Source organism: Tinamus guttatus, unplaced genomic scaffold (assembly GCF_059628265.1).
Source record: "Tinamus guttatus ecotype Peru unplaced genomic scaffold, ASM5962826v1 Tinamus_guttatus_pri_ptg000377l, whole genome shotgun sequence".
NCBI lineage: Eukaryota > Metazoa > Chordata > Aves > Tinamiformes > Tinamidae > Tinamus > Tinamus guttatus.
The window spans coordinates 909,940-1,054,118 of record NW_028288911.1 but is presented as its reverse complement, the minus strand read 5'-3'; the positions used below and the strand labels follow the sequence as shown (position 1 = coordinate 1,054,118).

Sequence of the window (144,179 nt, the reverse complement as noted above, 5' to 3'; positions counted from 1 at the left end):
ATTAGGTAATGGGCTTCTGCCTGCTGCTGTCCTTCTCTTACTTTACTGTATTTATAGCACTTTTCTCCCTGTTTCTTTACACTCCTTGGTAGTTGTAATTCATTTAGCACTGTAACCTTTCTGCCCTACATGCTTATTTTATTCCTTGATCTCATCCTCAGTAATGTGACCTCATTCTCCTTTTTTAAATAATTCTTCTGGGATTCTCATATCCTTATAAACCCTCCGCACTGTCTGGAGGTTGATCTTCTGTTGTGAGCCACATAGCCCAGCACAAAGGCTTATCACTGGGGAGCAGAGCTGCAGCAGGTTGGGCTACTCGCATGGTGCCAGCTGGGTAAACGTGGGGACCAACGTCACCTCCATGGCACCTGGCAAGACATGGGAGCTTAGTCAACTGGTGTTAGAACAAGTCTTTTCAAGCACGCATCGCCTACATTCATCCCTACCCTTCTGGCACCCACAGACATGCAATCTGGAAACTGCCAGCTGAAACCCTCCTACCCTCGTCCTTCAGCAGGGAGTCCTTGACATGCTGTGGCAGAAGGTGGGTGGGAAACGGCGGCCTCCTTCCTTCTGTGTCCTCAGAGCAAAGGGTGGGTGAGCATCCAAGAAGAGAGCAGGAACTGCTCTGCCCACTGTGAGCGATGGGGAGCAATGAGAAGATACTACCCAAATTAACATCCACTGGTGATCTTAGTGTGAGTTGGAGACTCATCTGGTTTTATTAGGTGGCAGAAGTGAATGCAATTCCATGAGCATATTCACAGTGGCAAAGTTAAAAGACTGCAGTTTCTTGGTGCTCTGCTCCCCACAAGGACTGATGCTCCCCAAATGCACCTCTGCAAGGTGTATTTGTAACTCCTATAAAGGAGTTAATGTGACACTGGCAAAAATAAAGCTCTTAAATATTTTTATATCTTTAAAACATATAACTTTGTTAGCAAAGTTGGTTGACACGTAAACATCAAAAATGATTGCTGCCCCACAATGAGGAAAACTCAGGTCCCAATATTGTGAGTTTTATATGTTTAACCTGTCCTGCTATTTCCTCGCAGCTCTGAACCAGCAAGCCATAAAATGGTCATGGAGGGAAAACTCATGTAAATGCTGCTTAGCAGCACTGAACTCTGTAGAAATGGGACCCAGGACCCAGTTCATCCTGCATTGGGACACAGCTGCTGTAGATAAAATTATAAACTTTAAACATCACCAAATAATATTCACAGAAAAAGCTGGTATCCCAAATTAATCTTTGGTGTCTCACCTGCTTACAGGGGTCCTGTAAGTGTTAGGGTTCAGACTGTGCAAGTGAGACACCAAGTTTTACTGCGTGCAGAGGCTTTCCTGATCAGCAGAAGGGACCAAATGGTCCATAAGACACTTAAAATTGCATTGATTTTTTGAAGCATTAAATCTGTAATTTCACACAAACCTCTTTTTTTTTCAGCCTGAAGCTGATCAAGGCAATCTCACCCTCCACGACCTTGGGTGAACTAACCTGGTCCTACCACGACCAGCTCAGGTTGCATGAATGCAGCCTGGATTCAGCAAGCAGCCCTAAGTGATGCCCCCGGTGTTTATTTTACTCACTGAAGATACACGGTGATTTAAGTAGTGAATCTCATCGTTACATAGGAACTATAGGGATCAGTTCATTTCCAAATGCGTCCTGGAGAGAGCTCAAGATATCCAATACTGCAGGGAAAACACATATTGAGTGTCAAGTTAAAGCAACAGCAGCTCTGCAACAAGCAGAAACTTCCTCCTGGAAGAGTCAGAGGTGGCTGGAACTGCTGGTGCTTTTAAATGTACCTTGAGATTATTAATAGAGCTGATTTGTTTAAAATAGTTCCTCTCATGCCATTTCCTGCTTTAACTCATACTCAAATGCTAAACCTACTGTGGCTGTTCCTGCTAATACACTCTCTGACAAATCACAGCTATGCATGGGTTTCCTTTCAGTACTTTCAATTTGCTTTTTAATGGGAGACAAATGCATCCTATTTGCTGGCTGCTTAATGAGTCTTAAAGAATTTGCAGGCTTGCAATAGGATGGGGCTTATGAGAGCTGCTTGCAAATGGATTTGCTTCCTTCTGTGGCCCTAGGATATTCACTGGCACTAGGCAGTGCTGCACTGGGCCATGCAGGAAGATGTAAATCAGTATGTTAGACAGGTAGAAAAATAGAAATTTCAGTGGGAGTTTTCCCGTTTACAGATGACAAGAATCAGGCACCAACATATCATGTTGACAAGATGTACATCTAAACAGTTGCTTTACTTGCACAGTCACAGGCCAGCTATTGCTATCTGGACTCCCATCTTAAGCCTCCTTTTGAAATACAGCAAGGCCCTGATCCTGCCAACTTAGGCTCTGTTTAATTTCATGCATCTAGAGCAAATTAGTGGCTCTACAGAGCGGCTCTTCTGATGCATAAATTAAGCAAAATATTTGCAGCAGTTCCTAATTTCTCCATTAAAAGAAGGAAAGAAAGAAAAAAGAAATAGAGAAAGAAAAGAAAGAAAGAAAGAAAGAAAGAAAGAAAGAAAGAAAGAAAGAAAGAAAGAAAGAAAGAAAGAAAGAAAGAAAGAAAGAAAGAAAGAAAGAAAGAAAGAAAGAAAGAAAGAAAGAAAGAAAGAAAGAAAGAAAGAAAGAAAGAAAGAAAAGAAAAAAAGAAAGAAAGAAAAGGAATCCTTTTGTAATTCCATATTAAGTCACCCCGAGACTAATTTATCCTGGTGAATTCAGATAGTTGAGGGGAGAGAGATTTTAAAGCTGCAGCATTTCTGTTGCATCATTTGAGCCCTCTGTTCATCTCCTGGGTAATTGCATACATGCATTTTGGAGTTGAAATCTTTTTTTTCTCTCTTTTTTTATTTTCTTTTTTTTGAGGATGACCTGGGAAAGGACCCACAAGGGACCCAGTGGTGAGGAGAAGATGAGGGGGAGAACAAGGGAGTGGGGGCTGATAAGGGGTAGATTTGTAAAAACATAAAATAGAAAGTATAATTTTGGCTAAGATGTGAGCAGCTCCACACTGGAAAAACCTGCTGTCCTTTGCTCTTTTACAAAGGATTTTGCGGGGTTCTGGGGTTTGTATAAGCTCTGTGCACGGAGCTATGCACACTGCAAAGCCTTTCTGCAACAAAGAGCCAGATGCGCTGAATTTTATCAGTCAGATGGAGTTTGGGGGAATAAAACACCCCAAAATAGATGGTCATTAGAATAGAAACAAAAAGAGAAATTGTACATTGACCCTGAACTCATCTGACCAAAAAAAGAAATAAATCCCTCATTTTTCCAGCATAAAACCTATGCCATTTTCCTGAGACTAAAAGGCCTTAGATCTTACTGCTTTGTCTTTGCTACTGCCAGTAGGGCATTCAGCTTTAAGAAAACCATTAAGAATATGTTTTCCCAGGGTATCCCAGGCTTTTTACTATTCAACAGCAGGGGGAAAAATGAATTAATATTGTTCTGCTCAACCATTGGTTTCACAAGCAGAGACAGGACTTAAGAATTTTCTCTCAGAAAAGTTTTGCTTTGCTGGCCTCAGCTGCACCAACACCAACCAAATGTCCTGCAAAGTAAACCTTCTGCTGCCTCGGATGCATTTGAAAGATGTAATCTCAGCAGATGAAAACTGTTGGTATGAAATTGTTACAGCAAGAGAAGGCGGCAGGGATGGGATCCTCGAGGGCTGAGGGCTGCTGGGTCTGCCTCGTCCGGCTGCTTTGAGAGACAAAAAGAAAGTTGGTAATCATACACTGACAGATGGCTCCTTGGCTAGTTACTCTTTATTTAGGGGGAAGCCACTGCAATTTGTCAGCTTTTTCTTTTTTTTTCCTTTTTAATAAGCTACATTGCAGTGAACACTCAGCTCCAAATCCATTTCTAAGAAATACCGTGCAGCAAGGTCTATTCATACCCAACCCTGGGCTGACTGGAAATTTGTTTTTCAACACACACATTCCCTTGTTCAACATGCTTTCCTCTGATTTTGTTTCACTTTTCTATGTCAGGACTCTCTACAAAGTTTTCCAGTGAATACTATACTAAATGTATATATTTGATTCTATAATCAGGACTTAAGAGATAACTCTTCCCTATTTTCTTTGGACTGCATTTCTTTGATTTTATCTTGTGATTTAGCGGAAAATGAGCTGGTTTGTTTTTATTTTCATCCAGAACATTTTGGATTTCTTACTCTGGGACAAGTATTAGTTTTATTGCACCTCCCTAGACATTTCAAAGCAAAACTCCTCCCGTGAATAGTGTTTTAGAATGGTATTATACAGTACTGTATAGCACTTGAGAATGTCCTTAAATGGGTTTGCTAGATAAGGGTCCAAACCCAGAATTTCACTCAATGGCTGCAAAGTGGAAGAGCTCTTCTCTGCAGATCAGCTTGTGCCTGACTGCTGATTTTCGTTTTGATCCTTTTGTGTTGATCTAGGAATTCACTGCACATTTTAGACCTACAAAAACAGCTGTTTCTCCAGGATGCCCAGATTGTAGAGAAACATTTTACCAAAAACAATGAGGAAAACTTTTAAGAGACTTCTGTTTCTTGTTTCCTACCTGAGCAGACGTCAGTCCAGGCCTGTATCACAACTAATAAGCACAAGCAACTGCACACATGAAGACACGTGTCCAGCTATTCTTGTAGAAACATGGGGGAGACTTTCACTGATGCCTTTTCCTGCAGAACATACTCTTCATATCACAACTACTCACTTTTCCAGGTGTTGAAGTGGGTTGAAGAAAGAAGATCACAATCCTGACTTTTTTTAAATGCATTTTTTTAATATTTGAGATTTGCAAAACAGAAGAGGACCTTCTCTAAATTTATTAAATTATACTTATGATTCTCACGAAGAACTTAATGTGATTATCTATATTTTAAAGCCTCTGAATGTTGCAAGGGAAGATTTCAAGGAGCTCTCAGAATGTAATTTAATGCTCTAATTTTAAAAGTGTCTGAGTCAAGTCTGCTCATAACTCTCCAATACTCAGGCTTGAGTTTTGGGGGTTAGTCCATTACAAAACTTTGGAATTCAGATCTACATCAAAACCTGTCCATAGCTGGAGGGAATGGACAAACCCCAGAGCTAAATTCAATACAATCGTCAGGTCATTCAGCACTATTTAAGTTTAAACTTTTTGAAAATCTCTTTTTCTCGGGTTATTACCACTGTCAAAATATCTGTCTTAAGGTTCATTATATAACAGGAAAAGTGAGAGGAATAGTCCCTTTTCCATAGATGTTTTATGGATATAGCACATTGCTGGCCTTTGTGTCACAGACACAAGCAATTAACAGCTTTGCAAACTGTGGTCTTCCTCTTCTTCCTTTTGCTAAAAGCTCTGCTCTTACTGATATAACTCAGTAGAGGGTTGGACATTTCTTCCAAAAAGAAGGTATTCTATCTTTAGTTCACCTGCCAGGACTTGAGATTGTCTAGACATTACTGAAAGGGAGGGCACCGTGGTTTTACATGGAGAAAGAAGATGCCACAAGCAGAGGCAGTGCGAGGTGCCTTAGGCAAATCTATCTAAAAGCCTCGACCAGCGATTTCAAGGCTATGTTTTGTTGATGTCCTCCATGGAGAAGGACTCAAGGTGGACCCTCTAGCCCAAGCAGGAGCACTGTACTTGGCCTTTAAGAAACCAGCACATTCCCAGCACTTAACCCAGCCAAAATGCCCTGCCGTCACCAACTTCATGCCTTGTTGGCTCCTGGTCAAGGTCCTCCCCCTCTCCTTAGTACCGATCTGAACCCTACCGGGTCACACAAGGGACAATGAGATTAGGAATAAGATTTGTAAAGATGGTGCCTTTTTAGACAGCTTAACAGGCCAGATGCTCAGCTGAGGACCAGGCCATCTGTCTGTCCAAGCCTTACCTGCATCCAGCAGGTTGCTGCTGGCAGAACTGGATCACAAAACCAAAACCCACTACAAAGGGAGGCAGGAAGATACTAAGCACGTGGAAGAGAAAATGGTAGGTGACACGCAGTGTTGATATTGGCAATGTAGGGCAGTAGTAAGATGTGGATAATCCTAACTGCATACACAGAGAAGGGCTTCTTTACTCAGTCAGGACATGCAAAGAAGGCCGTCACTAAAAAACATTATTATACTAACTTTAAACCCAGGCTAACTGAACTGCCCCCATAAATGAAAGTCAGACCCAGCTTCTCCAAAGCCAGTTGTTCCTTTCGTTCAGTGATCTGCCTCTACACTAGCTGATAAGCAGTCTATGCTCCGTGACTTATAATAAAAGGGAACGATGGTCCCTGAACAAACCCAAAGAAGAGGTATTGATTTGCAAATAGTTTAAAAGAATATTCAAGGGTCATGAGATGACCCTCTTTCAGCTCTGACATTTTATATCAGGGAGGATCCTATTGAGATGGGAATTCATATCCTAGACATTGTTTTGTCTTGTTTCATAAATAAGTTGAATAGCTTAATTGATTGACACCCACTGCACTTTCCCAGCTTCCTCAGGCTCAAAAGTATACTGCTGTTTTCTGCCATAAATAATATGAACTTTCAATCAGTTGCCAAGCACAAAAAGGAACTGAAAATTCTTCATACAATAGCTGCAATCTGGCATATGAGGCACTGCAGGTCTAAAAAGAAGGGCAGTATTTGATATTACCAGGTATTTATTTTCCTCCTGTGGCAGCAGTAGCCTTTTCCAGCCGAAATAACCTAAGCAAGAAAAATCCGGAGGTCTCCACAGGGAAAAAGAAACGATTTTGTCCTGGCAGCTGGTGTGTATCCCGAGGTTAGGACACCGGTCTGCAGCTCTGGGAACACAGCTATAAGAAGGATGTGCCCAATCATGAAACCCAGTCCCTCGCAGGCCTGGGTCCATCATCTCCTCATCCCTGCTGGAGACTGAGCCAACATCATCTTAACCCCAGTCATGGTATTTGTCCCCAGTGCTCCAATTTGTTCCAGAATCTCCCTCCTCATGGTTACAAACCTCCTCCTCACTTCCACCCTGTGTTTATGTCTGGTTAATTGATATTAGTAGGTCTCAGACCAGACTTACTTACTCTTTTACTTAAATACCTCTTTTCTTTCCTGGATATTTAGGCCTCTGATGCATTTAGAATGAATGTTCATATCCCCTGCACAACCTTGATTTCACAGAGGGAAGTCATTCACTTCAAGTCTCTTCTTTTGAAGAAAACTGAATGATTTTGTTAGCAATTCAAGTGACTTTTAGTGAACTCTTGGGTTAATTCATAGCCCACATTTTCTAAACTTGGGTGCAACAGTGAGTTTGAAAGAATTCAGTACTTCCTCCGGAGGAAGAAACGAGTGCTGCCAAGTTGGAAAACATCAGCTTCTAGCCTCACTGTGCCTTTATATTCTCATCTATAAAAAAGAGAGGACAGTACAGACCTCAGAGGGTAGTAATTAAGGTTTCTAAAGTGCTCTGAGATCTTCAGGTTAAAGGTTCAATTGTAAATGCAAAGTTCTTCAGTGTATAGTTCTTTACTTGCTACTTCTTAAGGGCTGCAAACACTGGGGAGGTGGCACTGAGCCCAGACTAAAGCCAAGGCAAGGCTTTTCTATGGATGACAGAGGACAATTTTATGCTAAAATTGTCATAATGATGACAAGCATCAGTTACTAAGACAGAGGGTTAAAAACTGGGAAAGAAAAAATGCTGACTGAAACTGTTCGAAGAGTAAAAGAAGTAGATTTTCCCGAGAGGAAAAGTCCAACAGTTAAATCTGTTTTTCTTGCTTTAATTCAGAAGAAATCTCTCCAAGGATGACAACCATACGCATCCTCATCTGTAATTAATAAATGTTGGGAAGGACACTTTCCCACTCAACATATAAAATTATAGATGATCCCTTAATTCCCCAGACATTTGCAAGCCTTGTCTTGTCAGAATTGAATTTACTACAGCTGATTACCCTGAGAATGCACTGACCTTCTTAGCTCCTGCTGTGGTCTTTATTTTTTGTGAGACAGATAATATGGGGACCATAAACTGGGGACTTGCTAGTAGGGATTATGTGATACTAATGAGACAAAGCTTATTGTTGATGTTAGCTGTTATTACCACTAAAAAAGTACACAACTCCAGACAGATGGACTTCACTTTGTTATACCAGGAGGGAGCGAATACATTTTGACAGTGGCATCATCTATTTAAAATCTGGATCACATCTGGTGTCTCTCTGAGGCAGACCATATCTGATCAATCAGAATTATATCTTCAGTTTCCAGACAACTTAGAAGAAATTCATTATCTTTTTTGAAGCCTGTTTCTCTTTCATCTATTAAAAAATGAAATAAGATTCATTGTTGCTAGATCCATTTAGCTATTGAAAGAAGAATAAAGGGCAGTAATTAAATTAACTAGCATGCTCCCCATCTGAAAACACGCATAACTCTTCAAAGAGTGCAGGTACTAGACTCACACTGGGTTCCAGTCTTAAACAGCTTCTTACCCAATAAAATAATTAGCAAAGGAGGTATCTCAATCTCTGGTTATTTGGAAAACTCCTGGGAATCCCCACAGGCTCCACCAGAGGTTGATATTTGCCTTTCAGGCTCGTTCAAGATTCAAATCACTGGTGTCCTTGTCTGTCTCTTCCCAAACCTTTTCCTAAAATTTTCCCTTTTTTTCCAACGCGGAGCGAACAAGCTCACAGACACAGGGCAAGACTAGATAAAAGGGACACTGATGAGAGAAAAAAAATAGTGTTTGAGGGAGGGGCCTTGGGTTCAAAACTATAAGGTTTGAAAAAAAAAACCTTAAAATATTTACTAATAGTTGTGAAATACATTTCCCAAAATTTGTCCCAGTCCAATCACTATTTTAGTTCTATTGGTGCTGGAGAAATCTGGAGAAAAAATCTGCATTACAGTGACCATAACCTCCCCGAGAAGGATCAGGTGTGCAACAGGGATTGCGGCTGGCATTTGCTATCAAATGTAGCATTAATTGATTTCTGTACATATGATGGTTCAAAAACAAATTATTTTGAATGCTTATGGATCATGTCCAAAAAGATAAAGTAAAAAGTGAGGTTATAATGAATTTCTGTCCCAAACTGTTAAATCACCCTCAAGAACAGGTGGGGGCATCTCCGAAGCCATTTGTCTGTAATGAACATGGGAATGTCATGAGAAACACCGCTCTGAAGAAGAAAGAGCTTACTGAAAGATCTCCTTCTAGCAGTGCTAACATTTCTGGAATTTCTACAATCATCAATGACAATTTTCTAACCAGGAAATAAAAGTCAGTGGAAACTTAGGCGGAAGCAACTATGTTTGGTTCCTGTCCAACCCAGTTAAAAACACTATTTTAAGAGAGTCAGTTTCACAAAGCTGAAACAAGTACAAATTAGCTGTAAGAAAGAACTGAAGACTAAAATGTGATGCCTATTCTGAAAAGCTTAAAATTATTTAGCCAGGCAGAAAAAAAATAGTAAGAAAATGTGCTGACATGGTTTAAAAAAAATCTAGTCTAAAAAAGCATGCAAAATGAGCAATAACAAAGATGAATGGGTGAATATGTGAATGGACGAATGTCTAGTAAAAAGGTGTTGTAAACACTGAAAATGCATGAACATCTTGAAGATGCAGAATAATAAGGATAAAATAACAATAATAAGGGAAAAGATACAAGGAAATATATACATGACCAAAGATTTATGTCTGCGTGTATTAGGAACAAGAGCAATCCCACCAGGACTATTAGTCTAGAAAAGTAAGAACATGAGAATCATCAGTGTATAAAGTCAGCAGTATTCAACAAGATATGCCCATCCCCTGTCTGAGAGAAACTAATATGTCCATATCATAAGGAAAGGATGACTACTTTTCACTCTAGCCATAAGCAAACTGATAAAACACAGTCTTTGGTAAAGTACCATACCTTAATATGAGGACATCCAGACAGTTTGCATCAGGATTGCTGACAGAGCCACTTAGGAAACTCTCTTGATGCTGATTTTAGCAGAATCTGTGGGAACGTGAGAGAAATCAGATGCTAGGGCAAGGTGAAGGAGTTGGTCAAATAAGCATAGACTGCTCATCTTGACACTCACAGAGGGTAAAAAGAAAATTTTATACAAAATTAAACTGATAAAGAATTCAACTGGGTACTGTAAATAATAACATTTTGCATTATTTGTGGAAAATAAAGCCTTTAAGACTAGCTTCCTATCTTTCTAAAGGTCTTTCAGGTTTGGTTGATAAAGGTCAATAAATGCAGAATTAGAAGGTATTTGATATAATAACCTCTCAGCAGTATTCATACCCTGATAGCTTATTCTCTATAAAAGGCAGATACAGTTAGGAGCCATTACTTTGGTCCCTTATCATTACTTTTGAAAATATTGAGCCTTGGCTCCCAAATCAGAAAGATGGGAGGAGTTGTGGGGATTAATAAAAATGACACAAGATTCAGCCCTATGTTCCTTGAAAAAGAACCGTTGCATTCAGACTTAGAAAGATGGACATGGTCATAATTAGAGCTGTTATCGTTTGATATTATTTTTCATTGAAAATTACCAGCTGTAATCTGTATACTTTTGGTTATTGGTGGTGATGCAGAAAACTTCTGCCAGTGTCAGATTTTAGCAAATGCATAAGGCTTTGAAATAATGTGATTCAGAACAGCTGCAGAAACCTGAAGTTGATCCGAGATACTCTTTTCCACTCTATTTTTTATGCATGCTTAGAAAATTAGCCTCCAATATAAATAAAGTTTTGTGAAAAGTAGAAAAGAAACACCCAATCTCATCTGATCTTTCCCCAAATCAGAAGCAGCCATGAAGCACAGCCTCAGTGAGTCTCTGAAACATTTTTCTGGCCTACAATTTCTTTGCTGAAATAAGGCACATTGAATTCCTTGAGCTGAAGAGCCAATTTCCCTTTTTCTCCTGAACTTTCTGAAATAATCTGAACACATGCTCAGCACACAGATCCTGCTGGCCCAGATGGAGCCTGTAGCGGCAGGTTACCGAGTTCAGGAAATGACTGGGGTTCATTTTGCCAGTTGCTTTGTGCAGTTATTTCTGCATTTTTCCAACAGACCTTTTACCATATGGAGATTAAACTCACTTTCAGTCTTCAAAACATCACACCTGCTTTAAAATTTGCTGTGATTTAAGGGGTGGAATTGAACCCACAAATTAGGACACAAGTATACTCAGGTATCCAAACTCAGTAGTCAGTAGTGAGAGTCAATGCAATCAGTGGGAGCTGGAGAGCTATTTGCTAAAGAGGACCCCCACTTTGCTCAGCAGATTGAAGCTTAAATCCCCTCAAAGTCTGTTTAACATCTATTTTTTTCAGAGAAAAGGACTGAATGCTTTGCAGCAGGAAAACTGAGCCTTCTTTTCCAAGCAGCAATTTCAATATATTTTTCTCTCTGTAATAAAATTTCTTCACAGAACCATACATAAAGCATTTCTTACCTGTCTAACATCAAGTGGTCCTTCAAAGATACCTGTCAATTTTAGGAAAACTTTTATCTGCTTCACAGCTCTGTCCATTGAATGCATGACACAGTCTGGGGGACGTAGATTTTTGCGACTTACCATGCCTGTTTTCAAGAACTGCAAGCACAAAAAGTTTGCATTGATTTTGCTCTACTTTTTGCTATATCTGAACAGCTATTTATGCTTCCCTGCTCTCTCAGATGTGCCAGCTGACTCTTCTGAAGTCAGGAAAATTATAGCGTTCTCCCAAGTATTGTGTGGACCTTTCCAGCTTCAGCAAGGTGAGACCACATCAGCGCTAGTCTTGCGGGGAGCGCAAATCTCTTGTGCCCATGGCTCCTTCTCCCTGCCAAAAAACAGAACAGCCAAAACAGAACAATCTTTTTTGCAATACAGAGCTAAGAAACAAACAGTAATCTTGCTCAGATCAGCCTAAGCCTTAAGCTTCAGTGCAAACTCTACTGTTGTGTGAGCGAAATGGGAAGTGCGTGTGCCTCAGGTGTGAAGACAAATTTGCATCAGATCTTTGCCAACCAAGATACACTGTTAAATAACTTTATTGGCATTGGCCATTGCAATTATTCCAAATTATGCTAAAAAAAAATCCAAATTGAGACAATGCATTGCAGTGCCATCTCTGATTATAGAAGCACACTTTCCACACCTACTGGTTTCACACCCAAATCAAAGTCTGCTTAATAAATACTAGAGGGAGAAAAAAGATACTGACTGTGGCATTTCACCAACAATTAGAGAAATCCTGTTAGTGTGTCAACAATCAGCTATTTCTGTTTGATGACTGTCAAGCACTGCTGGGTGAGACATGTTTGTCTACTGTTCTTGTTTAGGACAACTGCAGAATACAGGTGGACATCAATTTTAAAAAGCAATCAGATGACTTACGGATTGAATTAGAAGAAATCTCATGGCAGATCGGAGACATAAGATTATCTTGTCCATGCATATGGTATAAGCACATTTCCATCCCAGTTTGTGTTGGGATTTTAATGCTAATAAGATTCAGTTGGAGGAGAGGAGTACATTTTTAAGCATGCTGACAGCCTGTTTGCTTTGCTAGCCGTGCTGATAGCCAACTATTAGCACCTTACAGTCTTCAGATCTTCACCCCGACATGCTTCTTCAAAGCATCTATTTCAAACTCTTCAGGTGTTCTCCAGAGCCCTACCTGATCTCTCAATTTGAATGCCATTTGCTCACCTTCTGCACACCCCAAGTGCTACATTGCTAGCTGGCTTAACCATACTGCTCTGCAAGAGCCCAAGATGCTTGTCATGACAATGTTTGAAAATGTAAATATTCCCTGGAAGAAAAATGAAAGCATTTTTTTTTCTTTTTGCACTGAAAGACTGTATTTTTATTGACTTTTTCCCCCCAGGAAAAGTTATTAAAACCAGACATCTAGCATTTTGAATGACTTTCATTAAAAAATCAGGTTATTAAACCTAGATGTATATTTATAAGAAATATTCTGAGCTGGACACAAGGTGCAACAAAACCTTATAGCCCTAGTTCCTGTATCCATATTGGGATTTTGGCAAGAGCCAAGGAAGCTCCGGTCAAATCTCCAGAACCCAAACTCAACTCTAAACCTGGCACCAAACCTTGAACAGCCTAAAGCAGCCCAGGCAGGAGCACCCTGTTCCCTGGGGCTTCGCTATGTCCTGCTCCATCCCACTGCTGCCGGAGCTGCTCCACCTTTCCAAGCCAAGTCCATCTGGGTCACGCGCAACGCTTTGCCCAGCGCCATCCTTTTTTTCTTGGGTGCTCTCCCATTTGGCCGGTGTCCCGGCCTCCTCTCCCCCGTGGTGGTGTTTGTTACCACGTCGGCACGCACAGGGATTGCAGCCGGAGCGCTGCCTTGGCCCTTCAAACACCCGGCACCTGTTGTGGAGGCTAACGGATAGCGACAGGCACGATCGCAGCCTCTGCCGAGGCTGGAGCCTGCCAACCAGCCCGCTCTGTTCGTATTTTCAATACTTTTTTTTTCTTCCCCCTGCACGCACATGCCCCATCACTTCACAGGACAGCTCTGCAGACAGCTGCAACCTGCTCCGTTTCGGCAAGACGGACGCGGTTTCTCCTCTCCTTCCCACGGCTCTCACTGATGCTCCCTGCCAGCCCCTCCGGCCAGCCCCGCGGATCGTCGCTGGAAGCGTGACAGACACCCAGGTGCTCCAGCAGCCTCTGCACGTTGGAGTCCTAAGTGTCACCTTGGGGGGTGCTAAGACCCATGTCCACTGTGAGGACAGGAGGGTGAAGCCTGTGCTACATCACTGGCTGAAGTGGCCAAGCCTAAAGGTTCCCATGACCAGAAAGTTCTTAATTTCAGTTCAAACAGCTTTTTAAATTTCTCCCCACCATTGGAATCACTTTGACAAAGGTCCTGTCCCCTGGCAACCTAGTCTCTGATGCAAGACAGGAAAAAGAGCTGCAAAACGTGATTTAGCACTAGCTGTAGTTGCCCCCAGACCTTTGTTGCCATCGTTCATAGCACAGTTTGCCAGTGTCCAGTCCTACAGCCTCAGCAGGAACACCCTTCCTGGCTATCACCAACTGTGCAGGAAACCACTGAGCAAAATATTTACATTTAAGGCATTATTAGACTTCTGAGAACTGCCATACAGAAGCTTACCTGAATTTTTCAGTGCATCATCCTAGTTTCATCTGAAAGACTATAGCTTGTCCTAACCTAGGCTTTCTCCTCCCCTTCCTGGGAATGAGAGGAGGAGGCCCAAAGACATCCCCCGCACCCAGGGCATTTAAAGTCCTTCTGTATTACAAATACTACTAACCTGAGCTAAGCAGCCTGGACACTGAGGTAGCATCCATAGTCACACTGAGTAGCCTGGGTCCTTTCCTGAGGTGCTTAGCATATCCATTGCAATTGAATCCCTAACATGGGAAAGAAAAGGATTGAGCATGATGGGTGCAATCTGGAAGGCGAGGAAGCGGGGGACAAGTTGTTGCTTTATGAAGCAGAGGCAGTTAGCTTTTTAAAAGGACATTGCTTTTTTCCCTTGTAATTGAGCTGAAAAAAAAAATGGCAGCTATAAATATTCATTTAAGGGGTCATTAACTCTGCTGCCCAAAATAAAGCGGAGGGGTTGTGACAAGCTGACAGCGATGGCAACACTCCCCCTCAGCAGAAGCGCTCCGCTCGCTTCCCCCCGCGCCGGCACACGCTGCCCGTGGGGCGATGCGGCGTGGGCACCCGCTGCAGCGATGCCAGCCCTGGGCTCAAGACATAGCTGGAAAACACAACCCTGCTTCGCCCTGTGGATGCTCCAGCGAGTAAAAAATAATGCACCACGTTTTTTGCATAGGGGGTGGGAAGGATGGAGAGGCCATTGGATTTTCCCGCTTGGTGCCACAGCCCCATGCAAGGCAGAGCCGTGGGGCAGCAGATCGGCTCGACTAGGGGCATCCCAGCACGGAGCCAAAACCTTTCGCGGTGATGGCCTGGCTGGGGACACGGCCCTCAGGACGGGACAGGTTATTTAAAGGGTGTTTGCTGGGGATACGCAGTGCTCCCCGGCGCGGCGGGTGCCCGCGGCCCTTCCCGCCCAGGGGACAGCGCGAGGTGAGCAGCCAGGTGCCAAGTTCCCATTAGCCTTTCCCAGCCGCAGCGCCGCTGCTAAATTTAAACAAAATCTGTTCCCGTCTGTTCTGCACAGCGTGCTCTTCCCTCCCGAGCTGAGCCCAATACATGCTCCGGGATTCTTTTTCCCCCTTTTTTTTCTCCCTGCAGTCTCTTCACCTGGTGATTGCACATTGCCCCAAAATGTGCCCACGACTTCAGAGGATGGCCTCCTACCCAGGCAGCACGGCACACAGATGACCTCCTACAGCTTCTTCCTTCAGTTTGGATCAAAGACCAGGGCTGGGAATGTTGGAAAACAGTATTTCCAGTCATCTTCACCATCAAGGATAGTGATAGATTTTTTTTTTTAATGTAATAGGGGATAGTGAAATCTCACAAACCAAAGTAACAATCACCCAGCCAACGTTTTGCCTTTGCCCAAAGTAGGAAAGAACAAAAAAAATTTCCTGCCAAGATGTCCTGCAGCCTCAGCTGTACAACAGACCACTGAAGAGCCATGAAACTCCCCATTGGCTGAGCTCAAACTACTAAAAACGAACCAGGGCTGCCATGTGAGATTTCCCCACATCATGTAATCGAATAAACCCCAAATTTCCATTCCTCTTCAGCTGCACTGCTATCACTGGAATGCCACACTGGGAAGCATCAGGAAAGCTGGTGTTGTAAAAGCCCCTGGGGTTTGGTTTGCATACCAGTGTGGGCTCCTGCATTGCAGGGATTGGGGGCTGTTACCATTTCCATATATTTCTTTTATTGTGTATTAAAAGCAGAGCTTTTAGAAATTTGAGAAACAATAAGTTTGCATAATGCTTTTAAGAAACACTCTTGGTCAAAACATGCTGCTGCATATTGCTAATATTTTAGGTGACTACTGTCACCTAAAAATCACATGGAGAATCCTTAGGAGAAGGAAGAGACAAAACATACCTATATTCCACACTGGCATCCAAAATTTCCCATTTGTCAAAGCTAAAATACTATCATGATAGTAAGATTTTTGAATGAAATTTGAACTGAGTGTGCGGGGAAAATGTCAGACTTTTTATTTCCTTTCAGAAATTTTTGAAAAAAAAAAAAACCCAATAGTTTAGCTTAAAAAGTCTTTCTCACTGGAAAAAAAAAAACTTCAAAAAAATAAAAAATAAATGACCAATTCTAGGTGCATTGTACAATGTTTACCGCAAAAGAGACATGGCTAAGAACTTGGGTAACTCAGTGCTTATTTTATGAAAGTAACACATAACGACATTTAAGAATTTGCTGCTTTTACCATAGTCATTTGTGGCCTGAGCTGGCTGGTCAGGTACAACCAAAACTACCAGGACTTTCTGGTGCTTGCTCCTATTTCTTTTTACTTATTTACTTATTTATTTTGGTTCAGATAACTCTGTAAGGACTCATCTATTCTCCAAATGAAGCTACGCTGAGAGCACTCTGTGCCATTGGGTACAATCCTTCTGCTGTGACCAACATTTCCAAACATGGATCCAATCCACTCCAATTCCCACTGGAAACTGCATTCCAGGAATCCTCTGCTTAACTGCTTACATTTAGAAGTGGATTAAGAAGAGAGGATATTTTGTTTTCTTTTGCTTTCTTTTGAAAGCCTAACAAATACAAGGGGAATTTTTAAAAACCTCCTCCTGCGTGATACTCAGTGTTCGCAGAAGGGATGGTGAGACTCTTTGGCACTGTGCAGGCAAGTTTGTACAGTATCTGCTCCAACACCTGGAGCCAGCCTCTTCTCCAGGAAGGCTTAGCAGGTTAATGCTGAGCCACTCACAGTGAATCTGCAAATGATTTAGAGCAGCTGCACAAGATAAATGACTGAAACCTTCACCCTAGAATAATCTGGAAGAAGGCTCAGATTTCTGATTCAATATCTGTTTTTGCCATAGAGGATAAATGATTTCTGTCACCCAGTGCTGGAGCTAGCTCTGCTTATGATAACTTGTCAACAGGAAAGCAGAGAAAGGCAACTGCATTAGCCTTTCAGTCCCCAAGCATAGAAGTGCAGACGGATTCCTGGGCTGTTGCTCAAACCTAAATACCAGCTCCCCACCCCCTGCATTTAGGGTGCCAGATAAATAAAGCCACCTGTATCACTTATGCATCAAGGGAGATAAATGATGGGTAGCAGGGGAGAACCTCCTTGGACCTTCTGGGCAAGGTCATATTCGAGTTAAAAGCATGGCCCTGCTTCCTGACATGTGACTGAGAGCATTGCCATACCATTGAGTAGTTTCTCCATCAAGGCTGCATCCAGCTGTGGTCTGTGCCTGAGAGAGAGCGCTTGGCAGACAAGCTGATGATATCCCAGTTTAGCCAAAAAAAATGGAGAGAATAGCAGGAGAGCACAGGCTACCTTGACCCTTCCCTGCACATCGCAGGGCAACGCTCGAGGCAGTGCTGGCCTTTCCTCGAGGTGAAATATCCTCCTCACCTCCCAGCCATGACTCTGCAGTTGGTAGGGCCAGACATGCCCTCATAGCCTCAAGGACATCCCCTGTTTTTAAATATAGTGAGGTGACCCACTCCTCCGTCACGGTGCAGCTAACTGATGAGTGGCCAATTAGATTGATCCGAGTGTCTTAAACAGGATGAAGTCAGCATTTAAGTAGATCACTGACAAAAATAGAAAATCAAAAGGACCAGGAAGATATTTTGATCTAGCTTTTGACTGTAAATGGTGTGGCTGATAGCTGAGACCACTGGCTCCATTACAAGTAAAAGCCCCATTTAGAGTAAACAGATGAACTGACTCAGATTAGGTTCTATTTTTCCACCTTTATAAATGTCTTACTATGAGAAACTCTCTTAGCAGGGTCTACATTGCTGAATTCTGAGGTTCCTTACAAGGGAAGCATTTAACCCCTTCTGTCCACAAATGCTTGCTCTCTTTCATGTGTATCCAACTACCGCTGCATACAAATGTATTCAGATATTGTTATTTGGTTCAGAACACCAATACCCATACATAAAAATGCAGCCCATGTCACAGGACCAGTTCTCAGCTGATAAGATTATGCCAGTAATCCATATTCTGGAATGCCATGTCCAACCTCTGATCTCTTTGACTTAATACTTACCTCCCACTATAGCATTTGAGAAATGTTAATGGTATCTTTTTAAAATTTCTTTTCCTCAACCAACACCTGTGAGAGGGAGAGAGGGAAGTATTAGTGTCTCTGTTTTACAGAGGATCACTGTTAGCAGAGACAGTCTAAGGTCAAGGTTGTGTGAAATGTCTATAGCCCAGAGAGAAATAGTTCTTCTGAGTCCTGTTGAATTGTTCTAACCATGTACTGAAAGAGGTAAGAAAGTTGGTGACAAATTTTTGAGGATCTAAACTTTTCCCAGTATGGAATAACACTTAATCTAGGAAAACAAACAAACAAAACCCACAAGACCTAGTAGGTGGAAGCTGAGATAAAACTCTGAAATAGACTGTATTTTTCATAGCTACGATGACAACTCATCTTACCATGATCTCCCATAGATGGGGTGGAATCTCCATCATTGTGAATCCAGTCAACAGCAGAAGCCTTGATCAAACTCCTTTGGAAGCTACGACCTTTATGCAAAATCATACCTTATGATCTAAACTACGCAGGAGGTCGGATGAAAGATGATTCCATCTTTCCTACCATGATTCCTACTAGTCTTAAAATGATGACATACTAGTGTCTTTTATAGGGATAGATCTTGCTCTGAGCGATGCTGAAATATTTCATCATTCACAGGTTTTGCTGCTGGCTCTGATAGCATTTGCTGTTCCTAACTTGCTGCCTTTTAACTCTTTTATCTTCAAGAGAATGCCCTGCTGGTAAGGGTTGACATGAACATTTTTTTGCAGTCACCATTTTAGTATAACAAGCATGGGATTTGTAAATGGACTGACAAGCCAAGATAAGACCATAGTAGAATATCAATTTACAGCCTTGTTCTTGAGACAGACCTACAGAATATATGGAAGAAATGATTGCAAAGCACTTTCTGTGCTGTTTCAGTCATGCTACTCCGACATGTCAAGGATACCTGGGTATCCTTGGAGATATCCTTCAATACCTGGGAGATTTCCAAACAGCATCCAGGATTCCAGAGCTGATGCTTCATTAGTTGACATCTCTTAACATGTCACCTTGGACCAAACAGCATCCAGGATTCCAGAGCTGATGCTTCATTAGTTGACATCTCTTAACATGTCACCTTGGATTGATGTCCCTTGAGGAGAAACCTATTATTACAGTCCAGCCTAATTGCAGAACCATGAAGTTATTTAGGTTGAAGAGACCTCTGGAGACCTCTTCTCTAACCCCTGCTTGAAACAGGGTCAGCTGTGAGCTGTTTGCTCCAGTTTTCAGTATCTTCAAGGATGGAGAGTCCCCAGACTAAAACTACTTGAAAGAGAACAAGGACAAAGGCAGACTCTTCTCGGCAGTGGTAATGTGTAGAAAAAAAGGGGCAGTAATAAAGAGTAGAAAAAGAGGTTCCCAAGTTGCAACATGATAGATTCAGAATGGCCATTAGTAAAGCCCTTTTCAACAGGTAGATGGTGCAGCTCTGGGATCCATACCTTGAGGGGAGGTGAAAAGCACCCTTAGAGATTTTCAAGACTCAGCCAGATAAAGCGAGAGCTGGAGCTGCCATGAGCAGGTGACAGCTCTGAATGTCTAGTTTGGACTGGAGACCCAGCTCCCTGCTGGTGGTTGAATGGGAGGTTGGATTAGAGATCTCCAGAAGTCCCTTGAGGACAGTGTTTCTAAGGCTGTATGAAAAAAATAGAAAAATGGATTGATAAACCAACACAGATTTTGTACAGATAAATCATACCTCACAATTTTTTTAGATCTGTGTGAAGGATTATCAGGTGCGAAAGCCATAGCAGATCAGTTGATTCACTGCATCTGTGTTTCTAAATGTTCGGTAGCTGACCTCTCTCTCTTGGTAAAGGCGCTTAGAGAAATGATAGTGTCATGGATTGTCATAAACTCATATGAGATTGAGGCAAAAGTAATTAAAGGTATGCATAAATAATTCTACGTATGCACACAAACATATATGTCATACATGTATATATATATAAACATACGAATTTGCATACACTGACATATATAATAGAAGATTTTCTGGAAAATCCCCAAAGAACTTGTTCTGGAATCTCAGCTGTTTAGTGAGTCATAATGGCCTGGGAAGGGCTGAGCACTGAAATGACCAAGTGAACAAGTGCTAAAAATTACCCAAGATTTTCAAATCTAATCCTGAATGTGAATAATTGCTGGAGAATCTCGTAACGCTGAGTGATTAGGCAATGAAATGGGGGATAAAACTGAGTGTCAGTAAGCACAAAACAATGTACATGGGACAAATCATCCTAGCTACACATAGAAAAACAACTAAAGCGATTGTGAATAATCGCGTAAAAATTCCAGCTCATTAGCTTTGAAAAATATAGAGACACAAAGAATGATTATCAGGATAGCATAGAAAATAAAAATTTAAAAGTCCATTATACACACCCAAATTTTGGAAATTTTGGACAGTTCTGGTCAGGAGACCAGAGGAGAGCAAAACTGAAAAAAGTTGGCATGAAGGACAATGCTGATTAGAGCTCTGGGATGGCATCTGTAACCCAACTGGGGGCATCAACTTTTTGGCTTGGAAAGAGCTGATGGAAGGATGGGTCTCAGTATACAATGATACCAGAAACAACAGGTTGCTGCTAAAGCTACTCCATTTGCAGATTTAATTTCTCCCATCCCTGAATTAGGTTCCTTGCAAAAAGCATGACTGTTCAGAATTCAAACCATTCCACCCAGACATCACCCATAACATCTGCAGAGGCCAGGACAATCCCAAAGACACTTAGATATTTTGTCCAGATATGGCCAAATTATATGTACATGACAAGTTCTGCCAGAAACCCACTATTTTAGCATTCAGAAGTAGACTGAGACAAGAAAAGAAAGCAAAAGACAGAACTCTGACTCACAGGTGCTCGGGTTCGATAAGAATAAACGAGAAATAGTTCATAACAAGCTGCATCTTTCACACAAGCAGGCCCCATAATGGGACTGCAACAACCATGTGTTCTTTGAGTGGTGTCAGGAGCTGTGGAGATTCCAGTTTAATGCTATTACTATTTACTTATAAATAGTATCAGTGGGTGGAAACTAGTTCCAGTTTTTGTATGGGAACAAATCATTCCAGAAGTCTCCACTCTCTCTGGAAATATCAGCCTTGGGAGTTCAACTGGTTCAACAGTTGGGAGGCTTGAAGGAGAGCAGCAGACAGACAAAACATATTTCATGTGCCCCATTGAGTCTAGTGCACAAAATGTGGCTCACGTGCAGCCGTTCCCAGATGACAAGTTCAGTGTAAGTTAAAAACAGTTTGACTCTTGGATCAAAAAGCTCTTCCTCCTAGTCTTGGCCAAGCATTGCTACAAGCAGCAGGGATGTCCAATGGCCAGAAGCTTCTGGGATACTTAACAAAGTCATCTGGGGATTCCAAAGGAAGGTGACAGAAGACAGTCCTTTCTAGAGAAATGTTCATATGAAGTGCTCCGTACACTGAAAGATGTATAAGGCATGGCATTAAGAGCTAGGATGCTAACCTAGTTGAGAAAGTAGTTCCCATTTGTACTCAAACCTGGCTTTCCAGACACTAGAAGAAAAGGCCCTTGACCATAGACTTTTTGTTTTGATGAGCTTCAGCCAAAAGGACTTGGTCTTCTCCTGGTACAATCACTGTTGAAGTCACACAGTGGTGCTTCTCAGCAGCAGTGCTTAGCTTTGGCATCTTACAGAGTAACAAAGCACCAGTAATTCACAATTATGGGTCCTGCAAAAGCAAGCAAGCTCTGAAATACCACTAAAAAAAAATGTTGCTTTTGAGTTTCAGTTGTGCCTGACAGTTTTCAGAAACCAAAACTCAAGCACACAAAGCTCTGCAGAGAGTGACAGGAAAGTTGGCCAGCACCCAAGTCCATCCTGACAGGGGAAACTAGTACAGCTGTTTTTGAAAACACCTACTCAGTTCACCCATGCACTGAGCAGTTTTACAACTTAGTCATTAATCACCTTGCCCCCACTGAGTTACACATGGTCTATGATAATCTAATGATGTGGCTATCTTTAGCCTTAGAGAAATGAAATGGATCTAAATCCTCACACACCCTTTGGAGGTCTTGTAAAAGAGAAGAAGGAAGAAAAATTCCCATAGAAAAGTTTAATTTTTACAGAGGAGTTAGGGTCTTCTGTGGACATGTTCTCAAGTGACAAAGGCGAGATGCAAAAAGACAGCTGAAATAATACAATATCTAAAAATAGCTGCTGGAAACTGCATTTTGCAGTACCGTCTGCTGGCAAGAGCTCACCTAGGACATGAGAAACCAGAGTTCCTTGTCCGCCTGAAAAAGATACAGATTTCCATGCCTCAGGAAGATGTCTTAACACAGGGGCACTGGCGCATTAAGGCACTTTTAAGGCATATCAAGGCACATTTACCCAACAGGTAGCCAAGATTCATAGGACTAGAAAGAAGCCAAGTGGAAAGAAATGTGCCCTGGTAATTCAGACATTCAGCAGAGACCTAGTTCCTATTCCTGCTCCAGTTGGGCATCTGTATCATCAGACCATGCCTCCTGTTTTCAGGACAAACTTTTCATCTCATCACTCATTCCCTAATCTATCCACACTTTTCTGTGGCCTGTTAAATCTTAAAGGTCTGAGAAGAAATGACTTAGATGAGGACCAACCCTTTTCTTTGATTAGAAACTCTACCTAGCGCTGCTTGCTGCCATGGAGCCCCTTGCTCCCTCAGAGCAGAGCAAGCCTCAGGGCTGGGAAGATCAGCACAAGGGAAGATTTCCTCATCACCTTCTGTCACTTCTGCAAGCTCCCAGAGAGCACAGTGGGCTGCACTGGACAACTGGAGAGAACATTTGGTAAACAAGGGATTTCCCTTCATCTCACAGCAATGACATTATGGAAGGAAAAAAGCAAAAAAAAAAGAAGTAAGGCTGAGATAACACTTTGCACTCTGGCTAACCCACCTGGTAGTGTTCCCTTTGCTCTTCCAGGCTGGGAAGCCATCTGGGAAGGGCAGCATGCCCTGGACGCAGAGCCATGATCCTTGTCATGGCACCTATGGTCGTACCTATTTTCCTCTCTCACACGCTGTATTTTTAGGTGTCTCACCTGCAGTCAGGGAGCGGGTCCGGTAGGTGGCATTTGCTCAGCTGCAAACAGGGCCTGGCTACATCTGTAGAGCACGAGTCAGGCTGCAGGCCGCAGGCCGCGCCGAGCAGTGCCACACGCTCCTGAGGGGAGGAACTCTGCTCGCATCCGGCAGCTCCTGACCCGACAAATCAAGTGATGTATTGTTAGTCTTAAGGAAAAAAAAAAAAAAGGAGAGAGAAGAACAAAAGATCAGAACAGAAATGACTTCTGTTCTGTTATCCTCCCTGGAGCTCCTTCCTGTTTATGAAAAGTTTGCTGAGGGCTATAGATGAGCTTAAGTACAACCTCTGCTCTGCATAGCCTTGAGCACTTGGGAGGAGGAAATGACTCCAAACTTGGCAACATGGGGCCCGTCCTTGTCTCTACGTCCTTCCACTAGCTTGAGAATAGAAAATAAAAAAGGGTCGTGCAGAACGCTGCTTTTGGTCACAGACCTCAAGCTGAAGGCAAATGCAGGTTGAAACCGTGCCATCTAAAAGGATGCAAGGAACCCAGCGGTCTGGTTGAGTCAAGGATGTTGTGGTGTCAGCAGCACATCTAGAAATGCGCGGGGTTTTTGCAGTACAATTACCTTGTTCAGTGCATGGGGAAGAGATGGCCTGAGAAGCAGTAACCACATGAGAAGTTGTACTGAAGTCTGTGGAGTTTATTGCACAGTGATGGTTTTTTGGGTGAGTGACATGAAGTGAGAAAAGAGGTTACACTTTAGAGGTGCTGAATTCTTTACAGGGCTCATATGTGAACACTTTTGCCCTATGAACCTTGGGCATATTGCCAAATATTTATGAAAAGACTTTCCCCTTTCCAGATAGCATTTGCAAGGAAGTTGCATTGCTATGGCACTTGCAGACTTCTCTTACTGCAACAAAGGTATTTATATAGGGTATTGGTCTGAGATCTTTTTGAAATAGAAGCCAAACTTTGGTCTGCAAACACAGGAGGCCACTTTGCTTTCAGAGCAGGCAAAACTGCCTGTAATAGCTTGATTTACAAGCACGAGACCTACTTAGAAGAATGCAAGGGTCTTGCAGTTGTGTGAGGAGGTCCTGTGGGATGAGCGACCTGAGACAATTCTTAGAATTCATAGAATGCTTAAGGTTGGAAGGGACCTCTAGAGGTCATCCAGTCCAACCCCCCTGCACACGCAGGGTCACCTAGAGCACGTGGCACAGGACTGCATCCAGGCGGGTTTTGAAGATCTCCAGAGAAGGAGACTCCACAGCCTCTCTGGGCAGACTGTTCCAGTGCTCTGTCACCCTCACTGTTAAAAAAAAAATTTCCTTAAGTTCCTGTGGAACTTTTGATGCCTCTGGCCGTTTCCTCTAGTTCTGTCAGTGGCCACCACTGAGAAGAGACCAGCACCATCCTCCTCATTGCCTCCCTTGAGGTACTTATAGACACTGATCAGATCCCCCCTCGGCCTTCTCTTGTCCAGGCTGAACAGGCCCAGCTCCCTCAGCCTCTCCTCATAGGGCAGATGTTCCAGGCCCCTGATCATCCTCGTAGCCCTGCGCTGGACTCTCTCCAGCAGCTCCACATCCCTCTTGTACTGTGGAGCCCAGAACTGGACACAATACTCCAGATGTGGCCTCACCAGGGCTGAGTAAAGGGGCAGGATCACCTCCCTCGACCTGCTGGAGACGCTCTTCTTAATGCACCCCAGGATCCCATTGGCCTTCTTGGCCACGAGGGCACACTGCTGCCTCATGGTCAACTTGTCATCCACCATGACACCCAGGTCTTTCTCCGCAGAGCTGCTCTCCAGAAGGTCGGTCCCCAGCCTGTACTGGTGTCTGGGGTTATTCCTCCCCAGGTGCAGAACCTTGCACTTGGCCTTGTTGAATTGCATGAGGTTTTTCACCGCCCAGTTGTCCAGTCTGTCCAGGTCCCTCTGGACAGCAGCGCAGCCCTCTAGGGTATCAGCTCCTCCTCCCAGTTTCATATCATCAGCAAACTTGCTGAGGGAGGCAAACCCTTTCCTGAAACGCCCTGTGATAGGGGTGTCCATGGCACACTCGGGAATGTGTGTATCCTGTTACTAAGGGCATTCCAGGCTCCTCTACCCATCTGTTCACATGGACCTAAGAAAACTTGAAGGCGTTAGCTTTAAATATGAACACAACTTCAGGTCTGACTCGGCTGTGCAGGAGCTCTTTCCTTTTGGAGCCAGGCAGGAGAGGGAGAAGGGTGGTTGTTAGCCAGAACATTCAGCCATGGTGTCTCCCTGTCCTCCCCCTCCAAGGTGAAGGCCCCACGCTTGGCACGAAGAAGTCCTTTGAGGAATACGGTCTCCTCAGCTGCTGCTCGGCACAGGGGCTGCCAGCCCAGCCAGCTGCTCACATCCACCTCCTCACCCTGCCAGCAGCACTGGCCCGTGCAACGCAGGGCTCAAGTAACATGCTCACCCTTGGGCTGGACTGTGCCTGTCATGGAGGGAGGAGGCCACGGCACTGTGTTCCAGAGAGGAATGTTGCAAGCAAGGCTTATTTGGAGGTGGGTCCCTTTCAGGTTACCTCTTATCCCTGTAACTCCATGCAGTGGGTAGAGCTGAGGAAAAAGAAGTCAAATAGCTTGGGCGAAAAAATGGAGCAATGAAGAGTTTGCCCAAAGGCAGCTGAATTGGGCATTGCCACCACCTCCCTGCTTACAGCCAAGCTGCTGCCACAGAGACCCTGACAGGCATCTCTTTCCTCGCTCCACAGCTCCAGTGACAACTGCTGCCCATGAACGATGCGGAAGCTTTCCCAAGTTAGGTGATCCTTGTCCTGCCAGAGACTCTCCTGTTCAAAATAACCTGCTAATCCTGCTAACCCTCACACTTCTGAGGCTCCTGTTTTAGGAGGTGAATGTAGAAACCGGCCCGATGGTGCTGTGGGGAGCACATCTGTGAGCGAGCACAGAGCAAACCGCCAACCAGCAAGACACCGTTTCCCTCCCAACTGCCAGCACTGCAAACGCAGCCTGCGGCCTGTACCCCCCTCCCACGTCAGCACCTGCCCTGGGTGTAGCTCTTGCTCAGGGAGGCTGTAGTCCTCCAACACTCCAGTACATAACGCTGGCACAGGGATACCCAAGCTGAGTCACGACGCAGAAAGACAACAGCTCAGCTTTCCAGTCCTCAGATGTGTCTCCAAGGTCAGCAGTAAACAACCCGCTGAGCCCTGTAAACAGAGCACGCGTAACCAGAGAGACGGCAAAGCGACAGGGCCATTTTCAGAGGGCTGGAGTTCCTTCCGAGCCAGGGCTGGTTTGCATGGAGCTGGCCCCAGGTTTGTGCCTAGGCACGGCACACATAGCTGCTCTGCCAAAACCCAGCATGTCTTGCAAGTCAGGAGAAGGGTTTGGAGGAGATCCTGCAGACCCCTTTCCCTTTGCTGCATTTCAGGCTATTTTAACTCAATTTTTAAACTCTGTGTATATATATGGGCAGTGCCAGGGACTGTCATGTTGCAGGGCTCCTCTTCCCACGCCATTAGCCCAGGCTTCTCGAGATTCCCTTCATGGTCACGTCCCTCTCTGGACAGGTGACCAGTCTCTGATGAGCCACTTGCAGGAGACCTCCTGGACCCCCATGCATGGAGCCCCTCTGCACAGGCCTCAGGAGCAGCCTGCCTGGATAGATGAGTCTTCCAGCCACAGAAGTGCAATTTCCACGCACAAAACCCATAACTCGCTGTGCCCCCAAGGGCAGGTGGGTGCCAAAGGACACTCTTGAGCCAGGGTGACACGTCCTATCGGGCAGTGGCCGTGCCAGTTCACTACAGGTGGCCACAGCAACTGCAAGATGTCTTGAAACTGGAGCCTTTGCAAACAGTTAGATAACAGATATGGTCCATTAGTTTGGCAGGCCGACAGGCCTCGGTGCCAAAAAGCCCATCTCGACTCAAAAGGGACACTGTTAACAGTAACTCAAGAGGATGCAACAGAAGAAAATAAACAACAGTTGAGGCAGTTGGTATAATTGGCCAGCGGACGAAAAATAAATTAATGCCAGCTTGTGAGTACGGCTGCTGAACATGATTCAGTGCATAAATCGTGTTGCACAGCACACAGGGCAGGCGGGAATAAAATTAAGCACGAGACAAAAGCCGGTCTGGCTCTCCGAGGACATCGGGCCCCAAGAACCCACTTGTGCCTGTGCGCTTGTGTGCGCTCCCCAACATCACCAACGCGCGGGTGTCCCAGACACCGTCATGTTTTTCCAGAGGGACATATGCCTGAGCCTCTGCTAAGACAAGTGCCACCACCTCCCCTCTGCCAAAATCCAAGCATTTTTTTTTTAATATATTAAAGAGAAATGCTCACAAAAAACCCAACCATTTCAAGTGTGCTTTGAGCACCACACGTGAATGACAATGAGCGAGCCTGCCATTTATTCCTTTGCGGATCACTTTTAAGATTAGCTTTTGTTCTGTGCTTTTTAGAGCAGCTCAAGTCCAAGGGGCAAAAATTCCATTCCCAGGAGGACACAAGGGAGAACCCGGAGCCCTAGGCTGCACATTTCACCTTCACTTTTTTATTCCATACTATAAATGGTTCCCCATGGTCTGTGCAGAATGCGCTGTGGTTCTACAAAGAGAGAAGCACTGCAGAGGCTGTAGATGATGTGAATCATCCAGAGAAAAAGACTTCAGCCAGCCTGGATGAACATGCATGTAACATTGACATTGCAGGGGCTGCAAGTGAATCTTGCAGGGAACAGAAGAACAAGCATCTCCCCTTTTCCCATGCTGACCTAGGTATGAACCAGGCAAGTCAGACACCTACTTACCATCTAGTCCAGCTGAAGTGAGAGCAGTGGTTTGCTGCTATCTCCATGAAACATTGACCTACCTTTGTTTGCAGGAAAACTTCGGTTCTTGTCCTCATAAAGGTGGTCTCAGAGGTAGAAGATCCTCAGTACTCATGTTCTCACAGCTTCACAGGGATGTGTTTGTTGCTGGTTCATTCCTATCCTTTGCAGAGAGCTAGGGGCATCCTTCCTAGGGAGAAGAAGGGAGCATCAAGGAGCTCTCAGGAAGAAAGGGTTTTCTTGCCCTTTTTTTTTCAAATGGATGGGATCTTTGCTCCTCCTCTCAAATCCTCTTTTTAATTTTTCTCCTGTGTTTTTTGAAAATAGATAACTGATAGTGGTAAGCAATGAGGTCACTGTGGAAGATGTCATCACTACAATCCAAAATTCTCCCACTCTTCTATTTGACCACCTTGTTTTCCTGAACCATGTGGAAAGATGTTCCCACTGCCTTTCAGCAAAATATAGATGTGAGAACTCCCAAGGGCTATGCTTGAGATAGCAACAACACTAGCATTTCCTTGACAGTTATAAGAGTTAGAATTTTCCCCTTTTTCATTATGGAAGAAATATTTTCAAAGATCAGTTTAACTCCTGTTTAGTCACAGCAAATAAATGGCCTGTTTTTTACCCAGAACTGAGAAGTGGAGTGCTGAGCATTTCGAAAAATGCTTAAGAAAATGTATTTTCTTGCTATGAAAAGATACACACATTCATCAAAACTGAGGCCAAGAAGATCCATCTAGCCTGGACTCCTATGGTCAGTACATAAACCATTTTCAGGCTGGATATGACAAAAGCATCAGCATGAGCCTAGTCTCCTGGTACCTAGACACAAGGCAATTCAGGGCAACGTTAATTAACAAGCGATTAATTGTGTTTCTTTTAATTTGAAGCCAGATTGCCCCTTTAGGAAAGCTGTGTATGGACCGGCGTGGTTACATGCAGGCAGGCACATACAGTTGGTGGGGAGAGTGGGAAGTGAAGCTGTTGTGCTTGCACAGCCCCTCATTCAAAGTCCTCCAACTGTCTTGCAAATATTAATTGATGACTCACATGCCCAGGACATAGGTAAATATCAACTCCCCTATTTTACAGGCAGGTCAACTGTTGCATAATGCCAGCTTATGTCACTGAGAAACTAGAATTGAAAGTCACTCAGTCATTTTCTGTTTTAAGCACTATATCCAACTCCCTGGCTTATGTAACATTGCTTAGTGTAATGCAGCCATTTTTATCCTGATGTTTTACATGTGTCTGTCCTAAATTTTCCCCGTTTGGGTGATTACTTGTTCTTCATCTGTACGTAGGTGTTTTGCTTATTTATTGGAGCTCTCTGTTATCTGGAGGCTTTTATCATTTTATCATCTCCAGCAGACCTCAATCTCTACAAAGCACCATCAGGCTCTGCCACAGATACCTGAGGGGACTGTTTGGACTTTGAGAGCACAACAGGAGTCACTAGGGCAGGCTGTGAGCTGGACACTTAGATTTCAGTGGCTATCCAGACACACTGATCTGAAATGCAGAAAACACAGATCAAGCAAGAAAACCAACCCATAAAGCATGGATGACAGCAAGTCTACCCAGATAACAGCACACCTGAGCAATCACTTGATGTTCATTCTCAGTGCTTTACACACAACTTTCTCCTTCAGAGAAATCCTACTGATCGAAGGATTTCTAACTCAGCAGACCTCCCTGAGGCAGTGGCTGTGATAAACCACATCTCAAAACGTGAGAGAAAAGGTGCTGTTTCAGGACAGATTGCTGTTGGAGTGACACAACCAGCCATGGTGAGTCTCTCAGCTGTGGAGCAAATTCTGCTTTTATTTCTGGGGGTCATTCTGGTGCTGCTTCATTACTAAAAGGTGCAATGCTGGCCAGTTTTAGAATAACTGCTTTGATTGCACCGGCTGTAGTGCAAGCTTTTGTCTCTGAGTTCACCTCATTTTGTTTATTTTCTCTTGTTGGCCAACGTGTGGCAGAGCTCTGTTGGATTAACAGTGCCAAGTTACAAAGGCTGGGTAGATAAGAAGGAGGAGGAGATGGGTTCCCTAGAGGACACAATATCAATGCTACGATTACATGGTCAAGGAAGAAGATCCCTACCCTCCTTTTTCTTCTGGAGAAAGAGCGAAACAAGAATGCTACTCATGTCACAACTATAACATAGTGACAAGCGATGCCAGAGGCTGTTACTTGAATGTCCTCCTCCCATTCCTCCAGCATGCCATGGAGGAAGTCCCAACGGAAGGATCTAGCTCTAACAAGACTGACAGAAGGTGCAGCCCCAGGGGACACAAGCCGTGTAGGATCCCTGGGTAAAAAGACAGAAAAGACAGTTTTGTAGGCGACAGTTTGAACAGAGCCATGGTCTGCTGTCACCCAACCACTCACCTGCTTCCTTGTCTTATTGCTGCTAGACCAGGGACAGGACAGCCCTCACCCAGCTTCTGTCTCCACACCACACAAGCATGAGATATTCTGTTAAACACCTGCATGAGGCGCTATATGGTCTTTACAAATGCATCTCCTGAGTATTTGTCGTGCAATTAATCACGTTCATCCTATCACAATGATGAAGCATGAGTTTTGACCCCTATCTACCACTCCACCAGTAGTTTTGCTGGTTACCAAGAAAAATACATTGTCCCATACTGTCCCAGATCTTTCTTCTGGAAGACCTAGTTGCAGCTCAGAGTTCAGCAAGGGTTGGAAAAGTGGAAGACACACAATGTTTACCATAGTTGCCTTCCTGACCAGCAGCAAGGGGAAATATGGAAAATCTTCTAGGTTCCCAGAAGGACCATTTTATGCCTAGACTGGCCTTGCCTTTTCTTTTCTTTTCTTTTCTTTTCTTTTCTTTTCTTTTCTTTTCTTTTCTTTTCTTTTCTTTTCTTTTCTTTTCTTTTCTTTTCTTTTCTTTTCTTTTCTTTTCTTTTCTTTTCTTTTCTTTTCTTTTCGCCCAGAAGGAGAAATATTAGTCTTGCTGATGGAGAAGTGTGTTTCGCGGAGTGAAAAGCCGGCCATACCAAAGAGGAACATAAGCCCTAGAAGGAACGCTGCTTAAAATGAACACCCTATTGTGAGATAAGTTTTTCTTTTAGCAATGAATCAACATAATAATCCATCTGTAACATTAGGTGCCTCTGCTTGTATTTCAGCAAAGGACCATCTGCCCATCTGCATGTACGTTCAAAATGCTGCTGGGACAGCCACGATGGCCTCTTAATGAAAAGCAGGCAGCAATTAGTACTTAACTGAAATCACGCCCATGCGGTCCCGGACCCTCATTTGCCCTTCCCACTTGAACGCAACAAGTACTTGTAAGTTTTTTTTTTTTTTTGTCGTTGTTCTTTTTATCCCAGCGATTTCTTTCTTAGGCGGCCGGGGAGGGGCCACCACGTCCTAGTTTTTGCAACAGCAGGAGCCAGGAGAAGTTGTAATCAACATATGTCCGGTGTAAGCCGGGCAGCCGCGCACGAGAAGGGCAAAACGCTCGTCCTTTCCAACATACCCACCTGCTCGGGGGCCCGGCCGCGCGGAGCCGTCGCCCGCGCGCTCCCATCTGTCTGCCCGTGGTTGCTCCCTTTCTCTCCCCGCTCCTAACTGACACCCACGGGAGCATCGCGGCGCAACGAGGCCTGCGCTGGTGGTCGTTGAACTGCTGCAACCGAAATCCGGGCGCACAGACGGCAGCACGCAGGGAACACGTAGGCCGGAACACGCTGTGGTCATCGTTCGTTTTCCTCCTTTAGTCGCAAAACTCCGTTAAGGAAAAAATGGATTTCTTTTCTCATTAGACCTCGCATTTCGCTTACAAAGGGAAAAAAAAAAAAAAAAAGAGAAAAATAATTGTGATTATAAATACATTTTTATCAAAGACAGTAAAAAACTTTCACCGGACAATAAAGTCAGCCTTGGAAAGCACATTATTTTGCTGGTAGCCTGGAATGTCTCCATAGGAATCAGTAAAATATTCAGATGGGCTGCTTGCAACAAGCACTAAAAGTTGACAATAAAAACCTCCAATAGGAATGAACACCAAGAGAAATGAGGATTTTTCAGCAAAAGAGCAACAAGCAGAGAATGAATCAGCATTCGAGCACCGGATGGGGCAAATGGCACCTTCCTTTCACGTGGGAAGCGGCCTCCTCTTCGCTTGGGGCCTTGGGGCACCCCATGGCAAGCACAGAGGATTTCAGCGACGCATCGGGCCCCTCGAGCGTTTCAGAGGGGCACTGGGGGATATTGCGTGAATTGTGGGGATGTTTCTAACAGGCCCCCTCCCAGCTCTGTCCAAAGGGAGGAGGCATCGCGGTGCCAGGAATCCATGTGGGGCCAGCAGAGCATCGCGGCCTTCCTGAACCAAGATCCTCAACAAGTGGCCGAGTTTGATGGCAGCAAGTATGCTTTCCAGGAACATATATATGTATATATATGTGTGTGTGTGTGTGTGTATATATATATATGTATATATATTTTCCTTCCCTTTCCTGCCTCCCAGACATGGATTTCCCAAGGCGACGCAACCTGTTCCCCCAAAATGGCAGCCACGCCATGGCTGCGGGGCCAGAGGTGCCCGAAGCCACCCTGCCTTTGGCAAAGGCCACTTACACGGGCACGGGGCGCTCAGTGTCTCCCTCGTGGTGCCCTAAGCAACCCCACGCTTGGTGGGCGAGAAGCGCAGCGCGGCCCAGCCGGTTCCCCCCGGCCACGGCTCTCCCCACCATTTGCATGACTATGGTCGGGGTGCGCGGGACGGATTAGGCGGCCCCGCGGTGCTGCCTCCCCGCGCGCTTTGCTGCCCGTGCTCGCAGCAAAACCCATCAATCAGGGCGCCGGCGCGAGGGGAGTCCAAAGGAACGCGTGAAAAGCGGGGCCCGTGTTCGCATTTGCAAGTGAATTTGGGAGCAGGTGTAACGCTGAATGCCGGAGTGTGTGAAAACGCCGCGTTAGACAAATTAGCTTGGAAAAAAAAAAAAAAAAAAAAAGAATAAAAAACGCCAACATTTAGGAGTCGGTCTTTTCCTGTCTGAGAGCCACCCGGGTCAATGCTGCCATTCTTACCAGCTCTTAATATGCAAGGAAGATAGAAGCCTGAAGGAGTTCAAGGTCTAGATAGCTCCGAGCTATTCTGCGTGGGCACAAACAAGACTTCACGTCCCAAGGCCTTTCCTGCGCATGGATTAAAGCCCATTCTTTTCCTGAAGAGCGGTGCTTTTAGGAAACTTTTCTTGGCAAGAGCTCAAGGAGGCTGAGCCATAAAGGCGGCTGTGCTACAAAGGCTCCCCCTGCCATTCCCCGTGCCCTGACTAAGCTGGACCAATACAAACGCCTTCCTGCAGAAGGAATATATTTTTTTAGGCTGCAAAAAGTCCTGCATACAACAGCTTGAATTTCTGCAGTCCTGACTTTGTACCACAGGCTTGCTGGGCTAAATATTCATCTCCTCTACCAGACTTTTCCTCTTTGAGTTCCTCTATTTCAGTTGATTTCTGCAGATTTGCTCTTTGTTTCTGTCCCCATTTTCTTCATTTTCTCTAGACAGATGCCAATATACTGATGTTTGAAATTGGAACATTCACAGACAGTATTAGGTATATGTGGATACCCAATTGTAGAAATGAGACGGTCTCACCCTTTCTGAGATGGCAGAAAAGAGCTCCGAGATCAGCCTGACCAACAGCTTCCAGGAGAAGACCCTGTTTTAGACCTGTTTTCACTGACTTAGAACTTTGTCTATTGAAAGGTATTCATATACATATATGCATATGTATATAAATATATATACATAATAGATAAAGATATATAGATATAGATCTCAGCATTCTTCATTCAAAGATAAGGAAAAATGCTCTTTTGACCAATAAATAAATAAATAAATGAATAAAGATTTCTCAGTCATTTCACTAAGAAGCCTCAGCGTCTCTAATGACTTAATTTAGGCAGAGCTGGCGGGATCGTCACAAAGCTAATGCCAGGATTAGGCACATGTGGTTCCTGGGAAATTGCATCCACATGTGACCTTGCTTTAGAGGCTGGAATAAGCAGCACCTTGTACCCACTTCCCTGAGATCTCAGCTGAGCAGCTCAACTCAGGAACATTTTGCATGCAGCGGCCCAGCCCCTTGCTGCTGCCGGGATATTTCCCCTTGGATGGATCCGTATTATCCTACAGGAAGCAAAGCAAAGCGAGCAGGCTGTAGCTCACAGTAATTGACTGATTTGGAGCTAAGATCCTGACGACGCTGATGACGAAACCTGGAGAAATCAATCCTTGCTCATGTTGTATCTTTCTTTTTCAATGGCAGAGTTATAATGTACCACTTGGCATTTTAACGATCTGTGAGAGACTCAGAAATTGCCGAGTCCTTCAGAACCGGCGGCTCAGGCACGCGCGGGTGCCTTTCTAATTTTAGCTCGCTCGGATGCGCTTTTCCGCGTTATGCAACGCTTCCCATTCACGCGGCTTCGCGCTCCATCTGCTGCAGGAAGACGCTGCGCTCCCTGCGTGGAAGGAACCATGCGAAGGATGAGGCAGGGACGTGCAGCAGGATCAGCTCGCCGGGTGCTGCAGGGGGAGCAAAAGCTGCGAGTCCCGGTCCCTGTCTGCCCAGGTCTTCTCCTTCTTTCTGCCCGAGACGCACGGGGAAGGGGCTTTGGCGGACGCCTGCTGCGGCGGGAGCGACGGGCAGCGCTGCATCCCGATGAGCGTCGCTTGCTGCGGCGCCCGGCGCACGGACGGGATCCGCGCTGCCTCTTCATCGCTGCAGGCACCGAGCCGCAGCTCCGGGACCCGCCGGCAGCGAGGGAGGGAGAGGGGAGAGAAAGAGGCAAAACGGGGGCAACTAAGACAGTGACTTGGCACCACCACCTACCTGAGTGTCCTGAAATATTCTCATCCTGCCAGGAGGAGTTTAGCTTGGAAAGCAAGAGGCAAAAATGTTGAGTAGCTAAAAATCCTCTCTAAATCACATCCTCATTCATGCCAGGCAAGGGTTACCTGAGTCAGGACACTGCATTTCTTTGTCCAAAGAGATCATGAAGCACTTAACCTTATGGCATATTTTTTTAAGGACGTATAAAATAAAAAGCAAGTGTTCATGCAGTACTCCTCAGATTCAAATGCCTCCCAGGGACAGACCTCCAAGTCATTCTGCCCTGCAAAAAGCACATCCAAGCAGAGCTGCTGGATGGCTCCAAGAAGCTGCAGAGAGGGAAGGCACCCTCCTTTTTTCCCTTTTTCCCTAGTAAATACCAGCTTTCAGCATTGCTGGGATTACCATGCTGACCAGATGGCGGTGGGAGCAATAGCTTGGATAACGTTCATTACATACAAACTCCAAACAACCCATGTCAAAACTCACTCTGAAAACACACCAGAATGGGCTGCTAAGCATATGGTAGCAGTGCTCTTCTAACTGCTTTTGTATTTGTTTTGGGGGTTTCTCTTCCATTAAACAACTAGCAGGCTCCACCAAGAGATCCCAGAAGCAGCAGCCACAGTGGCAGGGCCCAGATCCTGGCTCTTTGAGGACAATCCATCAACATCATCATCATTAATGCAGATGCAGTCCATTAATAATGGAGATGTGGACAAAAGGGCGGTCCATAGGAAAATAGGGTTGGAAAGGACTGTGGGAAGCCAGCTAGCCCTTCTCCTTGACTCAAAGCACCATCAAATGCAGGCATCATCCCTGACAAAGAGATGCTCTTAACAAGAGCTACTACCTCTCCATGCATCTGTTCAGCCATTCCCTATCATTTTATATTAGGTCTTAGGAAAACAAAACAACAACAAAAAACTTTCACTCATTCTAGGTGGAAGTAAAGCCTAGTCTACCATGTAATTTCAAACTCAAATTCTTCCTGAGCCCCCACATGATTTCCCATGTTTTCAGGATGTCAGCCCTGCTTCCCCACTGGACGCTGCATTCTTAAGTGTGACATCTCAAGTACTCATTGGTATTCCTATGAAACACCAGATTATTCTTTGGCTTCCCAAATATGACCCCATTCATAAAGTCTAGGCCAAAGTTTGCCTTCCTTCTAACAGCAGGACTAACTCTCAGATCCCTTTTCTGAAGGGATGATAGCGAGCTCCTCTGCCCGGTGAAGATGTGTTGCTCAGTGCTACCTACATTTAACACCCACTGAAGAGGATCCCATCTCTTCCCACCATCTCCTCCCTGTTGCATCATTCCTACACTGCCCAGATTATTTTGAATTTAATGCTATCCTATCTTGATGTGTCCAGCTTCCGGCTGACCACAAGATTAACAGGCTACTTTGTTTTCCAGGTTGCTAATAAAAATGAAACACAAGTGAGCTGGGGTAACTCCTGCGTAACCTCCTGCTTCCACACCGGATGCAAGATGGAAGGAAACTTCTCCCATACCAGAGCTGCTGCAGATTAGCACTGCCCATCAATTCCACCTCCAAAACTGCATTTTCCCTTTTTGAAGCAACATTTGCCTAAACCTCTGTGGACTTCATCCTGTAACTGACTGCATAGATACCAAGACTATCTCTTAAAATCTCTTGGGGCAGGTTTTTGCGTCTTATGCACGATGCAAAACCAAAGCCTGTTCCCTGTGCAACAAGTTTTGACCAGCAAATACTTTTTTCTTTTGCTCCTCATGTAGGATTGTATCAGGATCTGCAGATAAAGCGTAATCTCTTTCAGCAGATTTCTTCATTTGTCACGTTACCACACAGTAACTTGACTATTTATTTTGCTGCTCACTATTAAGATGCTGAGACAACCTTGTATTTTCCTGAAACTTGTTCTTATCTAAAACCACTCCTTCTTCAACCTCCCACCATGAAAAGCAAGTTTTACCAGCCGGCTACTATGAAAAGACTAGAATTTTGTGTTAACTATAAGCAGATACATCTACACCTTGACTTGGAAACCCCCTCCTAGACTAGGGGGTTTTCTGGCTTTGCACTGATTAAAAATACCAAAATACCAAAATATCACTACAGACGGGAGCTAGAGACTTTGCCTTTGAGGCTGGAAACCTCAGTTTCTCAGGACCACAGCCAGACCATATTTCAGAGGAGGAATAAAAGTTATGTGAACTTGAATTCTTGCCTCCATTATAACACTGTATCTTTAACAAAATCAGAACCTGGTAAATTTTTTTTCTTGACAGCATATCTCACCTTTATTCATGCTCTGTGAAGCTTTTTCTTCTTTTACTTTTTCCACAATCTCATCGCTTTTGGGAAGGAAGCCCCGAACTGATTGCTTTCCCGTTCGATGCTATTACCATGTTAACAGCAATGCTTTCAGATACGTAGATGAGCTTTGAAGTGATCCCAGTTGCACTATTGGCCTTTGCTACATCCCCGCATTAAAGCTGATTCAGTTCTACTTACCTCTGCTGCTCGATTTCAAACACACAAGGAGAACTGTTGTTCTGCGACTGGAAGCTGCAGGCAGGGAGGAAGGTTGGTAGTTCCATTACCCACCATGACTGATCACCCCACAGCCCATGAGGTGCATGTGGGACCTCATTCATGAGCTGAACTTCATTTGCTGCTTCTTGAAACCTAATCAAATCTTCGCTGTGCAGGAAGTGATTCTCAGTAGCATGCAATTATTCCACATAACTTTGTGCATCTGTATCTCACCACCTGTACACTCTCTGCTACACAGAAGATATCTGTATAATGAGACCAAATATTAACAGCTTCTGAAAGAGCTGAAGTCCTTGCTCTCATAGCAGCTCCTTTATTTACTCTTTTAGGGGGGAAAGAAAAAAAAAAAAAAAAGAAATGATCTTCCCCTCCAGCTTCACTTCCTCCCACTACAATATACATTAACACATGAAGAACCCAACAAGCCTCTCAAGTGCTCTTGCACCTTACTGCACAGGTAAACCAGTATCTACACATGACCAAGCGCACCAGTGGGCTGAGGTGCAGCATGAATTGGAAAAATAAGTAGCTACCTAGTAAGAGTTACCCAGGCTCTCCAATTTTGTATAAAGATACGCAAGTTCATTCAGTAATTCAAGGCCAACCCTTATTACGATTAAAGGCTGACCCAGATCACAAGGCCAGATCTGCATCATACCTTCCCCCAGCCTCTGTTCTATGTCTTAATATCCTCCTTTCTCAATTTAATTGCGTTTTAGCAGATAAAAATGAAGTATGTTAATATATTTTAATGGCATAAGCTAGTTACATTTAAGCAGACTTACTAATGTGATACCATAATTTAAGCTTTCCCACTTCTACCCAACTTAAAACCCAACCTTGTAGCTGAACTAACAAAATAAGTATGTGCTGCAAAAGTCTACCATGAATATGTATTATATATTTGAGATGACAGCAGTGTATATAATCACACTTATGGGTCCAGGGCAAGTTATTCTCCAGCTCCCCAAACCTGACTTCACTTTTTCTTTCGAGATGACCAGAAGTCTGCCCTTGCCCTCCACCCAACACTACCCATACACCTGCTACAGAACCTGCTGCAGACTGTTCATCTGCATTAGTACCATTCATAAGCAGACACAAATGCAAAGCAAAATGTCATTTTATTTAATTCAAGGACTAGTTTCCTTCTAGTATTGCTGAAGGGATCACCTCCTGGGGAATTGATCATTACAAAGTCCCTGTCTAAAAGTTCAAGTGCTCTTGTACATTCTTTTGAACCACAGAAAACATAATGACCAAGTAGGTGGGCAGCTCTTTGCAGTTTTATCCCACCTAAATTAGCATCGCTTCAGGCTAGAAAACAATTCAAGTAGTAAAATCATGGAAAATGTTAACCTTTAAGGTCACTACCATATTTTGATCAAAGAGTTCTGAATGTATGAAAAGAACATTTGTACATGTTACGAAGTTTTTTCAACCAGACACTGTCAAAGATGGCAGTTAAGTATTTTGGACCAGTTGTCAACCAGATATCTAAGAGTTCTATCTGAAGGTTTATTACCAATTTCATTATGCAATTCACTTTTCACATTAAGCTCTTTAACAAAAGAAACATATACCCGCACCAGAATCACTGTAGACAGTTTTATAGAATGCCCTTCTGAAAATTCATTTCAAAATAGAGATGCTTTTTCTCCAGAACTGTAAAAGCCATAAAAATGCAAAATATCTGTTAGGAAATTTTTAATCAAAATTATTCCTTAATGTTCAAAATAACATTTAACCTCCTACTTTTGTTGTTGTTGCTGTCATCCACATATTGATCAATAGACTAAACAGGTAACAATGGTTCACGTTTTTCCCCCACCTGAAACATTTCTTCTAACACAAGCCCAAGACAGGCAATACAGAGATTCAGGGACATGGATTATGCATGGCAAAGGTAATCCTCTATCATTTTAATTTAGAACAACTCTGATTCTAGCACACAATTTTGAAGACTCAGTTGTTTTCAATCTGCTCCAGGTCCAAGTCCCCACAGTCTAGAGGAAAGATGCCCTCCTCAGTGCTCTCACAATCACTCGTGTCCTCATCGCTTTCACACACTGCGGCTGCTTTCTTATAATCCCTTGCTTTGAAGCTACCTTGGCACGAGCCATGGTGCCTCCCTTCATCCAGCTGGTCTTTCATCGGGCTGGAACCAGGGGTGATGATGTTCATAAGATCATTTGAGTCACATGGGGACGACACAATTGTCTTCATTTGTGTGTCATCGTCATCGTCTTCATAATCAAGGGAGCAAAGACTTTTGGAATTTTTTAAAGTCTGCAATTAAAAATAGAGAGATGTTTATATATTAGCCATGACAAAGCAGGAGGAGCAGAATAAATTCCCTAAATTCTTGCACAGATTGACAGTATGTACTCAGCACTAAAGAAGCATGCATGTTTAAAGTAATCTTTGAACCAGTGTGGGACATGAAGAAACAATAGAGTAAGAAGGAAGGGTATTTACTTATTTCACCATCTGTTTTTGCAGATATTCTGCATATGTGTATTCTAGTGAGTGGTGATTAGCTGGAGATCTCCATTTATGCAGAAAGGTCTAAAATTTAGTTGATTAAAACCAAAATAAGAAACATCAAATCAGACACTTGAAATCTGAGCTTTCCAGCAAAACATTTGGCAACATCAGCACTTCGGTCAAACTACTGCCCTGAACTTGTTGCAAAGAATTCGTTTCTGTTGTCAAGAACTAACTTCAAGCTCCAAAGAGCAGCACTGACGAACCTGGAAAACTTGGTCAAGGCTTCTCTGGGTAAGGACTCCCATCTCTCCTACATGTGGCAATTGCTTGTTAAGGCAAATCCAGAGGGGACAAAACCAACCCCCGCATTCCCAAACCAGTTTTCAGCTTTCCTCCTGATCTATCACTTCTTCACTATGTTTCACTGAATGTTTTACATCTGTAGATGCACCCACATGAAATAGCAATGTCATAACCTTCACAGTCCCTTATTCCAAATGTACAGTTCCTCAGACAGGCCGACATCAAATCCACACAAAGATTATTCAGTCAAGAACAACCTCAGGCAGAGGTGAAAAGAGACTGAAAAAAGTGAAAACTGTTGGACTTTGATAATCAGTCCCAGCACAGATATGCCAAGGAGCCAGCAGCAGTACCAGTGGGGATGGTTCATCAACACCAGCCTCGCACCAAACTTGAGACATTGCAAAAGGATTCTCGAAGTCAGCACAAAATAAAAACATTTCAGTGCAGATTCTTCACTATTGAAGAGAATTGCAATTTGCCATGGCCATGCTGTGCACAGCTCTTCTACCCCTATGTTGAAATTAATGGATGCAGTTCCCTTATAACACACACTAAGTCATTAGCAGCAGTTTATAGGGTAAAGGCCAGTATGATCTGAAGGATAACCTAGTTGGCTTGGACAGACATGAACAAGACATCCTTCAGGAGCTAATCTTACGGAACTTCCAACACCTGCATCTAAAGATGAACTTTCAAAAGAAAAGTTTTGGACCATAGTTTTATCAGGAAAAAAATCACCACACACTGTTATCTAGCCTTGGTTAAAACCCACATCCTATTTCCAATGTGAATAGCTTGAAACTTGATAACCTTGAGTAAACAAAAACTTCATGGAATTTCTCTCCCCTATGAAACACCAATTCCAATATGAAAAAAAATCCTGTTTCTGAAGCACATTTATCACTTATAAAAAGTCACTATAGCTCACTTATAAACAATGCAAACACAGAGTTGAGTCCTTTTGTATGACTAAGAGGTGCAAATTTATCTTGTATTTACTTAAAAGCTAAAAAGCATATTTGGAAGCATAGTGTTAAATATTTGAATCCTAACTGCATCAGACTGCTTTGAAAAAATGCACTTCCTGTTGTGTACCTCCATGCATAGAGGACAATATTTTCAGTCCTTTAAATCTTACAGGAGACACTGGAAAGGACAGATCAAATAAAGGAAAGCTTTGAAAGTTCTGCTTTCAATGTTTTAGAAAGGAATTCCAAGTCCCCCTCCAAAATATCTTTTATTCAATTTGCTGCTAGAAATTAATCCAGCCCCACAGCTGTCTTGCTGGAACGTTTGGGTACATAAATGGAAAATTGCCTGTTAGCTGCACTGCGCTGAGACCCCTTGAATGGGAACTTTGAGCTGGTTTCGACACAACAGCAAGCGCATTCAACTGGTTCTTTGTCTGCCCGCTTGTCACAGCCGCACCAAAACCTAAAAATAGGTGGATTTATTATCTCGCAGCACAATCCCGCTTCTTTCACCAGCCAAAGGTAGAAATTGCAAGGCATTCAAGGCCTCCGAGTGTCGGCTTTCTGCGTTACGCGGTACAGTACCACACCTTGCGTGCACAATCGGGCTCGGTGGGGAGCCCCGAGGACTCGCTCAATGCTCCTCGGGTTATAAAGGATGCTGGACGACCAAGACAAAAGAATCTGCAGTTGGCAATGGATAGAACTCAATCAGCTAAAAGTATTCTTTTGTGCAATGGAGAAAAGGAAAAAAAAAAAAAAAGAAGCAGGGTGATAAAATGTCTGAATATTAAGGGAAAAAACTTTGTACAGAAGACAATGGTGGGGAAGGAAATAAAAGAAATCTCTGTAGACCCTTGCTATACAAAGCAAACAAGAAAGGCATAAAGTAGCTTGAAAGAAAGTTAATGTCTGCACTCTACTAAACCTCCAGTTCAAAAACCCGCAATACATCACTTTGCAGATATAAAAAGCAATAAAACAGTTGTTTTTGTTTTCCTAACAGAACTAGAACATTTGCTACAGTAGTCAAGGGAAAACAGAGTGGTTTATGTGCGCTGAGGCCTAGTGTCTAACGGGAGCAGTGGTTCTCATGCCGCTTCCCCGCCGCTCAGGGAGGGGGCGAAGGCAACACCAGGCCAGGGGCTCCCAGGGCAGGGGACAGCAGGAGCCACCAGGAACCCAGCACTAGTCCCCACGTGGGGATGGACCCACAGCCTTGGGAGGAGAGGGAAACACCACCCCGTGATTGCACGGCACTGCTTTAGGAAATGCAGGTACAGAGCGCTCCTTGGCCATCACGTCCTCTGGGGATGCACACGCGTGGGTGATACAGTGCTCCTCTTGCTAAGCAGATCCTTCATTTTCTGAAGTTAAGATGGAGACCCAAGCAAGAATTTTGAATTAAAACAAGTAGCGAACAACCTCCACAGAAAGCTATCCTGAAACAGCACACTGAAACATGTCCTAAACAGTGTCACACGACTGATGTCACATCCTATCACACAAGATGTAAGGAGGGGTGTCCTTCACAAGACACTGAGTTTTGTTTTTGCAGGTAATTACTTGCATAACATGTGACAACTCAAACTGGAGGCACGCAGTGTGTCATAAATCACAGCTGCTGGTGTATTAAAAAACATCCCGCCACAGTCCTAATTCTTGCATCTTCTACTATGCATAAATAAAACAATAATAAAAGTTGAACAGCAAGAGCTGATCGAAGGGTGTTTTACAAAATGTTAGTATACTGGCTTCATTCTTAACTTACACCCTTACTAAAGCCTATGGAACTGCATTGCTATAAACCTCACAGCAGAATAAGGCTCTTGCCCCTTGCCTTGTCTGTCTCAGAGCACCGAGTGCCTCGTGAACGGTTCAGCCTTTCGGTTTTAAGCAGCTTGCAGTCGGGTAGAGATAGTGACTCAGTGTGAAGCAAGGATGACAGGAGGAAAACAATATAGTATTCTTCACAGTGCTCCGTGCTTGCAACTTGCTGACATACTCTAACGCATCATTCTGAGTTTGCAGTTATAACAAAATTGACTGGAAGAGAATTTCTCCTTGTTCAAACGAGGAACTAAAGACTTCAGGAGGAATTACATTTCTAAATTGAAGTATCTAAGAAAATGAAACACAAAACCATTATGCATCTGGGAACTAGCTGCATGAAATGAAGTCAAAATTTGTTTCCTTCTACTAAGCCACAAAGCTAAGTAGTTAACAAATGTTTTAATGCATATATTCCACAGAAACAAAATTGAAATCCCTGTAAAATTCCTGATAACTTCATGGATTAAATTGTCTTTGTTTGAATTCACTTTCACAATTGAACATAGTATTTACTGTTCATACCTTTGAATTTCTGACTTTTCTGAAAGTTTGATCTGTTTTTTTTTTTTTTTTTTTGAATTCAAGAATGTCATTTTATGTCACTTCTTATGAATAGAAAGTAGGAAAAACGGAATACCAGGTAGGAATGTGAAAGAGCAAACACAGCCCCTTAGCATTTTGCTGTGCAATTTGACATTTAACTGCAACAATCATTCTCTGCATTAGAGATAAGGTTACTGCAGCAGTTTTCCTAGTGAGAAAAGGGATTATCATATTTGGAAAACCAAGGACTTAGTTTAAAATCAACATGGGCTGCCACGCAGCAGTATGGCTATGACTAGCAGAGTTGTTCAGTACTTTGTCTCTGCTGTATCTTCAAAGGTAATTTTATTTTTTTAGATGTAGATGCCCAGGAAGAGAAGCAAACTGACATCAACTCACTTCACATCAGATGCTGCACAGCAGAGTAAGAGGCTTTCATCTCCACTAGCCAGACTGCTCTAGATTTAAATACGCAGTTTTCTGGTGTAGTCTACCAAGAAAGTTGATCTATTTATTGGCCTAGATTTTTCTGCTTATATTCCAATCTGTACCACAGAAGCCTTACAAGCTTTGTTTATGAGCTGTAGCAACTTGTGATTTAGTTTAGCTTTTCATTTAGTACTACTAGAAAAAAATATTTTCCTATGATAGAAATATTTAAGTGAAATGCTAAATTGCTTGATTATACTCACACCTGCCACTGCTTCTAAAAGACTTTAATGATGCCAGAGAAAAAGGTAACAAAGATCCTAGTTGGCATTTTAAAGAAAGATGTATGGTACCAGAAACAGTTTGCTCTAGCCACCTAAGTCTTTCTGAAAAGAAAGAGTTCACTCATGGCCTCCACAGCAGTGCAATGCAATTACATATTTTTATATTCCCTCCCTCAGATCTACAGAACAGATATAACTATTTTGTTCAAACTAGCACCAGGGACTCATGGGATGTTACGTATTTGGAACCAATAAACAGCATCACTGTCAATCCAGGAGCTCTCGTCAGGGCCGGGTGTCTTGAACAACAGGTAGAAGCACAAATATTCAGCATATATATATATATGCTTTATATATATATATAAAGGACAGAAACTACTGGAATAGTTTCTTGAAAAGGTCTACAAGAGAAAAAATGGACAAAGATGAGAAGTGGGGAAAAAGTTTCACTGTTATTGGCTTGAGTGGCTCACCAGAACTAGCATAAAAATTCTGCATCTGTCATCTTTATCCTCCTAAATACCTGAAAATCTGCAGACAGGAGTAAAAATCTTGACCCCTTCCCCAGAGAAATTAAGTAGTAGTCTGGCTTTTGCTGTCAAATGTAAGACAAGAAAGATAGGAGAATGTGCTGCTTAAGTATGAGCTGCTTTCCACAATGACCAGGAAATCCTCAGTACAGATCATGTCATATGTCTGTATTTCATAAGAAACATGAGGCTAGGGTACTTGGAAAAAAAATATAAACGGGGCAGAAGAGAAAGTGAATTTCTATAAAAGAAAGTACAGAACTCCTAGACAATCAGGAATTCAAATTAAATTACTTCAAATATAACCTTCTGATTCAACCTCTAGCCTTGGGTTACAGGGCTCTGTACTTACTAGATGATTGAGACACTACCAGGCACCCAGTCATGCCAAATGTCCTACACCTCTTCATTAGTACTCAAGGAGAGAGGCTATAAATGGTCTTCAGAAAGCATCAAGATGCTACAGCTTTGCTTTCAAGAGATTTGCACATCTGCAACTAATCCTACAGATCCAGATAGCACCAAAAGACAACATCAGAAATAGCTGGACAGACTTCAGGCTGGCCGAGGACACATGGCAAGAGAAGCATGTGCAAGACGTGCAAACAAGTATGTGTCCTCCCCTTTAACAGTGTGACTTCCTTACATCCTTTAGTTCAGTAAATCCCCTTTTTGTGGCGTTTGCCTGCCTTATTTCTTCATATATGGAGCTGAGGCCTGTGGTGAAAAAGCAGATCTGAGAGCAGGGTACTGAACTCTGCAGTGAGCGCACCAAGCTACCACTCCACACAACCAAGTCCCCCACATTTAGAAAGAACAGTCTGTACAATAGAGAGGTTTAAATATATTGAGTTTCTAATAAAATAGCAATGCTGAAGTTTAAAGTTATATGTATCATATAAAACTCATAATACTTAAGGAGAGATCAGGTACCATGCAAGGGATCAGAGGAAGACACCATCTGCCATGAGAGACTGTGGGCCACACAAATTGATTGCCTACGTTGGTTAGTGGGCTTTGGGGTCAGATTCATGTGCAGCAGCCTTCAGAATAATACAATAGCCTACTCATATAGCTGGGGAACTTTGCAAGGCTCAATTAAGCCATAGCTGTAACTTTTGTTGCACTTCATTTTGCCAAAGGCAGCAAATTCAGAATAGCCACGTGTAAAGTTGCAAGCATGGCAGAACTCATGTACAGCAAGATTAAAACTACTATGGATTCTGTCCAACCAAAGCAGCTTATTTCTTCCCAGTTCCCTCCTAAAGATCTGTGGAGTGCCTGTCATGGGTCACTTTTTACATTAAAAAAAAAAAAAAAAAAAAAAAACCACCTTCAATCCAGGTTATCTTCTCACCTTCTTCCTACAGTTGCTCCCAAGGATCACCCCAACAACTGAGAAAACTCCTAGACCCATCAGATTCCTTAACTCATTCCCTCCACATAGTTATTGTACATGTGCTCAATGAAAACTCCATGTGAAACAACACATAAGGTAAGTGATTTAAACAGATTAAATACATTTGATCATCTTCATCTAAAAGTATTTCTCTATATTGAATCTAAGACAAGACACTACTACAATTTTACATGCATTCCTTTCAGTGCAAGCCTTGGTTGGTTATGGAAGTTTAATATAGAACTAAGACACTGGAAATTTCACTGTGGAAATTGCTAAGTTCCTGGTAGCTGAGTTTCCTGCAAGTTCAAGACTATTCATCATAGAGCTAAGGATTTTTCTTTTACTTTAAGATGGAATTTGGAAGCTAAGAAGTGAGATAATACAATACTTAATGTAATACAGTCAAGAATATGATTCAATAGCAATTCAATAGCAGTTCACAAATGGGGTGAACATATATGGCTTTTTTTCCCCATTATATATAAACCAGGCCAAAGTTAAACTGCATTTTAAAAGTTTACAGTATGGAATTCTAATTAAGATGTTGGCACCTAGCATTTTCCAATTCTCTGGATTTGTGAACTGCAAACTCTTACATTTACTGTTTCAATAAGTATAAATCATGCAGCTTTTATTGTGGGAATATGTAGAATTACATTACAAAGTCAGGCCTGTTTCACCTGTTTGTAATTAAGTAAAAATAGTACCAGTCCAGCAAAAAAAAAACACCTACAGATGCTATGAATTACTCCATTAGGTGTAGCAGAAGAGGCTCACAGATTCAACTATTCTAAATTGGTAGATGATCAATGTACCATCAAAGTGCAAAATAATGCTGATGTTTGCTTTCTGCAACTTAACACAGGGCAAGATTGTGGCCAGGGAGCAAGATGACTAAGCTGAACAAGGCTAATTGACACCAGTAGCTTTCATCTGAAATGCACTGGTCCATTAGAGCAGAGATCTCCCCAGCTTCACCTCTCCAGCGCTGCCTACGCTCCCAGTGTACACCTCCCTCAAATAAGTCTCGGAGGAGTCGAAGCATTGGACATCTGGAACTCGCTACTGCTCTGCTTGAAGTGCACAAACCTGAGAGGCCTCAGCCCGGCAAGTCTACATGAGCGAGGTGAAGAAATAAGTAGTGGTGTGATGAGCAAACAGCTGCATCTTTTGTCTTCATACCAGGGTGAAGTCTGCTTTTTGCAGTAAAATGGCATAAAGGGAAATAATGTAACTACTCCACCAGAATTGCCCCATCTTTTCCAATTAAGAAGTTTTTAGTCTTTCTTTTCAGGAGAGGAATACAGGCTCTGGAAACAAGTACAGACTTACCATACATGTTATTTGCTTCACTAATATTAAAAATTGACAGCATAGAGACTTATTTGCAGCAATGTCTAACCCATATGGATTTTACAAAACTACACCTGGACTTTAAGCTAGAAAATGTGCAAGCACACAAACATTGAGTACGAAGCTAGGTTTGAACTGAAGGAGAGTCTTATGCCTCTGACAAGACAGCCAAAGTTACCTGTGTAGGCACCCATACCTTATGCACATACCTATGCAAACCATATTATTCCTTTGATACAAATTATAATAGACTTGAGTAGCCATATTCAGTTCTGAAACAACGTCAAGTTCACATACAAACACAGGAGTTCTACTAGATACCTAGATTTCTAACTAGTTGTTTTCAAGAAGGAAAAGAAAATTTACTTCTACAAACTCCTAATGATCAGCCACAGAATGAAGTTCATTTTAGCATGTCAAAGCACTCTCAAGCAACATGGTTTGAGTTGTGATTTTGCACCCATGTAACAGGACAGGATTTGACCCTTGTGGCTTCACAACATGACCGTTCTGGCTTTGTTTCCTAACACTTTTGTTTGTTTGTTTGTTTTATTAGCAGAGAACTTGAATTCCTAGTGGAATTCAGGGTCTTTCCTTCTTTGCTAAGAACTGTGGATAATTACTTTTATAACCAAATCATACACTCACTGATTTTTGCATAGTTCAACCCACATACCAACCTCCTCTTCAAACTATTATTTTTTTTCCAAGTTGCATCTTAGCTCAATAAAATGGGTCAAGTTTCTAAGAAATTAGAAAAGTAAACTTCAAATCCTGATCTTAATGCTACCCTCATTAGTTACTGACACATGTCAGCTTCACCTATGTTATTGGGTTATGCTGGCACTCTATCATAACTAGCATTTTAAGGGATCCCATAATTGGGCCATAAAGTTCACTTCTGCCGGGAAGGGGGGAAGGGAGAGAAAAGGAAACGTGACCTCAGCTTGGGAACAGTTCCCCCTTCCTCCAGCACATTTTCCGCTACAGAAACACTTGTCCAAGACAAAAATCTAAAAACCTTGTCATACAAACACACACGGACATGAATGTGTATGCACCTGCAAAGTTCAAGTGGTGTTAGGAATCTTCTCAGGGCAACAAAGCCCCACATTTGTGCAATAAGCTTGTGTAGGAATATTAATTCAAACCGTAGGTGGACTCCAGCCACTAATTGTTTCCAGAGACGAGCTGAGCCCAACGTATTTAAAAAGAACAAAATCAGCAGTATTCATCTTCAGTCCCTAATACAGGTACTGTGTTTTTCTAGCTCCGTATCTGATCTCAGAGACTATTTTAAACACTTCTGAAACTGTGGCTCAAAACATGCTCTTGAGATGAAGTGACAATCTGCTATAGATGTTTAATACTGAGTCAACCTGTGTTAAGCTTTAAGGTATGTACAATTTGGAGAAGTTAGTTCATTGGCACAAATATCAAGGCTGAAAGCCCAACATGTCAGCATCAGATCCTCAATATGGGAAGATGTATATGGGATCCTTTTATCCTTCAGTCACACTGAAAATATCAATCTCAGTTTTAAAATATACTGCACCAAGACAAGCAAATTGTAAGCAAATTAACTCCTTAGTTTATACTGTCAACTTGCAAGTCTTCTAGCATAGCACAAAAGCTTTTGGGATTTAAGTCACAGTTATTGCTGCTATAACTGAAAACAGGAAACTATTCAGAAGTCCCATTTAATACAATTTCTGGTAATACTTGATTTTTCTGCAGAAGTTTCCTCACCATCACTGTATACACAAGTGAGAACTTTCACACACACGAACTGTAGTCAATCAAAACACTGACCACCTGCCCTTACCATGGTGCTATCTCCTCTCAGATCCCTTATCTGGAAAATACCCGCTTATAACTGTGCTCTATTAAAGCTTGCTCCTAATACGATAAAAAACATCTTCTAGATTTGCATACACTTGAAAAAAAAGTCAATATTCCCCATCCTAAAAGCTTAAGGACAAATTAACATCTCTAATGACATAGTTAAGTTGAAATCAGTTCATCATTCCCACACCTTTGAGATTTATTTTCTTTTCCTCATAGCTACGTGGCAAGTATATGCAGGCAGCAGGACAGATCTGTGAAATGCAAGACCAGCAAAAAGATGAAGGGACAGTTAATTAAGACTTTCCAAAATGATTAAAAACCTCACTGCAGAGAAAAACATTAGGTCAATCAAGTATCTCAGAAAAGAGTGCACCAGATCAGAAAGCCACTATCAACAGCAAGGGAAGTACATCTACCTTACCATGAAGTTTCACAACAGAAAATATCAAGTGTACAGACACCGGAGCCTAGTTTCAGAATGAAAGGGGTTCTTCCATTCTGTTACTAAAGATTCACTACTTTATCACTCCGGTTACCATATTATCACAGTTTAACTAGATGTAAAGAGAATCCCCTCTCCTAAAACCAGGGTGAAACTCAAAGTGGCATAACTTGTTCTCTCATAAAAAAACAAACAAACAAAAAAAAAACACCCACACAAGTGGGATTTCCTTTTTGCTAAGATATTTGGAAAAAAATGCTTGATTAATAATGAAATATCACTAAATTCTCTTCTGATAGCCACCATCTCCTGCAATTTAGAGCAAGGAAAGGAAAAAAAAATCCCTGCCACCTGCCTAAACCCAGATGGCAGAACCTGAGAATAAGCGCTCTCCCCCCTCTCTGCAAACCCTCTGGTGCAGCTTAGGCACATTAAGTACCCTATATGTAACATTGAACCGCAGCTCTTAACTCAATATTGCATTGTACTCCAAACAATATCACCAATAATTCTCACATAATCCAATTTTATCACAAGACTGAGTAATAATTAAAAAAAGAAAATACCCACAGCTGGCTGCAACCCCGCTTGCGAGCTATGAGGTGGCCCCTTTTCACATAATGTCAAAGGCAGCTGCTCTGGTGCTCATTAGCTCCTTCCATAATGAATTCTTGCTTGTACATACAGGAACTCGCCCAAAAGGAAAAGCAAATCCGTGGCAGACACTAAGCTGCCTCCTCCTCCTCTCATTAGTGAGTTGCTTACAGGAAGACGCGCTGGAAACCCCACAGAACTTGTTGCAAGTTGGATGTGGAGCAAGACAGTGCTGAACACTGAGGAGATCTGCAAAATGTTCATCGGTGAACACCATTAAAAAGAGGCATGGTGGGGATGAAAAGCCCAAAACTTTATCCTTAATGAGATCTTCTTTCCCCTGCTATCCCCCAGGCTTACAGTTGTGGGCTTCCCTTCACAGTCAGAGCCCGGGGAAGCCCCTGCACGGGGCTCACTTCATTAAGGGTCATTTTGGGCCTCTTTCTACGTGGCGATCCCCTCCCCTCTGTGGAGGCCAAGCCAGCCAAGCACCAGCTGCTCTCCGCAACCACATTTTTCATTCTCAACTCCTAAAATTCCTCCGAGCACCCGTTCAAAAACAAGCAGCCCGAGCCCGGGCCCTCCTGTCAGAGGACAAAGTGCTGGCTTGTCCTCAGCTCACTTTTGATGCTCGCCTATCAACCCCAAGCCTTGGCCTATAGCTACCTCCTCTCCTCCTTCCCAAGCCAGCTGGAATTTGAACTTTAAATGGATGCCCTCAGTGGCAACAATAGATAAAAAAGGAGCCTTTGATTGCTCATGCATTGCCGAAAAAGAAAGGAGGAGATTCATCCTGGCTGCGACCTAGCAGGAACTCATCAAGCCAGGCTCCCTTTCCATTCCAATGGGATGCCTGCGCCTGTAGCTACTCATTCAGGCTCCCCGTGTCTATGTTTCCATTCAAAGAGGATGAATTCTTCAGATCCCCCCATTAACCAAAGAAATTAAACGTTGATCCTATGAATGAAGGGCAACACCAAGCCTGGAAAGCTGCCAGAGGGCTCTGTAAGGCTCCATGGTTTGGGGTTAATTCAATACTTATTGATATCCAGCAGGATTTATGGCTGCATTATTTATAAAGCAAAAGAAATCGCAAAGCCATATTTAGAGCTTAGTAATAAACTATTTTTAGCACCATCTGTTTTTCTAGTTTGTTCCCTTGTTTAGGCAAAAGTGTCCTTCTACCCAGTTCCCTCTTCCCTGTGCTCTTAAAGAGACTGCACAGCACCAGTAAGGTTCACAGTGAGTATCTACTCTGGAGCAAGCCTCCTAATCAGTATTTGGAAACTAAAGCTGCTGGCTGAAGACAGACTGGAGCTGATGCAATATAGATGTTGCCTTCAGTTACAAAACCAAGTAGTTTCTTCAATGCAAGGGACAACGTATTTCATATAAAGAATGTTACGATCTGGAAAGTAGTAACTGATCATTACCTGCATTAAGCCATCTGAAAAGTGTTCGCGTTCGTGGCAGTGTTTTTTCTTCTTTTTTTCTTGGCAATAGTTGCCAAGTTTCGCCCTCATTAAAGCCACAAATATTTTGTAACAAGTACATTCTGTCAGGCCACAGTGCTGTTAGAGGGGGAAATGGAAAGTACAAGCAGCTGCTGCCTGCACCTCGCTGCAGCAGAGACGAGGTGTTTCGAGCTCCAGTCACCACCCAGCCAAGAGCTGCCTAAGAATTCAAGTTAACTCTTCAGGCTCGCATTATATTGCGGTCTCAGTGCAGGATGCAGCACTGGTGGCCTCTGCAGCATGATGGGATGAAAGCAAAGGGGTTGCCCAGGCTCTGGGTGCTTGCACACCAATTTACAGTCACAGAAATGCATTTGGCAGCAGCATCACACTCATTGCACCCTCATGACTCATGCACGTTTCCTTTCTAATAAAAGACCAGCACAAATGTTTGAAAGCTTTGCTATTAACTATATCAGATTAAGAAATTCTATTTTGGCGCAAGGCTGAAAATTAATCTAAAGTGTACTAATTACCCATGGTGAAGGGCAATAGCTTTAAAGGTTACAAGCTTCTCCATCAGTTTGCAGCACAAGTTAGGGAAACATTCTGAGAAAGTAAGGAGGATGCCACAAAGTGAAGAATAAACCTCAGCATGTAGCACAGGTCAAAATTAAATTCTACAAATGCATAATACACAAGCATAGAGCTACTTTAAGGGGCTCTAAAAAATAAAGTTCTGAGGTTTGCAAAACCTTCAAGCAGTCTGTATAATGGCTGTGGCATTACATAACATGTTATTTTTCTTCACAATCTTAAAGTGACAAGTTCTGTCCAGACAGTGACTCCCAAGATGCTTCCTCTTAGCCTACGACTTTTTCTTTGGTGGAGAAAGCAGGGCACAGCACCTCTATTAGCAAATGCCATGGACTACTGGGTAGCTGGAAGGGCTACTTGGATATGTGACACAGAATCAGGGTGTTGCCAGCATGTGCGCCAAGAGGAGCTGGGATCTACTCCAGGTTGGAAGAACATCCATACTCCCCCCACAGCAGCCACCACATCCCAAGCATTTAGCAAAGGTGCATTTAAATGATTATATTATAGTAACCTCAGACCATAACTGGAGAGGACTATAACAACAAATACAGCCACAGAGAGGCTTGTTAGGGTCTGCCCATCCACATCTGCCTTAAAGCCAGACGACTGGTAGAAAGAAGAGTTCTCCGACTGTTGCCTATAGCTCCATAAGGTAGTTGCAAGAAACAAACTTCAGAATAACTCTCCAGGCAGATTCGAGTTGAATGCCAGCAAGGGGAAGGGTAGCAAACAAAAGTTTATGCAAACTCCTTTCATTTCCTAACAAATACTGGGATCTCCACACTCCAGTGTCAGCAAAGGAGAGGTCTAAGCAACTGCAATCCACACTTCCAATACCAGAACCCCTTTTCAGCCCGTATCCTCAGCTTCTATTGAATTGGTCTAAGTTTGGTTACAGCCAGAGCAGACCAATAGCTTCTGATTTTTGCCAAATGTAAGAGACTTGCAACTTATTCCAGGTAACTAGCTAATATTCTGCAAGGATCTCTGAATTCACCTCCATTCTTTGATTTTAAAGCTAAAACTACCTTGATGCTCTTGGAGCTTTAAGTAGAGCACATGATTTAACAGGGAAAAAAGAGGGAGGGCTGCATGATAGAAACAGGTTTTGCCTCAGTAGGATCAGTATACCTAAACACTTACAATAGCAGTCCTCAATTCAGCACCATGCCTCCCTCTCAGGGAGGTCAGTTGTAGGACATGGGGAAGAGGGGAGCACAGAAAAGTCATAGAACTTACATGTTCTTTCAACAGCCTCCACACAATAGACACTCGACCATCTCCTGAAGCTAATTAAACTGAAAATATCAGTTTTAGCTGACAAGTGCACCTATGTTAACTTATTCAGTCATACCCCCAAATTCAGAGGAGTTATCAGCCCTAAGAATCTTCTGCAAATATGCTTGCAAACCTCCTTGACAGTTTCCAGGAGTTTCTCACTTTCTACACTTGGTATATTTTGAGAAACATTCTGGTTTAAGTCCACTGCAAACATTTGAAGACTGGCATTTTACTGTACTTCAGCCAAAAGTGGTATTCAAAGTCTTTAGTTGGTGAGATTTAAAATGCGGGTATGTAGGCCAGGTATGGCAAGTATTCTTCTACATAAGCATTCTTTTCGTGCCCTTTCACAGTCAAGAGTAGAACACTGCTATCAAACCTAAAATTACCTTAACACCCATTTTGAATCAGACTAAACCAATGCAATGGAAAACGAAAAAAGTTAGCATTTACCTCCAGGTCCTTGATGACTTGTGAAGTTCAATTCTGCATGAATCCTTAGTTAGGCTAAAATAGGAACCACTTTCCCCCTCAGTCATAAGGCAGCAAATTTTGGTTCTCAGTGAAGAATTTAATAGTTCTTTGAAGGACTAGGATCAGTTTAATGCTTTTCAATTTACTCATGCCACTTAAGACCATTATTTTTACTGAACTACCCAGAGCCTATGATTTCTGCAGTTAAGAGACCTTGGGCTTAGCAAAAGAGAAAGGAGAAAATTCTACTTCACTTCACTGCTCGAGTGGCACAGGAGGAGTCCCCTGCCTACAGGTGTGGACAAGGGAAGGAATCTGGATGTTTTAAGGGTGAAAAGCAGAATAAAGTATTTTCAACAAAATATGTGTTTAGTTAATCCAGTCCCATCAGCCTGACCTAATATACTACACATATACAAAGCCTGTTAGATAAAAGTACTTAAGACACATTTATCACTAGAATTGCACACTTGCAGGCCCCCAAAATCCACTTTCCTATGCCAACAAAGAGAGCTTAAAAAGATTTAAATTTTTTTTTTTTTTGCTTTGAAACATGTGAATTTAACAAGGTTTGGAAATTCACACTTTGAAACATGTAGTTATATAGTGATTCATGCATTTATTAAAAGGGCTCCTCCACCTTTTATTTATTTCTGTATATTTTATATATTTTTACATATAGAAAAATATAGTGTACAACAGAATGAACTAAGTCCACTCTGCTTCAGATAAGCACCTGAGACAAGCATGGTGAATGACATTCTCAGCTTAGCTGCCTTGGCATCCTGCTACACAGAATTTAGCTCATTAGAAGCATAGAGATTAAAGAGGGGGAAAAACCCACAAGTTAAGGTTTTAAAGGTGTAGAGCACATCAGGAGTCTACCAGCATTGAGAACAATTTCGCTGCTGTGCATTAATGAAGAATTTCTAGTGAGGCTCCATGTTGATGGTTTCAAGCACGTAGCCCTTCAGCCACTGTGTGCACATACCACAGCAGTTAAGAGTAGCCTTGAAATCCTGCAAAATAGACCACGGCAATTAAGCCACAAAGTGCCCATCACAAGGTTTATAATATCTTAAGATCTTTCAAACTATTTGTTAATTGGAACCCTACTTCATCTCATTTCAGATTAACCTACCATTTCAGTCTAATCTTTAAAATCTGATCTTTAAAATGCATACCTTTTTAGAAGGCATGAAGTTTTAAAACACTACGTTGAGATGCTGAGCATTATGTGAAGTTTAGATAAAACCTTGTTCTAATGTTGCAGAGATCTAGACTAATGCTTATTTACAGTAAAAGTAGGAGAGCAGGCATGGTGCACACAACTGTGGCATCAATAACTGAGCCTTAAGAACACCTAGAACCTGTCAAGCCCTTTCCCAGAGGGAAAACTTTTGAGTGCCTTTGTGTGCCTTCACTTGCTTGCCCCATTGTCTTTCACTCACACACTTTATTAAATCCTATGCAAATAAAATATGTAAGTGTATTTGATGATCTAATCAGATCTACATTGAGTTTTGATAAGCTTGTCAACCTCTTGCACGAGAAAGGACAGTAGAAGCTAAGCAGCTTCCACTAAGACTTTTTTCCCCTCACCAAAGTGCTACAGCACCCAAGTGAGCAGCCACAGAGCCAGGCCTAGTACTTATGAGGACCTGACTCTGCTCAAGTGTGAGATCCACCACTCCTTCCCTGCATGCTGACACGAGAGGCCTGTTCTCCATCTACTACACTGAATCCTCCACAAGAAGCATCACGTCCTTGTGGAAACAAAGTGAAAACTAATCCCTTCTGCTGATAAAGGCAAGTGATGACAAACTTGCCTTTAAAATTTCTCCATGCCGCTTCTAGCGGCAGGCAGAAATTTGGAGACTACGGCAGTTTTTCCTCCTAACAGTGTTGCTCTGCCTTCCAGGTTACATGCAGCAGTCCAGGGGCATCAATCCACACCTACACCAATACGGTGATATTCCTCTGCTGATTACTGTATCCCTATGGTAAGAGGTATGTTGAGAAAGTCACCTCCAAAATACACACATTACAGTAGATAAATGGAGTGTAGAACTTCTACTTCGTAGAACCGTGTAGAACTTTGTACATTTTTATATTTTTCATTAGGACAGACTATGTGATGACACTTGAAGTGCTAGGTACTCTAAATGCTGAAAGTAGATATCAAGTTTGAAAAGGCCTCTAAAAGTTTTACTTGGTATTTTATATTTTAGCCCATTCTCTACTCATTTCATTAAAAAAAACACAAACATAACCCTTGCACTAGAAAAGCTTCACCTTCAAGCAACTGTTCAACAAAGTGACCAAAAGCTATCTTTTTGCAATCTCTCTCCAATACTAAAACACTTCTTCAATATTTATTATTTTTGAGGAGAGCAGGTTTACTGAAGGCCTACCTACAGAGGGAAAAAAAAAAATCAGAATAGTTGAACTGGAAAAAGGCCCCAAGAACCTTTTTCTGCATGCAGAGCTTATTCTATGATACCTCATGCTTCCAAGCTCCACCTCCCTCTCTTGGTAACATTGCTACCATTGATAACACTACTGCACAGACAAGTCTTGACTCATTTTTTATATGCGTGGGCCTTGCTAAGACTTGTCCATTTAAAATATGGAGTTGTCAAACTGACAATATGATTAAAAAAGACATTTTTAAAGAACCCATTTCATCTAGTGATATTGCAAAATCATTCATGTGAAAGAACGCTAACGCTGTTTTTATTTTAAAACTAGAAGGTGTTTCCCTACTGCAAGAGAAAGGGGCTTGACAGGTCTAAAGATGAGCTTTGTCAAATTGTCCTATATAGCCTGCATTAATTAAGCAGAATCCAATTAAACTAGCTCAGTTCAAACGAGTTCACTGGCACTCACCCAGGTGGAAGCAATGGTCAGCAGTCAGAGGAAGACAAAGTTGCCCAGGAGAAGTTGCAAAAGATGGAGTAAATTGATCCCTGTTCCTTTCCTATTGGAAGCTATACTGCATTTTTGCTTCTCCTTCCTTCCTGGAAGGGCCCAGAAGAGAATATTGCAGACAAAAATAGTAACAAGTTTAGCTCTTAAATATTTTAGAGATGCATTTAATGTGAACTCCCACTGAAAACAGTTTATAGTTTAGAACTGTTTATCAGTTTTGATATATAGCTTCAAGAGGATACCAGACAAATGCATGGGAGCATTTAAAAAACTGAACATACAATTAAGAGCATACAGATTGAGGAAAAAGTCATTTCAAAGGGCACTGAATGAAGCAGCTTAGTAGCTTTTTTCCTTTAATTACAGCAACAAGTTCAGGATTCTTAAAAAGAAAGGCTATAGATAGATTAAATAGAAGTTTCATACCAACAGTGTGATTTTAAAAAACCTAATGGAAAGCTACCTTGGTTTATATTTCCTATGTTTTGCAGCTGAGACTTCAATAAACTCGACTTCAATAAACTCTGAGCTCTTCACAGTTTTGCAGTTTTTACTGTTAGAAGGTGAGGCATTGGTTCAGTCATTATAGAACTGTCACCACAAGCACTCTCACGCAGCTCTATATTTTGACCTAGGAAGACTAAGCTAAATACAGAGAGTCATATCTACTATTTGCCCTGCTGACTTTTCCTATCTAGAAATTGTATTTCAGTTCAGACTACCTTCCAAAGCACTTCAGAGTTAAGAACCACTTTAAGAGCTGCACTTCATTCTCCACCACTTTGTGATAACAGCCCTGATCTCCAAGGCAGCTTATTTGATAATTATTAACACAAATACGTACTTGAGCAATTTAATTGCATATAAGACTAGACAGGTGAAACACCATCAAAGCATTTTCCTGAAAGGCAGATACCCAAAGCAGATCTATGGTGGCATCTCCGTTATCAGCAGCCACACAGAGTGACCATGACAAGAGTCAGGCACCTCAAAAGCGACTACAACAACTACTGGTACCAAAATGCTTGAGTCTGCGCTTAATCCTGTATTGCCCAGCTACAAACTGTCCCCAGCCTCCCCAAACTAATACCTTTAATCTCATTTTCCCTCACTTTCACATAGAAAACAAACAAGTGTCTTCTACAAAATGTCAATGTTCTTGGGGGCCACGACTGCTTTAAGAAGTGAAACCAGCCACTCGATGGTGAGGCACCGCCAAGGAAAACATTCAAGTGCTACTTGGCATCTAGATCTAACATTTCTTTCACACTCTGAAAAGAAGTTGCTTGGTTATTAACCAGCTGCAGACAAAGGAACAAAACATCTAAAAAAGCAAGGAAGATTCACAGATTATTACTGCAATGGTAAAAATAATCCCCCCTCTCATTTCTATGGCTAGCAGTAGTCCATGCAGTTCTGTTTTAGACAAGTTTTATAGGCTTCCCTGACAGCCTACACCAGGCTATTCTTCTAAAATACTGACAAATTTCTCTCGGCTTCTTGCAAACTTAAGCCATTCTCTAAGATGGAAATTTCTTCCACACTCAATTCTCCCTCTCCGTAATTTTAACATAAAAAATGCATATAAAGATCGCAGCTGCATTTTTATACACTATTTTTATTTTCACCCAAAAGATCCCCAGAAGTCTTTCGTACTGAAGTAGGTTTATAGATAAAAATCTTAAGTTTCTGATATGTTTAGATACCATGTTTTGAGTTCAAGTCTGCTTTTTGATCAAAAAGCCCACAAAAGGCGAGTTCCCTGGACTGCTAAAAATCTAACGCTCCTTTATCTTCTCTGTGTATTGATCTCACAGGAAGCTTCTTGGGTGGAGACCTGAAACGCTTTTTAAAAAGCCCCTAAATGTCATATCTGACTTACTAGCGCTACTTCAGTTTTCTTGCACATGCCTATTTCTGTTGCCCAAAAAACCCCAGAACTAAACCCGAATACCATTCCTGAGAGAAAACCTCAGCCCTGGCACACCTTCAGCCCATGAGAGCTGAAGAGATCAAACACATACCCCACCCTGCAGCACAGCCCTTCACTGCAACATTCAGCACTGTTTGCTCTCATTGACCTAATCAAAGATTTTTCCATCATGAGATCGCAACGGCACTAAACTGGACTTCTCTCAAAGGCCCATAACAACTGCATGACTCAACTAGTCTCGGAAGTCACACCTTGCGCTCAAACAAAGAGCGTTGGTTCTTCAAAACGGCACTGCAGCAGATCACTTGGTGTAAGCTAACGCAGTCTGTGCTGAAAATGCCTGATGGCAACTAATTTCAGCTCCCCCTGCAAATTAAGGGAGGTCTGAACCTCAAGAGTTTGTTGTACAAAATGTTATAAAGTGCAAAAACAAGTCAGAGCAAAGAAAATGTTTTTTAAACTTCTCGTTAATATCCAGTGCCCATCACAAGCAGTAGCTTTATAAAACATGAACAGTTATAATTTTTATGCTCATTTGTTGGTTTTGCCAAATATTTGTTGCGGCAATATCTAGAACCTCAAGTAGGATTAGATGCCTAGATTCCTCAGATAGGAAGCCTAATGGGCACTCAAAATACCTGCCTGAAAATGAGGGGAGCATTCACAGACTACACATCCAAAAACTGATTAAAACTGGGGGAGAGGAAGGAAAAAATATGCCAGAAGAGTAAATCACACTAACAGTTCACTAAACTTGAGCAACACCAGCCACATAACTGCAGTTATATTACAATTATTAACTAAGAACTTGGTCAGAGCTGAAGGGGTATCACGGGTGACACTTACCGGCGAGTGCAAGGCCTCGCTACCTTAACTCGGGCCGAGGAATTCAGCCCTGAAAAGGTCACAGCAGGACAAAAATGCAAGCGGCTACAGCCGCCCATTTGATCGAGCTGTAAAAGGAACGGGTCAAAGTAAAAACTGACTCAGGCAGGATGAAAGCTACAGCGTTTCAAGAAAGCAATCTGAGGTAGGACCTCTTCACAGAAAGACTTCAGAAAAGGCCAGCCAGAAGCAATGCAGCCAGAACATAGCTGCTCTGTGAGCATCTCTGAGGGAGAGTAATAAACTGGAGAGAGACAGAGAGAACGAGTTTTAGACAACGCACTGATGTAAGGACAAACTATATCAGCAGTCAAGAATAAAGGTTGCTCTTGCAACCTTCTCATCAGTTAGACAACAACCGTGTTGGGAATGAACACTAAAATCCCAGTTCAGCTGCAATGTGTATTAGCCACTGCTCACTGCTAGCCTTGGAAGAAAGTCTGATCTACTTCAGCTTCATAAACTTGCCTTTTCCAACATGTTGGAAGTCTAGAAATGCATGGAACCCTTCTGAACAAGATTTTTTTACGTCTGGCCGTATACGTGATAGCTTTTCTTTTTTGGATACTGCTAAAGCAACTGAATCTGTCTGAGATGGCTGTGGAAGAGAAACTTGGTAAGGGCGGGGGAGGAGGACGGACATGAACAAGCATATAAAAATCTCAAAATACATTTAAAGAGATGATCAAAATATTTTGAAGACAATTTGGTCAGTCAAGGGTGAAAGCAGCCTAGTATAAAATGAATTATTCCAACAGCTGCGTTTTTAAAAGCTAAAAGAAACAAACAAAAAAAAGGAACCAACATTTAAACAGTCTCTGTGACAGAGCATCCCCAGGCAAGATTTCTTTGGGGAGAATGCAGGGAAAAATTCATGAAAGGAAACTAGTCCAGATTCCCAAAGTGAAGCTCCAAGTGTCTTAGTTCCCTTATCTATATACATATTTATATATTATATATATAAATAAAGGACACACACACACACGCAACAACTAGATAAAAGCTGTATTTGCTAGTTCCTAGTCAATTCATTTACGTTAATTTAGTTCATGACTTACTGGAAATTGCGTTGAACCAGTTTTCTAAAAGAAACAGAAAATGCACATTAAAACCAGAAGCTGAAAGTAAAGACATAGCTGATACTCATCCATGCATACTCAACTGAGAACAGTCCAGAATGTCCTGCTTTTGGGCTCTCAGGCTTGTCATGTTTAAAGTTTTAATTAAAAGTTGTAAAAAAAAGACGACACTCAAATTTACTTATAAATGTCTTGATGGAATTAGCGATACTCAAGTCCTTTACCTCACTTTTTTGGAAAAGAAGCATCAAATTCTGCCTTAACTCTATGTACATGAAGCCCTTTCAGGAGGCAATCAAAATATGCAACCACCCTGGACAATTTAAATATGACTGATCTTTCCCCTTCTACTCATTTCTGGTTTTATTAAGGGAATGAAGTACAGCATTCACCGTTTGCTAACTCTTCCATTAAGGTTGTTTCTCATGGATTACACCTTATTACAGATGTGACTGTGCACTCAGAAAGCATTTCAACATCCTGCTACTTCATTTCCTTCCCTGCAACCTTCGCTCTTACCGTTTCCAAGCATGAGTTTCACAGATAGAGTTATTTCTGCCATCACTTAGAGGCAAGGCCACTAGTGTGCATTACAGACTTGGTTTTCATTACAAAAAGTGAGAGTTGAATCCCACTCTGAAGGGATAAGCATCAAGAGATACCCATGAAACACAAAGGAAAGTCCATGCTATAATAAGGGAAAGATTACTACACCTGAGTAAAAAATACCAAGCATGACAGCAAGCAGAAGAGCCAGGCAGTAGCATTTGCAATATTTCCTGTAAGATATATCAAAGCAAAAAAGCAGTTTTTGTAGACACAGGGAAAATTCAAAGCATCCCAAACCTGTCACTTGTTACGCTCTGCAGACTATCTTGTAGCACTGGTTTGAATCTCCTTCCTATTTAGGTCACAATTCCTGCTACTCCAGCAATTTATCATGGTGTTCTGTCACATGAAATTGCTACTATTAGTTGAAGTAAATGTGTCAATTATTGATTTTTTTTTATGCTTTGCATGATTGACAGCTGCTTTCTTTGCTATTTAGAAGAACAAAAGCCTCTACTGAACTTCTGGGTGCACAGTGAGCTCCCTTAGACTCAAGGCAGAGGAAACAAGCACATATCAGCAAACTTGCACCTGAAGAAATACTATTCATGCTTTAAAAGGCATTTGAAACTAAAGGTTGCCACAAGAAGAGTTTTGCCGAGTGCTGCTTGAGGAAAGAAGCAGCAAAGGCAGGCACTGAGAGCTACCCATAGATAAGGAGCATGAACAAAAAAGCTGCGAAGGACCTTCCCACACGCACACCCCAGCACCTCTTTCTCAAGCTAGGAAAGAGGCATCTTTTTTAAGCTATAGCTTGAGGGTACTAACTTTCAGGAGAAAGAAAAGTCTGGGAACAGAACTTTTGGAAGAACTGCTTTGGAAAACCCTCATACCCTTCTGCCACCATCTCACTGGTGACTGTGCTGTACGTCCTACCTGTGATGGTAACGGCATGGCTCCCCATGGGGCTTCTCTCTGCTTCAGGCCTTTGATGAAAGCAGCAAGAAGGCTAGAATCATGCCAAGCTGATTACAATTTAATATAGTAATATTAAAGAGGGAGAACAGTCATCCTGAAAACAGTTCTTGTAAAAGGACAAATTAAAACAGTTTCCATAACTAATACATTTCAATCATGGACAAAAATGATCATGTTTTAGAGAATTTGTATAGCAGGAGGGTCTTTCTGTTACAACAGGATTCCACGAAGAGAGGAATAGAGAAATTAAATCAAGAATGAGGAGTTCTCCCCAGATTATGAATACTCTTGGGCCTGGCCTGCAAGGGTGCTAGGGTCACTTCCCACGCTGCAGACATCAAGGACACTAGATCCCAAGTCTAGCTAATCAGGGAATATTTCAGTAAATTGCATCAGGCAACTTCTGCAGTCACAGAACACAAGCTCAGCAAGCTCCTCTGTGTGCATACAAGCTACAGATCCCACCATATGTTGGTTGTGCCACCACACAAAGGAAGCCTGAGGAGAACAAGACTGCGGGATCCTTCTAGCAGAAGGTGAAGGCTGTTTCTTACTGTCCCGATGACAGCGAGCATGGCTAAATTCCACTCCAACAGCACTGGTTTTAAGGAGGCACAGCCAGTATTCCAGGACATCATTTGCTACAAGGGAGTCTAAACCAAGTCTTGACACCAGACCAAGGAATTTTAGGATGCCAAACGGGAAAGGTAGCAGCAAAGTAAGGCAGAGCTGCGTGTGCAAACCCGCAAAGCAAAGCCAAAAGGGACTTTCAGAACAGTAACGTAAAGCAGCACAACATGAAGACTGGCAAGCTGTGTAAACAGCTTAATTCAACACATGCCCTCATCTCACACAGTAATATAAAGAGAATTACCCCAGTCTCAGAAATTCAGTCCTGTTGTCCCTCCTCCAAGGTAGGGGGCCTTACGAAGGCTTTACAATAGGACCAAACTTGCTTACAAAATACAGCACATGCAAACACATACAGATCCAGTAACAGGGAAATAAACTGGCAACACTCATGCAGAAAAAGTTTAAATTGTGGGAATTGGTCAGGAGGCATCATATACCCTCCCAGTCTAACAGACATGTATTTTAAGTATGCTTGACTGCCATTTGACAAAAAAGCTGACTACCAGTAGAGCAGATGCATACTTTAGGCCAGCACCATTTAAGAGTCATCCTAAAAGAAAAAAGAATTCATGAGCCCATAGAAAGCTTTGTTTGTTCGAAGTCCACTACCTTAATAAGCTTTTCAAGTCCATATACTCAAGTTCTCCCCTTCCAAAAGGGCACAAATAGCTAGAAGACCATCAGGTTTAAGACTAATGCAGAAGCATCGACTAGTAGAGGTTTTCCAACTCCTGTGTCACAAATCCCACTCACCGCTTCAGGCAACAATGTTTAAGGCAAGAAAAACAATAATCTATCCTTGGAAAATAACTAGGTCGAGAAAATGCTCCACTGTGGTTAGAAACCACAAGGCCACTTCTTAATAAACTTTATGACCCACTCAGCTCCGCTGGTTTGGAATGCGGTTCAAAGTTACACTGCAGTGCAAAAGCCTGAAAATTAAATCTGTTCCTGACAACATGATGGCCAAATTAATGACTTCATTAATTAGTAACTAGAGCAATAAGTAAAGGAGCTTCCTCCCCCCAATAAGAGCTGGATTATCTGGGCTCCAGTGCACCTGAAACAGAACCATAAGTGGACAGATTCCTCCCTTCTGCCCCCATCCCCTTTATTTCACCTCTTCCTGTAATGAAGATGTGTCCTAGGTTTCATAGGAGAGGGGGGAAAGTTACTGGATTGAAAACCTGGAACTTCTCTGAGCACTTTGGAAAAATGTAGATTCACCCTCACACATTTGGGCAGATCCAGAAGAACATGTACATTCAGTACAGCCATGAAGCCTTGCTTCCATTTAAATAGAAAGAGAACTCCAGTGATTTAAGCACCCCCAGATTTCTCAACAGAAAATCACTGCCAGATGGAGCCTTCAAGCTTGCCATGCTTTTAAACCAAGCTGAAGTTGCACAAAGTTCATTAAGTGACCCTAAACTACTTTGAGCTTCAAGTAAATCTTAATATAGCATGGATACTTCTGTTGCTCATCTATATAAAATATGAAGCTAATGTCAAATGTACAGTAATACAGCAGTTAATCAAAACATTATTTCTCTCCTAAGCCACAGTAATAGCATTTTATTTTTTAAGCAATGAAGTTAAATCTCTGCTGTCTGAGAATAAGCTCACAAGGACTTTCTCAACAAAAAACCCAACAATAGGTAACCCTGCAAAAGCAATTCACATTGCTTTTGTATTACAATATAAGAATTGACATTTAAGATTTCATGTATTATACCAAATTACAAACTGGGCATGAAAAGCATTTTTCTAATGCATTCTACAAAAAGGTAAAATACCTGACAGTTACTAAAGCTTAGTGGGAACAGGACATTAATTATCTGCTATTCATTAGCAGCCCTGAAAATCTGTTATTGTTTCCTCTTATGGAAAGCTCTTCAGGACTGTCATATTCTAAAGCTTGGCAGTCAGAAGATGACTCACTTGCTTTGAGACAAAGAGTTATTAGTAAAATAGAATGCCTGTTTTATACAGAGGTTGTAGTTGCCATTGTATTTGAAAGAGAAAAACAAGGAAAAGGAATTCAGCTTCCCTTCCTTTGAGTCTCCATCATACAAAACTCAAACCACAGGGGTGGCAGGGGGAGGAGGGAGGAAGGGGGAGACAAATGCTTCCTAAAGTGGTTTCTACAACAATTAAAACCTTAATTTTAAAGCAGACTGATGACTGCACAACATCAACGTGCTACAAGATGATCACAAAAAAGCAGAGCTTTAGAGAAGGTAAAACATTGCTATTAATGCCTACTTAAAAAAAAAAAAAAAAAAAAGGATTCCTCACCTAAGAAATTCTTACTATTTAACTAAGGGTACTGCTATGAAAAACGCCACAATGTAAAGCAACTGAGATGAACAAAAAGCATCCAGAAATTTAAGAATTGTTTTCAAAATTACAGAGGAGGCATCAGCAAACATTTTACATGACATCCCAAAAACCCCAAGGCTGTCAGTCAATTAGTGCAATTGAGTCCAATCTGCAGCAAAAGGCTGCATTTGGTATTTGCCTAAAAACACTGAAAACACCAACATAAGAATTCCCAAGCATTTTGGGAACCCAAATTAGGAACGTCACAAGAGCATATGCAAAAAGAACAGAGTGTTTTGCACATAACATCTCTGTCAGTATATCCTCATTTCAGTAGCAGGACAGATGAAGCAAATAATCAAGGAGAGTCCATAATCCAGAAGCAAAGGTAAAAACAAGTTAAAAGTTCTTCTCTATAGAGAAGATTGGGAGCTTTAATTCACTCTAAGTGAATTTTTTGACATGCAGGGGTAAAAGACTAAATTTGTTATATTCTAGATCCCTTTGGAGGAAGTTTACAAGCACTGACATTAACATGTCTCATTCAGATAGTTTAAAGCAGGAATATTCTCCTTCACAAGCGGAACTGTTTTCACTACGTAAATTGCAGAATTTAAGAGCTTAAAATAAATGCTCAAATTGGTACATGTCTTTGTTTCTCCCCTCCTAAAAAACTTTAGGAACAATTTAGATACTTTTACCTTCTGTTAGGGAAAGGAGAAATGCTGAGAGTCTGAGAACACAGACCTCCTTCCCAGTTTAGTTGTAGCTGGACGCAACCATGTATCATCAAACAGAGCATCCAACCTTGTCATCCCAGTTTACTGCTTAACAAGGTCTCTTGCATGTTGCTCCTGTAAGAGCTGCACTCTAAAGTTAGCGCCGCTCTGACAGGAAAGCCTTACAGCCTACACTATCACACTACATTTATTGCAAGTATAAAGACTCATGAAGACTTAAAAAGCTTACGTGTCCTCCCCCCTCCTCATTTAAAATTAGTCACGGCATAAAAGTTTAGACAACGTTGCCATACGTTTTGCTGAAAGACTCAGCTATTTATAGAGCAGTAATACCATTCTGCTCAGATATATTTTTTTTTATTAAAAGAGACTAAAGTTTAGTTATATTACTATGAGTTACTGTGTGTAATAACCAGATGATCCCTGCCCCAGATTTTCAGACATCTCAAACTATCTGGAAGGGCATGGGGGAACCTTGCTTATGAAGGTTCTAACACAGTTTTCAAACACCACAGTGCCATAATGAACAAGAGCTAGTATGGATAATTTTTAATTGATATTTTGTTTTCATAGTCATTTTTAAATTGAAGTTTCACATCCTTTCCTACTTTTATAACTTAAACACAACAGATAAGCAGCTCCTTCATTTAGGTTTAGACAAATGGAAGAAAAAACATGCAATTAAGCCCAAAGTGACAAAATCCACACTTGCAACTGAGCAAACTATTACTACATAATGGCACAAAGCCCAGTAGGAAATAAGGTACTATTAACCTTGAAAATTTAAGCTGTAAGTGAATTACTTAAAATCTACAAATAGAGAATTATAAGAATAGCCCAACATCCCCTAAGACTAAGTCAGTCTTAAAACTACTGCTCCCTATTGCTGTTTAAAACATCGCTTGAGCAGTGGACACAGCAAGAGACACCAGATGCTCCAAGTCAATGCTAACATGGGTTAGAAGAACAGGAACAGCTAAAGGTGTGTTTAAGCTACATGAACTGTAAATACGGGAACAAACTCAAAGCTCAGTCGATTCAAAAGCAGCAGCCCAGAAGCGGAAGGGTCATGCTCTCCGATAGAGGCTTTCTGTCCTCAAGTCAGGAATCAACATGAGCTCTTCTGTATCAAGTTACTGCTGGTTCTACTTGAATAGGAAGGAGGCATCATTTGAAATAACACAACTATTTTAAAAGCTTATAATTAAAGCGAAAAGGTGTCTGTTTTTATAATTTTATAGCTAAAGTCCATATTTTAATTTTGCACATCTTCACTACAGGTCAAACTTTCTTATTTCAATGCAGTGCAAGTTATGGAATAAATCTTTGGCAAGTTCTGAAAAAAATAGGTAATTTAAGCTTAGAATTTCACCAGAGCAAGATCTACCTATATAATGCTTTACAAAAAAGTAAACAATACTTTTTAACAACTGAAAAGGTTAATCGCTTTCATTAAGATATCAACTTTGATTTTCACTGCAGGACTTTGAACACATTTAAATTATGAAATGAGATAAATAGAAAAATTAAAGTATTTGATACAATAGGGATGCCCACTTAGACCCTTTAGTCTATGCAGGTCCTCAGAGACCTATTGCTCAAGGGTAACTGCTCTAAGTCTCACGACAGGTTCCAGGCAAGAGAAAGGGTATTTGTACACAACATTTGTTCCCAAGAATAACCGGACACAGGCTTCTAATCTCTAGCTGTCATACATAATATCTGCTATCCTTCCTCCCACCCCTGCAGCAGCTGCTTTCAAAGATGGGATATAAAAGCTCTCATATGCTTTTAACCAGAAGATCAGTAATTGAAGTTTTATTGCCACAAAATGCTATTTGTTATCATGTTAGGAAGAAGATTCAAAAATAAGTGCCACAATCTAAAGTGAGCCTGAATAAGTTCCATGGTTGAGACAAAACTGTCTTTGCTTCCCAAAAAACACTATCTGTTAAGGAAACCACATCCCTGGAGGCATTTAAAAAGGTACAGTGGACAATGCTAGAAAAAAAAAAATACACACAGTGTGAAGTAATCATGCATCAGCAGGGAATTAGGATGATTTAGAACAGCTTTCCTTATATATTTTCACCTTTTTTTTTTTTTAAACAGTTTTATAGTAAGTCAAATGTAAATAGTCACCCACACAAACTTCACAGCAGCATTCAACTCAGACTATTGTGCTTCATTTTTGGTTTAATTTGAAGATATGAGACAATCATATAGCAGATGCACATTGCTCAACTCTGAAGGAGCCAGTTTAACCTACAATACTTGAGGTTTACCAGGTATCTGCTATCCAGAGACCAATATCAAAGGTTCCAGAGCACATGGAACATTCTGCCTGTGGGAATAGTGCTGGGACTCTTTGTTCAAGAGGTCTCCCCCTTTTGTAGCTGCCACCAGGGGAGGGGACATATGAAAGAAACACTTCAACCTTCTACTTTTCCTGAGAGAACAGGTGTCTACTCTAGTTTCTGAGCTCAAGCTTTGTAATAAATATAATAGCACGGCCAAGTCCCAGGAGAAAGGAGTTGACTTGCACTTCATTATTCAAAATCCTGCAGGCCTGTTTTCACACTGTGGAACCTTACTAAACATATAAGCAGTTTATTGCACCCATTTCCATTCATAAACTATTCAACTCAAAATTGCCTTTGAAGAAAAAACAGACTTCACAAACGCTGAAGTCTTCAGTATCCTGAACTTAGAGGAATGCTGTTCACATAATAGTAGAAGAGCATTTTCCCTTAAAGCCTACTGCTGTTTTTTTTTTCCCCCTTTTCAAATATAAAGGCCTTAAGTTGATATCCGCAATCAAAATAGTGGATTTTAAACCACTGATTTACTTATCTGAGTAGTTTGAAACCTACCACCACACACTGAACAAGACCATTGAGCTAAAGTTGTTTTATGTCTCCTATAATATAAATAATTGTCTTTCCCTTTCTCGGTTTATGATCACTTGCATATTATTACCATGAAAAAAGGATAAGGCTCTGAAGCTCTTTTTTAAAGCAAAAGTAGGCCAGTATTGATTTGTTTTTCAAAACTGAAGTTAAAATCTCCTCTTGCAATAGAAATCAAGTCTTCAGACAAGAACCAAGATTCTGTCCCTGACTTACTTGTTCTCTCCTGCCATTAATCTTACTTTAAGAGAAGTTTGACGAATTAGATACCATCATCTGCTTCATTTTATTGATCCAAACCCCAGTCCAATCCTTTGTTACTCAGTATTACACTTCCCACAAATCATAATCCAGAAAGCAAGGGCATCATGGGTGCAGAAGATGTGCTACATACAGAGCAAGGACCAATCATTTTGTAATAGAAACAGTGCTTTTATATCAAGGCATGACTGAATTGCAAAGTATACCGTGTAGGTGGAACAAATCAGATCTAATTTCTGACCAAGAGATGCTGCACTGCACATTCTTACAGAAGTACTGCAGGAGTTTAAATGAATGGGAATTGCTAATGTGTTGAGTAGTGTCTTCTCTAAATGGTGCTCAATGCAAGCAGTGTAACAGGCAGCCTGTGCTGACTACCATAACCAGGCGCAAATACTTCTACCTCAAATAACCTGTCTGTTCCCCTACTGACAGGAAGCTAGAAGAGACAAGCTTTACATAAGCAACTCCAACTATTTAAAGCAACATGCTTACTATTTAGAGACCACAATCCAAATGAACTTCATAAGCCAATACTTAACCTACTTCGGCCAATCCAGGCTTGACTCGGAGTACCCCTGCTAACATTGTAAGGAATTCATTGAGATTTTTATTTAGCACATGCTGAAACAGCTGTCTTGCAGAGAGTCCAATGTAAGTGAGACCAGCTAGGAAAAGCAGCAGTTATTTTACTGTACTATTCGCATGTATATTTTCTATACTCATGTTTGAGCTATCTATAGCAGTGACATAATAGTCTTCAAGAGGCTGACATTAGTATGTTGGTACTTTTGCTTAGATAGTTAAACAAAATTAGCATGACACTTCACCCCAATACCTATTCACATTAACTTCTGTAACCCAGTCACACACAGTTAAAGTGAAGTTGATGCAAAGATTCAGCAAGAAAGTCATCTTCTGTGATCTAAGCTCAGTCACAGCACTCCTGATTAGCACTTCTAATCTTCATACTGCTGTTCCATTAGTGATGCTACTCTTGTTGCTTTGGCAGTGTTCAAGACTTGACATCTCTGAAGCCATTTTCTATAAGGAGCCTTCCTTGCCAAGGAGATCCACAAAGCCACCATCTAACTGTGTGGCTTGAAGCGCAGGGTCAGTAAAGGTAAAGCAGAGACTATTAACTTCAACACCCCATTAAGCAGCAGAAGGAAAACTTTGCCAATTCAGGACCTTAAAGACACTCCTGCTAAACTAGAATGAGCAGGAGCAGCATATGAACAGACTACAGACATTATGGAATTATCATGGAGCATTGTGGAGATCCAAAATACAAAAGGTTAAAAACAGATTAGTCAGACTGTAGATTCATCAGTAGTTAGGAGAGCCTGAGCTACTGATGCTCTTCGGAGTCCCCAAAACACCCCAGCCCAGGGGCAAGCACAGTATGCCAGAGGAAGCACCGTGCTCCACACGACGCCTATCACTGGGTATCTCAAACTATTCCTTTGATAAAAGCAGCTCTTTAGCATTAACTGCTTAAACAGACTTAAGATCACCTTGGACAACATGTTAACAGAAGTTTCTTTTAAAGTATGACACCAAGATTTCTTTGGCAATTTTATGCCAGAAGGCTTTGCAGGGGGAGGTGTTAAAGAGCAGCAAGACTTCTGACTACAGCATATTGCTAGTCCAGCTCTGAAGGACAGCTTGATCTGGAACATTGAATAGACTCACACCTTGGCAATTAAACTTGCTTACGCACTGAAGAACCAGGCAGCTGCTCTTCACTAGTTGCACCTATTTTTGTTTCTGCCAAAAGGCTGGACTGACGTAATTCTGCATGAAGCAGAAGACACACACAGACCAACTCCCCCTCCAAAGCCTCCAAGCAAAACCACCCACCCCCAGGAACTCATTTTCTGGGGTGGAAGAACTTTTCAAAGAAGGGTTTATATCCTCCTCCTTCAGTTAGTGGTCTAAATGCCACCTATGCTTATTCTCAACTACCTTCTGGAAGAGAGCTTACAAGCTGCAGGACCAGAGAGTAAGGAGCATCTCCTTTGCCACACACATACACTTTTAAGTGCCAGGGTGATCAGGCGCTGGCTCATTTAAGGAGCACAGATATTCCCCACCAGAGCCAGCTTCTTGCTCAGAAGCTTGTGAGCAAGCACTCTCTAGGCCCAGATATTGTTTGCAGTTATTCTACCCACACAGCTATGCTAGCACACATAACTGAGCCGAGAATGCCATTTCTAGTCCTTAGGGCCTGAAGAGAGCTATCACATTTTGTTATCACTACTGTAATCTTTTCCACTTGTTTCTACAGCTGTCTTCATGTTCTGGAAAGGCGGATGTTGCGTAAGTGTGTATTTTCAGCTTGAAGTCCCGAAAAAGATCCTTCCAAAACTTAACACTATGTTAGAGCCAAGCAACAGTATTTAGCAGTCTGCCTGATCACATCAATCTGTTTCTACACGTATGAATTACTTGTTTAACTTAAAATTGATGCAAATGTTTCTGTAAATTTAAGACATGGGCATATTCTTTCCTGAGAAGGCAGATAATCTATAACAGAGGAAAGGGGTGTTTGGGAAAGGAAAAAATCAAGGTATATAAACAGAAACTGTTCTAACCAAAGGAATATATTGGTTCTTTTGTTTTAAAGACTGATAAAAAGCTAATATTAAAGAGACAATACAGGAATTCAGATTCATTATCTGAAATTATTTTCCTATGGATTTTATTTATACTTGAAAATATTAACAATGGGAGCCTGACTTTCAGACTTAGACTTACACATTTTCTAGCATTCATTTAGCACATCAGTAGCGAACAAGAAGCGTAAATAGCATCAACCCAGAGGGGAGAACAGCTGTCAAAAAAAGGTCAGATATCTAACTCAAAAGTTTTAAGTTTCCTTTAAGTTTCCCTTGAACACACAGCTACTCAAGAAACGTATTCACACGCAATAGCGCTTGCTTCAGACTAAAATCAGTCAGTTTTGGTAAATACCCATTTGAGACAATCACAACTTTCACCAGTGTTTCAGTGCAGACCTCTCAAAATTCCAGCCTGCTGGGGGAAAATGCTACAAGGGGACTGAACCGAAGACCACCTCCTCTTGTGCAGCTGTGGCTCGGATGCAACACTGCCAGGTGAAGCAAAAACTCTCCCCTTCCTTCAAATCTACTGCAACACGGGTCAGCTATGACTTAAGTTATCTACCAGTGCTCTTTATCTAATTACCAGCCTGTTCTCAGGCACATACTTCAAGTTCCAAAACTTTTAGGAACACTTGAGCACATAAAACATTTGCAGTAAGCTTCCAACAGATATCCTTAGACTTAAGCATTTGTTTTCACATAAGCCTTTCAAACTGACTTAGAAGTGAATTTTAAATCACAGGAGATTTATTTTTAGAAACAATAAGGAGCCTTCAAAACACATGAAAGGGAGGTCTCACTGCACTTCCCCTTATCGTAATCCTGATCTTCAGCAAGCTATGCAGATATAGGACACATCTACATCTCGTGGTGTGACACTTCAAAACAAGTCTTCTGTAGTATTAGCTCATAATATTTTGCACAGCAATAATTTTCAGGAAGCATACTCCTAGAAAAATAAATTTCAGACCACAATGTTTTAAGTCTCAAAGCATACACCTCCAGTTCTGGCAAATACGTAAGGAGAAGATAAGCTAGAGAAAAACGTCCAACAGAACATGACAGGTCAGTAGAGTGCCACTTGAAACAAAACCTCCCCATCTGCCAGCATTTCTTGCAAACTTGATTCAGCTTTTACTTAAAAGCCAGGCAATATTGTAGGTAAATATTTATCAGCTATATTTTCATTATAGTTAAGTTTCCTTCAAAGATAGTGCATTTCCAAATCATACTTTGTGCCTTTGATTAAAGGCATGTTAGCATCTTCCTCTGAAGATGCTAATGGCAGAGCTGGAAACAGCCCCATCAGGCCTTGACAGTGTTGAATGAGCTTTAATGCATGAACTACTCTGCCTGCCTTGAAAATGGTTTTCAAAATAGGTCTCGCAGCAAAAAGTGATTAACAATGCTCAAATATAGTCTTATGTGCTGTTTAATGCAGTAGAAAATCTGAAAATCTAAAAAACTTGTCCATAGACAAAGCTCGCTCTATTCTTCTCCAGGCACACTACTTAATGGTTTATTTAGGTCTAAGCTGAGCTGAAAAAAGTCTGAGTCTAAAATACTCTATCGTCAAAGCTTTGAGAACACAAGCAGCAAACCTAGCCAGGACAGCAGAAGCTTTCAAGTTGTACATTCAGTTTAAAGAAACATGCATTAGAACGCGAGCAGTTGAAAGGCAAATCCACGGATATTTGTGGAGGAGATTTATAAAGCTAATCTTAGCAGTGATTAACATGGAAAAACAGGTAAGATCTGATTAACTGGCTAATGAATGGACATTTTAAAGCAACACCCAGAACAGCATCCAGTCACATCCAAAACAAAAATCTGTTACCAATCTGTCAGTAAGCAAATCATTATGTATAGCTTGTCACCTAATTACCTACCCTATAGTTCTTTCAAAATGAAGCCTCTAATGAAGGGAATCCCTTAAGCTTTAAGTTCTAGGCAGATTGTCTTAGAAAGTCACACAAGAAACAAGCAAAGTAGAAGTAATCAAGCCATCTCAGTGACTATCTGCACATAGACAACTCAGTTCAGTATTTCACTCTATTTTTCTCCCCTACATCCCCATGTATAAGCCAACAGCAACCTGGTCCCCAAGATAAGACGTTTTCGCCCCACTCCCTTCAGCTTTTCTTCTGTACAACACATCAAATGGGCAGACACCGCTATGTAACTATCTTTCACTTCTTTTTACTGCTGCTTCTGCAAACCGTCTCCTTCCCACTACAGTATAGCAATATTTAGGGAACTACCCACACAACCCCCAAGTCTGGTACCTACTGAAAGTAGGGAGGGCAGTAGAAGAACAGGGATCACAGTCTCACAAATTCAGTGTTCACAGTTTCACTTGAGAATCAAACAAGCAGCTTCAGTTTTAAACCACAGCCAAGTTACCCCCATTGATAACCAGAGATTTAAAAAGGGAGATATGGACTACTACATGCAAAGTGCAAACACAAATTAACTAGATTTGAACTGCAGTAACTTTAAAAGACACTGCTGCACCTTGTTCCTAGTTAACTCACTAGCATTAACTTTTCTTTGCTACTCAATCTGCTCCCTTCTCCGTGGAATACTGCATTTTAAAAACAAGCCTTTTCCTGGCCTCTGCTTAACGCATCTTTTCACAGCTCTCTGTACTTTATCAAGTAGCCTGTACTTTACAAATTGGGCTGTAAATAAGTTGCTGTAGAGTACTGCTTTGACAAGTACGAGAAGCCCTGCTGTACTGCTGAAGATACAGATGCCAGTATTAGAACTCAAGCAAAGCTGCAACAACTACCAATTAATGCACTTTATCTAAAAGCCACCTCTCAGCAATAGCTCCTTTCGCACACTGAGGAAAATAAAATCTCACCCGTGTCATTTTAAAAAAGTCTAACGATGGCCTGTTCCATCGTACATCCTCCTCCCGTCTGCGCTTTAGCCGACTTTTCTTCTCGTTGAGAACACAAGGCTGCGAGCGGCATCTCAGCAAGCCTTGACGCCGGCTGAGCTCGGGTGTGGAGGTGGGAGTGCTGTTGGCTGAAGGCAAGAGATTTCCCGTCTCCGTGATGTGCTCCTGGGAGAGGGAGAGGCGACGCCTTGGGTTAAAGTCACAAGGCCCTCCGGAATTCCAGCGGGTGCTCGAACTTGTGCTTCCCTCGCTACTGTCCACAAAGCCGCTGCTCGCCGAGGAAGGCCTGGGTACTGGTGACGTGTTGAAGCTGGTGATGGTGAAGACGTTATTTAAGGAGAGTACGTTTTGTGGCAGGCTGATGCTTGTGCTTCTCTGTAAGGTGGCGCTGCCGTGACTGTTGCAGCGCTGCAGGGTGGCGCTGCCGCCGCTATTGCACCGTCTCTTTGACACGGGAGTCCACACTTTGGAGCTGCCGGGTTTCCACGGGGAGCGGCAGCGAGCCAGCTCGTCCGGCTCCGACAGGGACCTGCAGTGGCGTTTGGTTGGCGGCGCCAAGGGCTGACCCGAATTCTCATTAAGGTTTAATTCACTTATCCATCCCGACACCATGGACGGACTGGAAGATTCCTGCTGCCACTGCAGGCTGCCATTGCTGGCGGGGCCTGTGCTGAAGGGGCACACTGGGAACGGGTACGCGGAGCTCCTTGTCGCATCCGTCTGGAGCGGGCAACCCCCATTTAAAGCTTTCCAAGGACTGTCTTCTAAAAAAGAAGAAACAGTGATGAAAGACAGCAGAGAGAAAGACAGTTTCTTTTCAACCTACTTTAAAGTTTAAGCATAAGTCAAAAAAGTTTAGAGGTGTTAGCCATGAACACCCAGCTCTTAATCAAAGTTTTGCAGCATAACCACAAATTTGTTAAAGGAAAGAGAGACTTCTAAAAACGTGAGGACTAAAGTATTTCAGGAGCCAGTCCAGGTGTTCTAGGATATATTTCAGCACTTTCTGAATACTTTTTCCTACGTATTAAAAGATTATAGCACTGTTTTCTGAGTGAGCGGTAGGAACGGCGTCTGTACCTGCTTCTCTAGGGAACACCATATATCATGATTAAAACCTGTAGCGTTGAACAGCCAGAGGTACAACTAAAGTGGATTAACGAGTATTGTAAGAACCTAGATTTAAATACATGAGCAAAGTACTCTGCTTATAGACTGCTGTCCTTTTGACTATAATGTTTATTCAGAACACCTTACTAGAGAAACTGAAGTTTTAAAGGTATTCATATTCTACAGTCTGCAAAGCTTTAAATTAGAAGCAATTTAAGAGTTATTTCAGACTGGTGATTGTTTCCATGTTTGCTCATACCCACAAACTGAAAAATCCTAATTCAGAGTGCAAAATAAAGTGAATAAACCATGTTGGAGGATCTTAAGGGTAACTGAATTCAAACACAGCCCACAGTGCACAAGTTATGTGAAGTGGCAATACTAGATAAAAAAGCCTGCCAGCCAAGCCTCTCGGTCTTTGTAAAGCTTTGCTTTGAGAACATTTTGCACATTTTACAGCGGTTCCTCCACAGTATACAGTAAAATGTAAGAGGAACTACAACAGACTTTGAATTTGCAAGTTGAAAAGCAACACAACTACTGGCCAGCTAGCAGTGCTTCATGCTTGGTTAGCAGAAATTTGCTAATTTTAACCAATTAGCCAAATAAGTTTCAGCTATCTTAGCCTTAAGGGAAAGATTTGAAACAATTTTTTCCTAAGTATATCTTAAGAACCTAGAATATGCTATAATACTTTCTTATGCGAATACTTTCTTACACTTTCTAGCATCTGCGTAGGAGTTTGAGAACAATCAACAAGTTACACATTTGCCGAGTAGCTTCAAAAGTCGAACCCAAATAGTTGTACATGCTCCATGGCCAGCAAAGTATGTCATGGATTATCCTGTTTATTTGGATCTTAAAGAACACCCTATTGTCTCAAAAATCATTTAACTGTGCAGACAGCTGGCCTATTCAAACAACATGTTTTATTAGAATTCCTCTGTCCGTCCTCCTCCATTCTTTCAGATGGGTACAACCACATACTGTGCTTTGCCTTAAGCATGTAAGCTCTTCAAGGCAGGGACCATCCATAATTCAGTGCAAGTAAAATAACCAACACAATAGGATCTAGACACTGTCTGAAACTTCTTACCTACTGGCAGAACAGATTGCTTGGGCTGACTTTATGTGAATTTTTAAAAATTAAGTTTTCTCTGATGTTGGCAGAATGAGTTTCAAACTTACATAAAAAATACCCGAGTTTATGCAAGTGTATATTATCAAAAACGGTATTAAAACAAGGTATCTTTGTGAACCTTACAAAGCAGGATTCACATTAAGATGAATCCTATTGAACAAATATTCTACTATGCATACTTTGTTGCATCTTTAAGGAAAGTTTTAAATACATCCAGTAATAAAATAGTACAAAAACCTCTCTACACATCAGTGAGTGGCATTCTTACTTTGCCAAATAGAATTTACTTTCATTGTAAGAGAACAGAGAAAAAAGCTTATAGACTTGTGTCAAAACACTAGACTTCAATTTAGGATTTGCATCATGCAGCATATTCTATTTGGCAAAGCATAAAAAAGGTGTTTAAAGAGGTTAGAGTTGTCTGCTAGGAGACGTTAGCAAAAGGATGTTTAGCATAAAAACAGCAATCACTGTGCATCTGTACACCACAGCCGAAAAATCTAACAAAAAAAAACATTACAAGGCCTTTTGCTATGCAAAGCAGATCACAAGTACAAAACTAACAACCAGCTATTCCCAGTATTGTTCAAAGACCAGCTTAAACCAGCAGGCCCTGCAACAGCATGTCCATCCCCCTCACCTTATTTACAAAAGAAAGGCTGCTTGCTATACCAATTACCTCCGTAAAATGTGCCTAAGGTTTCTGAAGAACTTACCGTTGATTTCGAAAGGGAACAAGCTGCCACTTTTGTTCAACTTCTCAGATGAGTACTGAAATCAGAGGGGAAAAAAGAAGTTTTAACTGGGTGAGAGACTGTCAGCATGCACCTCAAGGAATATGCATGCAAGTTCCAGCTTCCCTGGACATGCCTAACAGCTTCTTTAAAGGACTGGGTTTTATTGAGTATCTTGAAGATGCTTCTAAATAGCTGGTCTTTAAAAATGCTTAGACTTCAGAGGTTTTATTTAACATGTTTTTTGTTGCATCACTACATATCGAAGTGTTTCAAGAAGTGCAATAGTCCAGAAAGAATTAAGAAAAATCATTCACTCAATGAAATAGCTTTGATCCAATTCTCATTTCAGTGGAGAGGAAATTAAAGTCTGACAACCAGGTTTCATACTTTTAATTTACCAGAAAAGAATACTTTACCTTACAGTAAAAGACAGAAATAGCTTTAACTGAATTATTGAAATTGTTGAGGGCCCCCATTCAGAGCAGTGTCAAAAGCAACCTTGATTAGTACTTTATATTTAAGTACAGTACAGCAAAACATTTCTTAAAGTACAAAAGTCATAAAGACAAATTTCCTACCCAAGAAAGTCATGTCTGCAAAAGATGACAGTTTTAGAAGTTATACTGATTTATTAGTAATGTCACATGAATGAGAAAAAATGTAAAGGTCATACTTATAATAACGTAAATACATGTAGGCCTTTAAAATTTAAGATTAAACCTGGTCAGTAGCTCCTGTATATTAAAAAGTTGCAAGGAGAATATTTTCCGCTTTATTACCTAATTTTATGGAAGAAAAGGGTGTTCAAAAGGCATTCTCAAACTGTCTAGATTTCTCAGGCAAAGAATACAGCTTGTTATCAAGTCTCCTATAATTACTTTATAGAGGTAAGGCCCTGTCAGAGCCCAAGGACTTACTTTTTATTCCCCATCACCTCCTCAGAATGGGGAAAAATATACCTAAAAAACTTGCAACCTGATTTCTGTGCACAGCCAAAAAAGGTAGCACTGTATATAATCTTCCTTTCCAGTTAAAAGTTCACTTTTTAAACAAGCATCTTTGGCGTATAAAGCTTTTCTTTTGTGCTACATAGGAACACAGAGTGCAAGTAGTAACTTTAAATGCTTGAACTCCACAACTGAGATACAAGCACTAATCTATGGTAATATTCTCTTGCTATGTTTGTCTAGGGATGGGGAATGAAGAGGTTGAGGAAAGGACTGGACAGCAATCAGATTTTTATCTTGTTTCTTATCAGAGTCTGTATACTAGAGACAACCTATTGCTATGGTTTGTGCTTTGCTTGCAACTGTAGGTGCATTTATAGCTTCGTAAGAAAGCTGTTTTCTTACAGACTGTAAATCCCATGGACATTACAAGATTTCATATCTGAAATCTGACAAGAGGAGTAGGAACAACAGACACATTTACTAGCTTGCCTTTTGTAACTGCAATAGCTAGTTAAATAGTATACCTATATTAATAAAACTAGTGTTAATAGCCTCCTCAAACAAACTAGACAGGTTCAGTATGGAACACTATAGCACACTGAGATAACAAGGCAATAGTTACCTTCAGCTTTTCCTTATGGAAAAGCAGACAGAGATTAAAGGGACTTGGCAGGTTATTCGAGGGATTGTCTCCTCAGTTTATTCCCAAATTAAAGATTAGTTTAAAAAAAAAAAAAAAAAAGCATTTCTAGGAACAGAATACCATGTCAGAAAGTTTGAAAGCAAAGTAGCTTGCACCACACAAAAAAGGACAGTAAGAATGACTTAAATTTCTCAGGCTTGGTTAGAGACTATTCACACAGTTTAAGATGTTTACAAGAAACAAAATTTTAAGAGCAATCCCAAATGGCTACCATTAAATGAATGCTTAAACATTTGTAAAGAGGACCTGATAAAAGATCCATTCAGTTTAAGTCTTTAAAGAGAGTCATTTGATTACCTGTATTCTAACCACATGTTAAAAAACCTTCAACTGAAGACTAAACTATCAGATCTTTTAGTGACAAATTAAAGATGGCATTTTTAAAGGGATGCTGGGAGACAGCATGCATTCAGGTCTGATCAGTACTGCACACAACAACTTCCATGTTCACCCTCCTGTCCACAGGCCACATTAGTCCGGCTTCTAAGGGAGCCAGCACTGTGAAAAAAGTAGTCAGAAAAATTTGTAAAACAAGTAGAAAAACAATTGGTTCTCATAAGCAAATGTTGTAGAGAATCATGTTAAATTAAAACAAATGCTAATAATTTTTTGGAGATTACCAAGGCTTTTGGCCTCAGTAATCGAGTCTCCATTTAGAAGGAGAGAAAGGTGTTATCATTTCCAGTAAGAGCTTGAAGAAAATAAGGGAAGAATCCATGCATTGTATCTATTCAGCTTTTCAAAACTGAAACTAAAAGCACTTGGAAACATTATGGGATAGTGTATTCTAACAATATCTCAAAGTCCAGAGTTGAACAGGATCTATTAAGTTATAAATTGTTTGAGGGCTTATCTTTATACAGAACACAGCAGAGGCCTCATATGGGCTGCTGAATATTCCTGTAAAGGGAATAACTGTAACTCAGCTTATCAGCTGTCCTGCACTGGCTAGACACCACCTGCCCCATTCATTCCCTGCTGCATCAAGGTCTACCTGAGGCTTCCTGAATTAAGAACCTGTCTTTTTAAGTTTGCTCATCTTTTCTCAAGTATGAGAGGTCACAAAGCAATTGCTAAGAACCTTAATGGGGAAGTCTGTTCCCCTCTGTGTGAAGGAAAGTTCCACACAGTAGCTTCTACCAGCTAATGCATTATGAATAGATTTAGATCTAGACCTCTTATATAAAAGTTTCTAGAAAAAAAAGCAGGTTCTAAAATAGTTGGAGACACTACACTGTGAAACCACAAGTTCCATGTAAGGTTGGAATTAGTTTGTTTAGGCAAGAAAGGAGTTCTATATTTGTGCTCCTTCAGAAGTAAGATCTTTTCTGCATTTGGAGAGATTACACTCAAAAGGAATCAGATTTTGTGAAATGACCTTTGAGACAGAGATGCAAGTTTCATCTAGACAAATTATTCATGCCACCTCAATTCTTAAACTTTTCAACACAAACCAGCGAAATAAAAAGTTACACCCAGAGGATAAGAGCTTCTTCCTTCCACAGATGCTCACATTTCCCTTTTAATACCACAGCTTTAGGTCTTGTATCTTGTTCCCTTTTACTTCACAGAGTAATTCCAGCTTCCACAACACACCACAACCTTAGCCAGAATATAAAGGGAAGACTTGAACACAGACCTACTGAATCTTACTCAAGCAAACAAAGACCAAGCGTTTAACCTAGACAAAAGCTGAGACACTGTATTGTAAAGGCTCCTACTTTTATGGGAAGGATCCCAATTGTTTGGTTGCTTTTTCCTAAGCTGGATGCAGTGCAAGACCATGCAACATCACTGAGCACACACTGGGGACATGCTGTACACTGGTTATAAAAATTAACATGGAGCATAGCAGTACGAGAAACTATATCCAGGATTTTGAAATATACTCATGCAATAGGCAAAGAAACATACCTGGTCAACATAGAAATGAAAGACTATATGTATAGAGGATACAGCACTACATATAAGTTTATGTATATAAAAAAAAATAAGGGCTTTGTGGTAGGTAAATGGCCTTGAAGAGCTAATATATCTTTTTATAACCCTCATTTATGAGCTAGGTTACATTCTCTTTGCCCTGCCAGCTGAATGCAAACAGATTTGTTCTTCAGATAGGCAAATATATGGGAAAAGCAAGCAAGCTCTTACGTTCTCAGTATGAACTAATAAAAATAGTGCACAATTAGAAGAGAATTCTTTGATCTCTTCAAGATTTGACTCATAATACAGACTAATCTATACCAGTATCCGTCTCAGCACAAAAACATACAGGAAGAGGGGAAAAAACACTTTAGAGCCCGAGAAGTCTACCTGGTCACAGCTAATCAGAACCCTACCCAAACAATCATGCTTTTTCACTCCAACACATGCTCCAAACTTCCACAGAAGGAAAAACAGTTCTCATGTAAAAAACAGATGCTAAATGCCAAGCACAGTTGTTTTCAGTATTGCTTCCCTCTCCCCTCCAAATTACATTCACTAAGGAGTATCAGTCCAAGCTATGATTGACTTTAGATCAGCTATCTGCAGAGACTAGCAATCGCTTAGAAATTTCCCCCAATTAAGTAATTTTTCCATCAATTCCATCAAGAGAGAAAAATAAACAGCAAAAATTACTCTTCAGAGAGATCTGTGGCAAGAAGACTAACTGATGAGTTCAAGTGAAAGGTCTTTCCGGAATGCTTGTGCCACACAGCTAGAGGGGCTTGACTTCATCAAGGACATTTTCATGTTGACCAAATTGACTGACTTGAATTGGCATTTTCACAGGAGAGTAATCAAACTTAGAAGTCAGAAAGATATTCTTTTCCTTAAGCAACTTCTGGCAGGACAAGTTCTGGAGAGAACAACTTCTCTCCAGCGTTTCTGTTTATGATTAAGAAAATCTGAAGTCCTCTGGGAATACTAAAAGGTTTTTGAAAGCACAACTGAATGTTTGAAAGAATTTGAGTGGGCTCCTACACTCCAGTGCACCAGTCTAGACTTGGTCTCAAGGTAGGCTCCAAATAAGCATAAACATTATCACTTTCCTTCCTTCTCCCCAACTATTTTATCTGCATGTGCCAAGACAAGCACTTGTGCAACTGCACTGTGAAAGGGAACCTGAAACTGATAAGGGTTAACATTAACTCAGGAATGAGAGGTTGGTCTCAATCTTGGATCAGTTCATAAGATGATTGACCGCATGGTCCTACAGAACTTTGTTTCACTGACACCCTTGAGTTTAATTTGCAGATTAAGTACTTTCAGTTACAACTCCAATTGAAGTCAACGAAATTAAATTATTAGGCTAGCACACAAAGAAATACATGCTGAGGCTTCTCAAAATGGGTGGTTAAAATTAAGGAGACTCTTGTGTCTTTGCTCACTCTGAAGCAGAATTAATATTGCTCACTTCACAAGTGAGGTGTGAAGAGCTGCGCAATAGGAAAAGAAAAATAGATTCCACAGTTAGGGTCTAAATAGCACGTGTGAATTGGGTCACAACCACAGATGAAACCAGCAGGAAACAGTAAATATTACAAAACTATTCAAAGCACCAGCCTACTCACACTGATGAGCAAGGACCTACGGGTGTGAACACATTGGTAATGAGATATCTGACTTACAGTTCAGCTAACATTTAACAGAAGATCTGTGCTGGTTTTGTACATTGCCGAAAATTGCCTACATTACAATCACTCTTTTAGTAAATATTGTTGTCATGCAGGCTAACTGCTTGATGACTAAGTGAAGAAATTTCCCCTATTACTAGTTTATCTTTTTGTAAGGAATCAGGAACCCTGAGAAGTTTCAACAAAATATTTGGGATCAAAATGAACTACCTCCCATGAAGAGAACAGGCTTTCCACTACTTAAAGTGAAGCTCTGTACATTTTAAAATGATTAGGATATGAAAGAATCACCACAGATAGCAGGACCACCCACTGAAGTTCCATTTTTCCCTTCAGAAGCCCTCACCCACCTTGCAAAATTCATCCTAGTTTCAATGGCTTAATTCTGGCTCATCTACATTCTTGGATTTGGTGTGTATTTCTGAGTTCTTAAACCATTTTGCATTTCACATTCATATGTTATTTTGGCACATCCTTACCAGATTAATATTGTATGTTTTACATGTCAGATCATCCAAGCTCTGGTTCTGCAGCTTTTCTGTTATTAGTGTTACCATGGTAGTTGTTCCTTTTCCACTGCTCACACTGAAGTGTTGGAGGCTCTTCGGTGTCTTCTTTCAATACTCTTGAGCCATTGCTGTTTTGGTTTCAAGATTTATGCTTCCATCTTATTGCCAAAGTTTATTTCCAAATGTGGTCAATGTATCATGTCTGCTTTTCTGTAAAATTAGGGCAGAAAAAGAAAGTCAGAAACATTCTTGTATACACACAATGACAATTGCAGTGCTGTAATAACTGGTCCACTCTTGCATACCCATTTCCTTGGTCCCAACTTTTTAAAAAGCAGTGAGAATCACATTCACACAGTATAGATTTCCTATAATTAGGCTGATTCTACCTAGGAACTTTATCCACGACAAAGCAGCAAGTGTTCCCCTCATTTAAAAAAACTAAAAAAAAAATTAGCTACCCTTTTGTTTTGTCATTACATCTTTCTCAGAAGAATAGTATGTAGCTATACCCACTCTCCTAGTCTTTAACTACTTATAACTTACTAAAAAAAAAAAAAAAAACACCACCACACACATGGAATATAATTACTACCTGTTAGCAAACATCCCATCTAGAACCTTGAAGCAGGACACATTAACAGACATACAGAAACATCATTGACAAAGGTCTAAATATCCTTACTCCAGGAGCAGCCATTTAAATCAAACCAAGTTGACTAGCTGCTGCTTTCTGTTCTAAAAATTCTTTATATAGATTTTTCTCCCTTTGTGCCCTCAGCACTAGGTAACCATTACAGTATTCAACCTTATTGCCTGCTAAAAACAGAAACACGTCCCACCACACATACATACAAAACCCCACATAGTATCAGCTGCTTACTTTTAATACAGCAACTTTTCTTCCCCACCCCTACATTCCAAATCAGTCTCAGTTTTCAAAAACAAATGGCCATTTTTCAGAGCCAAAACTGCATTAGTATTAGTGGCAATTTCTTCACATCACCTTCGAAAATACACTGGTTCCTAGACTTTGTTTTCTGCTCATGCTGACTAGTGGTGAGAATTAGCTATTTTAGTTTATAACTTATATCGGTCAAGTTTGATCAGGGACTGCCTTTATAGAATAAAAAGTGTTTTGACATATCCAGATACACCTGAGGTCAAACAAAACAATGAGATCTTTCATAAAAGATATCTAATGCTAGCAAGAGTTTGTTCTCATGGGATAGGATTTAAAGCCTACAGTAAGAGAGAAAAAGCAAAGAATAATCAACAAAATGAAAGCTGAAAAATACTGCTTTTTACCCACTGCTACTAAATCAACTGTAGCAACAAAAACTCACTTGGATCCATGATCCGAGTTAAACCCATCTGAAAATAAGATACTAATAGTATTAATGACAATGGCAGATTATCTTTTAAACCTGTTGCTTCCAAGTACATCCTGAAATATGATTTCATATGCTAACCCTATACCATTTCACCTTCAGAGATGCCTTTTACATAACAGTCTCTAATAGCCCTGGAGCAAACAATCATAACTTGTGCCCACTTTGGTCCTCAGCCTGGTGTATAAGTTCATTGCTACAAGACAAGAAGCTCACAAATGGTCATCTACCTTATGAAGTCTCCAAATGTTTAGGTAACCTTACTTATCTTAAATAGAAACAGGCAGGTATTGCATACACTGATGGCACTGAACTGAAAATATACTGAAACTGAGTAACTAACTTGGTAGAGACTTTTGTTTTATGGTTTAAGATTTCTGTGACTGAGACTGCTATCATCACTGCTGATCTTTTCAGTTGTTTCTTTACTTCCTTTTCTGCATAGGAGGGATACAAGAATTTGATTGTTACTTGACAAAGAAAGAAAATAAGCAAATCCAATAAAACTACAAAGGAGGGGAAGACTTAGATCTGTGAACAGACTATATTTTAATAGAGTTATATTTTGCCTAGTATCACCGAAAAAATTTAAGTCTGGGTCATACAAATAAGAATAAGATCAGAAAAGACAAGGATATTAGTCTTAATGAAGCATTCAGTTGTATGAGAGGGTAAAGGCTCTTTCTTGTTTCTAATGCAAAACATCCCCTATCAAGAAAGGATTTCTTTGAATGTATATATTTAAGGGTTCCATGGGTCAGAGCCTGTACTACAAGAATGAAAATGCCATGTTGCCTAGACAAGCCTCTCTACCAGCTTGCTACTGCTTATCCAATGAGGAAATATTATTTTTCTATACAGGCACTAAGTCTAAAGTAGGAGCTTTAGCTCAGATCACAAGCATGCTTTGGACATTAACTTCTTCCTCATCCATCCTTAATGTGCTTTAGTTTATATCATGGACCAGCCTCATCCAAAAGGAATCTGCCCTGGAACAAAACCAGGATGTGTTCTCCAGCCACCATTAGGTGTCCAGCATACTGCTCTCAGCTCACACTGCTCTGAAGCAAGTCCTCATGATCACAACGTGCACACGCTGCAGGCATCAGTGCTGTTCCTCTCTACAAATCTGTTCCTACTGGGCCACCTCTCCTGCTAATAATGGCATAATGAATGATGTTTAAAAGAAAACAGATTCAAATATTATAACCAGATTCGGATAAATGAAAGTTATTTTAGGTTGCAGTTTGATATGTCTCAGCTGCCATGACTCTGCCATGCTCAACTGCCAACACATGTGGCTGTTTCCTTCTCTGCCTGTTTGCTGTCCATTGCACTATGCCAGCACAAGTGTTTGTGCTACTACACACAGAGTTAGATCAAGGAATTTTTCTAGTTGGAAAAATAACACTTCCTTTTGTCTTTTGTGAAGGTTGCTTTCCAGCTGGATCGGCTCCCTAGTCTGGTTTGCCATGAGCACAAAAGCTTATGCAGGCACACACTGGGAGCCTGGAGCTGCTGACCAAAGTCCCTGTCCAACTATAGCTTCAAAAAGAAGAAAACCACACAAGAAAACTTTGACACGAGCATCCCTCACACCAAGCCAAGCAGATTCTCCTACAATTAGGAATTAGATCTTCCATTCCAAAGCGAGATTGAAGCTTTTTGTTTCTATTATCCCTTTTCAGCTCATGCTCCTTCACCTAGTCACACTGCTACAAACTCCCAGGGGTTTGGGGTCTCCTCCCTGCAGCCCCAGCGCGTTACCCCTAAAGAAGGAAAGCTTAGGTCACTCCAATAGACTCATTTTTACTCTCCATGGAATTGCTTCTCATCTTTGGTGATTAACATTGACTGTTAGGATGTAAGAGATTAACAGTCACTCTAGTTTTGCAAGGCTGTTATTTTAAAACCTCACTAATATATTAACATATTGTGAAATCTCACAAGCTTTTGGCCCTTGACAGCACCTAACTGCAAATTTCATACAAGCAAATATTCTTCACAGTAGCTTCATTTTCTCCTTGTTGTTTCAAGATCCACTACCGCAGTTTGTATGTAAAGCAGCCATACAGATGGCAAGCTTTCTGCTTTGCATACTTTGTTCCACCAAGTTCTCAGAATTGGTTAAAGGCAACCAACTCCAGCCCTGCTTCCTCTACAACCCGTAAGAGCTCCCAAGGGATACACATCTTTGCTGTTACCAAGACTCTGCAGTTGTTAGCAGCTGAGCCAGGCACACAAGCTCAAACAGCAAGACTCCCTATATCTTGAGGTAATAACATATCTTTAAAAAAGAAGAGCTGGACTCTCCTGGACTATCTTTCATCATATCATCCATTACGGAGCTCAACTAGGTTAAAAAAGGTGAGTAAACTAAGATATCCAAGATTAACCTGCTAAACAACAATGACCTTAGTCTCTCCCTGTGTTCTGGGAGAGACCTCATCTTATGGAGATCCCATTAAGTATGTGTGTGTTGAGGAAGTTATTTTAGTTGCTGCGAGACAGGTTAAAAGCTAATCTAAAATAACAACCTAAGTGGAATATATAGGAAAGCCTTCAAATGCAACAGCAAGCCAAAGCTAACACTTTTCCCAGGTTGAGAAGGGGCTCTGAGGGAATAAGTATCACCATTATTTCTGACTTAAAGTTTTATTCTATGACACATTCTGAAATCTGAAGAAAGTTTACATTTACTGTTCCATCTGAATAGTACTACTAAAGAAATGAGGTTACTTCTTACCATTACAAGCAGTAACACTTAAAATTTCTGCCAAAAGACAGAGACAGAAATAAACTCATGTCACAAATTCAGTACCTTTTTAGTGATGTTACTGGTGTCTTTTTGGGGGGAAGACTACCCAAAAGATGGAAACCCCCCATCAACTAAAGGACAGGAGGACGTAATCCAACTTAACCTCCTTTCAGAAGGATGAAAAACTCTGATGAAGAATACGAAGCCAATTCAAAAATCTCTCCCTGGCTCTAAAAGAAGGCAACAGTCAGAATCCTTTCCAGCCCACTCTTCCTCCCCTGCATACTGCAGGACAAAATGTTCCATCAACAGTTCATCTCACTAGGAAGAAAAATCTACATTTGTTTTAAACACTTCTAACAATTTCTTATGTTTCTGGAAGTTCCATCTTGCATGGTGGACGACAAGTTGACCATGAGGCAGCAGTGTGCCCTCGTGGCCAAGAAGGCCAATGGGATCCTGGGCTGCATTAAGAAGAGCATCTCTAGCAGGTCGAGGGAGGTGATCCTGCCCCTCTACTCAGCCCTGGTGAGGCCGCATCTGGAGTATTGTGTCCAGTTCTGGGCTCCACAGTACAAGAGGGATGTGGAGCTTCTGGAGAGAGTCCAGCGCAGGGCCACAAGGATGATCAGGGGCCTGGAACATCTGCCCTATGAGGAGAGGCTGAGGGAGCTGGGCCTGTTCAGCCTGGAGAAGAGAAGGCTGAGAGGGGATCTAATCAGTGTATATAAATACCTCAAGGGAGGGAGTGCAGAGGACGGTGATGGTCTCTTTTCAGTGGTGGCCACTGATAGGACTAGAGGAAATGGCCGGAAACTGAAACATCAAAAATTCCATAGGAACTTAAGGAAAAATTTCTTAACAGTGAGGGTGACAGAGCACTGGAACAGGCTGCCCAGAGAGGTTGTGGAGTCTCCTTCTCTGGAGATCTTCAAAACCCGCTTGGATGCAGTCCTGTGCCACGTGCTTTAGGTGTCCCTGCGTATGCAGGGGGGTTGGACTAGATGATCTCTACAGGTCCCTTCCAACCCTAAGCATTCTATGATTCTATGATTCTATGATAAAGAGGGAAAGATCACAAGATTTCAAATGACTTCCTCATAAGAGGGATGTGAAAGGTTTCCTGACAACACCAACTCACGTAATTTGCCTACTCAGTAATTACCCATGTTATTACTGCTACCCAATAACAAGTAGGTCCCTTTTCCCCTTCAGATTATTTCCTACTCTTCACTTAAAGACATGACCGAACACAAATTCAGAACCCATTTTACCAACCATCCCATAAGGACTTGCTTGCCAGATACCAGCAGAAGAGGATTAGCTGAAGTCAAAATTCCACTTCAGATAAGTTAGTCCTTTAAAATGCCTCTGCTTCAGCCAGCTAAAGTGCTAATTATCCCAGCAGCACTAATTCCAGACCCAGATCAATTTTGCTACTAGACTCCAAGTGAAAGACACCTTGATTTTTCTGCTTTCTGGAGCATCCAGGAAGCATTTCAAGACTGAAACATCACACAACTGCTTTAACATGCCTTTTTGGCCTGTTCCATCCCACTTCTAGTTATGCTTGAAGCAAGACTTTTTTTAAACACAAACATTTTATGTTATCTAAGAAAAATTTGCATTGCAATATTTTAGTTTCCAAACCTAAGCAGAATATTTTACTTATAGAATTGCCCATCCGTTTACCGTAAAGCTAAGAAGTTGGAGGCCTAAGTATTCCTCCTAGCATTAATCTATTACCATCAGTTTTAAGCCCAGGAAGGTTCCTGATAGTGGGCATTTGAAGAGAATTATTTGGACTTGATGCCTTTTAGCACTAAGTACAGAGTAGTTATTCCACAATTTTCCAGAAAGCTAGCTGAAGTCCAGCAATTAGAACTTTAATTAGGGAGCTTCCTGCAACTATCAATTTGTCCATAAATATTTTGAAGGAGAGGTACTAGAAAAATCCTTCTAATAGCAGGAGACTGTTTCCAGATTATTACAGTATCTTATCTGAACAGATCTTCAGGCACCCTTGCTTAGCAATTAGCTAGCAACCTGTTGCACTGAAGTTCTCTACAGAAAAGTCTAGAAGGTCTAGTCAGAAACAATTAATCTCTGATCCAAAGATGAGGGAAATAAGGTTTAAGTAGTTTGCATTCCAAAGAAATAGTTTCACAATTGTCTAGCAAATTATGTTTAAACAGCAGATCCTCTCCATGAATAGTACAAACATCACACAAAATAAGGTAGGTTTTGACAGCACTCCCTACACATGATAGAACTGAAAATGAAGCCAAAGATGTTAGTCCCAACATCTGCAGTTCAGAGAGTCTTTTAAAGACTAAAAAGCTATTTCTTGACCTACAGAATCTTTCAGCTTCTCATAGCGCTTTCCTAAGCCAGTTTTTATTGGAAGGAAACTTCAATATTATTTGGTGTTCAAGCTTTGATTAAGGTTGCCACAACATCAGCAGAGAACAGCAAAAAGGGGGGGAAAAATACACTGGAAGGTATCCCGTATATTAAGGGATAGACACCAGAGTTAAATTTCTAAGACAATCCACAGACTTAGGAAGCATAGGAAATATGAGGAGCTCAAAAGTGTCCAGTGAAGAAAAAAAAACTCATCTACTGTGCAAGAAAAGCTTATATTTCACTAGTCCAAGGTTAACAAGGAAGGATTTGGCTTGTTATTACCTCCAGTTCTAGATAAATACCAGGTCTGCTTGCCTTGGCTAGAGGCGGAAAAATCACTATCGTAACCCCAGCCTTTGCAGCATGACCCTGAAGCACCAACATTTTAACAGCAGCGACTAGTCACCGAGTCAGATATGACAAAACAAACTGGTGCTAAGAATAAAATTGCATCCTGCATATGCATTAGCACTCCCCTATCTCCCACATTTCAGCTATGAGTACCTGCAAGAGGAGGCAAAGCCTCAATTGCCAAATACAGCGTTCAGACCCTGTTTCACTTGTCAAAATGCAATACATTACAGAAAGCTGCCTGAACTCAGAAGGGAACAATCAGTACTCAGTTTTCTGATTAGAAAACAGCCTTTGAAGAAGTCTTTCCTCCTGTGTGAGGTGAAAAAACTTGTAAGCAGAAGCACCAGGGGTAACCTGGGCAAGTCACCACCAGATGATGGGCTGAAAAGAGGTTAAGGGTTAATATTTAATATCAATATCTTGGTTCTTCAGCTACAGAATCCACCAAGCTTGTCAGAAATAAATGACATAAGACTTAAAAATTGGTTTAGAAATTTTTAATACAAACTGAACCTTTACTCTGTTGCATGACGAACTATCATTTGCAAGAAATATTCTGCCCTTTATTTCTGAAGTTACTATCAGGTGTTGTGGCCTGGTTCTGCTTTTAAACCAGGAAGAAAGTCTCCTTTCAGAAAGCAGAAGAAAGCATGAAATAAGGGATAGTAGGCCTTTATAACAGTTTATAAAGTGTATTTCTCAAAGCAATAGAGGTGGTGGTAAAGTACATTTCAAAGACTTTCTAGTCATACATAAGCCCCTTAAGACAAGGTAACAGCCCCACAAAAAAAAAATATGGATAAGAATTTAACCCAAATCTAGGGGTTACAGCTTGCCATGGCTTCATATTGCTGATTTATATCAGTATGAAAATCTCCAGATTGAACCTCCCTCTTCACTAGCAGGTAGGAAGGCCTACCTCTCAGACAGCTCATCCTGCATCATCCAAGCATCTTTGGAAGACAGGGCCAAAGATGAGCTGTGTCTTGTGCCTGGCCCAAGATTGTTTGGCATTTACATTCTCTGCCTTAAAAGAACCCAGCACTATTTAAACAAATGTATTACTGCAGAAAGCACAAAACTATTTTTGTACTGTTTTGAGATAGAAAAAGTCTGGCCTACTGAGGCTTTATACATTAATTCCAAGCCCCTACCACAATTATGAACTGTGTTAACAGTGTTTGCAGTCATTATTTCATTATTTCAGAATTAAACTACCTCCAACTAAATATTACGGTCTACTAGGTTTTGTTCTGAGATACTTTCAGCTGCTGACTGCCAAGTGAAGTATTTCTGTAACTGTCAGCCCATGACATTATAAAAACAGTATCTGGAGCTGGAAATAGTTTGTACAAGACAACAGCCTAATCTCGAAATAAACTTGTTCTTATAAATACTCTATTTATCCTAAAGGAAACATTTGCAAAGCCTCTAGGTAAAAATACCCTTAGTTTCTAGACAAATAACAGTTTATACACACATCAGTGAAGAAATATACATACCACCAGCCTAAATTTACCATGCTCGCACTAAAGCAGATCATGCTGGTTATATAAAGCCCCCAAGATTTTTTTTGCTCCGATGCTTGTGCTGGGGCTCTTAAAGAGAATATAAAAGTGAAGATTAATTAGATTTATTACTGTGATAGTTGTTTCATACCATACCAGCAAAGTCAGAAAAAAAGCAGTACAATCTACTTGTTTATTGGTATTTCCCTTAAAATAAGAATAGACACAAGGGCACATAACTGACAGCACTTAGCAGAGCTCTAAGCTGTAGGGTAGTAACAGCAATGGCCACGCATACACGCCCATGAAAAACCTCAGACACCATCACTGAAGTACTGTTATTACTGAAGCCTATGGGCTTGGAGTGGAGGGATTATGCAGGTCTCTCCCAGACCTCCTGCTCCCAAGACACACAGGTAATAAACCTCTTCCCATTTCCCTTCAGGTTTGCTATGAAGGGTTTCAGACATCTGGTTCACTTGTTTAAAATAAAAAGTCCAACTAGTAAGTTTGTTTTTGATCCTAGAGAATGGAATGTTCTTGCTGGAGGCCTCAGGCCAGATGAAAAACATTTGTGTTAAGATGCTACTTCATTGCATTGCAGGGATGTAATGAGCTGTATAACCTGCACACAGGGAGGGCTCCATAACATCAGCTTGTGACTACTATGAAATTTAAAAACAGGGAGCCTATGGCTGCCCAAGTATTTCTCAGTAAGTAGTATAGCTGGAGACTGCTAAATTTAGAAGAGCTGAGGTGTCTATAAGCACTGAAGTGCAAGCAGTTAGCAGCATTCTGTAAACATATAGGTACATTCCCCTCCTTGGCCTAATGCTTCATATTAAATTGGGTGCAGTACTTCGTGTAGAGGGAAATGTTGATTTTCATGTAGGAAGAAAAGTTTCAATCTTCGATGCCTCAAAATTATAACTCCCAGAAGATTGTTGTGTAATTGTACTGAATGAGCATACATATAAATGCAGTGTATATTCTTGTTTTAGTATCTTAGGACAGATGCACTATTTACTTTTTTACATAAACTCAGAAGGAATCTAACAAAAGAAAGCAAATTACAGGAAGATCTATGCAAAAGTAAAATACTTTACAGGCTTGCATACATTAGTTAAAGGCTTTCTGCTATATCATCTATCTTGAAAAATTATGGAAGTGCACTGAACAGATATGAGATATCATGCTTAACAGACAAGTTAAGTTCCCTTTCATGGCCCAAACTTATTCTCAATCGTAGCTGGACATCTGTAACCTGTTACTCAAGAAACCTTAAAAAATAATCATCATCTGGCAGGCAAAAAAACACTCCAGGAGATATACAAAGATCAAATTTTAAATACAGCATCTTAGCTACATGGTCCATTAGAACTCAAATTTTAGAAAGTCCATGTAGCTTCTGTGTATCAAGCACTCTTTAATAACATAAGAGTTCTCAGCCACCACTCTATGAACACCAAAAAGTAAAATCAAAGGCTAAGTTGAACAAGTTGTTGTCAAGGCCCCTTAGTGACTTATCTTCACTGCTCTCAACTACGCTTTATCTCAGCGTATGTTGGTTTTCAGCTTTTTTGCACATCTCTTGGTGAAATCTTCAAAGAGGTCCACATTACACATATAGCTGCTCTACCACACAAACCCATTTCTTTTGACCCCTTTCATAAACCCTGTGAAACGAATCAAATGTTGAAGGCATGACCAGACCAGAATTCAAAATCCATAGCCATAAGGGAACAGAACACAAAGAAAAAAGTACAAACGGCACACTATCAACATATAAGTTCTGAATGTCAACATGGACATGCTTCTTACCAAGCTTAAGCTATTTCAATAAAACTAAATTTGTCTGAGCTATGTAGCTGAAGACTTGCTAGTTCATTAGACCATTTCAAAAGCAGGATAACTGCTTTCTTTGTCTATGCATTCAGCCTTTAAGAGCACACTGAACAGCTGGATGCAGGAAATGCTATGCAAGAGGTCAAGACACAAACTAAGGGGTGCAGAATTGCTTAGGTATTTAGGAAAAACATTTGCAACAACTACATGAACTGAAAGAAATATCAGACAAATGAAGACAAGAGAAGACAATTATGTTAGGTAAGGGAGTAGTAGTCTGAGATGAAGTTAGTTTCAAATACATTTTTAAGTACTAAAAAGTCATTTTCAGACCTTCTGGCTTGATGAAAGAGATCAGTGCTTTCATTGTGCACTACTTCGACACTGTCAGATGTTCAATGAATGAGTCACTAATTCTACAAGCAAGTTTTATGGATAGATTCACATGCCAAAGCAGATTCAAAGTCATCTCTAGGACTGTAGAGCATGGAGTTCTACTCACAAGGCAGCATATAAAGCCTCAATGCAAAAAATAAAAATAAAAAAAAAAAAATAAAAACCCCGTAGAGGAAAAGCAAGTGAACACAAGGTGCTGATCAAGACATGAATATTATGGATTGCATTTCAGTTTGTACAGGCACAATAACTGATCTTTAGTTCAGCCAAAAATGCAAGGTACATCAGTCATCTCTGTAAATAGGGGTGAATATATATGTTTTAATCTTCACTGACCTCGACAGAAGTTTGGCAGCTTTGAACAGCAGAAGTCACTTGGCTACTAAGTCAAACACATACATCTGCATGCCACATACTGCAAGAGAAGACAGAACTATGAGCGTTCATAAGGGAAATGTGTCCTCCCACTTGGGCAACTATGTTTACCCATCACTATTTGACACAAACAGCTTTTGCCAACCAAGTTGAAGGATGAAACAGTAGAGATTTATCCGATAAAGCTAACAGTAAGATGTAAGCTTCTTCTTTCAGCTCATCACCTGAAAACTCTCAATCTTTCAAATGCTCTTTCAACACTGCTAAAAATGTATGCTTTATTTAGGCACAATTTAAAATAAGTCTCCCAAATTACATCTGGGATTTGACATCTCCAGTCACACCACGATTTAGATATAGTAGTCTGTATAAAGCAGTAAAATGTTTTCTGAACTTCTGAAAAGTCAAACCACTGAGTTAAGGAAGTGACTGTCTGAGCACCTGGACTCAGTGCTGTCAAGAGCTGGTTATCATCACAGCTGCAGTCTTTTCTGCAGGTGCAAAAAGTGTTTTCTTCATTTCAGTTTGGCTCAGTTTAACAGTTAGTTCAGTATCTGGTTCAGAATTTAGAAAACGATTTGGTTTTATTTGATCTTCTCAGACCTCACATTCAACTGAGAAGGGAGGGAGTGGAAAGGAAGGTTTCCCTCATCTGCTTAATAGTTCCAAAGCCTTCATGGAAACAGTGATCACAGACAGTTGGGATCATTAGGGTCAAATATCACTTTGCTTTCATTTAAGTTCATTTGAAATACAAATACTGTTTGGAATACATTTTCAGTTAATCTAGATCATTTAATATATTTTGAATTTAATAAAGCCTTTGATTAGCAGCAGGTACATTAAGCTTAGTCTCAGGTCCCACCCAAAGCAACTAAAGCTTTACTTATGCTTTATTATGTTAGAAAGTAGTGAATCTTAATTAATTTACATAGATGGTAAGACTCTAATCAAGAAATCCCTGACAGCTGGATGCATCTAGCTAAACAAACATCAATACTGAATCCTAAAAGCAGAATCCCCATAATTTCTTTTGATTAATAAAGGAGCTTAGAACATCTAATTTAGCTGTAGGTGTCAGCAGCCAAGCAAAAAATCCCATCCCAAGTGTCCAACCTGAGACCAGGAGTTGCACCCCATTCCATACCAGCCACCACCTCCTCAGCAGGACTTGAGGCTAATTCTCAGTCTTACCATTCCACAGATAAAAATGAATGGTATGAAGCTACTTTCATCTTAACAGCTTGAAGAGCTACTACGCAATTCTTTCAAAAAAGACACGGATCACAAGCAAACAAGAAGCCTTTTCTTAAAAAAAAAAGTTAAAAATAAGCAGCTATATTCCCTCTCTAATAAAATGCAAACAACTGCTTAGTGCTAATGTTATAATCCATGCTCAATGTACATTTTTATCATTTGTATCACCCCAGCTCCCCAGCTCTTTTAAGAGATGTGGCCTTACTTTTTTGGGAGCACACTGTGGGTTAAAATGACTGAAGCAGTCTTAGCTGCAACCCTGGTAAGCAGCATGAGGCAGTTTTGGAGAAGGATTATCAGACTTTGAACTCCTACTATATTTAAAATTGAAACATGATTTTAAATCAGATGTCTGTCTCTTTAGGGCACATAACAAAGTGGTTGTAAGAATGGTTGTAAGACATGTTATTACAACTTTTAGCCAGTTGTGTCAAAATCAGAAAGGAACTGGTTCTAGGTGTACTGCAGTGCTTGAATATATCTGAGTGAGGAGGGCAAACTGCTGCATATGAAGGTCCTGTAAGCAGTGCTGTGAGCAGGGTGAGACTGAGGAATTTACCAGTAAATGAAGTAGTAAATATTTTGAGACTTTACACAGACAGAGGCTAGAGGAGTAAAAAGTGAGAAGTATTCACAGAACCAGACAGGGCTCAAGGAGGCCCTTCTCTGTGAATGGCAAGTTTTCTCTGTGAATCACCTTGTGATGCACTGAGCTAGGGAAGAAATCAGGAGAAGAAAGTTTTCAGGAGAATGTTGCTACTACAGCAGTTTCAGCAAATACTTGAAGTACCCTATTAAAAAAAAAAAAAAAAAGTTTTTTTCCATACCTAGATTGCAATGCAAAAGGAATTTCAATCACAAGGGATAACTTAAAATAACCCTAACTTCAGAATAATTAGAGTTATTCCATAATACTTGGAATTATTTGCAAGATATCCAATGCAGGATGCTATATCATAAATTTAAATACAGCGAGGAATGCTCTTTAATCTTCTGGATATTTATATTTTGGAAGCTAAGCCTGCCTTCAGAACAAGCACAAAGTCAAAATTCACTTTGCTCGTCTCTAGCTCCCCAGTTTCCAGCAGAATTCTGTGAGAAAAGATGTACACAAATTACTGTAAGCTCTAAATATAACAAGGAGATGAGCAGCACCCACCAGGTTCATTGGGAATCACATGTCAAATAGACCTTTGCTCTGGTATTAGAGTAACAGGCTCTACAGATAGGATAGACAGAAGCTACTGAGTTCATGCATCTGGACTTTCGAAAGACGTTTGCATTCACTATAGACTGCTTTGCTTGCATCAAAACTTTTTTGGAGAGCTGTACAAATAGAGCAGTTACCAAGGGCTCAGCAGCACGGGAGAATGCACTGAACAGGAGCCCAGTTCAGTTCACTGATTTCATTACCAGCAACAGATGGTGGGAAACAGAGCCTGCTTCTCATACAGGGGACAAAGGTAGGAAGAACTGTTAGACAAAGTTAACTTTGGGGAAATTTGTTCTGAATAGGATACAATTCAATAGGGACAGGTACAAAGTACTCAGGTGGGAATAATTAATTGAGCAAATAGTAAGATGAGTCCTTAAGAAGAAAGCTGTGGGTTATATTGGATCAACAAGCTGATCCTGAAGCAAGTGTTAAGCTGCTGTAAGGAAGTCAAATGCATGGGGATGCATAAACAAGAATGTCAGCTCCAGGGCACGTGAAACAGTTTCTCTACTCCACTCAACACAGGAAAGTCTCAGCGGGAGGACAAAGCTGGGCTTTAAGAACCACACTTAAAGACCAATGTGAACTAACTATAGAGTCTGGAAAAGAACAAGAATGATTAGAGCTGCAAAACCCATGACCTCCCAGAAAGAGCTGAATACACTACGTTTATTCAGGCCAGAAGCACCACAAGGCTCTATGTTTGGAGGGGGGAAAAACAGAACATGCAGGAAATGGGAACATGACAAATACCAGTTCAAATATTTTTAAAAGAATACCCCAGGGAAACAGAATAGCTGTCCTTCGCATAAATGAGGGTTAGCGAGTAAGCTTAACTATAGCAAGCAAAATGTCTAGTTTCACATTCAAGAAATGCTAATGCTGAGCAAAGAGCTGGAGCATGAAAGAGGCTTGAGAACTAGTTAAGCATCTTTTAAAAATCACATTAGATAGGTGTGGTACTGGCATGGGGCAAGGGACTCAAACCTACAGACTTTTCAGCCCTCCTTTTTTAAGGTCTACCCCAATTTCAAGGTACTATAATGTCTTTGCTTATCCACTTACCACATATTCAAATTATTCAAATTGCAGCTTTAAGATTCCTAGCCTGACATTTGCGCATGTCAGGTTAGTATACAGCAAAAGGAAAATAGTCACAGCTGTCACATATTGTTCTTACAGAACTAAGTCAATCCAAATCATCTCTCATGGTAGTAAGCAATTTTCTAGCAACACTGCATGCAGGATGTGTCCCTTCTGATCAACACCTCCTTCTGCATGTTCTGGGCCTAGAACAAGCATTTAGCAAGTGTTGCAATGCGTTTCACTGATGCAGCATCCCATGTCCTCATAAAAATATACTCATTACACCTGCAGCCTTCAGGTTGGTTAGAACTCCCCATAGCAGTAAACTAAACCCTTCAAAATGAAAACATACCCTAGATCTGGTCCCTGATCTCGAAGGGCAGGGCTCTGGAGCGGACGCTCGTGCCGGAGCTCCTTGTCTAGAGGGGAACAACAGAGCGAGAGGCGGCCCCGGCGCCGACCCCCGTGCGGGCAGCGCTGAGCTCCGGCCAGAGGCGGCTCTGACTCAGCGCGGGCGGAGCCGGCAGGGCAGGCGGGAATTCAAAAGCTGCCCCAGGGAGCGCGAGCGACCAGAGCGCGGCAGTTAGCGCAGGCAGGGGTCAGGGAGTCTCCCCCCAGGTGTGGAAAAGAATCCTCTCCCCAGACTCTTCCAGCAGCGGGAGATCAGGTGAAGCCATGGTCTCCACTCAGCAGAGAGCTTCCACCAGGAAGACTGTGGCGACACAGACTGAACCACCACAGAAACATGCAGCGGTCCAGGTTTCTGTCTGTGGGGAATGTCTGAGCTTCTCCACGTTACCGGGGAGTGGCAAAAGCACAGCCTGCCTTAGGTGTGAGCAGGTGGATGACCTGCTCAGCCTGGTGGTGGAGCTGAAGGAGGAGGTAGAAAAACTGAGGGCCACCAGGGAATGTGAAAGAGAAATAGACTGGTGGAGCTGCATTCTGGAGTCTTCCCAGGAAAGCCACCCTGAGAACCCCCCGATTCAGTCAGAAAATCCAGTACCCTCTTGCCATAGGGCAGAGGAGGCAGAATTAACAGTATTGAGGGATGATCAACAATGGAAACAAGTCCCCACTCAAGGTGGCAGAAGATCCCTTCCATGGCCCACCTCAGCTACACCTGTGACCATATCCAACAGGTACAAGGCCCTGGAACTTAGGCATCAGATAGAAGAGGCCTTGAACCAAGGCCCATCTAGGGGGCTGTCTACAGAGAGGCAGTCAGGTCCACACTGTGAGGCTGCTCCCCCTAAGGAGAAAAGGAGCACCCAGAAGAAGCGGCGGGTGATCATCGTGCATGACTCCATGCTACAGGGCACGGAGGCACCAATATGTAGACCGGACCCCTCATCCAGAGAGGTCTGCTGCATGCCAGGGGCCCAAATAAAGGATGTCACAGAAAGGCTCCCAAGGCTTGTTCAGGCATCTGACTATTACCCGCTTGTACTGTTTCACATAGGCACTAATGATGCCATGGGGAAAATGAGGGATATCAAGCAAGACTTCAGAGCCCTAGGGATGGCCATCAAAGGTATGGGAGCCCAGGTAGCGTTCTCCTCTATCCTGTCAACGAGGGGAATGGACACAAGGAGGAGAAGGCGGATATGGCAGATTAACAACTGGCTGCGCCACTGGGCTTGGCAACAGGGTTTTGGCTTCTATGACCATGAGACACTTTTTTATGACCACCAGCTAGTGGGAAATGATGGGATCCATCTCAGCAACAGGGGCACACGTCTCTGCCAAAAGGCTGGCCAACCTGGTTAGGAGGGCTTTAAACTAGACAAGAAGGGGGAAGGGGAGTGTCACACAGACATGGCAAACAGTACCACACAGCCTAGGTCAGATGGCGTCCAGCAGGAGTATGCTAGTGTAGAAGTGAGGATAGGAAATGATCACGGAGGGTCCTCTTTCACCCCTCCTGGGAAACCTACGGGCTCAGTTGCTTCCCTGAAATGCCTGTACACCAATGCGCGAAGCATGGGGAATAAGCAGGATGAACTGGAGATCTGTGTGCAGCCCCAACGTCATGATCTCCTTGGAATCACAGAGACGTGGTGGGATAGCTCGCACAACTGGAGCGCTGCCATGGAAGGCTGTGTGCTCTTTAGGAAGGACAGGCTGGGAAGGTGAGGTGGAGGAGTTGTTCTTTATGTGAGAGAGCAACTGGAATGCATGGAGCTCAACCTGGGAGTGGAGGATGAGCGAGTTGAGAGCTTGTGGGTAAGGGTTAAAGGGCAGGCTAATGTGGGAGACACTGTGGTGAGTGTCTGCTACAGGCCACCTGACCAGGACAAGGAGCTTGATGAGGCCTTCTATAGGCAGCTGGATGTTGCCTCACAGTCACAGGCCCTGGTTCTCATGGGGGACTTCAACTACCCCAACATCAACTGGGAGGACAACACGGCCAGGCACAAGCAGTCCTGGAGGTTCCTGCAGAGCGTCGACGATAACTTTTTGACGCAGGTTGTGGAGGAGCCGACGAGGAGAGGTGGGCTACTGGACCTCGTGCTATAAAATAGGGAGGGACTTGTAGGAGATGTGAAGGTGGGGGGTAGCCTTGGCTGCAGTGACCATGAGTTGGTGGAGTTCAGGATCCCATCAGGAGGTGGCAGGGCTGTAAGCAGCCTTGCAACCATGGACTTCAGGAGGGCCAACTTTAGCCTCTTCAGAGACCTCCTCGGAACAATCCCATGGGCTAGTGCTCTAGAAGGAAGGGGGGCCCAAGAGAGCTGGTTAGTTTTCAAGCGGGACTTCCTCCATGCCCAGCAACAGAGCATCCCTGTGTGTAAGAAGTCAGGCAGAGAGGGCAGGAGACCTGTGTGGATGAGCAGGGAGCTTGTGGCAATGCTCAAGCAGAAGGCAGCGGTATACAGAATGTGGAAAAAAGGACAGGCCCCCTGGGAGAAATACAGGAACGTAGTCAGGGAATGCAGAGATGCGACGAGGAAAGCTAAGGTGTGGTTGGAACGCAATCTGGCAAGGGATGTTAAAAATAACAAGAAAAACTCTTCAAATACATTAATAGCAAAAGGATGATCAGGGAAAACGTGGGTCCGCTGGCAGACGAGATAGGCACCCTGGTTACAAATAACACAGAAAAAGCAGAGTTGCTCAATGCCTTCTTTGCTTCAGTGTTTACCAAGGGCAGCTCTTTAGAGCCTCAGGCCTTAGGGACAAGAGAAGAAGCCTGGGGAGAGGAAGACCTGCCCTGGGTAGAGGAAGATTGGGTCAGAGAGCACCTAAGGAACCTCGATAGCCACAAATCCATGGGCCCTCATGAGATGCACCCCAGAGTGCTGCGGGAGCTGGCGGATGTCATAGCTAAGCCGCTCTCCATCATCTTTGAAAGATCCTGGAGAATGGGGGAGGTGCCGGAGGACTGGAAGAAGGCCAATGTCACACCAGTCTTCAAAAAAGGCAAGAAGGACCCAGGCAGCTACAGGCCTGTGAGCCTCACCTCCATCCCCAGAAAAGTGATGGAACGGCTCATACTGGCTGTTGTCTGTGGGCACATGGAGGACAAGAAGGTGCTCAAGAGTAGTCAGCATGGATTCAGCAAGGGGAAATCTTGCTTGACTGACCTGATAGCCTTCTATGATGAAATAACTGGCTGGATAGATGAGGGGAGAGCGGTGGATGTCGTCTATCTCGACTTCACCAAGGCTTTTGACACCGTCCCTCACAACATCCTGTTGGGCAAGCTCCAGAAGTGGACAGTGAGGTGGATGGATGAGGTGGAACTGGCTGGATGGCAGGGCCCAGAGAGTGGTGATCAGCGTGCCGAGTCTAGTTGGAGGCCTGTAGCTAGTGGGGTCCCCCGGGGGTCAGTCCTTGGTTCAGTCCTGTTCAATTTATTCATCAATGACCTGGATGGAGGCACAGAGTGCTCCCTCAGCAAGTTTGCTGATGATACCAAACTGGGAGGAGTAGCCGATACCCCAGAGGGCTGCGCTGCCATCCAGAGGGACCTGGACAGACTGGACACCTGGGCGGTGAGAAACCTCATGCAATTCGACCAGGCCAAGTGCAAGGTCCTGCACCTGGGAGGGAATAACCCTAGACACCAGTAGAGGCTGGGGACTGACCTTCTGGAGAGCAGCTCTGCAGAGAAAGACCTGGGTGTCATGGTGGATGACAAGTTGACCATGAGGCAGCAGTGTGCCCTCGTGGCCAAGAAGGCCAATGAGATCCTGGGGTGCATTAAGAAGAGCGTCTCCAGCAGGTCGAGGGAGGTGATTCTGCCCCTCTACTCAGCCCTGGTGAGGCCACATCTGGAGTATTGTGTCCAGTTCTGGGCCCCACAGTACAAGAGGGATGTGGAGCTGCTGGAGAGAGTCCAGCGCAGGGCTACAAGGATGATCAGGGGCCTGGAACATCTGCCCTATGAGGAGAGGCTGAGGGAGCTGGGCCTGTTCAGTCTGGAGAAGAGAAGGCTGAGCTGAGCTCTAATCGGTACCTATAAGTACCTTAAGGGAGGCAATGAGGAGGATGGTGCTGGTCTCTTTTCAGTGGTGGCCACTGACAGAACCAGAGGAAACGGCCAGAAACCAAAGCATCAAAAGTTCCACAGGAACTTAAGGAATTATTATTATTATTATTATTATTTTTAAACAGTGAGGGTGACAGGGCACTGGAACAGGCTGCCCAGAGAGGTTGTAGAGTCTCCTTCTCTGGATATCTTCAAAACCGGCTTGGATGCCACCCTGTGCCACGTGCTCTAGGTGACCCTGCGTGTGCAGGGGGGTTGGACTAGATGACCTCTAGACATCCCTTCCAACCTTAAGCATTCTATGATTTTACAGATGGGGAGTTGAAGCAGAGTGTACTGGCTATGATCAGTCACAGCAAAGTCTCTGGCTTAGAGAACAGAAGTTACATGTTCACATTTAAGCTGTAAAAATCTAGAGTCTCCCAAGTGAAGAATCAACTTTCAGGAACAGTTTAAGTGTAAAAATCATGGAACAGTTAGAAACAAGCAGTTATAGAGAAAGAAAAGCCGCACCTTTCCAGGGACTGCTCTGATTTGTTATAAAAGTCAATTCAGCAATTTCAATATTGAACCAGACAGCTCTGCTCAGGACATAACGATCATGGAAGGCTATGAGATAAGCAAGGACACACGCAGCCAACTCAGGGTGATGACCACACGTACCGATACATGAACAAACTAAACCTCATCCATGCATTTCAGTAACACCAGTATCTTCTTCCAAATAGAAACTTTGCCATTAAATCTTATCTTTCAACAGCCCCTTACAGCAAGGTACAGCACTTCAGATTAAGCTCCCAAGATTGATAGACCTCTCAGACTCATCAAGGCTCAACTTTGTTTGATTTTTGATATTTTTAAACAATAACGAAGAGATAAGGTTCTAGGCTCCCACTCCTTTCCCTCTCCTACTACAAAAAATAAATTGCATACTTTAGCCAATTCATGCAAATAGCTATATGAGGGTGTTGTTTTTTTGACTCTTTTCCCACTATATATTGCATCAAATTAAACTCTGGAGCACAGCAGTAGTTTACACACTACTACATTTAATTCACTTAATTCCAAAAGGACATAATGAATAATTATTTGCCACTATAATAGATTGACATAATTAAGCCAAAAGGTTTCTGGTTCAGGATTGTATTATTTAATTGCCCTTCATCAAAAGGCTACCTGACCATACAAATAAACCCTAGGTGCCTTAGCACAGATCACCATCTTAAAACCCACTGTAAGGCATAGAACAGAAGCCTCCTATGTTATGAAAGCAAAGCTGGCTCACACACTGATATAAGTGGCACCTGCAACCTCCACAGCCTTCCATGTGTTGTGTAAAAGCCACCTAGCTGCAAGAGACAGAAACCAGCAAGTCTGGATCCATTTGGCCTCGAGCACATTCCCACAACTCTGCATTGATTCACATTTTACATCATGCCCAAGTCTAAAACAAACTTTCCATATTCTGCAAGCTAGGGATATCTTTGGAACTTTGGAAGTTGACAAAGAAATAGGGATTGACAGACCTAAAGGACATGGGCCTTTTTGCCATTTGCATCCTTCTTTACTTTCACACGACTAAAACTGGAAGAGGTCAAATCAACCAAAATACGAGCAAAGACAGACAAAGGCATTTTTCAGCGAGAAGGCAGGCGTGAATTAAAGACAGCATTACCTTTAAAACAAGACTTTGCCCTATGAGTACACTCTGAATGCTAGAAAAAAAGTCACACATCATGCAGTATGTACCAGTAAACACTGAGTACAAGACACAAGCAAGTCAGGAATACTTTATGATAACAAAGTGTGCAGCTACAGTGAAGATGAGCAGTGAAGGCCTTTACCATACACTCATCTGAGGCTTTATTAGGACAGTAAAGCGTGTGTGCATGTGCGCATTTTAAAGTGGGCCCAGCTCAACTTTAAAACGGAAATCCGTGCATTGCATATGTGATGTTTCACAAGCCCATGGGACCTGCAGTAACAAAGCAACACCAGCCAACTGCCCCAGCTAGTCGGGTGTTAAGGGAAAACAAATATTCTTCTGCAGGAGAGCAGCCTCTGCCTTCCAGCACCACAGGCCAGAGCACAGCAGCAGAGGTGCAGAAAATGCTGTAGAAAAACTCAAATATTTGAGACCAATTGTGTTCTAATAGCCTAATCTGAAAAAAAAATGAAGAGCTTTCTCCTTTCTCAACTGTGTTTTCCACAGAACCTGCATCTCAGCACACAGAGGCAGCTCTGCAAACAACATTTCTTACATTAGCTCCAGGCAAAGTATTGTTTAACTTCACACTATTAATTTTATCTTCACAGACTTACACTTGTTGAAGAGCAATTACTGCTTCTGGCACTGAGCAAGGGTCTTCAAGAAGGTCCAAATCTCTAGCCCTACAATTTGACCAGTTGCTGACAGTATTTTTCCAGTACTTAAATAGAACTTGGACATGAACCTGAAGTGTTGCAATACCCAATTCCAAGGAATCACGCTAATATTGACTAACCGTCACTCCTATAACTAAGTTATAAAAACCATAACTGATATTGTTTCAAGACGATACAATCAAGTTCAAAGACAGAAAAGCCAACTAGTTTTTACAGCCTAATATAAAAAAAGAATCAAATGTAAATTAAAAAGCATTTACATTTGAAAAGCCTGATTTATCAACTATTGCATTAAAAGAACAGTGGTATCAGAAAGGTAAGTTGTAACCTAGATAATGTATTTAGTAGCAACACTACTGCCCACTCCACCAACCTAAAAAAACAGTAGAAACACAGCCTTCAAAGTTACTTCTGCCCACTACAAAACATTAATAGTTTAGGAGTTTCTTCCTAGCTTGCTGATAACATTATTCCCCAAACTGAACCAACATAAAGTCAAACCAGCACAAAAGGCAGGAAAGGCAATGTTTAAGAATTGATTTTCAATCACCTTGACTTCAGATTCTGCTATAATCATATAATGCCTCAATATCCAGTTTGACCATTTCAGATCGTGTAAAACAACAAAAATGAGCTGAAGATATTAAAAAAAAAAACGAACATCCCTAAAGCAGCCGAATTTTCAGAAAATTGTCTCAATCCCTCTAGCAGAGGGCTCACATATAAGAAAAACACAACATGACTTAGATTTTTGCATTAACTCTTTCATCACTGGATTACAGTAGTTTACTGACAGCCAAGTTACTATTAACCACAAAAACCTTCATGACAAGTCTAGAAGTTGTCAGCATAAATGGCTACTTTTCAGGTCTTGGCAGTCAAACTAAAAAGGGGTTGCCTTAAAAAAAACCTTGAATTTCTTACCTAGAATTAGCAAATCAGGCTACCCTTTGTTCATCAGCCTTTTCTCCCACAGAAGGGCTCATATAGCACTTCACACATTTTGGGTCCCCTACCTCCCCCGCCCCCAGACCATCATTAGCTTTGTTTCCTATAGCATCTACATTAAAACAGATGTTTCTGGAAAACAGAAGAGTTCAAATAACTTTGAGGGAAGAGTACACAGGAGCCTTATGCATGCTCTTCCATGATTATTTCAAAATTAATTTTAATTTTAGACATTGATGCAATAAAACTAGAGACAAGTTAAGGTTTTGTGAGCATTTACTCATAAGATCATTCTTGCATAAATATCAGATCTCAAAAAAGTGGTAATCTAAAAATAGCCGAATAGAATTATTTTTTAGAAATAAAAATGAATGTTTAAAGTAAACAAGAGGATTTGAGAAAAAGAAAAACAACACACAGACCACAGTGCCTGCACATTTGCAAGGAAGAAGTCACTATTGCCAAAAGGCAAATTTTCTGTGTATATTATCACCTCCAAAACACGCAAAAAGAAATGTTAGTCAAGATATAAATACTAGCACTTTCCATTAAAGGTTTAATAAGACTTCTTACTAATCTTTTTTTTTAAAAAAAAAAAAAAAAAAAAAAAAAAAACCCACCACGAAGCACAAACATAAAGGACAAGCTCTTAGAACAAATCGCTGAAAAACAGCATCATAAATGCGGGGGGGGGGGGGAGGAGGCAAGAATCATGTTTGGAAAGTTTTAAGTACACGTTTCCAAAGGGAATGTACACATGTTTCTAAAGGGAATAATCTATCAAACCACAGGAGGTGACTAGAACTGCCATCATCACTGTGAGCACAAAGGAATGTAGATGTAGGGGCACCGCGCTCAAGGAAGGGGGTGAGAGAAGAGAGACGGAACCAAAAAAAGGAGCTTCAGTAATGGCTACCAGACTCCAGAGGAATTCCTAGAAGGACAAATAAATCCTACATAGCAGGGTTTAAAAAAAAAAAAAAAAAAAAAAAAAAAAGGAATAAATTGAAATTAACAGAAAACTTGACATTAAAATACTTTATCAACTAGATTTTCATAAATATAGCTCTATGACATATATTAAACTTCCAAAATTTAACTCAAATGGTTGGGAATACAAATAGATACATCTTCTTTTCAGCCTCCTAATTCTTCGAAACCGTAATATCCCGCAAAAAAAAAAGTGGCATTCAAGAGAAAACAGAGAAGTTCTACTACACCCGCTTTAAAATACCCATTTATAGTTACTCAATTGACTTTACGTTCTCAAGATACAGTAAGCACGGGTTACAAACTGGCTAGTGAAGACTTTTAGAGGACAGCCAGAGTTTTGCAACATAGAATATCCCAAAATAATATCATTAGGGTATGATCTCGCAGATCAGCATTTTAAATTTATGTCTAGCAGCTCATATGTACTTCCACATGATGGAAGAGTAGAATCTTGTTACTGACAAGTGACACAGACCACTGAAAATGTCACATTAATGCAACTAATTCTGCCCAGAAATTCAAGGTAAATATGTAGTAAATATTTACGTATAATTTTAAAGCAGGAGTACCATGTTAACAATATAGAGTCCAGCTTATTTTAAGCTCCTCATCATGCCACGTGTAGGGAGGCTAAAACAAAGTCCCCTGCCTCTGAGCACAAGCCTCCCAGGCAGTTTTAGAAGTGCAATCACTGTAAAGACACCAGGCCTTCTGGTCTGGCCATGGATACTGCATTGCTAGTAAAGCCAGATCTCAAAAGCACATTTCATTAGGAAAGTTTGTACTATTCAATAAGTTTTTTACTATTCAGCCACATACTGTACTGCAGACTTCATAAGCCTGATTTGAAGAAAACGGATAACTCACAACTAACACACACCCCAAAACATTTTAGCTTGCCACGCCACGCATAAGCTTACTGGTACTTGCCAAAAATGACTTTGACAAAAACGTTTTTCTGCAGTAAGGCATATGAATTGGAGGCCATGTAACTGTAAAGGCTGTAATAACTGTTCTCAGGAGCTAATTTTAATGTAAGCACAGTGAACCAGAAAATAGATCTGACCAGCTGGCTCAACTCGTCCCGAGGCCTAGAGCTCGGCGTGCACATTAAAAGCCTGTCTCTTATCTGCTCTGACTCACCAAGCCACTCTTAGCCGAGCAGCCCAGAAGTTCCAACACTACTACAAAGCACTATTTTTGTGCAGCTATTCTCTGAGTCGATATGATGGCTACATTATTTAACTGAAGAGAAAAATGGCTTGACCCTCCTGCCAAAGACCTAAAAGTTAAGCTAACTAACGCGGTGCTGGATCAGAGGATCACCGACAACAGGCAGCCGCCCTGTCCCATGAGACCTAACGTGACCTCTTTAAATGGCACCCAAAATTTCAAGTACATGATTTTATTTAGCCTTCATGCAGGCTGTGCAGGAAAGGAGACCTTTACTAAGCTAGAACAAAGCCATGTTATTGCCCTTAGAAATGCCAGAACAACACAACCTAAACACATATTTACCCCCAAATCTCAAGCTTGCGCTTTTTAACCCAACAGGTCTTTACACTTCTAAGCTACAAATAAGAAATCCATCTTCATATTGCTGGAGAAAGGAAAAAAAGACAAAAGAAAACACAGTTTATGATCAGGAACCCTAAAAAAGCATTTGCAGCAGCCTGCCAGGCAGCTATTGTTGAGAGCATGCACGACTCTGACGTAACTCCCTCCTTCAGCAACTGAAGGAAGAGCCGTCTCGGCACACTTTGATACGTGCCTACCTATACACACAAATCTGTGTTTTTCGCATGCCACAGAAGGCCCGTGCCCCCACAGGAGGGCATCGCGCAGGCCAGAGCCCCGGCCCGGGAGGTCGCTCAGCAAACCCCAAGACGCCCGTTGTGGTGCCAGGGGGAGTCCTGCCTTCCCCCCGGCACGATCTAGGCACGCAGAGCAAGGGAAGGGCAAAATGGAGCCAACGTTTACCTCGAGCCTCTGCTAAAGGAGCACACCTTGGGGGCAGAAATAAACAAACACACACAGAGACAGGCACACATACATACATATGTATTATATATGCACGCACACACATAGGGAGGTGGACAGACAGTCCCAGGCCAGCACAGGGATGCCGTTGGGGGGATGCCCTTCTCCCGCCCACCTCCCCGCTGCCCCCGCCGAGGCCGGTCATCCCGAGCCGCCCCACCAGCGAGGCCGCTCGCACCCCATGAAAGGGCCTTCGGGTTCCCCCCCCGCCGCTATTCCCCCAATCCCAGCTCAGGATTGCCGGCCTGGCCACCCTCCGGCCTCGCGCTCGCGCCGCGGCCGTTGGCGACCGCCAACCGTCACCCGCCCGCCCGCATAACGGCCGCTGCCCGCGGCGGCGCCGCTACCTGCGCGCGCGCGGCCGCCTCCCCTGCGCGTATGAACAACGCTCCTCAATGGCAACCGAACAAAACACAGCAGGCTCCGCCCCCTCCGCCCCCCGCGCGCTCCCATTGGCTCGCCCACCCGCCCGCTGCCCCCCGACCTGCACTCTCATTGGGCCGCCCGAGCGCTGGCCCGGCCTGCAAGGGGCGGGGCGGGGCGGGCCCACTGCGCGCAGCTGTGATAGCGGAGGGCAGGGGGCGGGGAGAGCGCGGCGCGAGACTACAGCGCCCAGGAGGTCCTGCGGCGGGGCGGGTCCTCCTCTCATTGGCTCCCCAGGGAGCATGCGCAGACGATCGTGCCTGGGACGATGACGTCAGTGCGTCCCCGGATGGAGCCGCAGGGAGAACGCGTGTGGCAGCGCGGAGCTGCCCGGGGCCGGGGAGAGTGCAGGCGCATGCGCAGTGCGGAGGCGCGCGGCGTGCGCATGCGCGGCGGCGCCCGAGGCGGGCGGGAAGCGCCTCGTGGCGGCGGCGGCAGCGCCGGGAGCGGTTGCGGCGCCTTCCCCGCGGGTGCCCCCGCAGCGGCGCCTCCAAGACCCCGGGGCTGCTCCTCGCAGGGGTGTCCTGCCGCCCCACCGGCGGGAACTGGGGCCATTTTCTGCCTCCTCCCAAAATGGAGGCCAGAAGGAAAGGAGGGATAAAAACCCACATCTGCTCCTTATTCCATGAGAAATGTTCCTATGGGAGTTTTCCTAAAGCAGCTATGACTCAACGGCAGTGAGGAAGTGGGATGTGTTTGGACAGCAGCTGCCGCGTGCACTTGTCAGGGCAGAGGCTGCTCTACGTGGGCGCATAATCCCCACCAGAGAACCAAGCCCTGTGTGCTGTTGCCTACAGGCCCGGCGTTGCAGAGCCGCCGGTGTTTTTTATTAACAGGAGCTATTAACAGGCTCTTTGCTTCCCTTTAACACGCATCTGCCTTCTGCAACCTGCCCCTTAGTGTTTGCTCGTGGAGTTACCGGGTGCCATGCTCCACTCCCTGCCTTCCTCTCACCCAAGTGCTTTTCTGTTGACTTTATGTCATTTTCCTTTAACTTCCCGATGAATTACAAGTCTGTGCAGCTTTGTGTATGTTAAGACTAGAGTGCAGAGTCCAAATCATAACTCAGTTCCTGGAACATCTTTCTGCTTGCTTATGTTCCAGGCTTTCAAATTTCAACCAGTTTCAGGAAGAGATTGATAACTTAAAAGAGTAATTAAGTTTCAAGTACTGCCCTAGCATCACCAGGTTTTGCTGCTTGTTCCTCACCACTCCCATCCTTTCCTTTACATCTCACACAAAGCCTGCAGTACCCAGTTTCTTGAAACCATTTGCATGTTTATTCTCTTTTGATAAACCTTAGGCTGAAATATTTTCAAACAGTTTTCCAATATGCCTATCTGAAATTACAATGAATATTTAAATTAGCAGACTAGTTTTCTGGAAGATCAACATGTAACTTTCATCAGAAAGATCTTGGGAGTGATTAAAAGATCACAGACAAAAGTACACAGCTCACTCCCATAGTTCACTCCTGGCACTTGAAATACTTTCTGGTTGTGCTCATTTTGCTTCTGGCCTTACTGTGAATTCTAGTACATGGGAAATTGTAGTTCATCTGCTTTCATGATCCTATCCGCATCTTTGGCAGGGGTTTGGCTCCATCCTGTAATCAGTTTTGTACACAGAATTCCCCACTGAAAACAACTTATCCCTGAAGCATTTCTTCACTAAATCCTTATTCAAACTTAGAATTAACCATTTAGTAAAAACAAAAAGAAAAGCTCGTGATGTAATTTTATCTTTCATGTTTTATCTGCATATTCTACCCCCTGGAGTTCAGCAGATAAAGGTGAGACATCTTAATAGAAAATATGATTTGCCCTTACCTACAGCTTTACCTTTTCCAAACCATTTCCAGTGTGTTGAACATCAGTGTCGCAGTGCTTCCCTCCAGCCTGCTGCAAGAAGGAGGAACCCGAGGGAAGTTGGTGGGCCTAGAAGTGCTTCTGGATGCTGCTGCTGCTTCACAGGCTGCTGCAGCAGTGCAGGGGCTCCTGGAAAGCGCCTCAGCCTCCCTCCCCGGCACTCTGGGCTCCCACTCTCAACTTCCACGATCTGGGTACTGTCTTAAAGTAAAAGCTTTGCCGTAATTAAGCTTTCTTACAGATCAGATAACTCCCAAGTCTTCTTTCTCCTCTTCTGTAGCTCTCCCATCTTTCTCCCCTCGTCTCCTTTTATCACCTACCATTCTTTTCTCCAACTTTATCAGCCTTTTCCCATTGCCACAAGGGCTGATACTTGCTCTCATGAGGTGGAGCTGCTTTTAACCATCTGTAGCCCCCCAATAGGTGGGGAGCTGAGCCTGAAACTAGTGAAGTTGCAGAAGGTGCCTTCTCTCAGCAATTGAATTGATCACATCTCAGTGTTTACCACATGGGCAAGCCTCACACAACCACTGGGATTCACAAAAACTTAGGAGATAGGGGCGAACAATCATATCTGAGACAGGGCAGGTGGCAGCTTTAATAAATAGCATTCAGTGCCCAACCATAGCATTCTTTTATTTTATACCCAAGGATAGGACGACTCTGGCAGGAATCCAGTAGATAATTCAGATCTTGGTAAACAGACCCAAATTTCCCCCATGACACGGGGGAAACATGGTTCAATAGTAATTGTCTAGCGCTTTAAAAATCTAGTTACAAACATGCTACCACATGCTAAAGTGCCCGGTGTCTGTTCACTCAACTGTGTGTCTCCAGGAAGAGCCATCTGTTTCCAAGAAAACAGTGAGACATGTATGCAGACAGGTTTCTAAATAAAAAAAATATATATATAAAAACTAAAACTACAGAGATGGTACCACAAAGCTGTCTTCACAATAAAGCACAGGCAGAAATAAGTGTGATGAGACAATCAGAAACATCTTCAGGAGAAAGTTTTCACCTCGGGGAACTCATGTACAGCATGACTGCTCTAAGATATATTTTGTGTGATGTTTAAGGTACCTACGTTACTGGAGTAAGTGTAATCATATCCTCACTAGATACATGTATGATAAGATTCGTTATTACTGTTGTAGACAAGGAATGCAGCAGCTACTTGATCTAGTTATTGCTTTAGAAAATGAAAGTGGAGAGATCACTTCAACACCCTAAAGTGCACAGTTGCTCGTAAGGTTCAGATGTGCATTTCCAGTACGCCATTTCAAATTGATCAGAAAAATATTTCGCTTTTTATACTAATCACTTCTTACCTTTTGCTGAGCTAATATTACTAAGCCAAAAGTTTGCTACATTTGCTACGTGCAATGGTCATTTCTAGTGAGTTAGAGAAGCAACAAAAGACTTTGATAGCAAGTCTCAGGTGAATTTACCCCAAATCATGCTATTTCTCTTTGCATAGCAGTCATTGTTAGTTGTTTATCTGTTTCACTATAAAATATGTAAATAGGAAATAGGGTGTCTGCTTCCAACGACGAGTTGAATGCCTGAAGGCCCGTCGGAAAGATCCCAGAGCAAGTAAAGGTCTTGCTGATCCTGTTTGCCTTAGGGTCCGTTTTGGCATTCCCCCCAGGAAGCAAGTGGGCAATCCGGCTCCAGACGCAGGGGGTCTCCATGCTACTGAGCAAAGAGAAAGAAACTGGAATGACTATGATAGAGTCCAGTGCAGAGCAGGTCAGAGAGACACAGCTTGGGTGTTGATGGGTCCTGTGATACCCTGCACATTCTCAGTGGATGTTTGAGCACAGCGAGCCCCAGCAAAGCCACTTCCCCCTTCTCTCTGTGAGCAGTTTCACAGCTGAGCATGGGCACAAGAGGAAGTTCTGCCCCGATTGTGTTTATCAGTTTGTGGTTTGAATGTTCACCTTGCTCTGACTGCTGGGGCGGATTTGTTTTCTTTATGAGGTGCTTTCGCTTACTTATGTTCAAGGGTTTGTGGCAAGTAAGATAAAGCAGTAAGAATTCTAAATAAATAGCCTGGAACTGAGAAGCAAAGCAGTGTACAGCATCTAAATACAGAACAGAGGGCAAACATCTTGGGATATTAAAGTCAGGGGTCTTTCATATACCACTGCAAGCTGGCTGGACATCGTGTTCTTTGTGAACTCTTAAAAGGATGTTGAAAAAGTTGAGTTAATCACAACCAGATCATGTTTTATTGGATTTCATGGCAGGGTGACTCCATCCTGTGCCCCTCGCACACATCTGACTGCTCCTACACCCAGCCTTTCACCTCCGTTACCTGCTGCTCCAGCTACACAGTTGCCTGCTTCTTAAAATGAGCCAGCTGGACAGGATATACTTCATTTTTCAGGGTTTTAAAAGGACAAGATTTTAAAAAGGGCAAATGGAGCTCCAAGCATTGAGCCAGTACAGCAATTGTTCTGCTTTTCACTGCAGTCCCCTAGGAACAGTCCCACTCATGAGAACTCTGAATTGCTACGAGTTCAGCCAAAGCATCTTCTGCCTACTCAAGTTTCTAGTCCCTCCTACATACGTTTCCAAGTGCCTTGTTCTTTTTGCAGAACACCAATACACAACACTTCCTCCCCAGACCTTCCCTGCTTTACATAATGGCTTATTTGCCTTTTTTCAGCCTCAAACTCTTTCCCAGCTCCCCGAAAAAGAGCCTGGGACAGTGAAGGGCATCGGTTGGCTGCAATGAGGTTCAGCCGTGAGGGCAACTTGAGTTCCCCGGGTGGGATGTTTCCTGCAAAGGCAGGACTCATACAAACCTTATAAATTTATCTCCTGGTTTCAAATAGGAGACATAGGAAACAGATCACAACAAATAAATATGATTAACAAAAACTGGTACTTAGAGCATACTGTGTGCAATGTGTCACGCACGATATGTTTTACTGTACTTAATATAGTATTTCCATATGAGCCATTTCAGCTGCTGCTCATTTTTCCTATGATAATTTTGAAGGAGATGGTAGTTATCACTGTTTTGGCACCTTTTCTGTCATCACTTACCAGAAATCTCAAGGAGCAAGAATCAAACTAGCTCATATTCATAGTGTAGTGGAAACAGTCCTGGTAAGTGAAGCACTTTCATAGTGTAAGAATTGTATATAGTTGCATAGATGTGATTTTCTTTTATTCTGCCCCAAAATCTGCTGGTCTGAGGAGCGATACACAAGATGTGCTGTGAGCAGAGATGTCATGTCAGGTCTTAATACCTCTCACCAGTTTATAGGAAACAAAGTTCTTGGAAACATTAAAATCCAATGGAAAATAAAATGTTTTTGTGAACACATATTAATTGCTTAATATTGATCTCCTCCTAAATTTACCGTGGTTTCATAAAGAAGAAACTGTTTTAATGATCACATCCAAATTCAGGGCCAAATTTTCATGCACATTTCAACCAAGCAGAGTGGTAGGTACCCCAGATTTTAGACATGAATTCTTAACATAAATTTGTACCTGCTAATCATCAGGTATATTCTTGTATTGAAGGTTTTCCTTTTACATGTTATATTTCTAGATAATTTCCCCTGCAGATGGAAATTCAAATGCCATGTTTCTACTCATACTCCCAGACCTGCCTCCTCTGCTTAAACTAAAATTGTAGCCTGCCTCTCTGAAATCCCATTCCAGATACATAACTGACAGATCGAGCCCAGTGTGACTTAAATAGAAGTTTTAATTTTCTCTCCCTTTTCTCCTTGGCTAACACAATCTTATCTCGCTCATATCCCTTCAATGTGCCGCTGCAACGGCTCTAGCCCTGACCTTCAGCCACATCAACCTGCTAACTCTGCTGGCTTCATTCCTCCTGCTGGATTCAATGCGTGTTCCCTGTCTTTCCACTGAAAGCTTTTCATGGCCTCCTCCATCTCTGTGTGCCTTTCCCGAAAGCAAAGGCAGCTTGTGCCTCTGCAGAGCCCAGAGGCTGTGGGTCCGCACCGTGCCATCGCCTAATCTGGCCTTTGCTCACTTCAGGCACTTGGGTTAGCAAGGAAACTTATATATAAAGGCCACAGGTTTCAAATAAACTAAAGCATTTTAGTTCTGAAGAGGCTAACCTATGTTCTACAAAGAGAAAGGAAGAGTGATCCCTGTTGCCTGAGGCTTTTACGATGGCCTGGATGGCTCCAGAGGTCAACTGGGCCTTTGGCTGTAGAGGAAGGGGTTAAAAAAAAAGACGGATGAACTTTCACATCCCAGTTCCCTTGGCTGGGAAGGAAGTTTCTTTCTGACCCCCAATCAACCCTCTGGCAGGGAGCAAGATAAACCCATCAGTCTTGCAGAAAGAGCATCGCTTCAAAGCACTTGCTTATACTGTTCTGTATTTCAAGTTATGAGCAATCCACAATGCCTCTGAAGAAGGGAAAAGATAATATTTGACTGAATAAATTAATCTGTTTTAATGAAAGCTGTTGTCTTTTGGATGTGTTTCAAAGCTGGCTGACTAAGATGCAAGTCCAGACTGCAGCTTTTTCTGCAGCCGGGATAGGTGCAAGGCCTCAAGTTTTTTTTCTATATTCTCTGGTGTCTAATACTAAGAGCTGATGAAGTAGCTTTTCCTTCTGTGGAAACATTTACAGAGTCTCTCCTGTCCAGTTGGCTACTTCCATAAATTGTATATGACCTTAATCATGTTTGAGACGTCAAATTCAGCTAAAGTTGTCCAATTGGTTTAAAATACATTACAGTGAGTAGAGATGGGAATGAACAGAGGAGATGTGCTGGTAATTGTTGGGAATAAAAATGTGGAGGAGTGATAATCTCTCCCTCATTTTGGCCAGAGACATGAGATTTAATTACAGCCATTACCTTAATACTGAACCAGCAGTGTTGGAAACGTGGTGAAGGTCACGCACAAAGGCCTATCCCCACAAAGAAAGGACTGAGCAGGAAGACTCTGATAACAGGTATCAGGTTCAGAAAGAAGTAGTGAGACCCTCCAGCCCAAATCAAGCCCTCACGGAGGCTCCAGCTTCCTCTGGACGCTGATGAAACATCTCATGGTTTAGTTTAAATAAATGGCCAGGAAACAGCAGTGCATATTTACAATCATCAGAGCCAAAAGTACCCCGGCTTCAAACTGGAATACACCTAACAAAGGGCGCCACCAGGATCCATAGGGAATACTGGTCACTGAACTTCTCTTTCTTGCTTATTCAGTGACCAGAGCAGACCTCCTGGCTTCCTCCTGTTCAGACTTTGGAGAAACTCCCTCTAAACACCTGCAGGTGCCTCTTCTCCCTCCCCGTCACAGGTTCTCCTCTCGCCCTGGGGTCTGCGGAGGCCGCACGGAGCCGGCGCCCGCGTGCCGAGGCCGCCGCTCACCACACGGAGCGACACGTGGGCGCTCCCGGCTCCCTGAACGCTCCCGGGGCCCAGCGCTCTCCTACCTCACCCTTGTTGTGGCGCTTCTTCGGGCTATTCCTACTCCGTGTTGGCACAGCGCGCAGCGTAACAGGGTCCTGCACTGTCGCTAGAGTTCCTAGCTACTTTAGGTAGGTGAAATAATGATAATAGTCATATACATGCAAGAAATTGCTTCTTAGTTGTTGTTTGAGCGGAGGAGATTCTGTAAAACCAAGGATTTAGCCACTTGATTAAAAAAACACTTAAAATATAATGCGAACAGAACTGCAGATCCCAAATTACAGAGACCACTGTAAGCAGCTAAATGAATTTCCCTTCACCCAACAGAGCTGTCATCATCTATGTTCTTTGAGGAGGAGGAACTGCAATTTTTGAATGTATGTTTCCTGTTTCAGGTCATTTTGAATGCTCTGAAGCCAAGAAATATTTGATTTGTGACAAGAAAAGTATCTCAAAGTTTATCATTAACATATTTTTTTTAGAAGTAGTGCATTTTAAAACTCATATATATGTGCAATTATGCATGTATCTGTGTGTGTGTGTATGCTAAGGTCTTATGTTAAAAAAATAAAAGCAAGCTTAACAACTCTGTAGGGCTCTGCCTGTTTCTTTTTTTTCCTGGTTACCAACCTTGTACAAATTAAAAACACATTAGCCGCTTTGAAAATAAATCTGACGGCAGTTCAGCCTCTTCTCTTTGGAGTTTCGGTTTGCAGATAGCAGGGGCATTCCACTGGCTAAGCCACCACTTGAGTGAATTTCCTGATTTTGCTTGGTCGCTTAATTTCCTGTTGGGCTCACATTTTGCCTAATTCAAGACAAAAAGACCCCTATAAATGGGATGAATGATTGAAATTGCAGAGCTGGACATAGTAATTTGATTGCAGTTCAGCATGTGCCTCTGAACAGAGGTAGAATTTCTGAGACACGCATATAAGTTACTCTAAAAACGTCTTTAATTCAGCGTTTTCTCCCCTTATTGAGTTACGGATATATGCCTCCATATATTTGTAATTAAAGGTCTTCTTTTTGGGTTCAGATTTTAATGTGTGTCAATGACAAGTTCTGCCCTATTATGACATGAAGGTTTCAGTCTCTAAAACAGGACAAGAAGAAAACGATAGGAAGTCCTAGTCCTACGGTCTGGTTTTCATAAAAGCTCTCTAGCACTACTTAGGAATATGTTTGAAGCGGATCGTCTCTGTAGCATTTTTCCATAGCTTTACATAGCAACTTCTAAACACTCCGTACCATGAATGGGATTAAATAATCCCTTATCAAAAGACGACAAAAACGGATCCCTAATACGGACTCTTTAGGTCCTGATTGACCTGATTGTTCCACACATCTTACAGCTTTATATATTGCCTCTCACAATACCTACACACCGTACAAAATTACTAAGCTATAAAATCTTAAAATAAAATTGCGAGCTCTTTTCTTGTGTTCTTTTCTCAGTGAAGAACACTATCTAGTGGGATTTTATTTATAGGCCAGCTCCGTGGAAGACCTTTTGAATTAGAAGGCACACTTCGCAGGTTTCTGCCAACGCCATGAGCCAGGGCTCAGCCTGTGCTTTCCTGGGAAGGCTTTCCAGGGCACCTGGGAGAACGGAGCCTTTCCCCAGTGCTGGCACTGGTCCAGCAGCAGGATCAGGACTTCCCGCTTTGTACTGGTTGAGACTAATCTGAAAACCACACTCATGATGATGCCCCGTTAGAGGGTCCCTTTCCAGAATATTCTTTATTCAAGTTTCTTTTCAGGCAAGTGCCTGCTAGTGGAAAGGGTACCAAGTTGTGAGCAAAGGTGAGCTGAAGACATGTTAACATGCAGTGCTGCCACGGCGGTAGATGCTTGGACCATGGTTCTGAAAGGCCTGTTGTGAACCATGTTTCCAGTTGTGCCTTTGTCTCTGAAAAAATATTACTATTAAGCGTTCCTCTCTGTGTGTCTTTTTTGAGATGGACAACTAGTGGCAGGGGTCTTGCTTGGATCTACATCTGGCTAATAGCCTCGAAGATCGTCACTATTTACAGCTGTTTCTAACAGGAACTGAGATCAAAGTTCAAGTTAATGTAAGAAAGAAAAATGAAAGTTGAGTCAGTCCTGTTAGGAAGGACTGTATTCTGCCCTTTCGGAGCCGTATCTGGGAAGTATTTTTCCATCTCTGACTACTATAAGCCACTTCCTGTGATCTTTATATTGCCAAGCTGTGTATTTAAAACCCCATCAATAAGAGTACATTTAATTTGGGCATTTTTAACACACCCCCCTTTTCCAATTCTTTAAAAATCCATTTTATGTAGCAAGGGCTATAATGTAAACTCGCTGTGCCTGGGTATCCTTACAGTCATGAAGCCAATGTGCCGGCTTTTCCATGAGCATGGACCTCGGCTGAAGGTTACATCATCCTTTGGGATCTTCCAAGTAGAATGATGGAGGCTGAGACAGGAAAAATATTCTTCAGAAGAGCCATGTAGACATAGATCTAACTGCCTCTTGAAACCTGACAGACTAGGTAGCCTTAGCTGCAAATTTAAAAATGAACAGGACCAAGGTACTAAGACTGTTCAGGGTGCTTTCTTTCGACTTAATTTTCTTTTTAAACTGGCTAGCGAGGAGCAGCTATGGTTCACATCGGACCCATCACTTCCACGTAATTGAAGAGGGATTTACAGAAGATGCAGACGCTTTTCACGCCAAACACTGTGCATGTACAGAATGAGAACCAACAGTTACAGTTAATCTCTGAGCCCGTATTCGGCACCCAGGAAGCAGCCGTGTGCATCCTTATTACCACGCATGGATGGAGGGAGGGTTTTTCGTAGGCTTTTATAGGCACTTTTTACCACGACGAACTTGGAGCTTGTGGAAACAGGTGGACTGGGGGGGCGCGTGTTCATCCTGGCTGGCAGGAGGCTGCTCTAGCAGAGTCCGCAGCCTGGGGCTGCACAGGGCCGCGAAGGGCTTTGCCTGGGGGCTGCAGTGGACACGAGCGGCGACTGCTGCATCCTGCCTGTTCCCTGCGGGAGTCGGCGGCGCTGCCTCCCGCCCAGCTCCCCGGCAAGTCCCGGCAGCCCCGGGATAACATTTCAGTCAAGATCTGCCCAGGTTATCGGTAAAAGTTGGGAAAACGAATACCTTCAGGGAGCAGGGCTAGGTTTTCTGTGTGCTTAATTTATGGGCCAAGCCTGGGCTGGCACAATGAAAGTCCAGCTGTCAGTGTTCTTTGTCACGCGGCTTTTAGAGGATGTCATTTTGCTGGGGCAGGACATAAAAGGGGGTTTTAAGAACACTTTGCGCTCAAGTAATCACGGCTGACTACTGTGCTCTCTGGTTACAATTAACAGCACAGTCTGACCAAATCTCTCGGATTCTGTTTGTTCGCAGGCCTGGGGCAACTGGAATATCTCTCTTTTGTCCCACACTCCTTCATCACCATGGCAACAAATGGGCAAAAATTATAATTTTGGGTTTTGGTTTTTTTTGCAAGTTGACTGGTAAGTTTTCGAGACCACACACACATACACATGGAGTACAGGTAGTCCAAACTTGGGGATTATCACGTTAAAACCGTGGGCTTAACGAGCAAGCTTGGCCATGGCCCATTCCCTTCCAAAGTCCGGAATAAAACATCCCAGCAAAGTCACGTACTGCGTTTGTGGCTGCGCAGATGTGGGGTGTCCTCACGGTCCACGTGGGAGCACATGTGGCAGCAGAGCCAGGAAGCCGCGGGAACGCGCTCATCTCCTCTCTCGGGATGCAGATGCTCGCCAGAAGGCCTCCAGTTTTTCCCTACCTTGCAATTTGCTGGGCACCCAGAAACAGCTCTAGCACGAGCGTATTTCATGGGAAAGTTTGCTTTTTGCCGGTTACGTGTTACAGCTTGCATAGGTGCTTATTTCCCTGTATCTGCACCATCTATTCTTTTCAAGTGACAGATACTGAACATAGCAAGCTGCAAAGGCACGTACCACCGGAGTTACAAAGCAAATCGCTTGGGAGACGGTAAAACAAACCGAGCACCAAACACCCTTCCCTCTCCCGCGCTGCCAAACCACCTCCTGCCCTCCCTCCTCCCGCAAAACCCACGGGGAGGGAGGTGGGAGCAGATTAGAAAGTCAGAAGACCGGCTTGCTCCCTCCCGAGCTTTCCCAGCACATGCCGATGGCCTCGGGAATAGGGGGAAGGGGAGAGGCCGGGATGCCCGCGCGGAGCCACGCCAGCATTCAGCTTTATAAAATATATTAAATTCCCATCTCGCTGGAGCCAGTATTGAAAGATTTGAGCAAGGCCAACGCGTGACCTTTCGCAGACAATAGCCAGGGCCCTAATTGGCAAGGGCCCTTTGTGCGTTTCCCAGCGCCGAGCGGGCCCGTTTCATGCTCATTCTGCCGCGGGCGCAGGTCTGGGGCTGGAAGTGGGAAGCGGCGAGTTGGGGTGATTTCTGATTGTTCTATAATGCCACCTGCTGACTCGAGGGCGGCAGTAGCCCGCGTATCAAAAGTCCTTTCACAGAGCCCCGCTTTTAACTTCGGGGCTATTTATATTAATGGGATCATTCAATGCATTTCACTCACGTTCTGATTTAGAGCCCAAGGACAAACCGACGTTGCAAATCCTAAGTGATCACCGTGCGCTATACCAGAGACATCGACCGTACCAGCTTATTGTGCGCCAGTGCAAGTGCAAAAATATAAGGGGGGATGTAGCTAAAAAAGTCTGGGTACATTGTATGTTTAATGTGCTATGCTTTTTTCTCCATGACTGATGGAAGCTGCAAGCATTTGTGTGCCAGCGCTACAGTGTCTCTTCACTAAGAAAACAAGGGGAGAGGGAGTAAAACACAAGTGGCTACTTCACTTGTGCGGAGAGGCCCAGGTCTGACCTGCTCAAAGGCCGTGCTCTCATGGCCCACATCATTCCTGCGGTGCCTGTTCTCTGCAGAGATGAATGGGAGAGTAAAGAGATCCCCTTCCTGCAAAAGGCCCCAAACCATTTCCTGGTTAGCCTGGAAAAGTTTGAACGCAGATCTAGAAATGTTTGAAATGCAGATCTAGAATGAAATAGCCAAGCATCTACCCTCCAGGTCTATACGCTCCCAATGCACCCGGCTATTGCTGCTCTGTCCATGCTCCTGGTGGCCCTCGCACGTCCCCTCGGGTCCTTTTCCCCTTAGCCCCGCTTGGTCCCGTTGTGTTTTTTTCTTCCGGCACCAACCTTATTTGTGTGTTCCATAAACACAGACTCGCTCAGGCCTCCACCAGCACCTGGTGCAAATCCCTACGTGTGGGTCGCGGCCTCCGCATGGACATCCAGGCCCACTTCTCTCACAGGCAGCTTGGGCCTCTTCCGCAGCGCAGACAGGCACTGCAGGGCCTCGTGCGCCGCTCGCCTCCCTTTGGCACTTGCACGGGGTCTAGTTTTTGAGCTGGCCTCCCACACGTTTAATAAAAGACGCACATTCAAGCAGGCTGTGTGCCCAGAACGCAATTAAGCATCCAACTGTCCGATCTGTGTGGCCAAATCCTCGGCGTTCCCGGGGGTTCTCAGGTGCAGGTTCACACTGGTTCATCAGGTTTCCGTGGTGGGGGGAAATGTAATTTAGCTCTTTCACTCTTAGTCATTGGAAATAAAAGGGGAGTAAGCGAGGCTTGTCTTTGGCTGTAGGAATGGCAAACAAACCAGGCGTGATTCTTTATCTTAAAGCAAAATTTGCAAGTGAACAAGGCCTTATAATTGATGCAGATTTAAAGATATGAGGTGAGGCTATTCTATGTTCAGGTTTAAATGACAAATCTTATCTCACTTTTCCCATCCCCTCCCTGTTTTCTTCCCTTGCACAGCAGAATGTCTAACAATCCTTTCTTCAGACCCAATTCTCAAACCTGCCAGTCCTCACAGCTCCGGCGAATTTCGGAGCAGCTGGAGATATTTAGCAAGCCTGAAAAAAAAATCCACTCCTCCATCAAACCTTTCTTTCAACACAAACTGACCACAGAAAAGCCATAATACCTGAGATGAGCAGTTTTGTTGCCCACTCTGGGTCATTCTGTGGCACTAGCATGAATATTGCACCTGAGGAAGGCAACTTAAAGCCACAACACAGAAGGCAACTGATGCATCAGCCCACACGAACATGTGGAGGGATATGGAGTCTGCCAGAGTGAGAGATATAAAGAAGTATATGCTGACGATATATCAGGTCTGCTTAATTGCTCCTTGTACTCTGATGCTTGATTAGATGAGAGAAGACTACGGCACAATCATGGAATCACAACGGTTGGAAAAGACCTTCAAGATCATCCTATGGTGCAGATGCAGCCAGGCTCTGCCGCTTTGTGGGGATGCCAGAAAATGACTCCGGCTTCTGTTTTATTTAGCAGCATAGATGTCACCATATGCATAGCAAGGAGAGAAATATTTTCCACCTTCCAGGACTTAGCAGGGAGCAAGACCTTAAATTCTGCTGTGAGTTTAACCCTGACTCTGAAACATTAAAAAAAATAGCAGAAAACTTGATTTCTTTGCCTTTTTTTTAGGCAATGAGAACAGGTAGATTAGACTACTGGGAGCAGCTGATGTCAGTAAAATAGCCTAGGCTGAGTAGAGAAGCGAAGAAAATCTATTTTGCCTACTTACAGTGTGAGGAAGGATCTTAGTCCATCTTATTTCATCCAGAAATGGATCCATTTAGAGATGGATCTTGACGTTTGTTTCTAGTCAGCCCAGCTTCCTTTGCATCTGGTTGGACATTTCATTGACAGCTGAATTTTGCCTCTCATTTGCAATTACATAAGGAAACATAAATTACGTGAAAGAATAAAAACTTCAAAAACATCCAACCTTCAATGCAAAGCAAGGTAGCACAGGAGCTACAGGTCATCAGATTTTGATTTGCATTCCCAGCGATTGCAGTGGACCTTGAAAATGTTCTATCATTTAATATCTTTGACTATGAAGAGCTGCAGAAGGTGCTCTAATGAGTTAACCAAGGTATGAAAGAGGTGAGCAAAGAAGGAAATAACAAATTAGAGAACAAGTAGAAGCTTTGCACACTTTGGTATGTAGTTTTTCTCTCTTTTTTAAGTAGGAATTGGTGAAATTGCTGTGTAATTTTCTGTTGTATTTAGTAAAAGAAGGTATTGATCAATAACTGAGTGGGTTGACCTTATTAGGTTACCTACTTCAAGAGCAAGAAGAGCCTGAGCCAGCTTGGGATAACAAGATTTAAAATAAAGATATCTATAACAAAATTGCTTATTTCTGGTCAGAGTCTTCTGTGAGAAGCAATTCCTATTGTGAAAGGCAGTCAGATAATACGGAAAGAATATTTCAGGATCACACAGAGATTAGATTCAAGAGATCAGCCTTTCTCTACGGCCACCTTGGGCTCCATTCTTAATACTACGAGACTCATGTAAGAAATACAGATCTTCGTTTCTTCCTGTTCTCTACAGACATCAGAGCTGAGAATCAGCACTCTGGTATAATGACAAGGCACCTGTAGGCACCTCCTCCTTTGGTCCAGGAGAACATGCCCAAGTTGCAGTCCTCTCCACTGCTCCCCAACATACGTGGTCCTTTTCCAGGATATTGCTGGAGCAGACAGCAGGAACCAGTGCATTAAATCTTACTGATTGGAGGTATGAAGTGCCAAGCCTGGTTGTCTGAAGCGACGTTTCCTAGGGCACAGTTATCCACACATCGCAGCAGTGCAGTAGGAATCTAACTCTGTGTCCTCAGATGCTTTTCCAAGATAGCCAGCCCTAAGGGCAGCCTGGCACTTTTGCCTCTACAGAAACTGGACTGAAATCACTCAACTTTTTTATAAAAAAGCACAAACAACAACAACAACAAAAGACAGAGTTGAGCTCAGTTCTGTGAGGTAACACAATTCTTGCCGTAAATAATAGGTGAAGGTACTTGATACTTTGAAGTAACCAGCCATTAGCCTCCTCAATCATCTGGGCAGGATTTAACCCACAGGTGAAGCGTTCAAACCTCACCCAGTGTTCCTGTTAATCTCTTTATCTGCCATATATTTATTCTGTTTAACCATCGCAAGAAACGCAATTCCCCAAATCTCCCCGTCAGCTCTAGCTGCATATCTTTACTGGATATCTTTATATTCAGTTCCCCAAAGCTTAAGAGGCAACAACTGAGGAATCTGAAGCTGGAATCCTACTATTAGAAGAAAGGGACCCCTTCATATCTCTACTGTCTATCCTCTGATTCTGCATTTAGCTCAAAGGGAGCAGTCAGCTCAGAAATAGGTGCCTTTACAAGGATTCATGGATCACGGGAAAAAGGTGCTGCAGAAAAGTAAGACAGGACAGTTGAAGTCACATCAGAAGGATCTGGACTGAGCAGGAAGGGGCATTTCTGCAGCCACTGCCTTTTTTTTTTTTTTTTTTTTTTTTTGATACCATTTTGTCCAATGTCTTAATTGTCTCCAATTTCACTTGTAATGTTACACAGGACAAAGGGAATACTGAAAAAAAAAGTGCTTTCAGTTTGGATAGGTCAGCCAGAAGACTGACAGATTTAACAGTTTCTTGGACAACTGCCTAAGAGCTCAGGAGATGTAAACAGGAGAAGCAGCATGGTTTGATATCAAACAATGGAGTCATTGGGAAGTTTGGAACTTTTTGACTCCACGGACAAAAAAATTGCTGTTGTTTGCCAGTAATTGGCAAAATGCTCACAGAAAAGCAAAATACCCATCTTTCAAACCACATCTTAATACCGAATGATGCATTATATTTGTTGATGGGAATAATGAATACAGGGTTTGCCAGAGAGACTGAAAGGGTAGCATCTTTTAAGTCTGAAGAAGATCAGGTTGTGTGAAATGGCATCTCCTATCCACTGGATCCACCAGAGTCAGTTCGGATACCACAGACATGGCCTTGGCATGGAAGTTGATTGCTATAAGCTATGAGATGCTGATGCTTTCCAGTGTGCTCTGCAGTAGCTCCTCTTGCTCCTACCTGGACAGGTCACTGCTGCTCGACTGTGGAGCCGCCAGGCAGAGCAGAGATGAGCTCAAACTAGCTGCTGTGTGCTCAGAGCTGCTTGGAGCACAGTGCCACCGTGGTATTAGATCCCCTCGCTTCCAGAAGTGATCTGGATCATCACAGTCTTCAGCAGTACCATTTAGGTTAATGCTTCTTCAAATCACACTTCTTGGTTGCAGCCTTCTTTTTAAAAGGGCTGTAGTACACGCAATAGCTGTACACGCAGGTCTGCTTCCTACCCTGCATCCAAGATCCCAAGCTTGTTTTTCCCATTTAAGCTTCCAAAATTTGAGGTATTCAAGCAGTACTATTGGCAAGTGAAATCAGTGCACTTGAGGCAGTTGCCTCCATGTATGTCATATATACACAGCATATATAATTTGTATATATAGCTGACCACAGTGGAGCTGAAATACCAGGTTGAGCTGGCACAAAGAGCTCTGGTGCCAAAACAGGGAGCCCTGTCCTTCCCCCTTCCCCACCAACAGGGAGCAAAGGTGTGTCAATAGGAATAGTGTCCTGCTTTAATTTGCCTCATGCGGCATCCTCGAATATCCGAAAGCATCAGGTGCTTCCGAATATCAGACAAGAAACCAGGGATGACGAGTGCAACACAACCGCAGGAGATGCTTGTTCGTTTACAAACATTAGATTTATATCTCCTTTAAATTAAGGATATGAGCCACCAGAAGCAGCAAAATGAGACAGTAGCAACATCTCCAGAGTGTCCACAACCAGCCTTGCTTAAGTTACTTTTTTCTTAAAATAACTTTACTAAAGTAAAGAGTTTCAACTGCAGTACTGGCTAGAGCTCAAAAGAGCTGTAAAGTAATATCTAGGTTTTTTTTTTTTTTTTTTTTTTTTTTAACAGGGCTGTGGGCAATTGAACCATACTGATCTGATGCTTCATTTTCTGTTTCTTCAGTATCTTTAAATACTGAACCGAAATACTGAAATTACCTGAAATACCTCTGAGATGACTGAATTACTGAAAACAGGTGTATTGGGAAGATGCATTTTAATCGCCATTGCAACATAAACAGCCAAGGAAAAAAACAACCAACCCCTCCCCACACTGTTTCAGCCATCCCAGATTCACACTGTTTACACCTGGAAGACAGAAAACAAATTGCCCTGTGGGTACTAGTTAAAATGCCTTTTGATTCATACTGTGGCATTAAACAAAACAAAAACAAACAAACAAACAGCATCTGCATTAGTTGAATATTTATTTACTACCTGAAGCAAGAGGCAAAAGGCAGCACGGAAGCAAGGGAAATAGCCCCTGCTCTGCCTCTGCATCTGCCTCTATGTGACATTGGACAAGTGATTTTTCTCCTGCGTTTCAGCTTCCCCATCCGCAAGCGGGGCTGGTGTTCGCTGCCTTGGTGGGAGAAGCGCTGGTTTGCAAACGCCACGGGTGACCGTCCCGCGCGTTTCCTGCACAGACAGGTGTCTAAATGGCTGTGTGCAGCGGGAGCGGGTTTGGTCTCCCCGGACCTTCCGAGGAGGGCGCCTTTGCACGGCGCTCCCGTATCCCTGCTCCCATATCCTGCCGGCAGCTCCGGCCGCTGCTCTCTGCTCCCCCGGGATGCGGGAACGCGGCTGCGCTTTGATGCCGCCTTGGCCGCCCCCCTGCAGCAGCGGGGAAGGCAGGGGGTGAAGCGCGGAGCCGGGCCGGGTCAGGGCGGATTCCAGAGCTTTGTGCTGCTGCTGCCTCCTCTTCAGCCTCCCCTTCCTGCAGCAATTACTGCTCATCAGCACAGATTAGCAGTTGCACAAGCAAACTGCAGAACTAATGAATGCAGGGCCAAGGGCCAATCCCAGGCAGTGGGGTTCTGCCACCGACTTTAAACGGGCCTGGGATTTAGCCCTGCAGCCTTCCCTGTACTTCCTTCTCTTGGCCCCTTGCTGCGGTGCAGCTGGCGGCTCCCGGCAGGAGGCACTCCCAGGTACAAGCTCCCCCGGCCGCACTCGGAACCTCCCCGGGTTCATTCCAGCTGCTCCCCGGGCCGCTCTGTCCGCACGGAGCCGTGCAGCCACTTCATAGTTCCTTCTAAAAGGTAGGAGAATAAAAACAAGAATAGATCTCAGTTCATTCCTAAAGGTTTCCCTGTTGGGCTATGAAGAATTTAAAGGTCCTCTCACCTCATCTCTTGTTTATCTCGTAGCCTCAGGCCTCATCTACATGAAAGAGTTGCACCAATATAACTAGATGTTAATTTAAACCAATTCATTAAACTAATACAAACCCTGGAGGAAAGGGAGGAATGGACGTTGCTGCAGTGTATTAAAACCAGACTCCTATCGGTTTGCTTTAATCTGGTGAGAAACTAAACCAAAGGAAGGCGTGCCCGTGGACAGGTTTGCTCTGGTTTGATGGAACATATGGAAAAGAGCAATGCAAATCACACCCGGGAGTTCTCACTCAGCAGAGCCAGAGCTTCTTACTCGCCTGCAGGGACCAAGCCACGACTTGAACCAAATGCCTTCCACTCCATCTGCCTCTGGAGCAAGACCAGTTCTCTTTCTTGCAGAAGAGAACTGATCTGTCCCTCTTTTAATCCTTTGGAGAGGATTCATTTGAGGTATTGGGATGAATCCGCTCTGGGCACTGCGGAACCGCAGGCAGATCCAGCAGCCTGGACAATCCAGGCAGGCCTTGGAGGCACACGCTCTGGCAGATCTGCCTGCGCTGCCGAGGCCGCCACCGCTGCAGCCTCCCCCGGCAGCCGGCACGTCGGCAGGAGGGCGGGCGATGGGAACACGCTTCCCGAGCCGCTCTGCTCCGCAGCCTCTGCCTCTCCACGGATGCGGTGGCAACTAAGTCCACCCCTCCCATCCCCCTCCCAAAAAACTGGCAAAGTGCAAGAAATGTCACCCCAAAGTGCCAAGCAATGAAAACAAGCCCAAAAGGCAAGGAGAGGGATGGGAAGGGGGCAGCGCTGCTGCTCCTCAGCAGCTGAAAGGGCCCTTGGTCAGTACCTGATGGGCATCGAGAAGATGAAGCCAGACTGTTCTCATTAGCCCACAGTGAGGGGAAGAGAGGCAGCAGATGCAAATCAATTCCAATTGGATATTAGGAGGAAAAAATAAGTTCACAGTGATGGAGATTTTCAAAATGCAACTGGACAAGTCCATAAGCAACCTGATCTAATGCTGAGGTTAGCCTTGCTTTGAGCAGGGAGGAGGTCTCACCTCATGGTCTCCTGAAGTCCCTGCTCACCTAAATTACTCTCTGTTTTATTCAAGGAAAATGAGGCAGAAATTGCTTATCTGAAACAAAGCTTGCCCTGGTTCCAGCACTGTCACACGACTAATAAATTTGCCTGGCTATTCCCCAGGTGTTGAGAGCATCATTCTGAAAAGAGAAGGCTAATGGAAGAACGAGAGGCTTGAGTAACTGCAGAACGGTGCCAATCACTGCAGCGCACGTCCGCAAAGAACAATCCTAGAATTTTCCACAGAAGATTTTCTCTCAGGAAAGTGCTCCGAAACTAGAAAGCCTAAAGTGAAAATTCCTCGGCAGGCGCCTGCCTGCTGAGAGGACCGCAAGGAGATGTCCCGGCTCCAGGGGCCCCGTCGGGGCCAGGGCAGGTTGCTGAAGCGTTTCCTGCTGCAGATAACATCGCTTGGCTTTCCCTGGCTGGGGAGCACTGGGAGCCTTCGTGTGGGTGGCTGCCGGCTGCTCTTGGCACTTCAAAGCTGTGCCAGTGAGACGTGTTCTGAGCGGCGTTGCACAACGGCGCGCAGGCCTCTCATAGCAGCAGGGAGGGCTGGATTTCCAGCACGGCCAGGACTCGGGGCAGGAGGGGAACAAAGTGGGGTTAATAGGAGGAACAATCCTTAGCATGCATAGGGAAAGCATGAATACAACAATATCCTCATTAGATAAGGAGAAGAAGAGAAAAAGGATTTTTCTCTTAAAAAAAAAAAGATGGATTTTCTCAATATTTGATTTTTTTTAATTTTGTTTTGATTTTTTAGGAAAAACATTTGAAACTTATTTACAGGAAGTCTTCATTATACTATAAAATGTGTGTTTTCTGCTAGATTGTTTTTATACTATCATAATTCTTTTTATCCAAGGATCTCAAATTATCTTGCCAAAATTTTCATGGATTCAAAGACATGATTAAGTTCACAGGAGGAAAGTCTGCCAAGGGCTAGGAAGCACAAAAGCATAATCTCTAGCTCAGGAAGCCTTTAAGCTACAGATAGCTGGAAGCTAGAAGAGAGCACAGGGAAACCTGTGAATACATTTCCGTTCTTACCTTCATTGCTTGCACCCAAAAGGATATCAGCCAGGTGCTGTTTTCATGTTTTTGGGTCATGTGTCCCTTTCCTCTGGACAACCAGTAAGTGTAGGCCTGCCAGTTTGGAGCTCTATCCCGAAGAGCTTACGGATAGATACACACACTACTCAGTTCCTTACAGCCTTTTCCAACAGAATGATCCATGTTCCATGTCCACAATGAAGTAATAGATTTAAAATACAGCATGGAAGAGCATTAGCATCTTTATGAAGCATTAGAAAGGGCTTCCTAATAGCAAGGATCACGAGGCACTAGAAGTGATTACCTGGAGAGATTTCAGAGCCCGAGTGCTGCAGGTTGTTAGGAAGAAGCCTGGGCAATACCTGTCAGGAAAGTCATGGACGAAGCTGATCCTCCCTTGGGCAAGGACATGATCTGAGGAACTCTTTCATCTCAAACGATGCCAGAGGTCACCTTGAACTTGCTTCAGCTGTTGAATTTGAATCACTTCTTCCACCCACTCCACAAAATAGATGTGGTTATAAATTACAGATGGACTAGAAGGATCAGTAAGGAGTGTAAAAATGCAAGAGCATCTAACAGATTTTAAGCTCTGCTGGACTGCGACTTAAATCAACAGTTTTCAAGTGGCTGTGACCTTCAGCACCAACAGTAAGTCAGTCTGCTCTGACTGACAACATTTCTGACAACAGCATACAACTGCAAAGGGTGAAGGAAGGCACTGCCGTAAGATACCTCAGAGACACCCTAACTTGCCCTTAGCTTTTCGTGGGAGATGAAAGACCATCGGAATACAATCGCGGATGCAAATCCGAATCTGACCACCCAGACGGGGTGTCTGGGTGCCTGGTGAAGGCCCTGCGTTTGAAAGCCATATTCAGCAAGTCCACAACAAAAGACGACCAGAAAATACAATTAACTCAGTGCTGCAGCCTGCAATGAGAAATCAGATGGAGGCAGCAAAGCTAATACAGGAGAACTTGACTGACTTACCTGACCAGGTCTGTGGCCTCCCCAAACGCCTAAGCCAGGAGCTGTTTCAAGTCAGTGGAAGGATTTCCATTTACCTCAACAGATCCTAGATCAAACAAATTGTCTATAAAGCACTTATATATATATACTATATATATACGCACACACACCTGTAACTTTCATCTGCCAAAGTCTGTTGAACTAGCTACCTGTTCAAATTTATGCATGTGAAGTTATTTTCTAGTATGAAGTGTAGACAGAGCTGTGGGTGGGTGCTGAGAGAAGGTATCTCAACTAGCTTATTTTTAAAAGGATAAAAACGATCCTTTCAATAGCCAAAGAAACATCATGATTTTTCACACTCTGAAGCTAAATAAGCCATTGAGCTGAAGGCCAGTTTCTATTCTCTCTGAAAGGGTTGCAGAAAGTTGACAGGAGCTTTAAGAAACCATACTAGAGCTATCTTAGTTGTCACTGGGCTTGTCTTTTGTTTAGCTAAAGAGATTAGAGCTCGATCAGTAGTAAGCTTTTGATGCCAAAGAGACAGTTTTCTTCAGATTTCCACACACAAGAGACCTCTCAGTATTTTATGTCTGCTCCACTAAATACACCCAAATAAAGAGAGCAAATCCTTGAACACAGAAGATACGATATTTTTTCACTGTATTAAAGTTATAGTGTAGTTATTGCAGACTCTTGGCAGAGCGACCAAATGCTGAAAGAAGAAACAAGAACCTGTATCTCATCTTGCTTGGATACCATGGGAAAGGAGGGAGAACCAGCCAGAACAGCTGCAAATAACTATGTCTGTTTCAAATTCAGAACAAATCATCTTCCTGCTGTAATTCCTGACAAATAATTTTCTTGTCCAACAATTTTTAAGTAAGTTCATCCCATAGGACTGCTGGGATAATCATCCTGACGCTGCAGATAACAGGATTGTGATCATAAATCTTAAGATTCAAGCACATCCACCATGGTTGAGTGACCATAGCATTTTAAGGGAAAGAGATTTTTTTCCCCCCTGAAAAGATGACAGCACAAAAGTGAATTCTGTGAATTATAGAACAATGCATCGTTTTTATTTTCGATTTGCCATGCACCCCTTATCATTTCACCCACACTCTGCCCGCTAATCAAGGCAAGAAGTCTTTGCTAGTGCAGCTGGTTCTGGGTAGATCTATTTGCTGCTGTTGCTATTGGAGCAACAGCAAAAGCACCCTTTTCAAAAATTATGTTTCTTTATTTTTTTTGGGGGGATAGGGAGAATAAATGACCTTATTGGAGAACAATTAATTTGTCTGCAGAATAACCCAACCTTTAGTCTAGGCTAGCCTTGTGAGGAGCTATTCCAATCACGTTTGTGTAAATGAAGGGAAACATGTTTATTCTCATTATGGAAACATGTTTATTCTCATTATTTGACCATGGTTAAAATTTTGCCTTTTCCCCATGGAAGAGGAGAACCCAGGTATCTAGTGCATATAAATATTGAAGAACTACAGGGCTGTGTTTTCTTGAAACAGTTTCAAATGGCAAAAGTCATTATGCCTGCTTCTCATTATCTTCTGCAGACAAAATATGAAAAAATACAAAAAGTTATCAATATGAAACACTTGGGTAAGCGGTTGATGTGCAGCACACAGCCAAATGCTAATAACTATCCAGGTGACTCATGTAGAAACCATCACCTAGACTAAATGGTTTTGTATGTGAATACATTCAAATCTTGGTCAATACCTGAACTACAATTTGAGCCTTTTATTTGGCAAACCAGAGTCCTACACACCTGTGGTGATCACAAGTTATCACCTTCAAAAACACGAGGACTTTAACATTAATAACAGTATGGCATGAGCATGTGTCATTCAGGCAATATACCAACCTAAAGGCACGCCACATCATATCACTTCCAAACTAGCAGCCACAGAGGGCCAATGCTCTTTGAGATGCTACTAGTAAGGAAGAGGAGGCTCCGTGTCTGGATTCGCTCTTCTCCCCAAAGGCCTCTCCAGCAATTAGCATCTTCTTAACTAGCTGTCGGGTCCTTCTGCACTAGCCATACCCGGTAGCCCTTGTAATTTCTGGCCTGATGCTGCAAAGCAGCCTCCCCTTCTGCACTCCTCATCCTCCTGTCACTTGTTCTCTGGTCACAAAAGATTTTCCCTTTTAAAGAGCACAAACAGCAATGGAGCTAAAAACCAGAAGGCGTCGAAAGGAAGGACTCCGGGAACAAACCAGACAAGGATATAGGCTGAGCTGAGCCTTAGCTCTAACAAGGGGTGTCCTCCGCCTCCGTCTGCCCTGTGCTGCAGGCAGCCTTGAAGAGCAAACAGGCCTCTGCACACAAAACCCCATCACTTTGCAGGCTGCCCAGGCCTTCCTGGAAGAAGCTGGGCGGTGAACAGTTTTGTTCAGATTGCAGCAAAAATGACGTGGAGGGCAGGGAAAGCCTCTTACCTTCTTCCGTTGTTCCAGCTGCAAAGGCTCACGCTACAGGACCCTCATGCTCCTGCTCCTTGGTTTATATATTCCGTGTGCGTGGGAGTGAATGTTCAGGGATTTGGGAAGAGGGGTAAGGGAGAGAGTCCAAACAAAACATTTAAATGTAATTCCTTTGATGGTGCAGCTGTGAGAGGGCAACTATCTGAGACTTTATTTTGATGGGCTACCTCAGAGACTGCAGTTTTACCTTTATCAAATTTGCCTCAGAAGCAGCACGGGAATAATCATACCTCTTCAGCTCCTCTCTCGTGTGCGTCACACGGGCTGCCTTCACATGCAGCACTTGTCCACAGGAGTGCAAATCGCTCTAGCTTGGACCACTCTGTGAAGCAGAGTCTTGCTCCCGGCCCTAACCCAGAGCCACCTGAAAAGCAGGAATGTGACAGCAGGAAGGTGACTTTACAGGGGACATTTGGAGCATGAACAGACTGTTCTGCAAACCCGGGCTCGCTTGCTGAAGCGGGTTACATCACTGCTAAGGACACGAGGGTGCTACAAGGCCAGGCTGGTGCGAGCAATGGACCGGCCTTCCTCAGATCCGTGACCACGTGGCAAGGCAGTGAATCAGCTACCTGCAACGTTATGCATTTTACTGCAGTGGGAATGGGGGAAGGTGACAGAATACCTGCAGGTCTCTCTTTTCAGAGAAACTTGGGGTCGCAGAGTTCTCTCTTCTCCACTAGCTTCTCTAGCAGGCCCTGGTGGGGCAGGCCAGGCAATCCCAGAGCAGAATGTAAATGCTCTTGGCTCCCAGACCCCTCGTTCTCATGTCCCCAGCAGCGCCCGGCGCCCTGGTCAGCGCCCCGCTCCCTCTGCACACTGGCCATTTGCATCGTTACCAGCAGGCACGCGAGAAACAATAAAACTGTCACACGCTGAACTGCATCTCACGGCATCTGGATAGGGAGAAGAGGCAGAAGGTTACCTAGGAGCTTTAGGATTTTCTCTGAAGCTTGTGGGTTTCTTTTTTTTTTTCCCCCTGTTCCCCCACTTCTCTCAATGGTCCAGTGCCCTCGGAGAGTCCAGGCACAGACACCAGCTGGTCCCAGCAAAGGCCACATCCCCCACTGCCTTGTTCCCTCCAGCCCGCCTATACGGAGGCCTTAATTGCATGCATGTCTTTCAGGCTATTCTCCATGCATGAGCTGTCAGCAAAACCTTGCTGGAAACACTGGAATTTCACATTTTTCATGGAGCTTTTCCATATCAAATGGGCAGTTTTACATTTTCCATGAAATTCCTAATGACTACAAAAAAAAAAAAAAAAAAACCACAGCCACAGCGTTTGGGAGGACTCGCTCCGCTTGCCTTCAGGCACCGTTTAACGAGTGTTAAACGCATGTGTGTGAATTTACTTAGCATATCATTTGAGGGATGGGATTGGCAGATTTTGGCTGCTGCTGCCGCGAACGGCGGGACACAAGCTCGCATTCATCCATTCATTCATAAACCCTCCTTGTGGCGCCGCGCGCCGGGAAGGGATCGCTCGCATCGTTTTTAACACAGAAAGAGTGCAAAGCCCTGTCAACTGACAATATCCATCCAAGCTGTCATTGCCAATCACTTGAATGGACTGCAGCAGAGAGTATTTTCCACAATGAGATACCAATGGGGGTGACCATTAGGTCAGGAATCTTATTTTCTCAGCTCACCAACCCCTGCAAATAAATTCTCACCGAAAGGAGAGAAAAGCCTCATTGATTTGACAAGCGATCAGACGCTGCAGTTGTCATTTTCCCAGCAGTTGCTAGCATATTTTTGCTTGGTGTGCGAGATATGGATTTCCTGACTTAACCTATGAGGCTCTGAAAGGGATCATCCCTTTTACATCCACATCCTTGTGAGAAATACAACTCACAGCAATAAGCAGCCTGAAAGCAAGATACTGGTCTCAGCTTTCAAATATTATCCCAACAGGCAAGGTTCAAACAGAAGCTCTACTTTGTTCGGTTAGCTGGACATACTTTCTACACCAGCAAGAACATATTTCCCTCCCGCAGTCAAAACCATTTTTCTTTACACAATTTTTTTTGTTGTTGTTGTTTTTTAGGAATACATCAAAAACAAACCAATGGAAGCAAAGAAAGCAAAAAAAGTGCTTTCGTTGATGAAACACTGAGTTTTCCTAAATATTTAAAAACAGCAATCTTAAAATATTGCACTAATGTGAAGAAATTCTTTGCTAAATTCCAGCACAGGGCCCAAATTCTACCTATAGTTCAGGTAAAATAAACTTGTGCTAGGAGACAAAATGTATTTTTTGTTCTATGCTACCCTGAATCCACCTCAACTTTAAAACTTACAGCTTGAATGTTCACGTTAGATTGTTAAGGATTTTTTGGGGGAGGAAAGTATCTTAGCATTACATGGCAAAAATTAATTAACTGAACTAGAATCGCACTGATTCCAATGATATTTTTTACAGGAAGGTTTCTGCCCACAAGGAGAGCAGAACCCCTAAGGTCAGCCTAGCGAAGAGCCGGCAGCGCTGCGACAGGCCTGGCTTTAACTGCACGTCAGGCAGCGCAAGGACTTGATTCTGACTATCCTAGAAGGGCATCTTCTCCTTTTTTCTGTTAAAAACAGTGATAAACAAACTTTTTTTTCACACCATGAAAAGCCTGTCCCTGCTCAGTTCTAGATGATTTCCAGAGGATGAACGTAAACGCTTCCCACCCTTGTCTGAAGACAACTACTTTGGCTAGTCTGGATTTCTAAAACCCGTGATTTCATCCAGCCATCTTTATTTAGCGTTCAATAATAAAACTGCATTCTGTCTCAATCTATGGCATGATTATTATCTAAATAAAACATTTATCTTTCAGTTTATTGCTGACTTTAACATCATACAAGAATGGTCAAGATCATTGCTAAAGAAAAACTGTAAAATGTTATTTTGGTAAGTAAGTTGACAGTTTTGCTCCTACACTCGGTACCAGTTACCAGGTTCAGGCTTTGCCAGTCTGTATCTGCTCTAATGCATTCTTTGTGCCATCCACAACCCCCTTTCCAGCATATTCCTTTCAGTTAGTGCTAGTTCCCTTCCTTGATTTCATATTCAACACTTCAATGTAAAATTTCTAATTCATACTGCAGAGCTTTTACTGCACTGATCCGATGATTTTTTTAGATATATGAGAAGCAAACTCTTAACAACTACGTCAAAGGACATGGATTCAATCACAGGCACAGGCAAAGCACAGGCAAAAATCTCATAGTCATCCTCCAAGTCCTGCTCACCCTTTATCAGAGACCAGTTCATAACCTGATGATACTTAATGACCTGTCAAGAAAGCTTCTGAAAATAATAATTGGGCACGAAAACCTGGGATGAGATTTCCTTGGGAAATCTGAGAACTGCAAGAAGAAATTCACTTTTTTTTTATTCTTTGCATAAGGAAGATATCTCTATGAAGCAATTTAAGCAAGCATTTTCAGGCATTTACACCACATAGCTGCAAGCATTTTAAATGCAAGCGCACTAGTGGCAGTTGTCAGGAGGAGGGTTTTTCTCCACCTAAATTCCCATTTCTCCTCTCCCTGTCTCCTGTTAAGTTACTATTATTCTCCATTCCCTGTAATAATGGGCTTAAGATCAAGTGAAACTGGAAATGGAAGGAACAGTGAAAGATGACAGACTTGAAGGGATTTTATTGGAACTATGGGTTGCTCCTAAGGTCAGAATCAGTAAGTATAATTAGATTCCTGGCATTTACAACAAATGTAAAGCAACTCTGAGATTTCTTTTGTGTGCATGTAATTAAACATGCACTTTTACTGCCCTCTGCAGTATTGCAAAGTTACTTTGATTTTAGCACATGAAAGCAGATTGAAAGAGCAGACACCAGCCTTCACTTCTATACTGCCCTCCTATTTCTGAGGACAAAGAATTTTCAGAAAAAAAATGGAATATCCCCTTTTCAAAGAAACACAGAAGGCGACTTTGTTTTTGCTAATAATTACAGCCTTTTCAACACCTTCTAGGAAAATTTTCAGTAGTCTTGGAAAAAAAAATAGGTAACTCCCAGCATAGATCGTTGAACTCCCCTTTAGCTCATCAAGAGAGCTCCAATTTTCCATTTAAAGCTAACGTATTTCTCAAGTGCATGAATCAGCACCTTTGTGGATAAATTAGTTTCCTATTGTGTTTAAACACAGTCCAAGGGAGGTAAATGGCAAGCTTAAAGAATGAAGAAACCAGCACGGGTGGTAATACAAATACACAGTGAGGGTCAGAACTGGGAGCTGCCAGATCTTGATTCCTGGTATGTTTTACATTTAGATACTACCCAGATAGCACAGAATTAAATAAAGGATGTTCTGAATAGATTCTGCCCAACAATACTGTTTTCTCTCCCAGCCAGTTTACCATTTATACTACACTTTAAGTACATTGATATCTTTGAAAATAAATAAAATGGATTCTAACACTGCCAGGAGTACTTTCAATTTCTCAACTGTTTGTACACTATTTTTCCGAAGTTATCCGTATTTGTGTCAGGAAGTACTCAAAAAGGAAGCCTTAAGCAATTATTAGCCAATCCTCAAATTATGGGAAGTGATTCGGATGCATCTCAAGAAAACACAAGAGAATGGAGATTTTTCAGTAAATTGGGATTTCCTTCAGAACAGCTCTTTCACCAGGCCAGGTGATATACTTGATCGTCCCCAAGAGACTTCTGCAGGGATCCACATTAAAGCAGAATTACAAAAAATAAAGTAGTTGGCTCTGTACCAATGCCTTATATGTTTCAGCAAGATGACAAATCATATAATCATTTTGATTCTTAAAAATAACTTTAGTAAACATACCCATTCAAGCAATGTTTTGTTCCTGTGTTTTTCTGATTCAGAACAGAGCAAGTTTTAGCTTGGTTTCCTTGAAGAGACTTAGGTCACTGTATTGTCAGGTTCTTTTTCCTTCTATCCCCCCCCTTTCCCCTGAATTTCTGAGCTAGCTTTCTCATTCCATCTATATTTAACAGAAGGGTAGATACAATTTTCCATTCAGCTTTACGAAAGGCCAGGTAAGTAATGAAGGAAGACCCAGTTAATGCCTATGTGAAGGAAAAGCAGGAAGCTCTAACCTGTTCTGCTTGCCATCCTATCAGCACAGATTCATCAACTCTCTTCGCCAAATTAGACGTAGCTTTAAATTAGCTACAGCTGAGACTGCTCTCACTTAGCCAGGCATGATATGAAGGATGCTGAAAGAGGATTCAGACTCTTGTTATGAAGGAGGTAAGAGGATCATAAAAGAAAAGGTACAAATCCATTAAGAAAAATGGGTTTATAAGATCTGCTGCCTCTATTTTTTAAAAATTAAGAATTTAACCAACTGTTTCTAAAGGTGACAGAGGTACTTGCTAATTTTCCATCTTAAACAAACTTCATTATATTAAATTACGTGGTTGAACATACAAGTGTTATTTCTCATAAGATTCCAGACACTACCCTAAAAGGGTAAAGTTATCCCCCGTTTAACCACCAGAGGGCTTTATCCAACAACAAAAAGTTATTTTCCATTTCTATGCTCAATACCTGGGGAAAAAATCAACATGATGACTCTGTTTAGACCCCTAGTCGGATGCAATTCCATAAAAAACTTTGTGAAGAACTGAAGAAAATGGGAATAACTCACAGAGTTGCAGACAACAGTATGGGTGGATGTCCTGCTGTCTTGAGATCAGTTCAAAATCTGAGACCACTCCAGCAACAGTCACTGAGCACAGCCCAGCCTAAAGAAATTACTCAGATTGAAGAAATTAGGCTTAAAGCAGTCCAGTCACACATACCTGCTCCCTGGGCTAGGACATGTGCTGAACAACACAGATTTTCACCTGAGTTTGGCTTTTAAGGCAGCCAAGCAAAAATAAGTTACTGGTAAAGAGCCAAAGCACATTAGAGAAAGAGGAAACAAGGGATGAATTGTTAGTACAGAAAAAGGAACAGCAGCAGAGCCTTATACTGCAGAGGCAGAGACAACAGAGCACCGATCTGGAAGATAGAACGACCCCTTTCTAGTACACGGGTGGAAAAGGAAGAAGTGCAATACAGTGGAAATGCTTCAAATTTTTAAAACTGAGAAAAGACCTGAAAATAAGGTGCCATCCTTGCCTAGATGAGGGAATCGGATCTGCTGAACAAGCAAGGGCTGGGCTGGAAAAGCGTGGTTATTCTCAGCTGGACAATTGCCATTTATGAAAGCGTTTGCCACCGGACAGCAGGGAGCAGAAGGGCGGCTGCAGGCCTGAAAGGCGCCGCTTCCTTGGCCATGCTCGAGGTAGATTTAAGCTACTCCCTGAAGAGAGGCCTGTAGAAACTTCCAAGTGTCAAGACATTTGCCAAAGGAGAGGCATTTGTTATGCATTTCATTCTAACAGCACACACTAAGCTGAGGTGTTTGCCCAGGAGCTTTGTACTGCACAAGGGTATGAGGGCTCCCAGATTTTTTTGCCCACATCCCTTCCCGCTAGAATCTTTTGGTGAGGGAAAGGGTCCTATATTTCCCTCACTGGTCCAGATACTGAACAACACAAGTCACAGTATTCTAGTAACTGTCACAAAGATCCCAAATTACTCAAGAAAAAAAGGTTTTAATAGCACTTTTTTCATATGAATGCAACAGTCGCATATTCCCTAGCTACGTGTTTCCTGTAAAACTATTTTTTGTGAAATTATGTGAAAAGCTCCATAAAAAGTTTTTCACAGATGAGGACATACTTCAGCTTAGTAGAGCAGCAGATTTCTATAGAATAAACCTGAGGAGATGCATACATTTTAGAGTAATCTCAGGGGATACTTGCTGGGTTCAATTTTCTTATTGAGATATCAGTTTTAAGTATTCTTGCCCTTTAAGCTGCCTTCAAGCAATCTTTTGAATATTGTCCTGATTCAAACTAGGTAGATGTCTAGAGGACATTTCTGTTCTCTTTCTGCTGGGTTTGACCATGCAAGATACATTCTGACATTTGGATACAGGCTCAGATTAACCAAATTTCCTCTCTCTGTATTAACCCTCATCTAATCTTTTGTCCCTGAGCACATGGACTCCAAAAATTCCTTATTCTTGTTCTCCATCTCAGAGAAAACTATTGATGCACTACAGGATTATTTAAGATGACATTTTATGGTCAGTCTTATCTAGGAGATCAGATTATACAAGCTTGTTTGTACCTCAAGTTATCCTAAGCAGTCTACATGTAGCCTTGAAGAGTTCTGCCACTTCCACTGTATCAAGTTTTGATATAACTTGAGGTTAAAAACAGCACATAGAAAAGCCAATTCATTGATCAGCTAATTACTTATAAAGCCATTACAGTACAATAACAGCAAGCTAGAGAATTTAAGCATTAGGATGGCAGGAAGTATATTTCCAGCAAAGGCACCTGGTATCTCCTGATAACGGGTGACCTGAGACACAAAAACTGGATCTAATCTATTACTGCAAAATGTCAAGCACTGCAGGCTTATGGAGAGAGAATCAAGGTGACCTGTGAAATATTAGTTTCAGTTACACAATGTGATTTGCTACAGCATTCTTGCCTTACTCATTTCACATGGGATAAAAACACCATGTCATTAAACATTAATACTTTATTCTTGACTGGTAGTTGTGTGAACTGCCTTTGGTTAACACTCAAATCTATTCAAGGCAAACGAGCAGCTTGGTTGTTGGCTTCATGTTACTCATCACTAATCTTAAAAGCAATCAGAAAAATCTCCCCAAAACCTCTTTTGACAAGTTTAGAAGCCCCAGTTACAAATGGTAAGGGGCAGAGACAGAACTCAAAACTTTAACTGACTCATTAGATGCATTAACCATTTAAAAAAATAAAAAAAACAAAACCCAAAAATACCTAACACTAAAGCACTAAAGTAGCCATGATTTGACAGTGTTCCCACGCAACTTCATATGCAATCACCTGGATTCCATGGGCCATGTTTGTTGAAGAGGATCCAGGAAAAAATGTCTGAACTGACCTGTGGCTCAAGCTACACTTACGTATCTTCCCCTACTTTTCTTAGTAGTTCTATTTTCAGTGTAGTCAAGAAATGGACATGAAAAAACTGATTAGAGAGAGGATGGAAAGCAGACACAGAGGGATCAGAGGAGAACTAGGAGCCACTGAATCAATCCCAGTAAGGCTCCTCGTAGGTGTGTAGCTCTCCTGTTCATATGCTCAGTGCCCTTTGAGCAGTGAGCAAGAATTATCAATTTTCTGCCTTCTGCAAATAAAGACAAGATACTAGAAAGGCCATCTCCTCAACACCAAATTGCAGCTCCATCTTCATCCCAGGTACAGCTTCCTCTTGGAATTTTCCCCATCAGATCTTAGACAGGAACATTATGACTGCCTGATTGATCACACAACTAGCAATACTCTTCTGAGCTAAGGTACTCATTTGAAAGTACAGGAGTTCAAGTATCTCTGCTTAGCCTAACAATTTAACACTCACATCCAGAAATTCCCTTTTAGAGATAAAGAGGAAACTTTCCTTGATAAAAGATCCTGCTTAATAAACAAGGCATAACTTTCCACCTACCTCTTCTAGCAGGTGTTCCAGATAACAGAATTTGATAGCCAGCCAACAGACAACTAACTACTAGTCTAAACTATCTCTAAGATGTCTGCAAAAGGTCAGCAGACCTATATAACATTAAGCCTTAGGTACACATGCCACTGAGTGAACTTAACAAGTATGTTTTAGGTGCTCTCAGAGGAAGTCAGAAGATGGTGCTAAAGAACAAATATGAAAGGGTAGGTATTAATACCATTCTCAATTTCAGATTTTAGCATGTTATCAGCACTGTTACCCAAAGAACATAATACGAAATGAAGCTTAAGAGTCGTAAATAAACACACATCCATTTATTTTCCAGCAACATCCCATACAAAAAAAAGCAATAGAAACATTAACTGCTTTCAGCAGAAAGTCTGTACAGTTATCATTTACAACAGTTTTACATTTTAAAATCAGCAAATAAAAAGTGAGCACTGTTCTTAAAACACCTTGTTTTCTGAACTGTTTTAAGAGATCTTGACTATTTACAGACTTCCCAGGCTACTGCTTCTATTACTGTTATTCAAGCTCTACCATATGAACTGCAAATTCTTTCATTTACTTTCCCATTGTTTCAAAAGCATTTCTTTGCAAATAAAAATAACCTGCTCTTTCTTAAGGCTGTTAAATTTAACTGCAGTGGCCCTGTTTACTTGTAAAAATAATCAGCACGGTCCAGCTACCACCTGCATTATCTACAAATAGATTTTTTTGAAAAAAGAGACAAATGAAAAAGCAAAGTGATATATGGTCAAAAACATTTCTCTACTTTGCTCTTGACATGTAGGTGGCAACTGAAGTTATGAACTCGACTATGGGGAAAAAACAACGAGATCTTACTGAACTATTTATAATCAGTTGAGGACAGCATTGCCTTTGGCTATTTTTCTGGCCATATGTTGAAATATTTTATTTAAAAAAATGCTGAAATGTTTTATAAAAAAATCTGATATGCATAAATTAGAAGTCACACAACTTAATTCTATTTTTACATAGGTTTGGTCCAGAGGATGCATTGACCAGCCACAGCTTAGAGAACAGTCTTGAACTTTGCTCAGGCTTTCATACTATTAACAGGTAATAGTTGATTAATCAGGTTAACCTCTCAAATTTAAAAGAAACTTCCTCTGAAATAATTTGCCCAAGACTATTTAACTCACAGTATTGAAATCTTTAAGTGGCTCACTCAAACATGCTTCCAAGTCAAATTCACCTTCTGCTTGATAGTCGACATGTCTGACTTTTGTGGGAGTGCCAGAGTAAGTTTCCTGGAATGCAAAGTCAGTGAAGAATTAGCCAAATGCAACTTGGTTGCACAATAACATATTTCACTTTGGTAACTTATTTATCCCTCTAACAGATGCTTATGAACACTTTAAATATCACTTTATAAATATCACAAATAACAGTTTAAGTAAAAAAGACTAATACAAGACTTAAGAATTTAAATGAATGCTTTTCTCTCCATCCAACTATTTCCTAAGATTTTTAATGTATGTTCAAAGTATTATATATTCAGATACTGAAATTATACATATTAAATGTTCATCAGAGAAAGAAACTCCTTAAGAAAAAATATTATTGAATTTTTATGGAAGCTTACTGTTCAACTGTGCAAAATGTTTCCTGGATATAAAAATAGCCAGCTTCAAGAAGCTGGACTGAATTATGTCCTCTTTTAACATTAGGTATCACAATCTTAATAGCAAATGTTTTCTCTTTAGACCACAGGTCACAAGTGGCAT

General features: G+C 42.4%; 2 protein-coding genes across 3 annotated transcripts in view; both read right to left on the bottom strand.

Annotated features, from left to right (window-relative positions):
- Positions 1 to 38,685: 38,685 nt before the first annotated feature.
- Positions 38,686 to 94,993, bottom strand: FAM53A (family with sequence similarity 53 member A). 2 transcript variants are annotated; one of them, XM_088530524.1, is made up of 5 exons: positions 94,928 to 94,993; positions 83,904 to 84,143; positions 78,134 to 78,188; positions 75,128 to 75,927; positions 38,686 to 39,869 (listed from the first exon to the last, which is right to left on the bottom strand). In XM_088530524.1, exons 2-5 carry the CDS (start codon positions 83,979 to 83,981, stop codon positions 39,546 to 39,548), a joined length of 1,257 nt encoding a protein of 418 aa, XP_088386650.1. In that variant the 5' UTR covers positions 83,982 to 84,143; positions 94,928 to 94,993; the 3' UTR covers positions 38,686 to 39,545. The 2 variants fall into 2 exon arrangements, with proteins under 2 accessions (XP_088386650.1, XP_010224302.2); XM_010226000.2 differs by having other exon boundaries at positions 75,128 to 75,930; positions 94,928 to 94,992.
- A 48,157-nt stretch (positions 94,994 to 143,150) lies between these two features.
- Positions 143,151 to 144,179, bottom strand: part of LOC104578442 (stem-loop histone mRNA binding protein) — a 6,189-nt gene continuing 5,160 nt past the window's right edge. Inside the window, exon 8 of the mRNA XM_088530527.1 lies at positions 143,151 to 143,702. Coding sequence (XP_088386653.1) covers positions 143,586 to 143,702 — 117 coding nt within the window. The 3' untranslated portion in view covers positions 143,151 to 143,585. The remainder of the gene's footprint in view (positions 143,703 to 144,179) is intronic.

Coding starts and splice junctions, on each gene's coding strand:
- FAM53A (XM_010226000.2), bottom strand. CDS start 83,981: ATGGTAACACTAATAACAGAAAAGCTGCAGAACCAGAGCTTGGATGAT. Junction 78,189..83,903: donor AAACATACAATATTAATCTG/GTAAGGATGTGC, acceptor CTCTGATTTCAG/TACTCATCTGAGAAGTTGAA. Junction 75,931..78,133: donor GTTCCCTTTCGAAATCAACG/GTAAGTTCTTCA, acceptor CTTCTTTTTTAG/AAGACAGTCCTTGGAAAGCT.